The sequence below is a fragment of the Daphnia pulex genome, chromosome 5 (genome assembly GCF_021134715.1).
Source record: "Daphnia pulex isolate KAP4 chromosome 5, ASM2113471v1".
Lineage (NCBI taxonomy): Eukaryota > Metazoa > Arthropoda > Branchiopoda > Diplostraca > Daphniidae > Daphnia > Daphnia pulex.
Genome location: NC_060021.1, coordinates 3,887,532 through 4,024,742, shown reverse-complemented (window position 1 = coordinate 4,024,742; position 137,211 = coordinate 3,887,532). Strand labels below are relative to the sequence as shown.

Genomic DNA, 137,211 nt, shown 5'->3' with positions numbered 1-137,211 from the left:
GCTTTGGCGTGCATTGGCGTGCACTGGCGTACTCTGGCGTGCACTGGCGTGCTCTGGCGTGCACTGGCGTGCTCTGGCGTGCTCTGTCGTGCTCTTGCGTGCTCTGGCGTGCACTGGCGTGCATTTGCCTGCTTTGGCGTGCATTGGCGTGCACTGGCGTACTCTGGCGTGCACTGGCGTGCGCTGGCGTGCACTGGCGTGCAAGGGCGTGCTCTGGCGTAAACTGGCTTGCACTGGCGTGCTCTGGCGTGCTCTGTCTTGCTCTGTCGTGCTCTTGCGTGCTCTTGCGTGCACTGGCGTGCATTTGCCTGCTCTGGAATGCACTGGCGTGCTCTGGCGTGCTCTGGCGTGCTCTGGCGTGCATTGGCGTGCACTGGCATGCACTGGCGTGCTCTCGCCTGCTCTAGCGTGCTCTGGCATGCTCTGGCGTGCTCTGGCGTGCACTGGCGTGCTCTGGCGTGCTCTGTCTTGCTCTGGCGTGAACTGACGTGCACTGGAGTGCTCTGGCGTGCACTGGCTTGCACTGGCGTGCTCTGGCATGCACTGGTGTGCTCTGGCGTGCTCTGGCGTGCACTGGCGTGCTCTGGCGTGCTTTGTCTTGCTCTGTCTTGCTCTGTCGTGCTCTGGCGTGCACTGGCGTGCATTTGCCTGCTTTGGCGTGCATTGGCGTGCACTGGCGTACTCTGGCGTGCACTGGCGTGCTCTGGCGTGCACTGGCGTGCATTGTCGTGCACTGGCGTGCTCTGGCGTGCACTGGCGTGCATTGGCGTGCTCTGGCGTGCACTGGCTTGCACTGGAGTGCTCTGGCATGCACTGGCTTGCACTGGAGTGCTCTGGCATGCACTGGCGTGCTCTGGCGTGCTCTGGCGTGCACTGGCGTGCTCTGGCGTGCTCTGGCGTGCTCTGGCGTGCACTGGCGTGCTCTGGCGTGCTCTGGCGTGCACTGGCGTGCATTGGCGTGCACTGGCGTGCTCTGGCGTGCATTGGCGTGCTCTGGCGTGCTCTGGCGTGCACGGGCGTGCTCTGGCGTGCACGGGCGTGCTCTGGCGTGCTCTGGCGTGCTCTGGCGTGCTTTGGCGTGCTCTGGCGGGAACTGACGTGCACTGGCGTGCTCTGACGTGCACTGGCGTGCTCTGGCGTGAACTGACGTGCTCTGGCGTGCTCTGGCGTGCACTGGCGTGCATTGGCGTGCTTTGGCGTGCATTGGCGTGCACTGGCGTGCTCTGGCATGCAGTGGCGTGCATTGGCGTGCTTTAGCGTTCATTGGCGTGCACTGGCGTGCATTGGCGTGCAATGGCGTGCTCTGGCATGCACTAGCGTGCTTTGGCGTGCTCTGGTGTGCTCTGGCGTGCTCTGGCGTGCTTTGGCGTGCTCTGGCGTGAACTGACGTGCTCTGGCGTGCACTGGCGTGCATTGGCGTGCAATGGCGTGCTCTGGCATGCACTAGCGTGCTTTGGCGTGCTCTGGTGTGCTCTGGCGTGCTCTGGCGTGCTTTGGCGTGCTCTGGCGTGAACTGACGTGCTCTGGCGTGCACTGGCGTGCATTGGCGTGCTTTGGCGTGCATTGGCGTGCACTGGCGTGCTCTGGCATGCAGTGGCGTGCACTGGCGTGCATTGGCGTGCTTTGGCGTGCATTGGCGTGCACTGGCGTGCTCTGGCGTGCACTGGCGTGCTCTGGCGTGCACTGGCGTGCATTGGCGTGCAATGGCGTGCTCTGGCGTGCACTAACGTGCATTGGCGTGCACGGGCGTTCATTGGCGTGCAAGGGCGTGCTCTGGCGTAAACTGGCTTGCACTGGCGTGCTCTGGCGTGCTTTGGCGTGCTTTGGCGTGCTTTGGCGTGCTCTGGCGTGCTCTGGCGTCCTCTGGCGTGCTTTGGCATGCTCTGGCGTGCACTGACGTGCACTGGCGTGCTCTGGCGTGCTATAGCGTGCACTGGCGTGCACTGGCATGCACTGGCGTGCGCTGGCGTGCACTGGCGTGCACTGGCGTGCGCTGGCGTGCACTGGCGTGCACTGGCGTGCACTGGCGTGCACTGGCGTGCACTGGCGTGCAAGGGCGTGCTCTGGCGTAAACTGGCTTGCACTGGCGTGCTCTGGCGTGCTCTGTCTTGCTCTGTCGTGCTCTTGCGTGCTCTGGCGTGCACTGGCGTGCATTTGCCTGCTCTGGAATGCACTGGCGTGCTCTGGCGTGCTCTGGCGTGCTCTGGCGTGCATTGGCGTGCACTGGCATGCACTGGCGTGCTCTCGCCTGCTCTAGCGTGCTCTGGCATGCTCTGGCGTGCTCTGGCGTGCACTGGCGTGCTCTGGCGTGCTCTGTCTTGCTCTGGCGTGAACTGACGTGCACTGGAGTGCTCTGGCGTGCACTGGCTTGCACTGGCGTGCTCTGGCATGCACTGGTGTGCTCTGGCGTGCTCTGGCGTGCACTGGCGTGCTCTGGCGTGCTTTGTCTTGCTCTGTCTTGCTCTGTCGTGCTCTGGCGTGCACTGGCGTGCATTTGCCTGCTTTGGCGTGCATTGGCGTGCACTGGCGTACTCTGGCGTGCACTGGCGTGCTCTGGCGTGCACTGGCGTGCATTGTCGTGCACTGGCGTGCTCTGGCGTGCACTGGCGTGCATTGGCGTGCTCTGGCGTGCACTGGCTTGCACTGGAGTGCTCTGGCATGCACTGGCTTGCACTGGAGTGCTCTGGCATGCACTGGCGTGCTCTGGCGTGCTCTGGCGTGCACTGGCGTGCTCTGGCGTGCTCTGGCGTGCTCTGGCGTGCACTGGCGTGCTCTGGCGTGCTCTGGCGTGCACTGGCGTGCATTGGCGTGCACTGGCGTGCTCTGGCGTGCATTGGCGTGCTCTGGCGTGCTCTGGCGTGCACGGGCGTGCTCTGGCGTGCTCTGGCGTGCTGTGGCGTGCTTTGGCGTGCTCTGGCGGGAACTGACGTGCACTGGCGTGCTCTGACGTGCACTGGCGTGCTCTGGCGTGAACTGACGTGCTCTGGCGTGCTCTGGCGTGCACTGGCGTGCATTGGCGTGCTTTGGCGTGCATTGGCGTGCACTGGCGTGCTCTGGCATGCAGTGGCGTGCATTGGCGTGCTTTAGCGTTTATTGGAGTGCACTGGCGTGCTCTGGCGTGCACTGGCGTGCATTGGCGTGCAATGGCGTGCTCTGGCATGCACTAGCGTGCTTTGGCGTGCTCTGGTGTGCTCTGGCGTGCTCTGGCGTGCTTTGGCGTGCTCTGGCGTGAACTGACGTGCTCTGGCGTGCACTGGCGTGCATTGGCGTGGAATGGCGTGCTCTGGCATGCACTAGCATGCTTTGGCGTGCTCTGGTGTGCTCTGGCGTGCTCTGGCGTGCTTTGGCGTGCTCTGGCGTGAACTGACGTGCTCTGGCGTGCACTGGCGTGCATTGGCGTGGAATGGCGTGCTCTGGCATGCACTAGCATGCTTTGGCGTGCTCTGGTGTGCTCTGGCGTGCTCTGGCGTGCTTTGGCGTGCTCTGGCGTGAACTGACGTGCTCTGGCGTGCACTGGCGTGCATTGGCGTGCTTTGGCGTGCATTGGCGTGCACTGGCGTGCTCTGGCATGCAGTGGCGTGCACTGGCGTGCATTGGCGTGCTTTGGCGTGCATTGGCGTGCACTGGCGTGCTCTGGCGTGCACTGGCGTGCTCTGGCTTGCAATGGCGTGCATTGGCGTGCAATGGCGTTCTCTTGCGTGCACTAACGTGCATTGGCGTGCACGGGCGTTCATTGGCGTGCAAGGGCGTGCTCTGGCGTAAACTGGCTTGCACTGGCGTGCTCTGGCGTGCTTTGGCGTGCTTTGGCGTGCTTTGGCGTGCTCTGGCGTGCTCTGGCGTTCTCTGGCGTGCTTTGGCATGCTCTGGCGTGCACTGACGTGCACTGGCGTGCTCTGGCGTGCTATAGCGTGCACTGGCGTGCACTGGCATGCACTGGCGTGCTCTGGCATGCACTGGCGTGCTCTGGCATGCACTGGCGTGCTCTGGCGTGCTCTGGCGTGTATTGGCGTGCACTGGCATGCTCTGGCGTGCTCTCGCCTGCTCTAGCGTGCTCTGGCATGCTTTGGCTTGCTTTGGCGTGCTTTGGCGTGCTCTGGCGTTCTCTGGTGTTCTCTGGCGTGCTTTGGCGTGCTCTGGCGTGCACTGGCGTGCTCTGGCGTGCTCTAGCGTGCACTGGCGTGCACTGGCATGCACTGGCGTGCTCTGGCATGCACTGGCGTGCTCTGGCATGCACTGGCGTGCTCTGGCGTGCTCTGGCGTGTATTGGCGTGCACTGGCATGCTCTGGCGTGCTCTCGCCTGCTCTAGCGTGCTCTGGCATGCTTTGGCTTGCTTTGGCGTGCTTTGGCGTGCTCTGGCATGCTCTGGCGTGCTCTGGCGTGCTCTTGCGTGCACTGACGTGCACTGGCGTGCTCTGGTGTGCTCTGGTGTGCACTGACGTGCACTGGCGTGCATTGGCGAGCTCTGGCGTGCATTGGCGTGCACTTGCGTGCTCTGACGTGCTCTGGCGTGCTCTGGCGTGCTCTGGCGTGCTCTGGCGTGCTCTGGCGTGCACTTTCGTGCACTGGCGTGCTCTGGCGTGTTCTGGCGTGCACTTACGTGCATTCGCGTGCAAGGGCGTGCTCTGGCGTGCACTGGCGTGCTGTGGCGTGCTGTGGCGTGCTCTGGCGTGCACTGGCGTGCTCTGGCGTGCTCTGTCTTGCTCTGGCGTGAACTGACGTGCACTGGAGTGCTCTGGCGTGCACTGGCTTGCACTGGCGTGCTCTGGCATGCACTGGTGTGCTCTGGCGTGCTCTGGCGTGCACTGGCGTGCTCTGGCGTGCTTTGTCTTGCTCTGTCTTGCTCTGTCGTGCTCTGGCGTGCACTGGCGTGCATTTGCCTGCTTTGGCGTGCATTGGCGTGCACTGGCGTACTCTGGCGTGCACTGGCGTGCTCTGGCGTGCACTGGCGTGCATTGTCGTGCACTGGCGTGCTCTGGCGTGCACTGGCGTGCATTGGCGTGCTCTGGCGTGCACTGGCTTGCACTGGAGTGCTCTGGCATGCACTGGCTTGCACTGGAGTGCTCTGGCATGCACTGGCGTGCTCTGGCGTGCTCTGGCGTGCTCTGGCGTGCACTGGCGTGCTCTGGCGTGCTCTGGCGTGCTCTGGCGTGCACTGGCGTGCTCTGGCGTGCTCTGGCGTGCACTGGCGTGCATTGGCGTGCACTGGCGTGCTCTGGCGTGCATTGGCGTGCTCTGGCGTGCTCTGGCGTGCACGGGCGTGCTCTGGCGTGCACGGGCGTGCTCTGGCGTGCTCTGGCGTGCTGTGGCGTGCTTTGGCGTGCTCTGGCGGGAACTGACGTGCACTGGCGTGCTCTGACGTGCACTGGCGTGCTCTGGCGTGAACTGACGTGCTCTGGCGTGCTCTGGCGTGCACTGGCGTGCATTGGCGTGCTTTGGCGTGCATTGGCGTGCACTGGCGTGCTCTGGCATGCAGTGGCGTGCATTGGCGTGCTTTAGCGTTCATTGGCGTGCACTGGCGTGCTCTGGCGTGCACTGGCGTGCATGGGCGTGCAATGGCGTGCTCTGGCATGCACTAGCGTGCTTTGGCGTGCTCTGGTGTGCTCTGGCGTGCTCTGGCGTGCTTTGGCGTGCTCTGGCGTGAACTGACGTGCTCTGGCGTGCACTGGCGTGCATTGGCGTGCAATGGCGTGCTCTGGCATGCACTAGCGTGCTTTGGCGTGCTCTGGTGTGCTCTGGCGTGCTCTGGCGTGCTTTGGCGTGCTCTGGCGTGAACTGACGTGCTCTGGCGTGCACTGGCGTGCATTGGCGTGCTTTGGCGTGCATTGGCGTGCACTGGCGTGCTCTGGCATGCAGTGGCGTGCACTGGCGTGCATTGGCGTGCTTTGGCGTGCATTGGCGTGCACTGGCGTGCTCTGGCGTGCACTGGCGTGCTCTGGCGTGCACTGGCGTGCATTGGCGTGCAATGGCGTGCTCTGGCGTGCACTAACGTGCATTGGCGTGCACGGGCGTTCATTGGCGTGCAAGGGCGTGCTCTGGCGTAAACTGGCTTGCACTGGCGTGCTCTGGCGTGCTTTGGCGTGCTTTGGCGTGCTTTGGCGTGCTCTGGCGTCCTCTGGCGTCCTCTGGCGTGCTTTGGCATGCTCTGGCGTGCACTGACGTGCACTGGCGTGCTCTGGCGTGCTATAGCGTGCACTGGCGTGCACTGGCATGCACTGGCGTGCGCTGGCGTGCACTGGCGTGCACTGGCGTGCACTGGCGTGCAAGGGCGTGCTCTGGCGTAAACTGGCTTGCACTGGCGTGCTCTGGCGTGCTCTGTCTTGCTCTGTCGTGCTCTTGCGTGCTCTGGCGTGCACTGGCGTGCATTTGCCTGCTCTGGAATGCACTGGCGTGCTCTGGCGTGCTCTGGCGTGCTCTGGCGTGCATTGGCGTGCACTGGCATGCACTGGCGTGCTCTCGCCTGCTCTAGCGTGCTCTGGCATGCTCTGGCGTGCTCTGGCGTGCACTGGCGTGCTCTGGCGTGCTCTGTCTTGCTCTGGCGTGAACTGACGTGCACTGGAGTGCTCTGGCGTGCACTGGCTTGCACTGGCGTGCTCTGGCATGCACTGGTGTGCTCTGGCGTGCTCTGGCGTGCACTGGCGTGCTCTGGCGTGCTTTGTCTTGCTCTGTCTTGCTCTGTCGTGCTCTGGCGTGCACTGGCGTGCATTTGCCTGCTTTGGCGTGCATTGGCGTGCACTGGCGTACTCTGGCGTGCACTGGCGTGCTCTGGCGTGCACTGGCGTGCATTGTCGTGCACTGGCGTGCTCTGGCGTGCACTGGCGTGCATTGGCGTGCTCTGGCGTGCACTGGCTTGCACTGGAGTGCTCTGGCATGCACTGGCTTGCACTGGAGTGCTCTGGCATGCACTGGCGTGCTCTGGCGTGCTCTGGCGTGCACTGGCGTGCTCTGGCGTGCTCTGGCGTGCTCTGGCGTGCACTGGCGTGCTCTGGCGTGCTCTGGCGTGCACTGGCGTGCATTGGCGTGCACTGGCGTGCTCTGGCGTGCATTGGCGTACTCTGGCGTGCACTGGCGTGCTCTGGCGTGCACTGGCGTGCATTGTCGTGCACTGGCGTGCTCTGGCGTGCACTGGCGTGCATTGGCGTGCTCTGGCGTAAACTGGCTTGCACTGGCGTGCTCTGGCGTGCTTTGGCGTGCTTTGGCGTGCTTTGGCGTGCTCTGGCGTGCTCTGGCGTTCTCTGGCGTGCTTTGGCATGCTCTGGCGTGCACTGACGTGCACTGGCGTGCTCTGGCGTGCTATAGCGTGCACTGGCGTGCACTGGCATGCACTGGCGTGCTCTGGCATGCACTGGCGTGCTCTGGCATGCACTGGCGTGCTCTGGCGTGCTCTGGCGTGTATTGGCGTGCACTGGCATGCTCTGGCGTGCTCTCGCCTGCTCTAGCGTGCTCTGGCATGCTTTGGCTTGCTTTGGCGTGCTTTGGCGTGCTCTGGCGTTCTCTGGTGTTCTCTGGCGTGCTTTGGCGTGCTCTGGCGTGCACTGGCGTGCTCTGGCGTGCTCTAGCGTGCACTGGCGTGCACTGGCATGCACTGGCGTGCTCTGGCATGCACTGGCGTGCTCTGGCATGCACTGGCGTGCTCTGGCGTGCTCTGGCGTGTATTGGCGTGCACTGGCATGCTCTGGCGTGCTCTCGCCTGCTCTAGCGTGCTCTGGCATGCTTTGGCTTGCTTTGGCGTGCTTTGGCGTGCTCTGGCATGCTCTGGCGTGCTCTGGCGTGCTCTTGCGTGCACTGACGTGCACTGGCGTGCTCTGGCATGCACTGGCGTGCTCTGGCGTGCTCTGGCGTGTATTGGCGTGCACTGGCATGCTCTGGCGTGCTCTCGCCTGCTCTAGCGTGCTCTGGCATGCTTTGGCTTGCTTTGGCGTGCTTTGGCGTGCTCTGGCATGCTCTGGCGTGCTCTGGCGTGCTCTTGCGTGCACTGACGTGCACTGGCGTGCTCGTGTGTGCTCTGGTGTGCACTGACGTGCTCTGACGTGCTCTGGCGTGCTCTGGCGTGCTCTGGCGTGCTCTGGCGTGCACTTTCGTGCACTGGCGTGCTCTGGCGTGTTCTGGCGTGCACTTACGTGCATTCGCGTGCAAGGGCGTGCTCTGGCGTGCACTGGCGTGCTGTGGCGTGCTGTGGCGTGATCTGGCGTGCATTGGCGTGCACTGGCATGCACTGGCGTGCTCTGGCGTGCTCTGGCGTGCTCTGCCGTGCTCTTGCGTGCATTGGCGTGCACTGGCGTGCTCTGGCGTGCACTGGCGTGCATTGGCGTGCAATGGCGTGCTCTGGCGTGCACTAACGTGCATTGGCGTGCATTGGCGTGCAAGGGCGTGCTCTGGCGTAAACTGGCTTCACTGGCGTGCTCTGGCGTGCTTTGGCGTGCTTTGGCGTGCTCTGGCGTGCTCTGGCGTTCTCTGGCGTGCTTTGGCGTGCTCTGGCGTGCACTGACGTGCACTGGCGTGCTCTGGCGTGCTCTAGCGTGCACTGGCGTACACTGGCATGCACTGGCGTAATCTGGCATACACTGGCGTGCTCTGGAATGCACTGGCGTGCTCTGGCGTGCTCTGGCGTGCATTGGCGTGCACTGGCATGCACTGGCGTGCTCTCGCCTGCTCTAGCGTGCTATGGCATGCTCTGTCGTGCTCTGGCGTGCTCTTGCGTGCACTGACGTGCACTGGCGTGCTCTGGTGTGCACTGGTGTGCACTGGCGTGCTTTGGCGTAATCTGGCGTGCTCTGGCATGCATTGGCGTGCACTGACGTGCACTGGCGTGCTCTGGCGTGCTCTGGCGTGAACTGACGTGCTCTGGCGTGCACTGGCGTGCTCTGGCGTGCACTGGCGTGCATTGGCGTGCACTGGCGTGCTCTGGCGTGCACTGGCGTGCATTGGCGTGCTCTGGCGTGAACTGACGTGCACTGGAGTGCTCTGGCGTGCACTGGCTTGCACTGGCGTGCTCTGGCATGCACTGGCGTGCTCTGGCGTGCTCTGGCGTGCACTGGCGTGCTCTGGCGTGCTCTGGCGTGCTCTGGCGTGCACTGGCGTGCTCTGGCGTGCTCTGGCGTGCACTGGCGTGCTCTGGCGTGCTCTGGCGTGCTCTGGCGTGCACTGGCGTGCATTGGCGTGCACTGGCGTGCTCTGGCGTGCATTGGCGTGCTCTGGCGTGCTCTGGCGTGCACGGGCGTGCTCTGGCGTGCTCTGGCGTGCTCTGGCGTGCTTTGGCGTGCTCTGGCGGGAACTGACGTGCACTGGCGTGCTCTGGCGTGAACTGACGTGCTCTGGCGTGCTCTGGCGTGCTCTGGCGTGCACTGGCGTGCTTTGGCGTGCATTGGCGTGCACTGGCGTGCTCTGGCATGCAGTGGCGTGCTTTGGCGTGCTTTGGTGTGCATTGGCGTGCACTGGCGTGCATTGGCGTGCAATGGCGTGCTCTGGCTTGCACTAGCGTGCTTTGGCGTGCTCTGGTGTGCTCTGCGTGCTCTGGCGTGCTTTGGCGTGCTCTGGCGTGAACTGACGTGCACTGGCGTGCTCTGGCGTGAACTGACGTGCTCTGGCGTGCTCTGGCGTGCACTGGCGTGCATTGGCGTGCTTTGGCGTGCATTGGCGTGCACTGGCGTGCTCTGGCATGCAGTGGCGTGCACTGCGTGCATTGGCGTGCTTTGGCGTGCATTGGCGTGCACTGGCGTGCTCTGGCGTGCACTGGCGTGCTCTGGCGTGCATTGGCGTGCAATGGCGTGCTCTGGCTTGCACTAACGTGCATTGGCGTGCACGGGCGTGCATTGGCGTGCAAGGGCGTGCTCTGGCGTAAACTGGCTTGCACTGGCGTGCTCTGGCGTGCTTTGGCGTGCTTTGGCGTGCTCTGGCGTGCTCTGGCGTTCTCTGGCGTGCTTTGGCGTGCTCTGGCGTGCACTGACGTGCACTGGCGTGCTCTGGCGTGCTCTAGCGTGCACTGGCGTGCACTGGCATGCACTGGCATGCACTGGCGTGCTCTTGCGTGCACTGACGTGCACTGGCGTGCTCTGGTGTGCTCTGGTGTGCACTGACGTGCACTGGCGTGCATTGGCGAGCTCTGGCGTGCATTGGCGTGCACTTGCGTGCTCTGACGTGCTCTGGCGTGCTCTGGCGTGCTCTGGCGTGCTCTGGCGTGCTCTGGCGTGCTCTGGCGTGCTTTGGCGTGCACTTTCGTGCACTGGCGTGCTCCGGCGTGTTCTGGCGTGCACTAACGTGCATTGGCGAGCTCTGGCGTGCTCTGGCGTGCACGGGCGTGCTCTGGCGTGCTCTGGCGTGCTCTGGCGTGCTTTGGCGTGCTCTGGCGGGAACTGACGTGCACTGGCGTGCTCTGGCGTGAACTGACGTGCTCTGGCGTGCTCTGGCGTGCACTGGCGTGCATTGGCGTGCTTTGGCGTGCATTGGCGTGCACTGGCGTGCTCTAGCGTGCTCTAGCGTGCACTGGCGTGCACTGGCATGCACTGGCGTGCTCTGGCGTGCACTTTCGTGCACTGGCGTGCTCTGGCGTGTTCTGGCGTGCACTTACGTGCATTGGCGTGCAAGGGCGTGCTCTGGCGTGCACTGGCGTGCTGTGGCGTGCTGTGGCGTGATCTGGCGTGCATTGGCGTGCACTGGCATGCACTGGCGTGCTCTGGCGTGTTCTGGCGTGCACTAACGTGCATTGGCGTGCTCTGAAATGCATTGGCGTGCACGGAAGTTCTCTGGCGTGCACTGGCGTGCTCTGGCGTGCTTTGGCTTGCTCTGGCGTGCACTGGCGTGCATTGGCGTGTTCTGGCGTGCATTGGCGTGCATTGGCGTAATCTCGCCTGCTCTAGCGTGCTCTGGCATGCTCTGGCGTGCTCTGACGTGCTCTGGATTGCACTGGTGTGCACTGGCGTGCATTGGCGTGCTCTGCTATGCAGAACTCAAGTGCTTGACAATAGAACTCCACTACCCGACAAAAGAACTCAAATAATTGAAAAAATTTTAAAAAATCAAGTGCTGTGATGTGCGTTTTTCTAAAACTTTTTGTTCGTGAATTGCTCTAAAAAATTTATTGATTCAATAGACTTGAAATGGTGTATTGGACATTGATTTACACATCCTGTAAATAAAAAATGGTTTTAACAAGAGAAATAAATATTATAGCAACTTCAAGTGCTGAGCTGTTCTCTGCTGTGCTCTACCGTGCTCTGGCGTGCTCTGGCGTGCTCTGGCATGCACTGGCGTGCACTTGCGTGCTCTGGCGTGCACTGGCGTGCATTGGCGTGCATTAGCGTGCTCTGGCGTGCTCTGGCGTGCACTGGCGTGCATTGGCATGCTCTAGCATGCACTGGCGTGCTCTGGCGTGCTCTGGCGTTCACTGGCGTGCTCTGGTGTGCTCTGCTATGCAGAACGTGCTCTGCTATGCAGAACTCAAGTGCTTGACAATAGAACCCTACTACCCGACAAAAGAACCCAAATAATTGAAAAATGTTAAAAAATTCAAGTGCTGTGATGTGCGTTTTTCTAAAAATATTTGTTCATGAATTGCTCTAAAAAATTTATTGATTCAATAGACTTAAAATGGTGTATTGGACATTGATTTACACATCCTGTAATTTAAAATGGTTTTAACAAGAGAAATAAATATTATAGCAACTTCAAGTGCTGAGCTGTTCTCTGCTGTGCTCTACCGTGCACTGGCGTGCTCTGGCGTGCATTGGCGTGCACTGGCATGCACTGGCGTACACTTGCGTGCTCTGGCGTGCTCTGGCGTGCTCTGGCGTGCACTGGCGTGCACTGGCGTGCTCTGGCGTGCTGTGGCGTGCTCTGGCGTGCTCTGGCGTGCTCTGGGGTGCATTGGCGTGCATTGGCGTGCACTGCCGTGCATTGGCGTGCTTTGGCGGGCAATGGCGTGCACTGGCGTGCTCTGTCGTGAACTTGCGTGCATTGGCGTGCTCTGGCGTGCATTGGCTTGTACTGTCGTGCATTGGCGTGCTCTGGCGTGCATTGGCGTGCACTGGCGTGCTCTGGCGTGCACTGGCGTGCTCTGGCGTGATCTGGCGTGCACTGGCATGCTCTGGCGTGCTCTGGCGTGCACTGGCGTGCTCTGACGTGCACTGGCGGGCTCTGGCGTGCTCTGGCGTGCACTGGCGTGCACTGGCATGCATTGGCGTGCTCTGGCGTGCATTGGCGTGCACTGGCGTGCTCTGGCGTGCTCTGGCGTGCTCTGGCGTGCACTGGCGTGCATTGGCGTGCTTTTGCGTGCATTGGCGTGCACTGGCGTGCTCTGGGGTGCTCTGTCGTGCTCTTCGTGCTCTGGCGTGCTCTGGCGTGCACTGGCATGCATTTGCGTGCTTTTGCGTGCATTTGCGTGCACTGGCGTACTCTGGCGTGCACTGGCGTGCTCTGGCGTGCTCTGGCGTGCACTGGCGTGCATTGGCGTGCTCTGGCGTGCACTGGCGTACACTGGCGTACACTGGCGTGCTCTCGCGTGCACTGGCATGCACTGGCGTGCTCTGGCGTGCTAAGGCATGCACTGGCGTGCTCTGTCGTGCTCTTTCGTGCTCTGTCGTGCTCTGTCGTGCTCTGTCGTGCTCTGTCGTGCTCTGGCGTGCTCTGGCGTGCACTGGCGTGCTCTGGCGTGCATTGGCGTGCACTGGCGTGCATTGGCGTGCACTGGCGTGCATTGGCGTGCACTGGCGTGCATTGGCGTGCTCTGACGTGCACTGCTTTTGCTCTGGCGTGCTCTGGCGTGCACTGGCGTGCTCTGGCGTGCATTGGCGTGCTCTGGCGGGCATTGGCGTGCACTGGCGTGCTCTGGCGTGCTCTGGCGTGTCTTGGCGTCCAATGGTGTGAACTGGCGTGCTCTGGCGTGCACTGGCGTGCACTGGCGTGCTCTGGCGTGCTCTGGCGTGCTCTGGCGTGCTCTGGCGTGAACTGAAGTGCACTGGCGTGCTCTCGCGTGCACTGGCATGCACTGGCGTGCTCTGGCGTGCTCTGTCGTGCTCTGTCGTGCTCTGGCGTGCTCTGGCGTGCTCTGGCGTGCTCTGGCGTGAACTGAAGTGCACTGGCGTGCTCTCGCGTGCACTGGCATGCACTGGCGTGCTCTGGCGTGCTCTGTCGTGCTCTGTCGTGCTCTGTCGTGCTCTGGCGTGCTCTGTCGTGCTCTGTCGTGCTCTGTCGTGCTCTGGCGTGCTCTGGCGTGCTCTGTCGTGCTCTGTCGTGCTCTGTCGTGCTCTGGCGTGCTCTGTCGTGCTCTAGCGTGCTCTGGCATGCTTTGGCGTGCTTTGGCGTGCTTTGGCGTGCTCTGGCGTGCTCTGGCGTTCTCTGGCGTGCTTTGGCGTGCTCTGGCGTGCACTGTCGTGCACTGGCGTGCTCTGGCGTGCTCTAGCGTGCACTGGCGTGCACTGGCATGCACTGGCGTGCTCTGGCATGCACTGGCGTGCTCTGGCATTCACTGGCGTGCTCTGGCGTGCTCTGGCGTGCATTGGCGTGCACTGGCATGCTCTGGCGTGCTCTCGCCTGCTCTAGCGTGCTCTGGCATGCTCTGGCGTGCTCTGGCGTGCTCTTGCGTGCACTGACGTGCACTGGCGTGCTTTGGTGTGCTCTGGTGTGCACTGACGTGCACTGGCGTGCATTGGCGAGCTCTGGCGTGCATTGGCGTGCACTTGCGTGCTCTGACGTGCTCTGGCGTGCTCTGGCGTGCTCTGGCGTGCTCTGGCGTGCACTTTCGTGCACTGGCGTGCTCTGGCGTGTTCTGGCGTGCACTAACGTGCATTCGCGTGCAAGGGCGTGCTCTGGCGTGCACTGGCGTGCTGTGGCGTGCTGTGGCGTGATCTGGCGTGCATTGGCGTGCACTGGCATGCACTGGCGTGCTCTGGCGTGCTCTGGCGTGCTCTGGCGTGCTCTTGCGTGCACTGACGTGCTCTGGCGTGCTCTGGCGTGCACTGGCGTGCTCTGGCGTGCTCTGGCGTGCTCTGGCGTGCACTGGCGTGCTCTGGCGTGCTCTGGCGTGCTCTGGCGTGCACTGGCGTGCTCTGGCGTGCTCTGGCGTGCTCTGGCGTTCACTGGCGTGCATTGGCGTGCTTTGGCGTGCATTGGCGTGCACTGGCGTGCTCTGGCGTGCACTGGCGTGCATTGGCGTGCAATGGCGTGCTCTGGCGTGCACTAACGTGCATTGGCGTGCATTGGCGTGCAAGGGCGTGCTCTGGCGTAAACTGGCTTCACTGGCGTGCTCTGGCGTGCTTTGGCGTGCTTTGGCGTGCTCTGGCGTGCTCTGGCGTTCTCTGGCGTGCTTTGGCGTGCTCTGGCGTGCACTGACGTGCACTGGCGTGCTCTGGCGTGCTCTAGCGTGCACTGGCGTACACTGGCATGCACTGGCGTAATCTGGCATACACTGGCGTGCTCTGGAATGCACTGGCGTGCTCTGGCGTGCTCTGGCGTGCATTGGCGTGCACTGGCATGCACTGGCGTGCTCTCGCCTGCTCTAGCGTGCTCTGGCATGCTCTGGCGTGCTCTGGCGTGCTCTTGCGTGCACTGACGTGCACTGGCGTGCTCTGGTGTGCACTGGCGTGCACTGGCGTGCTTTGGCGTGCTCTGGCGTGCTCTGGCGTGCATTGGCGTGCACTGGCGTGCACTGGCGTGCTCTCGCCTGCTCTAGCGTGCTCTGGCATGCTCTGGCGTGCTCTGGCGTCCTCTTGCGTGCACTGACGTGCACTGGCGTGCTCTGGCGTGCTCTGGTGTGCACTGACGTGCACTGGCATGCATTGGCGAGCTCTGGCGTGCATTGGCGTGCTTTTGCGTGCTCTGACGTGCTCTGGCGTGCTCTGGCGTGCTCTGTCGTGCTCTGTCGTGCTCTGGCGTGCACTGGCGTGCATTTGCGTGCTTTTGTGGCATTGGCGTGCACTGGCGTGCTCTGGCGTGCAGTGGCGTGCACTGGCATGCACTGGCGTGCTCTGGCGTGCTCTGGCGTGCACTGGCGTGCTCTGGCGTGCTCTGTCTTGCTCTGGCGTGAACTGACGTGCACTGGAGTGCTCTGGCGTGCACTGGCTTGCACTGGCGTGCTCTGGCGTGCACTGGTGTGCTCTGGCGTGCTCTGGCGTGCACTGGCGTGCTCTGGCGTGCTCTGTCTTGCTCTGTCGTGCTCTGTCGTGCTCTGGCGTGCACTGGCGTGCATTTGCCTGCTTTGGCGTGCATTGGCGTGCACTGGCGTACTCTGGCGTGCACTGGCGTGCTCTGGCGTGCACTGGCGTGCATTGGCGTGCACTGGCGTGCTCTGGCGTGCACTGGCGTGCATTGGCGTGCTCTGGCGTGAACTGACGTGCACTGGAGTGCTCTGGCGTGCACTGGCTTGCACTGGCGTGCTCTGGCGTGCACTGGTGTGCTCTGGCGTGCTCTGGCGTGCACTGGCGTGCTCTGGCGTGCTCTGTCTTGCTCTGTCGTGCTCTGTCGTGCTCTGGCGTGCACTGGCGTGCATTTGCCTGCTTTGGCGTGCATTGGCGTGCACTGGCGTACTCTGGCGTGCACTGGCGTGCTCTGGCGTGCACTGGCGTGCATTGGCGTGCACTGGCGTGCTCTGGCGTGCACTGGCGTGCATTGGCGTGCTCTGGCGTGAACTGACGTGCACTAAAGTGCTCTGGCGTGCACTGGCTTGCACTGGCGTGCTTTGGCATGCACTGGCGTGCTATGGCGTGCTCTGGCGTGCACTGGCGTGCTCTGGCGTGCTCTGGCGTGCTCTGGCGTGCACTGGCGTGCTCTGGCGTGCTCTGGCGTGCTCTGGCGTGCACTGGCGTGCTCTGTCGTGCTCTGGCGTTCTCTGGCGTGCACTGGCGTGCATTGGCGTGCACTGGCGTGCTCTGGCGTGCATTGGCGTGCTCTGGCGTGCTCTGGCGTGCACGGGCGTGCTCTGGCGTGCTCTGGCGTGCTCTGGCGTGCTTTGGCGTGCTCTGGCGGGAACTGACGTGCACTGGCGTGCTCTGGCGTGAACTGACGTGCTCTGGCGTGCTCTGGCGTGCACTGGCGTGCTCTGGCGTGCTCTGGCGTGCTCTGGCGTGCACTGGCGTGCATTGGCGTGCACTGGCGTGCTTTGGCGTGCATTGGCGTGCTCTGGCGTGCTCTGGCGTGGACGGGCGTGCTCTGACGTGCTCTGGCGTGCTCTGGCGTGCTTTGGCGTGCTCTGGCGGGAACTGACGTGCACTGGCGTGCTCTGGCGTGAACTGACGTGCTCTGGCGTGCTCTGGCGTGCACTGGCGTGCATTGGCGTGCTTTGGCGTGCATTGGCGTGCACTGGCGTGCTCTGGCATGCAGTGGCGTGCATTGGCGTGCTTTGGCGTGCATTGGCGTGCACTGGCGTGCATTGGCGTTCAATGGCGTGCTCTGGCTTACACTAGCGTGCTTTGGCGTGCTCTGGTGTGCTCTGCGTGCTCTGGCGTACTTTGGCGTGCTCTGGCGTGAACTGACGTGCACTGGCGTGCTCTGGCGTGAACTGACGTGCTCTGGCGTGCTCTGGCGTGCACTGGCGTGCTTTGGCGTGCTTTGGCGTGCATTGGCGTGCACTGGCGTGCTCTGGCATGCAGTGGCGTGCACTGCGTGCATTGGCGTGCTTTGGCGTGCATTGGCGTGCACTGGCGTGCTCTGGCGTGCACTGGCGTGCTCTGGCGTGCATTGGCGTGCAATGGCGTGCTCTGGCTTGCACTAACGTGCATTGGCGTGCACGGGCGTGCATTGGCGTGCAAGGGCGTGCTCTGGCGTAAACTGGCTTGCACTGGCGTGCTCTGGCGTGCTTTGGCGTGCTTTGGCGTGCTCTGGCGTGCTCTGGCGTTCTCTGGCGTGCTTTGGCGTGCTCTGGCGTGCACTGACGTGCACTGGCGTGCTCTGGCGTGCTCTAGCGTGCACTGGCGTGCACTGGCATGCACTGGCATGCACTGGCGTGCTCTTGCGTGCACTGACTTGCACTGGCGTGCTCTGGTGTGCTCTGGTGTGCACTGACGTGCACTGGCGTGCATTGGCGAGCTCTGGCGTGCATTGGCGTGCACTTGCGTGCTCTGACGTGCTCTGGCGTGCTCTGGCGTGCTCTGGCGTGCTCTGGCGTGCTCTGGCGTGCTCTGGCGTGCTCTGGCGTGCTCTGGCGTGCACTTTCGTGCACTGGCGTGCTCTGGCGTGTTCTGGCGTGCACTAACGTGCATTGGCGAGCTCTGGCGTGCTCTGGCGTGCACGGGCGTGCTCTAGCGTGCTCTGGCGTGATCTGGCGTGCTTTGGCGTGCTCTGGCGGGAACTGACGTGCACTGGCGTGCTCTGGCGTGAACTGACGTGCTCTGGCGTGCTCTGGCGTGCACTGGCGTGCATTGGCGTGCTTTGGCGTGCATTGGCGTGCACTGGCGTGCTCTAGCGTGCTCTAGCGTGCACTGGCGTGCACTGGCATGCACTGGCGTGCTCTGGCGTGCACTTTCGTGCACTGGCGTGCTCTGGCGTGTTCTGGCGTGCACTTACGTGCATTGGCGTGCAAGGGCGTGCTCTGGCGTGCACTGGCGTGCTGTGGCGTGCTGTGGCGTGATCTGGCGTGCATTGGCGTGCAGTGGCATGCACTGGCGTGCTCTGGCGTGCTCTGGCGTGCTCTTGCGTGCACTGACGTGCACTGGCGTGCTCTGGTGTGCTCTGGTGTGCACTGACGTGCACTGGCGTGCATTGGCGAGCTCTGGCGTGCATTGGCGTGCACTTGCGTGCTCTGACGTGCTCTGGCGTGCTCTGGCGTGCTCTGGCGTGCTCTGGCGTGCTCTGGCGTGCATTAGCGTGCTCTGGCGTGCTCTGGCGTGCTCTGGCGTGCACTGGCGTGCATTGGCATGCTCTAGCATGCACTGGCGTGCTCTGGCGTGCTCTGGCGTTCACTGGCGTGCTCTGGTGTGCTCTGCAATGCAGAACGTGCTCTGCTATGCAGAACTCAAGTGCTTGACAATAGAACCCTACTACCCGACAAAAGAACCCAAATAATTGAAAAATGATAAAAAATTCAAGTGCTGTGATGTGCGTTTTTCTAAAAATATTTGTTCATGAATTGCTCTAAAAAATTTATTGATTCAATAGACTTAAAATGGTGTATTGGACATTGATTTACACATCCTGTAATTTAAAATGGTTTTAACAAGAGAAATAAATATTATAGCAACTTCAAGTGCTGAGCTGTTCTCTGCTGTGCTCTACCGTGCACTGGCGTGCTCTGGCGTGCATTGGCGTGCACTGGCATGCACTGGCGTACACTTGCGTGCTCTGGCGTGCTCTGGCGTGCTCTGGCGTGCACTGGCGTGCTCTGGCGTGCTCTGGCGTGCTCTGGCGTGCTCTGGCGTGCTCTGGCGTGCTCTGGGGTGCATTGGCGTGCATTGGCATGCATTTGCGTGCTTTTGCGTGCATTTGCGTGCACTGGCGTGCTCTGGCGTGCATTGGCTTGTACTGTCGTGCATTGGCGTGCTCTGGCGTGCATTGGCGTGCACTGGCGTGCTCTGGCGTGCACTGGCGTGCTCTGGCGTGCACTGGCGTACACTGGCGTACACTGGCGTGCTCTCGCGTGCACTGGCATGCACTGGCGTGCTCTGGCGTGCTAAGGCATGCACTGGCGTGCTCTGTCGTGCTCTTTCGTGCTCTGTCGTGCTCTGTCGTGCTCTGTCGTGCTCTGGCGTGCTCTGGCGTGCTCTGGCGTGCACTGGCGTGCTCTGGCGTGCATTGGCGTGCACTGGCGTGCATTGGCGTGCACTGGCGTGCATTGGCGTGCACTGGCGTGCTCTGGCGTGCTCTGTCGTGCTCTTCGTGCTCTGGCGTGCTCTGGCGTGCACTGGCATGCATTTGCGTGCTTTTGCGTGCATTTGCGTGCACTGGCGTACTCTGGCGTGCACTGGCGTGCTCTGGCGTGCTCTGGCGTGCACTGGCGTGCACTGGCGTGCATTGGCGTGCACTGGCATGCTCTGGCGTGCACTGGCGTGCACTGGCGTACACTGGCGTGCTCTCGCGTGCACTGGCATGCACTGGCGTGCTCTGGCGTGCTAAGGCATGCACTGGCGTGCTCTGTCGTGCTCTTTCGTGCTCTGTCGTGCTCTGTCGTGCTCTGTCGTGCTCTGGCGTGCTCTGGCGTGCTCTGGCGTGCACTGGCGTGCTCTGGCGTGCATTGGCGTGCACTGGCGTGCTCTGGCGTGCACTGGCGTACTCTGGCGTGCACTGGCGTGCTCTGGCGTGCACTGGCGTGCATTGGCGTGCACTGGCGTGCTCTGGCGTGCACTGGCGTGCATTGGCGTGCTCTGGCGTGAACTGACGTGCACTAAAGTGCTCTGGCGTGCACTGGCTTGCACTGGCGTGCTTTGGCATGCACTGGCGTGCTATGGCGTGCTCTGGCGTGCACTGGCGTGCTCTGGCGTGCTCTGGCGTGCTCTGGCGTGCACTGGCGTGCTCTGGCGTGCTCTGGCGTGCTCTGGCGTGCACTGGCGTGCTCTGTCGTGCTCTGGCGTGCTCTGGCGTGCACTGGCGTGCATTGGCGTGCACTGGCGTGCTCTGGCGTGCATTGGCGTGCTCTGGCGTGCTCTGGCGTGCACGGGCGTGCTCTGGCGTGCTCTGGCGTGCTCTGGCGTGCTTTGGCGTGCTCTGGCGGGAACTGACGTGCACTGGCGTGCTCTGGCGTGAACTGACGTGCTCTGGCGTGCTCTGGCGTGCACTGGCGTGCTCTGGCGTGCTCTGGCGTGCTCTGGCGTGCACTGGCGTGCATTGGCGTGCACTGGCGTGCTTTGGCGTGCATTGGCGTGCTCTGGCGTGCTCTGGCGTGGACGGGCGTGCTCTGACGTGCTCTGGCGTGCTCTGGCGTGCTTTGGCGTGCTCTGGCGGGAACTGACGTGCACTGGCGTGCTCTGGCGTGAACTGACGTGCTCTGGCGTGCTCTGGCGTGCACTGGCGTGCATTGGCGTGCTTTGGCGTGCATTGGCGTGCACTGGCGTGCTCTGGCATGCAGTGGCGTGCATTGGCGTGCTTTGGCGTGCATTGGCGTGCACTGGCGTGCATTGGCGTTCAATGGCGTGCTCTGGCTTACACTAGCGTGCTTTGGCGTGCTCTGGTGTGCTCTGCGTGCTCTGGCGTACTTTGGCGTGCTCTGGCGTGAACTGACGTGCACTGGCGTGCTCTGGCGTGAACTGACGTGCTCTGGCGTGCTCTGGCGTGCACTGGCGTGCTTTGGCGTGCTTTGGCGTGCATTGGCGTGCACTGGCGTGCTCTGGCATGCAGTGGCGTGCACTGCGTGCATTGGCGTGCTTTGGCGTGCATTGGCGTGCACTGGCGTGCTCTGGCGTGCACTGGCGTGCTCTGGCGTGCATTGGCGTGCAATGGCGTGCTCTGGCTTGCACTAACGTGCATTGGCGTGCACGGGCGTGCATTGGCGTGCAAGGGCGTGCTCTGGCGTAAACTGGCTTGCACTGGCGTGCTCTGGCGTGCTTTGGCGTGCTTTGGCGTGCTCTGGCGTGCTCTGGCGTTCTCTGGCGTGCTTTGGCGTGCTCTGGCGTGCACTGACGTGCACTGGCGTGCTCTGGCGTGCTCTAGCGTGCACTGGCGTGCACTGGCATGCACTGGCATGCACTGGCGTGCTCTTGCGTGCACTGACTTGCACTGGCGTGCTCTGGTGTGCTCTGGTGTGCACTGACGTGCACTGGCGTGCATTGGCGAGCTCTGGCGTGCATTGGCGTGCACTTGCGTGCTCTGACGTGCTCTGGCGTGCTCTGGCGTGCTCTGGCGTGCTCTGGCGTGCTCTGGCGTGCTCTGGCGTGCTCTGGCGTGCTCTGGCGTGCACTTTCGTGCACTGGCGTGCTCTGGCGTGTTCTGGCGTGCACTAACGTGCATTGGCGAGCTCTGGCGTGCTCTGGCGTGCACGGGCGTGCTCTAGCGTGCTCTGGCGTGATCTGGCGTGCTTTGGCGTGCTCTGGCGGGAACTGACGTGCACTGGCGTGCTCTGGCGTGAACTGACGTGCTCTGGCGTGCTCTGGCGTGCACTGGCGTGCATTGGCGTGCTTTGGCGTGCATTGGCGTGCACTGGCGTGCTCTAGCGTGCTCTAGCGTGCACTGGCGTGCACTGGCATGCACTGGCGTGCTCTGGCGTGCACTTTCGTGCACTGGCGTGCTCTGGCGTGTTCTGGCGTGCACTTACGTGCATTGGCGTGCAAGGGCGTGCTCTGGCGTGCACTGGCGTGCTGTGGCGTGCTGTGGCGTGATCTGGCGTGCATTGGCGTGCAGTGGCATGCACTGGCGTGCTCTGGCGTGCTCTGGCGTGCTCTTGCGTGCACTGACGTGCACTGGCGTGCTCTGGTGTGCTCTGGTGTGCACTGACGTGCACTGGCGTGCATTGGCGAGCTCTGGCGTGCATTGGCGTGCACTTGCGTGCTCTGACGTGCTCTGGCGTGCTCTGGCGTGCTCTGGCGTGCTCTGGCGTGCTCTGGCGTGCATTAGCGTGCTCTGGCGTGCTCTGGCGTGCTCTGGCGTGCACTGGCGTGCATTGGCATGCTCTAGCATGCACTGGCGTGCTCTGGCGTGCTCTGGCGTTCACTGGCGTGCTCTGGTGTGCTCTGCAATGCAGAACGTGCTCTGCTATGCAGAACTCAAGTGCTTGACAATAGAACCCTACTACCCGACAAAAGAACCCAAATAATTGAAAAATGATAAAAAATTCAAGTGCTGTGATGTGCGTTTTTCTAAAAATATTTGTTCATGAATTGCTCTAAAAAATTTATTGATTCAATAGACTTAAAATGGTGTATTGGACATTGATTTACACATCCTGTAATTTAAAATGGTTTTAACAAGAGAAATAAATATTATAGCAACTTCAAGTGCTGAGCTGTTCTCTGCTGTGCTCTACCGTGCACTGGCGTGCTCTGGCGTGCATTGGCGTGCACTGGCATGCACTGGCGTACACTTGCGTGCTCTGGCGTGCTCTGGCGTGCTCTGGCGTGCACTGGCGTGCTCTGGCGTGCTCTGGCGTGCTCTGGCGTGCTCTGGCGTGCTCTGGCGTGCTCTGGGGTGCATTGGCGTGCATTGGCATGCATTTGCGTGCTTTTGCGTGCATTTGCGTGCACTGGCGTGCTCTGGCGTGCATTGGCTTGTACTGTCGTGCATTGGCGTGCTCTGGCGTGCATTGGCGTGCACTGGCGTGCTCTGGCGTGCACTGGCGTGCTCTGGCGTGCACTGGCGTACACTGGCGTACACTGGCGTGCTCTCGCGTGCACTGGCATGCACTGGCGTGCTCTGGCGTGCTAAGGCATGCACTGGCGTGCTCTGTCGTGCTCTTTCGTGCTCTGTCGTGCTCTGTCGTGCTCTGTCGTGCTCTGGCGTGCTCTGGCGTGCTCTGGCGTGCACTGGCGTGCTCTGGCGTGCATTGGCGTGCACTGGCGTGCATTGGCGTGCACTGGCGTGCATTGGCGTGCACTGGCGTGCTCTGGCGTGCTCTGTCGTGCTCTTCGTGCTCTGGCGTGCTCTGGCGTGCACTGGCATGCATTTGCGTGCTTTTGCGTGCATTTGCGTGCACTGGCGTACTCTGGCGTGCACTGGCGTGCTCTGGCGTGCTCTGGCGTGCACTGGCGTGCATTGGCGTGCACTGGCATGCTCTGGCGTGCACTGGCGTGCACTGGCGTACACTGGCGTGCTCTCGCGTGCACTGGCATGCACTGGCGTGCTCTGGCGTGCTAAGGCATGCACTGGCGTGCTCTGTCGTGCTCTTTCGTGCTCTGTCGTGCTCTGTCGTGCTCTGTCGTGCTCTGGCGTGCTCTGGCGTGCTCTGGCGTGCACTGGCGTGCTCTGGCGTGCATTGGCGTGCACTGGCGTGCTCTGGCGTGCATTGGCGTGCTCTGGCGTGCATTGGCGTGCACTGGCGTGCTCTGGCGTGCTCTGGCGTGTCTTGGCGTCCAATGGTGTGAACTGGCGTGCTCTGGCGTGCACTGGCGTGCACTGGCGTGCTCTGGCGTGCTCTGGCGTGCTCTGGCGTGCTCTGGCGTAAACTGAAGTGCACTGGCGTGCTCTCGCGTGCACTGGCATGCACTGGCGTGCTCTGGCGTTCACTGTCGTGCTCTGTCGTGCTCTGTCGTGCTCTGGCGTGCTCTGTCGTGCTCTGTCGTGCTCTGGCGTGCACTGGCGTGCATTTGCGTGCTTTTGCGTGCAGTGGCGTGCACTGGCATGCATTGGCGTGCACTGGCGTGCATTGGCGTGCACTGGCGTGCTCTGGCATGCACTGGCGTGCTCTGGCGTGCTCTGGCGTGCACTGGCGTGCTCTGGCGTGCTCTGTCTTGCTCTGTCGTGCTCTGTCGTGCTCTGGCGTGCACTGGCGTGCATTTGCCTGCTTTGGCGTGCATTGGCGTGCACTGGCGTACTCTGGCGTGCACTGGCGTGCTCTGGCGTGCACTGGCGTGCATTGGCGTGCTCTGGCGTGAACTGGCATGCACTGGCGTGCTCTCGCCTGCTCTAGCGTGCTCTGGCATGCTCTGGCGTGCTCTGGCGTGCTCTTGCGTGCACTGACGTGCACTGGCGTGCTCTGGTGTGCTCTGGTGTGCACTGACGTGCACTGGCGTGCATTGGCGAGCTCTGGTGTGCATTGGCGTGCACTTGGGTGCACTTGCGTGCTCTGACGTGCTCTGGCGTGCTCTGGCGTGCTCTGGCGTGCTCTGGCGTGCTCTGGCGTGCACTTACGTGCACTGGCGTGCTCTGGCGTGTTCTGGCGTGCACTAACGTGCATTGGCGTGCACGGGCGTGCTCTGGCGTGCGATGGCGTGCTGTGGCTTGCTGTGGCGTGATCTGGCGTGCATTGGCGTGCACTGGCATGCACTGGCGTGCTCTGGCGTGCTCTGGCGTGCTCTGGTGTGCTCTGCTATGCAGAACTCAAGTGCTTGACAATAGAACTCCACTACCCGACAAAAGAACTCAAATAATTGAAAAATTTTAAAAAATTCAAGTGCTGTGATGTGCGTTTTTCTAAAACTATTTGTTCATGAATTGCTCTAAAAAATTTATTGATTCAATAGACTTCAAATGGTGTATTGGACATTGATTTACACATCCTGTAATTAAAAAATGGTTTTAACAAGAGAAATAAATATTATAGCAACTTCAAGTGCTCAGCTGTTCTCTGCTGTGCTCTACCTTGCTCTGGCGTGCTCTGGCGTGCACTGGCATGCACTGGCGTGCACTTGCGTGCTATGGCTTGCACTGGCGTGCACTGGCGTGCACTGGCGTGCTCTGGCGTGCATTGGCGTGCTCTGGCGTGCTCTGGCGTGCACTGGCGTGCTCTGGCGTGCTCTGTCTTGCTCTGTCGTGCTCTGTCGTGCTCTGGCGTGCACTGGCGTGCATTTGCCTGCTTTGGCGTGCATTGGCGTGCACTGGCGTACTCTGGCGTGCACTGGCGTGCTCTGGCGTGCACTGGCGTGCATTGGCGTGCTCTGGCGTGAACTGGCATGCACTGGCGTGCTCTCGCCTGCTCTAGCGTGCTCTGGCATGCTCTGGCGTGCTCTGGCGTGCTCTTGCGTGCACTGACGTGCACTGGCGTGCTCTGGTGTGCTCTGGTGTGCACTGACGTGCACTGGCGTGCATTGGCGAGCTCTGGTGTGCATTGGCGTGCACTTGGGTGCACTTGCGTGCTCTGACGTGCTCTGGCGTGCTCTGGCGTGCTCTGGCGTGCTCTGGCGTGCTCTGGCGTGCACTTACGTGCACTGGCGTGCTCTGGCGTGTTCTGGCGTGCACTAACGTGCATTGGCGTGCACGGGCGTGCTCTGGCGTGCGAGCACGCCAGAGCGTTGGCGTGCACTGGCGTGCTCTGGCATGCTCTGGCGTGCTCTAGCGTGCTCTGTCGTGCACTTGTGTGCATTGGCGTGCACGGGCGTGCTCTGGCGTGCACTGGCGTGCTGTGGCGTGCTGTGGCGTGATCTGGCGTGCATTGGCGTGCACTGGCATGCACTGGCGTGCTCTGGCATGCTCTGGCGTGCTCTGGCGTGCTCTTGCGTGCACTGACGTGCACTGGCGTGCTCTGGTGTGCTCTGGTGTGCACTGACGTGCACTGGCGTGCATTGGCGAGCTCTGGCGTGCATTGGCGTGCACCTGCGTGCTCTGACGTGCTCTGACGTGCTCTGGCGTGCTCTGGCGTGCTCTGGCGTGCTCTGGCGTGCTCTGGCGTTCTGGCGTGCACTAACGTGCATTGGCGTGCTCTGAAGTGCATTGGCGTGCACGGAAGTTCTCTGACGTGCACTGGCGTGCACTTGCGTGCTCTGGCGTGCACTGGCGTGCACTGGCGTGCATTGGCGTGTTCTGGCGTGCTCTGGCGTGCTCTGGCATGCTCTTGCGTGCACTGGCGTGCATTGGCGTGCATTAGCGTGCTCTGGCGTGCATTGGCGTTCACTGGCGTGCATTGGCGTGCTCTGGCGTGCATTGGCGTGCACTGGCGTGCTCTGGCGTGCACTGGCGTGCATTGGCGTGCTCTGGCGTGCATTGGCGTGCACTGGCGTACTCTGGAGTGCACTGGCGTGCATTGGCGTGAACTGACGTGCTCTGGCGTGCACTGGCGTGCTCTGGCGTGCACTGGCGTGCATGGGCGTGCAATGGCGTGCTCTGGCATGCACTAGCGTGCTTTGGCGTGCTCTGGTGTGCTCTGGCGTGCTCTGGCGTGCTTTGGCGTGCTCTGGCGTGAACTGACGTGCTCTGGCGTGCACTGGCGTGCATTGGCGTGCAATGGCGTGCTCTGGAATGCACTAGCGTGCTTTGGCGTGCTCTGGTGTGCTCTGGCGTGCTCTGGCGTGCTTTGGCGTGCTCTGGCGTGAACTGACGTGCTCTGGCGTGCACTGGCGTGCATTGGCGTGCTTTGGCGTGCATTGGCGTGCACTGGCGTGCTCTGGCATGCAGTGGCGTGCACTGGCGTGCATTGGCGTGCTTTGGCGTGCATTGGCGTGCACTGGCGTGCTCTGGCGTGCACTGGCGTGCTCTGGCGTGCACTGGCGTGCATTGGCGTGCAATGGCGTGCTCTGGCGTGCACTAACGTGCATTGGCGTGCACGGGCGTTCATTGGCGTGCAAGGGCGTGCTCTGGCGTAAACTGGCTTGCACTGGCGTGCTCTGGCGTGCTTTGGCGTGCTTTGGCGTGCTCTGGCGTGCTCTGGCGTCCTCTGGCGTGCTTTGGCATGCTCTGGCGTGCACTGACGTGCACTGGCGTGCTCTGGCGTGCTATAGCGTGCACTGGCGTGCACTGGCATGCACTGGCGTGCGCTGGCGTGCACTGGCGTGCACTGGCGTGCACTGGCGTGCAAGGGCGTGCTCTGGCGTAAACTGGCTTGCACTGGCGTGCTCTGGCGTGCTCTGTCTTGCTCTGTCGTGCTCTTGCGTGCTCTGGCGTGCACTGGCGTGCATTTGCCTGCTCTGGAATGCACTGGCGTGCACTGGCGTGCATTTGCGTGCTTTTGCGTGCAGTGGCGTGCACTGGCATGCATTGGCGTGCACTGGCGTGCATTGGCGTGCACTGGCGTGCTCTGGCATGCACTGGCGTGCTCTGGCGTGCTCTGGCGTGCACTGGCGTGCTCTGGCGTGCTCTGTCTTGCTCTGTCGTGCTCTGTCGTGCTCTGGCGTGCACTGGCGTGCATTTGCCTGCTTTGGCGTGCATTGGCGTGCACTGGCGTACTCTGGCGTGCACTGGCGTGCTCTGGCGTGCACTGGCGTGCATTGGCGTGCTCTGGCGTGAACTGGCATGCACTGGCGTGCTCTGACAAAAGAACTCAAATAACTTGAATAATTTTTAAAAATTCAAGTGCTGTGATGTGCGTTTTTCAAAAACTTTTTGTTCATGATTTGCTCTATAAATTTATTGATTCAATAGACTTGAAATGGTGTATTAGACATTGATTTACACATCCTGTAATTAAAAAATGGTTTTAACAAGTGAAATAAATATTATAAGGCATAAAAATTAGGGGAAAAAATCTGAAAAAAATTCAGACAATAGAAAAGATGTAAAATGACATAAATCCCAAGTTTGGTGAATTTATGTCATTTTTTCGATTTTTGCCACCCGAAAAACCCATATGAAAAATACACGCCGCCTTATGGAACGGCGCGGGGTGATCCCATACTTATGGAGGGGACTGTAGGTGTCGGTATTATAACGTTGGAATAGGGAAACGACTGCAGTGGAAAATGAACGGTTCAAAGATATAAACTTAACAAACTTAATTGGTGCGATACATCTACTAGCCACGGCCTCGCAACAGGCTTCGAAGTTCAGCTTTTTGATAAACTGCACAATCTTTACACTGTAGCCTAGCCTACTATTTGATACGTTACGGACTTACAGTGATGAAAAATCGAATAGCCAAAATTTGATCAGAAATTGATCATAGTTCTGTACAGTACTTGACAGATAAGTTAATAGTTAACGGCTGCCTGTTATGCTTAATAAAACTAGACTTCACTATATATCAGGTCAGAGAGCTGAAGTTCCTATGTAACTATACTACGCTACACTACACTACACTATATCAGGGGAAGGACAAATTTGTAGAAAGACCCGTTTTCACTATACTATACTATACTACACTACTCCATACACTACTGTATATCAGAAGTCAGAAAATTTAAAAAAAAACCGGTTTCACTACACTATGCTACACTACACTACGCCATACACTACACTATATGGGAGACCAGGCAAGTGTAATCGGGATTTTACCATACTACACCAAACTACACTACCATCCACTACACTACACCAGCCACCGTGTAGTGTGTAGTAGGAGCATCCCCATACCGGTAGTTACACATACGCTCACTAGGTGGCGCCACGGTATTTCAAAGTCAGCCAGAGGTAGTGAGCCAAACGGCGCGTCATACTATTGCCCTGTCGGACCGGCATGGCAATAGGTCCGACCCCCGTGGGTGACGAGGGCTGAGCGGGTGGGTTCGTCACCAATTAAACGGAAGACAAGACTACCCCTGGTCCAACTACTCAATTGATGACTGATGCAAGAGATAATAATGCGCATGACATGAATAAATTTTTTTTTTCGAAGTGGGTGTGGTTTTTCAGTTTTATTTGTTGTTTCTCGAAAGGATTTTATTTATTTTTATCGGGGAGGGTGTGGATGGAAAAGAAACATCACGATTTTTAGTTATCGATCAAAACAAGGGAAGGATAAAGGTCAAGTAAAAAAATAGTTTAATACTATGATGTTTATTCATGTTAACAAAGGATCAAACAAGGATCAAAATGGATTGAAAGGATCATACAGATTTTTGAGGTAGAGAGAGAGAATCTTGAGTTGCACGTAATCGAGATGACTGAATATGGCGACTAAATTCCATAATTATGCTCGCTGAATAATTCACAATGCCCCGCTTTGGGTTTAACAGCACGACGAGGGAAATTTTTCATTAGACGAAGACGATGAGCAACTCATTTCATGCAGATTGACATAGTCCGCTTTAAACTTGTACTGGAAATTTGAATGCTCTCGTTCGTATTCGATGAGGCTTTTGGCAAGCAGGCCGAATGCCTGCGTCACACCTGTAAATTTCACATTCAACGAAAAATTTGCATTTATCAAGAATAATGTTTCAGGTTTCGGCTGATGTCAATCTTATTTACATGTTACCTTTATCCATGATGGCAGAAGTTTCGCAAAATAACGCACCGACAGTAGACGCGTACTCGTATCCTTGTTCATAAGATATCATTCTCTGGTCACAAAGGTCAGCTTTATTGCCAACTATTAGGAAATCAATAAGTTCTTCATTAAATTTCATAATAAACTCAATGATACAAGCTCTCACCCAACAGTATTAGTACAGGAGTTTCCACATTACGCTTAAGCTCTGCAATATTTTGATGATTATTACAACTCAGTCCCACATTTTGATAAGTCATTTTTTAAAAATGAAGAACTGACCTTTAACCCATAATTGAGCTGCCTTAAAGGAGCATGATGCACTGACATCATAACTGTTTGAAAAATTCCAAACATAATTTTTTATATGCATACTGAACTTAAATTTGCTTAAATAAGACTTACAGGACAACTGCTGCATTCGCTTTCCTGTAGTAGAGTGGAGCCATTGACTTGTATCGCTCTTGACCAGCCGTGTCCCATATCTACAATATTAATCAGAACTTGTACAGAGCACTTTTACTGCTTATTGCTGTAATATACACCCACCTGCATTCTGACTGATTTATCTTTGACTCTCACTCTGCAAGTGACAAAAGATGCACCTATTGTTGAGCTGACACACTTCAATTTTTTTCTATCTTGGTTATTACCATCAGGATTGAATACGACGACAAAACTTGTCTTACCTACGTCTTTTTATGATTCAAGAGCTATATTAAAACAGAAAAACTACGTCAGTTTGAGATAATTAAACTCACTTTGTTCTCCTAGAATAACGATTTTAGCTTCAATATTGTTATTTGTAACCAAACTTTCCTCCATTTCAATGTCTAATAAAACGATAAATATCAAAATAAAATAGTAACTAGAGAAACAAAAACGGTGATCTGTCAAATGAAGAAAGTATTGACAGCCAATACAAAAAAACGTTTAAGCAACTAAATATGGGTTTAAGCAACCAGGAAATTTCCCATGAATATTTTAGTCGTGTATGTAATAATGCCTTTTTGAAGCAGCAACCATCAGGTTATAAAGAATCCAAACACATTAAAGGAGAAGAACACACAACAGTTCAGGTGTCTGCAGAGAATTTTTCGACGCATTTCTTAAGATGGACATAATAACACATCTTTTGACACCAAGGACAAAAATGTTGAATAACTAAAAATTGGTTAAACATATGTTGTTCTTTCCATTGAAAGGGATTGACATGTCCATCTTGAAGTTGCAGAGACGACTTGCTTGATCTTTTATTCTTTTTAAATAACACTTCTGGATTCAAATTCACTCCAGTTGTTCTTGATGAGCACTCATGATCACTCACTTTTTAAGCCACCACAGTGTTCCTTACTGTTTAGTTCTTGATTGTTTACTGTTCGAAGTGTTCACATTTAGATGTGTTGGATTAAGAAGACAAAAAGAAGGTAAACACACACACACCCTCCCAAGTCGAGAAGGTGAACACAAAAAGTTCTTTATCCCCTCCCCACCTTTTTTTTTTATTTACTTTTGTTTGTAAAGATTGTTCTTACACTTGTCCCACAGTCTTTTCCCGGATCACATCTTTAGTGGCGTGGGCGAGAAATATTCTCTCGCATGTTTCCACCTCTACCAGACAATCCTCCACGATCAACTCCACGATCAACTCCACGATCAACTCCACGATCAACTCCACGATCAACTCCACGATCAACTCCACGATCAACTCCACGATCTACTCCACGATCAACTCCACGATCAACTCCGCGATCTCCTCCGCGATCTCCTCCGCGATCTCCTCCGCGATCTCCTCCGCGATCTCCTCCACGATCTCCTCCACGATCTCCTCCACGATCTCCTCCACGATCTCCTCCACGATCTCCTCCACGATCAACTCCACGATCTCCTCCACGATCTCCTCCACGATCAACTCCACGATCAACTCCACGATCTCCTCCACGATCTCCTCCACGATCTCCTCCACGATCTCCTCCACGATCAACTCCACGATCACCACCACGATAAAGTTGGCTATCACGATCACGATCTGATGGACGATATCCTCCCGGTCCGTCTCTCGTGTTACTACCACGATTGTCTCTATCGCGCATATTATATCCATCCCGATCCTAGTTTTGTTGTGTTAATTATAACTAGTTATCAAACAAAAACCAAATTAATGACGTAATGAATATTACCCTGTAATCGTATCCGGAACGATCACTTCTACCACGAAAATCTCTCGGATCCGCAGGTGCACGATCGAATCCTTCGCGATCGCGACGATCAGACTGAGGCCTATTATATGGTTCCCGTTCTCGTTGTGGCGGGGCCCTTTCGTTTTCGTAATCGTTGCCACTGCTGTGACCACCAGATGGGGACACGGGCGCTGTTGTTTTTCGCTGATCTTCCTCTGCTTGACGTTTCTCGTAGTGGCTAAAATCGTCGAAAATGGACGTTGCGTGGCGGTATGAATGGAGGATCTTCAACACCTAGTTGAAAAATAGTAATATTCTTTAGAACTGGAGATTCCAAATGGAGTTTGGTTATTACCTGACGACCCTTTTCAACGGGAACCTCTTGGGTATCGCGTGAATTGGTAACGGGCTTGTTCTCGTTGTTTTCCAACCGAATGTGGCGCAACGCAGCATTAGGCACGTCTTTAACATAAATCCATTTGACGGTGAACTGACCACGCCATTTGTCTTGGGACCACACCGATAAGGTCGACGACATGTCCACTGCCGACGTCTAAGAAACAAAACAAAAGCTACTGGTCATTTCAAATTGTTCTATAAGTTTAGCTGTAGCCAAATTCACCATTTCAGCCATGCCACAGAAATGTCCGGATCCGTTGACGGAAAAGTACAAATACACTGGACCCTTTCCATCTCTGAAAAAATATATATATAATATGAAAATGAATATGAATGGTACTTGAACACCAAAATAAAAACGAAAATTATGAGTATCAAGAAAATGGACAAAACCTTTCACGGAAGGCGGCGTCAAGTCGCTTGTTGCCATGTTCTGTTGAACACCAGATTTCATATTTGATGGATCGATGAATGTCATCTTCTGAATATGATTTGATGACAAAGAAACGTGCATTCTTGGCCGACAAATCAAACTCTTTTGGATTGTAAATGTGTTTTGATTGCAACTCTTCCAACACTGGATTGGCTTGGGTCGGTGGTGCTGGTGGAGCAGCGGTCGGCGCAACAACCAATTGGGCAGCAGCCGTTTTAGGCGGAGTTACCGCAACCGGCTGTTGATGCCCAACGGGTTGGGCTGGAGCAGGAGATGGAGTAGGTCGTGTTGGGCGTGGTTGCGGTTGTATTTGATGATTAACTTGTTGGTGTTGTTGCTGATGTTGGTTGCCCTGCTGCTGTTGCTGTTGTTGTTGTTGTGGCTGTTGCTGCTGTTGATGATGATTATGTTGACTCTGCTGCTGAATTTGCTGCTGATATTGTTGTTGCTGTTGAGCATGATGATGATGATGATGTTGTTGTTGTTGATGTTGTTGTTGTTGATGTTGTTGTTGTTGATGTTGTTGATGTTGTTGTTGTTGATGTTGCTGAGATGGCAGATGTGGTTGTCCTACCGATTTTGACGGAACTGAAACCGGTTGCTGAACAGTCGAGACTGGTGTTGGTTGAACAGTAGAGGGGATGGCAAGGGCCTGATGCTGAAGAGAAGCTGATGATGCTGAACTGGGTGGATTAACTCCACCGCCGTTCTTGTTTTCCCAAGTGCCAATATCCAAACTTGGAGTTCGTGGTGTTACCATAGGCGGCGGAACCATTGACTTTTTCTTGGTTGTCAGTTGTGGCTTGGCTGGCTGGCTGGCGATTGAAGCCCAAGTCAGCTTCTTCGGTTGCTGAGACTGCTGTTGCTGCAGTTCCTGTTGAACAGGTTTAGCTGTCTCAAGCGACAGTCCTTGCATAACTTGTTCTACTTGCTTCACACCCGGAGATGACGAGGATTCCTCCTGTCGGCCAGTCGAAGGGGCCGATGAAGCGTAGGCTGTTTGATGATCGGCAGTTCTTCCTGTTTGATAGTAGTCGTCGTAATGGGCCGCTTTACGATCCCATGTCGAGTATTCTGCACCGACACCATAGCCGCCACCGAAAGCCGGCTGGCCACCAAAATTGCTGAAACTTCCACTAGGGCCAAACATGCCATCAATTCCATATGGGTCTTGCTGGTGAAGGTGCTGAGCCTGATGGGAAGGGGCTCCATATCCACCCAAAAAGGGCATATCACCTGTTCCCGTGGCAGAATTGCTGGACCAAGCTCCATGGTCCAGTTGGTAAGAGAATGAAGGCCCATAGTAGCTCGATAGATAATGATCAGTTGTCGCTACGGTAGGGGAAACGTACGAATTCTATAAAGTTCAAAATGAAAAATGTAAATGTTAAAAGCCAAATAAAACTCACTGACACAAACAAACAACCTGAATTGATTGATTCCTCCAAGATGAAAAGTCTTCATGGTCGTTAAGTTGATCCTTATTGGGACCATTCACTGTTTGACAACAAGAAAATATTAGTTTACTGAACATGAATTTTACATGACAATAAAAGATCCACCTTGTTGTTGACTTCCTTGGCCTCTCATCCGCTGGGTGACAGAAAGAATGAGCTTAATGAACTGCAGTAAAACAAATAGGAAAACTGTTCACTAAATTTACCTGATCTGACACGCCCGTTGACATCACACAACCAAATGGCACAGGGAATTCAATAAAAGGAATTAACCCAAGATTTTTCAGAGAAGAACACAACAAAGTAACACAAAACGTCACAAACACGAGTGTTGGGGGGAATTCACGGTAAGTGGGTATTTCGTGAATACGACGAAACCCTGAATCGGGAGCGTGAATAACGCGGGATTCTCTATAATTTTGGGGAGGGGGCACTCGAGTGTCTCACCAAACAATGTTTTCAGCCGGTTTTTCAACCAGCAAGACTTTGAACGGTCAAAAACGAGAGGAATTAGAGAATTCCGTGGCCAAAAGTTGATAACTGAACAAGAGTACAAGAAAACTATGGCGGCTGTTCTTCTTTTTCTGTCTTTTTTTTAGTAGAGAAAAATCCCGTCTTATACATACAGCGCTTCAAAAGTCAGTTTCAGCAACCGTCCGAAAACGAGAAACTTGTGTCAGTCACAGAAACATTCTTCACTTGCCGGAACCTCAAACAAGCAAGAACTGGATAGCATAGTGCATTGATTCACGATCACACGGTCAAATTTTTTAACATTTTACCAAAAATCTAAATCATTGACTACCTTTCTAAGTAATTTTTTTTTAAATTTGGTATTGAAAAATAAAAGGTAAATGAAAAGATTAAAAGAAATAAAATATAGAAAAATTACTTCTGTCATCCGGAAACTGATTAGTCGCAGCCTTCTTCCTCTATATTAGACTCCTCCTTTTCTGTACTTTCCGTCTCGTCTTTCCATTCGCCTCAGCGGCTCGGTCGTACCATCACGCTACTTTGGGTAAGCTTCTTCTATTTAATGTAATTATTTTTCAACTTTACTAAATGTTGTTTTCATGTAGAATCCATTCATCTAGACCTGAAGAATGTCGGCCGCCCAAAAGAAACAGGTAATAGTCAATTTAGCGTATGCAGAACTTGCTTAAATTTCCGGCTTGGCATTGGAGAAAATGGCGTCAAGTAGCCACGTGTAGAAGTTGAAATGTCGGGATAATTTTTTAAGTTTTTATTAAATTGTAACACCGTTCTTATGTGACTACAGAAAAAAGCTATTGAGAGCATCAACTCTCGCCTTGCTTTGGTGATGAAGTCTGGCAAATTCTGCCTTGGTCTCCGCCAAACCCTGAAGACGCTTCGTCAAGGAAAATCCAAGCTGGTGATAATCGCCAACAACACTCCCCCACTCAGGTGAGACTGTGAAGTAGGCAGTAAAATTGTCTATGGAGTCTAAGAACCATAGGGTGGCTGATCCCTTGAAGTTTTAAACTTGTGCTAATTTTAATATTTTTGTTAACAGGAAATCGGAGATTGAGTACTACGCCATGTTGGCCAAGACTGGTGTTCATCACTACACAGGCAACAACATTGAGCTGGGCACAGCATGCGGAAAGTACTTCCGAGTCTGCACTATGTCGATTACTGATCCTGGAGATTCCGATATCATCAGGTCTATGCCTGCCAGTGAAGGTGGTCAAGGACAGTAACACATGTAAAGTTCTGTCTTGTATGATGTGAAATACACATTTGTACCTAAGTGCACTGTGTGTTCTGTCAGTATGGTGTAGATTTCTTGGTTTAAGTTTTTTTTTAACAAATACTACAGTAAGACATTGTAGAGGAATGGTGAAATGTTGTAATGACAACAATCAAAACTTCTTTCAGGAATGAAATTTAATAAAAGCAAAGTGTTACTATTTAAACTATACAAAAAGGAAGAAAACTAATGGTCTTGATATTTTGGCTCTCTTTTTTCAGCAAAACTTTTTAAGCCCTCTTGAGCATCTTTAAGCTGCAAATTACCCACCATTACATTTTCTCCTTCCCTATTAAAAAAAACATTCTTAGATATAATTTTTAAACATGTACTTCAGTTATATACTTATATGCCTCCATGATATCCATTTTTAATTGCCGGTGAAGAAACTGTTTACCCAAACGCATGACAGGGAGACTTTTCTTGCAGATACTCTCAATAACCTGTTGGGTTTCTAATTCTATAAATATTTCAGAGTATTCTATATTAGTAAAAATAACCTGTAGTAATAAACACTGATTAAGGAAAGGATGTAACATTTAAGTATAATTATAACCTACTGATACTGGTAAAATGAACTTCCTACAAAAAATTATGACAATCAAATAACTAAAAAAAAATAACTAACCTATATTTTCAGCTGGTACAACTCTACTAACCAGGCCAGCCTTTAAAGCTTCTTCAGCTGACAATGGAAGACCAGTAAAGAGCATGTAAGATGCTAATTTCATTGGGATTGCCCTAGCGACAGCCACTCCTGGTGTTGAGCAAAAGAGTCCCAAATTTATCCCTGGAGTGGAGAAGGTTGCATTGGTACTTGCCACAACAATATCACACATGGCTACCAATTGACAACCAGCTGCAGCAGCTATTCCATCAACCTTGCAAGATATTTGTTATTCATAGAAAGCACTGTGAATAAAACCAATTTCTTTTACATTACCTGAGCTACGATAGGAATAGGGCAATCAATTAAGAGTTTCATAAGACTAGTACATGTTGAGAACACTAATTCATGATGAGTTTTAGGAGTTTCATTTGTCTATAATGATCAACAAATGTTACTCTGATGATTAAATATCAGCATAATTGTTTGCAAATACCAATTCCTTTAAGTTATGGCCAGCAGAGAAGACTTTACTCCCTGATGAAGAAAGAAGAACACAACGAGCACCTTTGGCTTCATTAACTGCCTTGAAAATACTTTGAAGTTCATTCAGCATTTCAGTAGACAGTGCATTCCTATTAAACATAAACAATATTATAAAAGCAACTAAAACTATCATATGCAAATCTGAGATATAATAAAAATACCAACCTAGTTCTAGGAGAATTTAGTTGTACTTTATATATTCCATTCTCATTCGAAAAATTTACAAGATTTAAACTTTCCGGCTGCGAAGTGGCCAAAGATGAAAAAAAATATTTATGAACATTTTTGATGGATCCAAGAGCATAAGATAGGCGCGTCGCCATTGTCATCTTGTTTACATTTCGTACGGTACAGCCTACTAGAAATAGGAAGCCGCCGAAAGGGAAAAGCAGAATTGCGTCCTAGAACTTAGCTGGTCTTGTCATCTAGCGTTCAAAAAAGCAACGTATTTGAACTTATTAGGTAACATTCTCTCAGCCATGACTGCGCAGTGCCCCAATTTCTCGTTTTTTTTTCGTAGTAATAGAAAAAGAGAAAATAAATCATCATGCGCATAATTGCTCATAAAAATGAGAGATCGAATCCATTTCTGCTTCTATTTGTATTCAGCACTATTGTGAAGTTATGATCAGACCAGAAATTTTTTTAGTCTTTCTACTATATTGCTTACGTGCACCTGTTCCTATAATAAGGTGGAAATGACTCGTCAGTACTTCAAATTCGCAAAACTGTTTTATATATCGCTACCTGCAGTGTGTTGTCTCTGCTACGAAGACCGCATATCCCTTGCTCAAGAGTCGAATCTGACAGAAATATTAAATAAGGCATTCCTCTAGCGTCGCATTGAGCCGTCGTCCAAGGAGCATTTAATGGCAAGACCGGAATTCTTGACTGTTTGAATTCGAGACTCATTAAGCGGCGAAGATCCTCTAATTCGGCCATTCGTGTAGGGGAGCCTTCAACAACAATGCCCACAGCATACGGAGCTAGAGCCTTATGCAGCGATAACACGGATCTAATAACGGAGGAAAACATTAGTCAGTAATAAACATTTTTAAATTTCCCATAATTGAATAATTACGCCTTATTTCGGGTGAAATAAGCGTCTGTAAGAAAGAAACAAACGGCCAACTCCAATTTCACCTGGGACGTAACCAAACACGGCCAAGAAGATTTCCGCTGAAACTTGACCATCAATGACTTTTTCGTCTCCTCATTCAACTGAAAGAGAAAATCAATCGGTATTAGCACATACACACAATAGTAAGAATAACAAATGAGATTCAAAACCTGCAAATCAGCGAACACAGCGGGATTGTAGAGTTTTAAGACTTCAAAAGGTTCCGATCCCAGAGCTGGGGAGCCGAATTCAATCTTCTGTTCCACGAACGTTTCGTCTAAAGATGCGCTGCCCGTCGTGTTGAGAAGAACGGGCTGTTGAAGATAAGATTTCCACCAGCGAAGCCTCGTTTTCTGGAGGCGGATGAATTCGTCATTTTTCAGAGCAGGCTGCGTTAGAGTGCAAAGATTGAGATGAGTTTGCGGGAGGGCATCAATCAAGTCCGCCATGGCCGTCACGTCTTTAATTGCTTTGGAGGTTTTCTTTACAGAAGTTTTGCTAGCTAGACTAAGGGAACTGTTAGATCCCATGAGAGATTGGGCATCCAAGAACAACTGCACAAGTTCCACATTTATTTGGTTTAAAGAGTCACTATTAATGAGCAAGGCATTTGAATTTTGGGTCACATTGCTTCTGATCCACTCTTGCTCAATCCTATTTTGCAGAGCTTCACCAAGAAATGAAAATTTGTCAAAATTTGGACTAAGGAACTTATGCTTGACACAGTGATCGGCAATTTTTTTAAAGTTCATGGTCTTCAATTTTTGTAGGAACAATCTTTGTCTGGAAGAGGGATGTTGCCTGGTGGGGCATAGAAATACTCTTCTTCTGTCACAGTAGCATTGGAGAGGATTTCTTCTCTGATATTACCCTCAGTCACACAATCTTCTCTCAGTGATTGAATGTACTCTTCGTATAGGACATTTATCAAGGGTTTCACTGCCGATGTATCTACAGAATGTATCTGATTGGCGAACTGAATAGCTTCTTCTAATCGACGAATGCCTTCACGATTGGCGAAATCCACCAATGAGAGCCGCTCCAAGTGCTCGATAGTCTTGGAATCAATTTTGACAGAAGCTATTTCACCTTCCCTTTCAAGAACGATGGGTTTCTCAGGCACTGCTGAACTAAATTTCTTCAAAACAAACGAAAAATATTTGCGATTTAAAAATAACTGACTAGCACGTTGGATGACAGACATTTTTCGACTGCTAGTCACCAACGTTGCCCGATATAATATTTCAATTTGTGTTTTTCATCTTTTTTTTTTTTTTTACTTTTAATTTTCTCTCATTCAAAACCAAGAGTTAAATGAAGAGGAAGCCAGTGAAATATTTCCCACGAAAATGTATTGAATACAATTGAGCTCAAAGATATTTCCTAACGAGTACAGTTATTACAGTATGATTGAATTGAACAGACAACAAAATTCTTTCCTAGTATTTACGAGTTTGAATTTTGATCCAAAATTGGGGAGAAAAATTAACAAGATTTTGATGCCATTTCTAACAAATGTGCCGTTAGACGGCACTTCGTCTAATAAACTATGAGTTAGTGCATTTTTATTTCATAAAATATCAATTGAAAGAAGCAGAGTCGTGACATACCGACCAACTGACATGCAACGCCAAATCGGAAGATTTTTTTTTTTTTGTTCGCTGGGTTAACGAGAACTAATTAAAGCATTTTATCCCTGCTAAAGAGTTTCCCTGGTATCATCAAAGAGTATCCTAATGGGATTTTAAAATGAGTTAAATTTAACCTAGTCGCAAGAGTATTAACTGTTCCTGGAAAGAGAGAATTTCCAGTCGAGAAAATTACGAGAGATTACGAGAGATTCAAATCCAAGTGGACTTTTCTTCGGCCACAATGCCTTCAGCCTTGAGGCGTTTCAGCATTGGCCTGTAAATATCCTGGATGAAGGGCAAGACCATGCCCTTGCGTTGAATTTCACCATCCAGCAACATTTTGGTGGCAATGGCAGCTGGGTAACCGACGGTGCGGGCCATTGCAGAGTAGCCTGCGCTGCTGGATTGGCCGTAACAAACCAAATTAATGCCCCGTAATTCGTGGCGTTGATCCGGCCACAAAATTTCGACTTCGTGCCGTAAAACCACGAGATCGCGATCAGCTGGGCCCAACGCCAATCGCTTTGCCAAATATTGACCTAATCAAAACGAACCAATATTATCTCATTTTTTGGTTTTCTTTTTAATCTGCTGAAATTGTAATTGCATAACAAGCATTCAACTTACTAATGGTATCAATGGGATTGCCGTACTTAACGACCAATTCCTCAGAAAGCAATCCCAAATCTTCAATGGCCTTGATGCGGCTGGCATTGCGACCGGTCCGCTCAAATAATTGGTTCTTCAGGTTGTCGTAAAAGATGTTGTAGTCGGTGATGCCCAACAGGTTGCACATAAACTGCCTCCAAGTGATGTCTGGCCCACCGGAATGCAGACACGGGTGAGGTTCCTGGCTGATGAGGCCAAGCTGGATTAGACCTAGGATGTGGTCCGAGTATCCAGCATAGCGGATCGTGCCTCTAAAGACGGTGCGTGCTTCCGGAATTCCATAATGGTCAACGTAGTCCAGTGAGTCGCGATTGGCGAAACCTTCAAAGGCAAATCCGGGCAAAAAGTCCAACTTTTCAGCCTTTTCAAGTAGTGCACCTCCGGCCGGAATCTCGACAACCTACCGGAGTAATAACAACATCAATAGATAGACACAATGAACAAAAATCAAACCAAAATTTAAAAATTTAATGAATCAGACCTTGCCGTCCTTGAGGAAACGGCCGCTGGACACAGTGTTGAGTAGAGCCCCGCGTGGACTCCAAGAGAACCGATAGCGAAGCGGATTGTCGGAGCATTCTGGAGCCGGGAGTCCGCCGCAATACGAAACGAATGATTTGACTTTGCCTCCGCCCTGGTGAACTTCTTCGAAACACTCCATAGCCAGCAAGTGGTCGATGCCCGGGTCGAGGCCTACTTCGTTGACGATTGACACTCCGGCCTCGACGGCCCGTTGGTGCAACTCCTTCATCGCCGGCGAGAGATAGCTGGCCGTCACCATGTTGGTCTTGGAGGCGATGCACTGCTCGGCCACAAGCGGATGCAGGGCATAGGGCAAAAGCGAGACGACCACGTCGGCTTTGCCGATCAGCTCCTGCAGCAAATCAGGTCGCTCCTGGACGTTCAAAAGGACGGGCTCGGTGCGGGGGAAACGACGAGCCAAAGTGTCTGCTTCGTCTCTCAGTGCGGATGCTGTTTTTTTTTTTTTTTTTTTTTTTTTTTAATTTTAAATAAAGCATCAACGTCGTGCTTGGACTTCAAATGAAATTTAAAACAACTTTCAATTTACCAACATGGACGACAACGTCGTTGGACCTCGTTAAATACTCGACAACAGGAGCCGAGACGTAGCCAGCGCCCAGCAAAAGCACTCGCTTAGTCTGAGCGTCGTAATCCCCGAGAATGCGGTGTTTTGCCAAGCTTGAATTTAAAAAAGAAAATAGTATATATTATTACAATCATCTTGGAAACGAATCGGACTTTCGACGATAAAAACCCACTTTCGCTGGTTCCTCAGGTCCTGGATGTACTCGAAATTTTTGGTGAGTTTGCCGTTGCTGGTGATGACGGCACCTTCAATGACGTTGGTGAATTTGTGCTCCTCGAAGGGTTTCGTGGCGTCCGACTGTAAAACGTCAAACACGTGTGGCAGCAACAAATCGCCGAAAAAGTCGGTGGCTTCACGGGGCAACTGCGTCGGCATGTTGTCGATGGAGCAGACCAAAATTCCAGGGCCTTTGAAACTATGAAACACGGAGGAATGATGTAACAAATATTTCGAAATTGGACTAACGAAACGAGATTTCCCTTTTCTTGTTTTACCTGTTGGTGTCCTTGTGCTGTTCGGCGTCGTAAAGGCAAAACGGATTGTCGATGGTGGTGCATTCGTTCATAAACTCGATCGAACCTCCGGGGTCGGCACCTTGAATTTAAATAACATAATCAGCAACAAATGGAACCAACTCATTATCGTGTGAAATGGCGAATAAATAAATAAATAAATCTGATTTTACTGATGTCGCAAATGGCAAGAAGCCGGTGCGGCAGAGGTGGTGAGCCGAGTGACGTCTGCACCCAAGGAAGGTGACTCTGAGCCGAGCGGATGAGTACTTTGGCATCCGGAATGGTGATGAGCTTTGGCGAGTTGGGCGCCCAATAGATTCCGTTGATTATAACCGAAGCGTAAGGAGCAATCTAGCAAGAAACGCAGGGGGTGCACTTTAGTTGCTGTTGTTGAAAGACTGGGACGGTTGGTGCGGATTTCACCTTTTTGCTGAAGACGGAGATGTAACGGCTGGGATATTCGTCGTACTCTTTGGCGTCAAAAGGCCCGCCTTTGATGCGGATGAGATGATCGCGCCGGCTGACTTCGCAGGCGTAAATTTTGTTCGTGGCTCCGTGATCGGCCACCTTTTGCAACATGTCCGGGGGGACGTACTCGTGCGGCAAATCCTTCAAAAACAAACCGGGTGGTAAAAGGGGGGGATAAAGAAACGTGAGGGCGAGTGAGAATAGTCCTCCCGTTGCAATTAAGACAGACATTATTTACCTGGAAGATTTCTTGAGCGCCTTGCGAGACATTGCCCGATCCAGTGAAACAAAACGTTAAAGGACCGATGGATTTGGGCAACATGCCTATAGCGATCTCAAAACCAGCATCACGAACGGCTTGGCGAGCCATTCCCGAATTGCGATAGTTGTGCGCTGGCCCAATATGCTAATGACGAGTTTGGAGGGAGAGAGAGAGAGAGAAAAGGGAACAAGTTTTGGAACAAGTGTTACAAAAAAGAAACCTGCGAATCTTTTAAATGCTAATCCTCACCATGAACGGGGTGTGGTGTCCGAGGGCCAAGAGTCGTAGACCTAGACCGTGAAGAATATTGATCATGCCGGCCACACCGGCGTACTTGCCAAAAGCCACAACCCGCTGGCCGTTTGCATCCATCATTTTCTCGTAGTCAACCAGTCGGATATTCTACGGAAAACGAAATAATGAAGCGAAGGAAACAATTGCGTGGACATCAATAAGAGGGATACCTTTTCCAACATTGCGTCCAGCAAAGGCATGTTGGCTTCCTGAGCCTTGATTGTGTGGGAAAAGAAACAATAGGTCTTGTTGGGTAGTAAAAAGTCGATGGGGATTTGCTTGACTCCGACGATGACGGGTGCCTCTCCGATGTCTTCCTGGATGATTGCCCCTGCATTTGCATAAGCTTGCATGGGGTAAGCTCTTCTGTTGGAGGGTTGAACAAGAACCTTCACTCCTGCCCTGACTAGCTTGCGAACATTGGTGGGTGAAAGTGGAGCCCTTCGCTCCCACACTGACTGATCCTCTCTCCTGATTGCCAGGATCTGCAAACAGCCAGAAACATGAATCAGAACACTTGAATCAATAACTTGTGTGCTGCAAGACATTATACCTTTCCCCTGACATCAGCGTAAGATCTGGAAGTAATGGCCAATGAGGCCCCATTCCTGAGGAGGTTGTGGAAACGGTGAGAAGCCTCTAGAGCAGGCCTATTAAGGAGCAACAAAAGCATTGCGCTCTTGGTAGAAGTGCTGTGTTATGGACAAGGAATGGTAGCAAAACAGGCAAATTGTCCTTGCTAGGAAAAGAATGGGGTAATGGTCGACCACTTAAGAGAAAAGACCACACATACACTGTGTGTGGCTAACCTGAAACAAACTATGCAGAAGTGAATACCTAGAGATAGAAATGAGGGTGTTGGGTGTTTGGGTGCTGGGGAAAAGTTAATTATAGAAGTCCCTCTTGGCAAGCAGCCTTGTAAACAAAGTAATTAATGTAATGACCTGTAGAGATTTGAAGAGACTATGAAAATCAGGGAAATTCAATTTTTCGGGAGGAAAATGTGTTTAGCCGGTTGTAGGGAGGTGCTCCACACTGAAAGAGAAAGTGGAGGACATTGTATATGTTAAATAAGGTTCGATCAACGTCCTTGAAAAAAGGTGAAAACCTAATTGAAGTGCAAAAGTCTTGACCTCATCGTAAAAATTGATGCTGCCTAAAGGTGACAGCCTCGTAATCAAGAGAAACTATCAGCCTGTTACATTTTGCATAAACAACAAATTAATTGATTTTGGGGGGAAAGTCTAATCAAAAATTGAATTTATTCCCCCGAGTGTTTAAAAAAAAATACAAGTTCGATTGATAGTTGATACAAACGACAGTGACATCTATGTTTCGCATATCCTAACATCGGATAAAATCAGCAACAGATGGCGATAAATCAGCGGTTGTTCAAAAATGACGTTTCATATTTGGCATAATATTTTTTTGGTCCAGATAACTAATAAACATCGCTACTGCTGTTCTCTTATCAGCTGGTCAGCGAAATCTCCGGAGAGAAAAGCAAAATGAAAAGAGGTTCAAGGTGGTCGCAAATCATCCAATTCGCGATGATTGCTTTGTCTTCTCCAAGGTGAACCCGAATAGATTGGGGCTCGATGTTTTCTCGCTCTATTGGGCGTTGCTTTTCGCCACGAGGGAGACCGAGAACAGGTGCCAGCCAAGAGAAACGAGCAAAACTAAGGACACACACATAACAATCGGCGCATCTGAAACTTTTGAAAAAAAAATAAAAAAATTTCAAACTCGTCCCCGTGAGGTATACGTCCCGCCGTAACCCACTTTCGCATATTTTCGCATCGATCCCTTGCAGAGAAGGTCGTCGCTGATCATTTTCAGCCATCGCCACTTTTGCCTTTTTGGATATAGGCGAGATGTCGAGTGACAAAAGCCCTTTTCCAACAACAGCAGCAGCAGCTGGACGCTTGCAATGCAAATATTTTAGCTTGAAAAACTATACTCGCGTCTACTACAACAAGTGAAATAGCAACAACGAAGGACGTCCGTTTTTTTCTTTGGTCTCTTGTTCCGGCCGCTTCTCATGGCCAGCAGCTGTCTTATATGCCCATTTGCAAACATTTATATCCGTTGCATGACAAGTTGTCTTTCTCTCTCTCTCTCTCTCTCTCTCTCTGCAATATGCAAACGACACACAATCTGAGGCCACAGGACGCTGAACTTGATTGTGGAGGCTCCCAGCAGTTCTTAATTCTCAAAGTGGAAATGAGGCCGCAGCCTTGAGGCCGGGTAACAAACACGATGGGTGTGGGTCTTGGTGGGGAGGCCTTTTGTTAAGTTCTCAGCTGGTTATTGTTTTGCGCTTGATTACCGCGTGACGCTCTCGTTGTTATTAAATTAAGTAAATCCGCTGAGGCCGATTGCAAATGTTTGAAACATTTGAATTCCGTTGGGCTTGAGCTCATTAACGGCCCTGGCGAATGGAAAATCATAATTCATTCTGGGTCTGATTATTTCGAATGAAGCGCGTGATGTTTGTCAAAATCGTAGACTCTTATCGGCCGCGTGATTGCCAACGCTCGCCTCCGCATTTGTTGGTATGCGACGGGGAGACGGGCGATCGCCCGGTGGTCTGATATAGAAATTTCTGCCGGCACGCGCTCGGCTTATTTTGATTTGATTTGATTTTATTCGTTTTTCCATTTCCGCGTGTCGACGTTCCAAATGCCAGAGCACACGTCGCTCATTAATAGTTATTGCGTGTCACGGGATATTTATTCTGCCGGCTGCTATTACGTCATGCCAAATCAGCTGATCGAGTGCGAGCTGTGCAAACAAGCGGCCATTATGGGCCACTCCCATTTTGATTTTTTTTTTAAATTAAAACAAATTGAGCAATTCTTTTGGGTCGCTCATCAGGAGCCAGAAGCCATTAGCAACCTTGTCCCGATTGCTCTTTATTCCGAACACACAAGTCGAAATTTGAATTTTCCCACCACAAAATAATTTGAAGGAAAAAAACAAGTTCCCAGTGACGTCACCTGACGTGTCTCCGTCGAATCTTAAAAAATAATGAAAAGGAAAAGTGTACAGAAGCGACAGAGGGAACCTTTTTTTTCCATTACGAATTCGTATTTTTTCCCGAATAGCCGGCGTTTGAAAAATTGAAGAATTCCCTTAAAAAGAAAATAGAAAGGCAAAAAAAAAAAAAAAAGGGAAAAGGTCCCGCGTGTGTAGGGGAGATTTCACGTTGGCCGGGAACTGCATGAAAAAAAGCTTTCACTTTTCTTCTTCTTCTTCTTCTTCTTGTTATAAAACGTCAAACATTCGTCTGACTGTGCACAAGCTGGATCTCTATCCGACTCTCTCTCTCTCTTTTGTCTCTTGGGGGACTGGCTATTTTGCATATCGCGCATCTTCTTTTAACTCGACATTTTCACAAAGATCAAATAAGAATTCTATTCGGGTTGTGTGAAAAAAAACCGCCATAAAATAGCTTTCTCCCATTAAATGTGACTTTTTTTCCCCTCTCCCGATTTAAAACGATAGTAATCAAGAGGAATTATTCTCTCACCTGCCTCAAAATATGTGGCCCCTTTTTCCTTCTCATAAAAACGGAATGAATGCGCAGAAATTTAAACATCCCGCCCGAAAACAAAACAAAAACTAAGAACAATAACGACCTTATTTATACACGGCCAAGTCCAAATCCCCCGCAGATTCTTATCTAAAAAAAAACAACAACAACTAAATAATAATAACTTAAATTCAAAGGGTCGTGAAATAACAAAAAATAGAAAAAAAAAAACAGCAAAAGGAGAGAAAGGTGATTGTCCGACCGGTTGCTGCTTCCAACTTCCTATCCAGCGGCGCATATTATTCGAGACACATCCATGCCATGCTATGAGCTTGCCTCCACGAAATCACACATGTGCCTCCGCACCATGGAAACAACTTTCTCTTCCTCACACAAACACACACACACACACACACACAATGCAAAGCAGCAGCAGACGTCCTCTCTCTCTCTCTTTCTATATAGCTACAGCACACAGAAACCGATTTGGTTAGTTCGCATTAGAAGAGACACTGGTGCGTGTAGTACAATGACTATGCGTGAATGGGTCTCTGCGGTCCTGGGAATCGAGCCCAGGGGCGATACCCCGCAAATAATAGCCAAAAATCGCCTGATTGTATTTTCCCCCTCCAATGTTAGAATTGTTTCTCATTACAAGTCGGCACTGCTGGCCGACCGAATAATATAAGACATGTGTATATGTGTGTAAAGCCAACACAAGTGCGAGTTGAAGGCGTCCAACGCGGTTAGTGGGTCAGCGCCACACGCCGATTGCGTTCGGTTCGATTTATCGTTTCCCTTTTTCTTTTTCTTCGGGGCCGGATTCACGAAAAAAGCTATTATTCTCAATTGTTCCCCAAAGAGACCATTAGATTTGACGTCAAATGAAAGAGGGGAGGACCTTGTCTACCAGGAATGGCTCTGGACACTATTGACCTGGCGGTCCGTGGGTTTATCCCGCTAGTTCTTTGCGTCAACATTTTTCTTTTTCTCTTCTCTTAAGAAAAAAAGCAAATGTTTAACTCCTCGCCGTAGGCAAAATCACGGAGTCTATTGCGAAATTCCATCCTGTTGAGACACTGCAGAAAAAATTAGACACTTTTTTCGCTTGGGGCGGGCAATGTTACGAAAGAGACGGCCGGATATCCACGATCTACTTTGCGTCTGCAGACAATTCCCATCGTTTCCTTTTCGAACGAAAAGGATGTCCCGAATAATCCTGGTGCTGGGGTTCGACACAAGTGGCAACCGTTTCTTTCTAATCGGCCAACGACTCGCTGTCAAATATTGAACCCTATAGTCTCTCTCTCTCTCTTGCATCAGATGACAGATAGTCTGAGACTCCTACAATATGGACAACCAGTTTCATCCGCTTTCCATCGGTCCCGTTGGGGGGGGGGCTTCCTATCCAATGTAACTTTGTTTTAAGGTCGAACACGGCCCATTATTACCTGGCGTGTTTTGGGTTGTTGCTATCAACACTATTCAATGTTGTTTACCGGGTTTATAGTAACTGCGTGGCCATTGGGCTCCACATTGCGTAATGCTCGAAAGAAAAAAAGCCGCGGCTGTGCCCGTCGAGCGCAATTGATTCGTCAAAGGCCGAAAAACAATGACTCACTCCATTTTCCCTTTTCTTGGTTTTTTTTTTAATGGTTAGGGAAAAACACCTGCGCTAATTCGGTCGAAAAAAAATTCAATTTGGATAAATTCAACCGGATGTAGAGACACACACACACGATAGAAACAGTATTGCTTTACCTGTACACAGCGCCCACCTTGTTCTTTTCTTTTTTATTAAATTTAACCCCCTAAAGGTGTGCTACCTTCTTCTTTTTTTTTGAAATCTTTTACCTGCTCTTCTTCTTCTTTTCATTCCAGTCGGACGTGGTTTTTTATTCTTCATGAACTTATCTTATTCTTCTTCTTCTTCTTCAGGGGCCTGGAGGCGTTGCTGGTTCGGGTCAGAATGGGCTGATGCCCTCCTTTGGAGGAGAATATGGGAGGAAAGAAGAAGGTGGCGGCCATCAGGGCTCTGTTTTTGTCTAAATAATCACTAAAAAAAATTTGGGGGAAAGAAGAAGAAAACCTTGACGCCGGTGTCGAATATCGACCTCCAACTTTGGCCAGGATGAGCCTGTCGGTCAGCTGAACTTGAATAACAACTGAAAAATAAAATAAAAACCAGTGTAGTGCGTGAGTAGCGAGTCATGTCGAAACTATGCCGGACGAACCGTACCGTAGTTGAATCAGCTTCCGTTTCATGATTGAAAATCCCACCTTTTTTTGACGGTCGCTATTAGACGTTGCCGTTGGAATGCCAAACTGCCTCGACTGGATCGACAGTTCCCGGGAGAACGGTGGGGGGAGGGTAGTACACTAGCAGTAGCTGCTCTCTCTCTCTCCTGACTGTTCTATTGGAACTTATAGAGAGAGTCGGTGGTGTGACTGTTCAGTTACCGTCCGACTTTGGTCGAAACCAGACCAGCAGTTGATTATTTCTTCTGTGACTTTTGCTTTTTCTTTTGGTTTTGGTTTTGGCCAGCTCCGAATTCAATCCGAATTGTACCATTGCTTTCCTGGTTTCAAGTGCCGACGTTCAATTACCCATTTTTCAAGTGAAGTGGTTCCCTTGTCAAAAGTGTCGTCTCCAATCCGAATTTTCCCTCGTCGAGAGGAGACAGAAATCATCGACAGTGTCAAAGTTCCTCGGTGAATTTGCAGTTTAGTTTTTACAGCCTCGTCTCTCTCTATCCACTAAATTTCATTCTTAAAATCGAAATCATTTCCACGTCATGGAAATAAGTCCGAGAGGCAGCCGGACACGCCGGCGATCCATCTCCAGGTAAATTTTAAATGTATTTTTTAAAAATCATTTCATTTGGGAATTCAAAGAAATTTTAGTTTTTTTGGGGGGAGGGAGGGAGGGAGAGACGCGGAATTTTCTCTTCTCTTTTTTCAAAATTTGTCTTGACAACATTCAAACGTGAATAAAAAAGTCGAGTCACGACACACATCCGCTTTCTCTCGCTGCACCGAGCTGGAAGATTTTTCTTGTTTCAAAGATTCTTCTCTCTCTCTCTTATTTTTCTACTTTGACGCCGGACGACACAGCAAGAAGAAACGCTGTCGTCCAGAAACTGGATGCCTTCACTACTTTGCTCTACAGCCCAGAAAAAATGTTTCAAATTGTCCAGCGTCGGATAATAAAATAAAAAATAAAAAAATAAATTGGTTAGCTTCGAAATCATGTAGGTCGATCCTATTTATTTCAAAATCTTCGTTGGATTATGAAAGAGTAGTCGTTTCGGGAGTGCAATATTTTACATCGTCGAGGTCGAGACGTTGCCTACTTCGGCCAGACATTTCATTCCCCCCCCCCCCCCAGCAGATGAATTTTGTGTAGTGGAAAATGGAAGGATATTTTGAGGACGTTCTAGTTGACCCTGTGTACAACTTCTTCTTCTTCTTCACCCCATGAAATCGGAGAAGGAAAATCAAAGGCAACTGGTTGTTAGTCTGGTAGCGGCCCCGAGGCGGAGATTTTCATACACACACACTCAATGTAAAAAAGGGAACTCACAACAGACTCCAAACTTGTCCGTTTCCTAACCCTCACATCTTACACCTGAGGCTCAGGTCCAAGGTCTCCATACCTGGGCCTCCCATCATCACCCACTGGACGGTCAGCACTGGGAAACTGTAAACATAAGCAATTCCCACCCAAAAAAGAGATTCGCAGTTCGTTCCCGGTTACTCCAATAAATAGCACCCCCGTTGTTAGAGGTTACGCAAGGGAACCCGCTTATCTGTCAAACGAAAAATCTAGTCGAAAGCTGTTTCAATTTATTGAGGGACGGAACGAGGTGAGAAAGAAATAGAAAGATTAGGGAAAATCTGAAATCGAATTTTTTTGTGTTTCCCCCCCACCCCTCGTCTCGGGGGTTTGATAAGAAACTTACACCGTCATGTGATCGAACTCCCTTCATGATTTTGTCTCGAGTCTGTTGTCCGCTCCCGTTACGTGACGAGGCCCAGTGTTCACGAGCGTCTCGAGCCCATCGCCCACGCCCGTCGAGACCCACAAGCGGGAGAGAGATTCAATTTGGAAATTCAAAGGAATCCATCATCATGTGAGTAGAAATTTACGGGAGAAGAAAAAAAAAACAAAAAAACAAAAAAGAAAGTTAATGACGGGGATAGTTTCGGATAGTAACCGATCGGCCTTTTGCTCATCTCTCAGCTTTGTGCTTTATTTGGGAGGGAAATTTAAACAAAACAAAAAGGTTTTTTTTCTTTCTTCTTCTTCTTTTGACTACTACCTGATGTTGTTTTGATCCGGTCTTCTTCCAAGGCTTCACCGGCTGATCTGGGAGTTGGATGTTGTTAATCTCCAGAGAAGAAGACGGGGAAGAAAAGAGAGAGGATTGGGCGGGGGAAGGTTAATTGAGGACAAATTCGTTGAGTGATTCACGAGAAAAAAGAAATATCATAGAAGCGAATGAAAGGGAAAACGGCGAGAGAAGTTTGGAAAAGTCGGAGGGAAATCAGGGTCTTTGACTCGTAGGTTGAATCGATTGGGCATAGACAATGGGTGTACAGGTGAATAGAACAGGCTCTGTGTGTGTGTGTGATAAACGCATGACGATTTCCTTGACGTGCCGCTACATAAACCGTATGAGATGCTTCCTGATAAAGAAGTCGAAAAATAAATCATCGATTGTATGTTTAATGTTTGATTTTTTTCCTATCTGCCTGTCGATTGTTTTTGATGCGCCCAGGGGAGTCGGAGTCATAGCCACGACGATAGCGACATTCCTGAGATCGGTGGATGCCAGCAGCGGAGTGATCGGCGGGCATCATCCCAGCGCTCACGCCCTCAGCTACATCCTGTCACCCCACAGTCTGCACAATGGCACAATCGGGGGGTCTGGAGGACAGTCACTGGAGTATGGGGGGTTCACCGAGGAGAACTTTGAAGGTGAGTCTCAGCTTCTGTCAGTACCAACTGCTCTGACGACTGACTTAATGACTGAACCTTGAAACAATACAAATGTGATTAAAATAACTTGTGTAATGTGACAAGAATGTGTACCGATTAAAAATGATGAGCCAACAACCACTCCAATGACTTAAAAGCTCACAAAAGATTACACCTATTTCGTCATTGGACAGAGGAAGTCTTTTTTATGTTTTTATCTCGAGAGCCGTGAGTGTTAACCGGCCGTTTAACTTGGCGTGATGTCAATCTGACTCAAAACTCACGTGATGCCGTCACCAGAGAGGAAATGCAGACGAGAAACTGCCATCCTGTCGCATTCCATCCCGTTTGCCACGTTCAATTGAATTAATATAATTTCAGTATTGCACAAAGTGACGAGTATTTCCTCTGACAACTGCTTTCTTTTTTGTCATTTTCTTTTTCGAACAATTGTTTGTCGTCTGCCAGTTGTTTACCCAACGACCCCTCCACCTACCGGCAGAAATGTGCCGAAACAATCAATTCGAAATGCTAATTTTTCCCAAAACATATTTCTCCTATTCTATTAAATTCAGAAATCGAAGCGATTGAATCATCCGTTCCACCTGGTCAACCACCTGGTAATCCAGCTCAGACGGTCATCGATATCATAGCCGTTTTTGGCGCCATGTTTGTCGCCGCCGTTGCCATCATCCTCATCACCGTCTACATCAGGTGAGAGTTATGAGCTGCTACTTTGCCTTGACCCTATCCCCGCGCCATCATTACGCAACGCCGGTGGGAACAAACTTTAAGCCACCGCCAGAGTGTAGCCAGCAGTTACGGAGAAAAGCGTCACTCATTACCAGGAATTCTGTGACAGATGAGAATTGAAAAATCTGATATTTAAGGCGACCACAACGCAGTTTCATCCTCGAGTTCAGTTTTAAGTGTCGTCCTGTTCGATTCTCCCCCCGATTATCTTTTCAAATTCGTCAAGACATTTTTGAGTCAAATCGCCATTTTGGCTTGACATTTTCGTTAGTTAACTCACGTAATGAGCGTTGCTCTTGAGCCCCCCACGATCACAGCCGATTGCCCGCCGTTCGATTGGTGGTCGATATCGAAACTTTTCTTATCTGCCTTCATCGGCGATTTCCATAGTTGAGCCTGGGCCATTTCCTTGTTGTGTCTAGCAACGACATGAGTCCGTCCAAGTCCCCCAAGAAAGTGGCCTTCAACTGCAAAGAAGAGGTGGTCATAACGGCCATCGAGGAAGAGCTGACCAACGAGGAAGACGAAATCCCGCCGCCCGTCGAGACTAATAATAACAATAATTCGACTTCCTCGTCGACTGTCGGGTTACGTAAAGAATTCTTGCGGCTAGAGAGCCTCGTTAGGTGTCACGTCCAGCATCAATGGCACCTGTCCATCGAAAATTACAGGTGTCTTATATCATTACTTGTAGAACAAATAAACCTTGGACGGTCTTTTTTCGAACCAAATGATGATGAATTATGTCTTTGAAAAAATGTCTAAAATGGCCTTTATTCTTTATTGTTGATGATTAGCAAATTGCGCAAGAGGCAGTCGAGTGCTTTATCGACACCCGACGCGGAAGCGGCGTCTACCTCGCCATCTTCTGACTGCTCGGCGTGTCCTCACAGTGGCGATCCCGGAAGCCCCGCTTCAATCGCCCAATTCAACAAGGAAGTCCAGGTAAAAATCAAAATTCAAACATTTTCCATTTTAAAAAATACTCGTTAATCCTTTTTACATTTTTGGGATTTAAATTTTCACGTCCTTGTCTGGTCGTTACGTGATGACCAAAAATCGAAAATATTCGATCACATTTTTATTTGCCATCTCTCGCTCTCTAAAAAAAGTCACATGATTTTTATTTTAGATTTTCAGTCAGGTGATTTTTGTAACAGAGCGTGTTTGTCTGTTAGATAAGACTGTCAAAAGATAGTAGACTTTGTTTTTGTGTCAAGGTTTTCCCCTCCTTCGTTATTTATTCTGCTTTTTTGTGTGTGTGTGTTTTATTTATTTTTAAATAATAAAAAAAAAATTAATTTATTTGTCATCTAAAGGACGCTTGGAGCGCTATCGATTTCGGACAGAAGCCCAGCCTGTGGCGCAAGACTATCCGCAGCGTGATTCTTCGGCTACGCGGGCAGGAGCAGCACAAGGTAAAAATTTAACGTTCAATTTCGCCACATTTTAAATGCTAAAATTAGCGCGCCACGTTTCCGCCTTGAGCATTTGCAAATCTCCGAGGTTGTGCACTACGTCCGGGGAATTTTTTTTTAATTCTACGGAATATTTTGTTTGGTCGCTCCTTTGGGGGAATTTTGAAGAAGAAAAAAATCCAATTATTCCAAGAACTTTTTTGTGTCTAATTTTTTTTAATGAAAAAAATATTAAAAGATTCCCGTTATGTATTTATTTTTTGCAGGATGTTTACGTCATGCCGCAGCACCTGAGGGATCAGCTCAAGCAGATGTACGTTTACTGAACTCTCGCGGCCCGGAGCTTTTTTGAATTTTCCTCAGCCCTCCTCTACTTTCAAAAAGTATTTTGGCTACGCGATATACAAATAATCGGGGGCCCGCCAAATTTTCCCCTTTTTTTTTAATCAAACGAACTAAAAAAAAAGGAAAAGATTTAAAAATTTAAAAGAGTATTATAATAACTACGACAAAAGAAATTTTTTTAAAGAGAAAAAACGTTACCTGAATGTATACAACTTTGTACATAATAACGAAAAAAAGAATGCGTGAAAGGAATGTGAGAAAATAATCGTGACAAAATATTTTTTATGCCGATCGACATTTTTAAAAGATTTTTTATTTCAAAAAAGTGAAAAAAATAATTAATAACAACAAAAAAATTCTCTGCGACATCTTTTCCCTATTTGCGTCGAAGAAGGAAATGGCGAGAAAATGAAAACTAATTTACGTATTTTTCCAAATGTATATTCAGTCGTCGTGTACATGTGTCCTCGTGAAATTCTGTACAGTCCCCCTTTTTTATTTTTAAATATGTGCGTGTATGTAAAATGTGGAGACAAACCGCGTTCAAAATATGTTTCAAATCATTTTTTTTGACAGAAATGGATTACAGAAAAATGCGAAAATTTTTTAAAAATGCGCCGAGTCATTTTTTCTATTTTATATTTACAATAGAATGTTTTTTGCAAGAGTCAATAGTGAGGAGGAGAAAATAACGATTTTTGTTTTTATTGTGGTTGGCTCTTTTTGTTGTTGGATATCCGGTTGGCGCCGAATTCAAATGGATACGACGGATGTTTGACATAATGACGAAGGAATTCAAAGCCAAACCTCCTCACTATTGACGACTAGTCAGAGTTTACTGGGGCCGGAATTGGGTAAAAGTTCAGCGGTGGGCGAGTCGTCGAGGACGGCGTCGTCGACCACGACGCCCAGGGAACTAGGCTGCGGTCCGGCGCTCCGCAACGGAGCCGAAGAATTTTTCCGACTGAGCAGAATATCCGACTCGTAGTTGAAGTGGACGACGGCCGGTTCCAGGAGGGCCGAAGCCCCTCGCTTCTGTAAAAGACTCGATCCGCCTCCGCTGCCCGTCGGGCTGGACGGTCCGCCGGCGGCGGGGGCCGTCCCGACCGAAGTCGCCGCTGCCACCGAAACCACAGCGGCGGCGGCGGCCGACGTCGCCACGTTACCGTGACTGAAATATCCGCCCGGCTTGGGTTTGAGGTGCGGATTGTTGACGCCCATGTGGACAATTTTCATGAATTCCATGTGACCGGCCAACTTTTGTAATTGCTCCTAATAGCAAAAAGAAAAAAAAGAAAAAGAAAAGAAAACAAGAACGGCGCGCTTGGCATTAGCATATGCGAAAGAACCGAGAAACTTCTGGGGGAAAAATAAGCGCATGTGTGTCTTGTGTGTGGAGTCACTAAAAGAAAAGAAACAAATGAAGGACGCGGATGGAAAAAAATGGAAAAACCCAGAGTGTGGATTCAGCAATTCACTTTTTGGCTGTTGCGTTCCAATTCAAACTGAAAATAAGAAAGATAGAAGCCACCAGACAAACAAATATGCTACTAGACACACGAAATTAAATTGTCAAATTAAACTGTCAAATAATGAAAACAAAATGACTATTTAGTATGAATACTATATACCGTGTGCGTCTATTTCTCTCTCTTATTATTTCTTAATTTGAGGGCCTTTTTGTGAGTTTTTAGCTACAATTGTGTTAGACAGTCAGCAGTTTGGATATCTCAGCCTGGATATAATAATAATAAATTACAATTGACAAATTACATTTCATATTTTTGGTTTTTGGCGCGAGAAAGTCAACATTTTAAATGAAATCATTTCGGGTCTTTTCGAGGGTCCAAATTTCCTAATGGAACAAAACCTTTGCATGATTTAACACAGTTGAGTTTCAATCATATTGTTCGTTTTTGTCACTCGAATTCTACGTCTATTTCGCCTGATTCTTATGCGCTTCGCCTCGGCCCTTTGCCCAAACCAAATGTGGGAACCGGATCGCCTTGTTCCAGTCCGACCATTTTTGGGAACTTTTTATGTTTTTGTTGTTTTTTTCTTTATTTTAAATTCCCACATATATGGAAAGTAGATTTTATTTTTTTTTTGTTTTACTTTGAGTTCTTCATTCTCGCGGTAGAGGTCGACGGGCTGGTCGTCCGGTTCCGGTGGATTGCCGGAGTTCTCCAAGTTTTCCGTCATCCCTCCGCCGACAAGGACTCCGCCGGGTCCTCCTCCGCTGCAGCTGCCACCCAACCCGCTGGCCAAACTGAGTCCATTCAACGAGAACGAGGCCGTCACACCGCGGGCCTTGGTCCGGGCGTCGTGCTCGTCTCCTCTCCCCATCGCCACCAGATAAAACTGACAAAAAATTTGAAGAAAATTAAATACAACAATTTTACAGTTTGTTAAAAATATTTTTGTTTTACCTTGGGACCAAAGACCAAGGCAATGGTGACCGTGGTGCTCATCTGAGTGCGGATGAAACCCAATAAATATTTCATGTCCGGCCCGACGTTGGGTAGCAACAGCAAACTATGAAAAAATCCGGAAAATAATAAAAATGGGAAAGTGTCTGAACATTTGTTTATTTCGTATGCATACTGGAATGAAGCGAAGATGATGTTGCTAACGGCGATGTTGTAGACGGCCCACGAAATGTGTTTGGTCTCATTGAAATACGTTTCGGCCCGGCGGACAGAGTAGCAGACGTGAATTCCCCACATCAGGAAAAACACCTCGCCTGCTCAATTAAAACATAAAATATTTCGTAAAATGGAAAAAAACAAGTTAAATTGTTGGTCCATTAGCTGGTGGGGTTAAACAAACAATTGTATTTCCAGTCTACTCTCACTCCAACTTAATTAATTACGTGTAATACTGGGATTGATATCAATTGCGCTTCTCTGGCCGTGACATAAATACCCTATCTAATAGACTGTGACGTTGCGAAATGAATCTGCGTCGTTGCAATTAGCTCTCTATCCTATCCTACAACTGATAACAATTATAAGGGTTTGGATTCAACGTAAGAGTTATTAATCGCGAGTTGAATTCAAATCTACCGCCTTAATTAGAAAACCGTAGGAAATTTTTTTCTTTATGGCGCGACAAACTGTAAAAGCGTATCAAGAAAAAAGGAAGAAGTTGTCTCAAATTTAATTTTTACTTTAAAGAGCACCGAAAGTTTATTTTTATCCGTTGTTATTGGTCATTTTGCTGATCTTCACGTTATGTTAATTTGGTGGATATTAGAGCATTTTAAGTTGCTAACTCAAGTTTCTCCATGTAGCTTTGTTCATTATAGTTATAACGTACATTTATTCTACTGAACCTGCCTTGTAAATAAGGCAAGGCCCTAAATATAATGCATGCGAAACATTGTGATATGTTAAAGTTTCATTAAAATTAAAACCCGTTATTCAAGCGAATGACGCACTGTGTGTGCGTCTACAAATACTGATGAACATTATTCGTTAGGAACATCAACTCATTGTGATGAAATCGACCAGCTATTGAGTTGAATTATGCTAGGCAATGTTATCAGCAAAGTTCGTGAATCGACATATGCAAATTTTGAATTGACTGAGTTGCACCATCGCGAACGCTCGTGGCGAACGCTCGGCTATGAACGGACGAGAGAGTTGGAGCAACATTGCCCGCAGTGATCTTTACAATCTTTGCACAATTATTGCAGGAAGTGTTAATGATAAATTTCCGTCATTTCTTTCATTTTCGTTTCCCCCCTTTCGAAATTCAAGGTTTCTCATGTGAGCGTTATTGCTTCAATTAACGATTTAACGCTACGTTTCATCAAATTAGTTTATCCGTTGCCACCACACGAAGCGGATTCACGTACGGCTGCTCAATTTCTCACATCTCTGTCAAAGAAACGATATTGGCTTAGAACAGAATAGTTCCTTATTAATCGCATTATGTGAAGGTTCCCCAACGTCTGCAATACTTGAGATTTACAATTAATTGTGCACCTTATTTTAGTCAAGGTGTAAAGTTGGCATGTAATAAAATTCCCTTGCTGGACACGAAATGACTTTCAGGAAAGTGAAGACCCACGAAAGAAAATATGTCTTTCGATGTCTTTTAATCTGAATGTCAATCACCAGCTCAATTCATAAGATGCTTTGTTTAATGTTGGACCATGTTCGTTAATCGGAATGTTTTGATTTGAATAAACTTCTATTCAAATCGTGGCGCAGGACGGTGCCCGATCAACACGAACCGGAAGAAAGGCGTATTGTTGGATGCCTGTAGGGATCGCCATAAATTCAGCGAGTCGATTATTATTATTTGAATATCGCTGGGTTTTTTTATTCGCTTTTCTTTTCATTAGATTGTTGGTAAGCGTTAGTAAGATTTCTGGTTATCGTGATTAATAATAATAATTTAAAAAATGAATGAACACTGATTGAAATATCAATTTTTATATAGTCAAGTGTAACAATTTGATTTGAATTATTACGAAAAGACACTGAACAAATGTACCGAATGACGTCGCCATCCGATATTTCGGTTAGTCCACCTTCATATTCTCACATTTATCGGCCGAGAATGTTGCAGAAATGCTCGCTCTAATCCATTAATAAAAAGCCTATGCAGCTACCGATTATTCATGGCTCATGGGATGAATTGGGCTTCACTTACATCAACGCCTTTGGGGGGTACGCGAATAAATAATTTCGAAACTTGATGTAAATTAATCCAATCCCTACATGAATATCTATACGAAATATCATCTTGTATGAAATGTGCAAGGTGATCCGCACTGTCGTACAAAAAATATAACGACAGTTAATCATGTCTTCGTTAAAGCTCGCTAATGGAATCACAGAATGTGACCGTTATTCCGAAGTAATAAACAAGGAATCGCTCTCACCATCTCTTCTATCGTTCATTTGTACTTTAAGCGCCCCAGGGATACCGCTAACAATAAATCCGGTTCTTATTATAACTACGTCATAATACTATCCAAATGAGACCGATGTATGAATAATACGAATAATATTCGTAATTCAAATTTAAAAAAAGATTGTGTCATTGTTTCATACCTATGGCCAAGCTGTGATCCCACCAGTTGTAGGTGCATTGCGTGAACTTCATGGTGGGCCCGGTGAGGATGTACTCGCCGGTGGGCGGATCGCTGGCCGTCCAAGCGCCCAGGTAGACGGTGGCCACCAGCATGATGGGCACCATCCACTGCAGCAACTGCTGGTCCGTCAGCTTCAACTTGTGAGCGGATTTGACTCGGTAAGTCAATGAAACCCTGGCCGGGGTTCAACAACAATTTTTGGTGTTATCTTTTTTTGAAAAAATTCTTTCTTTTTCTTTTTCCCGCCTTTCTTTTGAATCGAAAATTCTAATTTCGTTTGTACCTCCAAGTCTTCATTAAGAGTGAACTGAAAGTGATGCAGAATCCCATGTGACGGGTCCACTTGGTGGCCACGCAGGCCGGCGTGTTCAGCTCGGGGAAAATGGCGGCCATCTGTGTGGCGGATATGCCGGCGGTCAAGAAAATCAATTTGCCAGCCAAGTAGGAGAAAACGGCGAAATGCATCAAATGTGAAATTTACCTCGGCGTACATGATGGCGCAACCGAGTAGCGTGACGCAGAGGAAAGTCGGGCTGGCCACTTTGAAGACTTTGAGCCGGCGGTATTTGTAAACGGCGCCCATCAGGGCGATGGACACCATCACCCACGTCATCGAGATGGCCAGCAACACGATCCTGTTTCCGGGTTGATTTTTTTATTATTTCATTTCTATTTTTTCTATTTTATTAGACAGGGAATTTGATGTGCCAATAATAAAAAGACAAATACAAATCAACCAGTTTGCCAGCATCATGCATCCAGTTTCTTAAAAAAAAAAAGTAAATAGAAAATAGAAAACTAGTCCGGCCGCTTTCTTCTTCCTGCTGGTTGGGAGAGCTCTTGCTCTTCTAGACTTGATCTTTTTGACCCCTAAGATGTGACGGACGGGAAAACAACAAGGGCGGGCACCGGCACCCGCAGGACTCACGCACGCCACCAAGAAGCTAAAGGACAGCGCGAGAAAAGAAAAAAAACCGGACGGTGCGTCTCTAAAGAACAAGAGAGGAGAGTTGGAGTGCGTGACTGGACGCACGTACGCGGCCGGCTCCTCCACCTTTTGTCGATTTTCCTTTTTTTTTTTTTTGGTTGAGGTTTCTAACCGGCCAGCTAGTATATACTATATGTATAATTATTATTCGCCATCTAATAGCGGTGGCAACCTCTAACGACTGTGTCAAAGTCATTAGGTAGGAGTTGCTGGGAACTGATGGCCAGCACGTAGACGTCAAGAAATGGTTTACGACCCTACCGTCACGTCGTCCTCATTCCGGACGGGAGGATTTTCTCACAAACGTGGCGGGCAAAAGATCTATTGGACTATTAAAGTGCGCCATATCGGACACGCCCGCCCCACATAAAACGGACATTTTCCTAATAAAATGCTAAGGGGAAAAAAAAATACAAAAAAAAGGAAAATGAAATTGATTGTGAGCCATAAATCACCTGAACGGCCAGTCGTAAGGTGCCAGACAGGGCGAGTCGTCGACGCAGAGGTCGCAGCCGGCCGAGCACGGCAGACAGCGATACAATTGGTCGTAGACTTGGCTGTTGAACGTCAACTTGTTCCGGTACGCCACTGTCCATTTCAATTGAAAAATTTGAAATCAATCGGAAATCAATGAATTAAAAAATTGGAATTGACTGGGAATTTACATTCGACGTGCGATCCGTTAAACGTGGCGTTTTTCAGATAAGGCGAATAATAGCCGGGCAGGCAGGTGCAGGTGTAACCGCCACGAATCCAGCCGTAACCTCGTTCGAACCGGCACTATAATATTTAATGATTCAGCATTCCCAATTCATTTATTCAATAGGTATCATTTGTTGTCTCAATTAAAATTACCGTGCTGGTCTCGTGGCATTTGTGGGACCCGGCGAAATGGGCGACAATTTGCTGCTGGTCAGACGAGTCGGACGGCCCGTCGTCGCATTGATTGATGTCCATCGAAGAGACGGACACGTCGACCGTCAGCAATCCGTCCAGTCTGTACCAAAAACCAAATCATTCAAATATTATTTTAAAATATCCAGCTGGACAAAATCAAGAGAAAATCAAACCGGTCGGCCGAGGAAATGGTGCTGGACGAGGCGCTGGTAACCGGAATGGAGTAGGTGAGTGTCCAGCGGCGGCTGGAACACTGGTAGTAAGGAAAAGTCCACCATCCGAGAAAAGTGACGTTGGACGAGTTGATCATGAACTTGTTCCAGTTGCCGGAAGAGGAAGTCGAGCGGAAGGGATCGTCAAACCAAGGGAGATCGCTCAGCGCCGCGTTGCCTAGCGACGGGACGCCGGAGGGATTGACGGATCCGCCCGCCTTGGGCAACGTCGTCGACTAATATGCCGGACAGTTTTCGAGCAGATTCCAGTTCAGCGGAGCGTCGGAATAAATCGTTTGACATTTAACTTGTTGACTCTACCTGCTGGATGGAAGCGTTGCCGCCGGAGTTGGCCGTGTCGCTGACGGCCGGCTGCTGGACGTAATCGACTTTGAGGGAAGGGTCGGCGTAAGGGGAGGCCGGTCGGCTGGCGTGAGCCATGAAAAGCAAATTGACGGCGTTGCTGTTGCTGTTGGCGGCGCCTGACGAGGACGTGGCCGGCTTCGTGAACGTGACCATCCGTGACGCCTCGATTGTCCGCTCACTGCGCACGGCGCTCCTGATCAGCAGCTTCAACAATTCTGCAAAATAATCAATTATTCAATCAAATGAGATGCAAATTTTCTTTTTTCAAATTATTTCCTCCAAATTTGGTGGAAATAACCAACTCGAACGGGATTTATCACTGACGTAAATCAGCAGCAGCAATGACCCAGATAAAAAAAGGTGGACATACAGGCGGACATGTGGACTCGGATGTCGTCCAGCAGCACATTTTTATATTTAACGACCTTCACCAATATAACAATAATATGGAATTAAGTCGACAACAAACGACACAGCCAAATAGGAACCAACGACGTCATTTTATTACGACAGATTTATTTATTTTTATTGTTATTTTTGCTCCCGGCCGTGGCCCTTGGACTTTTCACCGTAATGAACAAACACAATAAAATGGAGTGGAGAGAGAGGTGTAACGCAATAAACCAGTTATTTGCGTTTCGCTCTTTTGTTTTGTTTTAAATAAACCGCTGGAAATGGTCGACTTGTGTTAGCGGAGGGGGGAGTTAAATCAACGAAATTTCGCCGCGACGTTTAAAAAGAGAAACTAATGATCGAATTTCTTGTTTGGAAAAAGAATTGAAAAAGGATTTGCCGAAACCCGGGATCGAACCAGGGACCTTTAGATCTTCAGTCTAACGCTCTCCCAACTGAGCTATTTCGGCCATATAAATCAGTTACTTTTTTACATAATTAATCCACCTGGAAACTTCTTCATCTTGTTTGACATTCACTCGATCGATGGAGACACATATTCATTCGCTTTTCTGTTTGTTTCTGTTGAATCCCCGCAGCCAGTGATTTATTCATCAATGCGAACCGACGAGTCGTTAAAAATTTGAATGGGAAGAAAGTTGCCGGGTGACGGTCGCCATTGAAATTTCGCCTATTGCAACTTACATAAGCGACGCTGTGTGCAAGTAGATTGGCTTTTTTTTAAATCTATCCTTTCCTTGGAAGCCAAGAGGTTAACTTATTGCTAAGGGGCTGTGCTGTTCTTTCACCTAGGGGATAGTCAAACAAAAACACAAAGAACTTGTAGGGGGACCTCACGGGATCCGCTATCGATCCGCTGGAAAATAAAAAGAAGAAAGAGGAAAAACGGAACTAGAAAAATAGGGACGACGACGATGAAACGAAACAAAATCAATTGCATGTTGCGAGGGAATTCGACCCTGAAAAAAGCTAAATAAAATAAAATAAAATAAAAGCGTAGAGATATCCGAGAGAGAAGCGGTTAGAGCGCCGGAAGGGATAGCTATAAAGGTCTTTGATCTCTCTCTCTCTCTCTCGGTATAAATTACCACGTCACATACAGGAGCAATAAGGGCCGGCTCTGCTGCTACTCTGTAGATATAAGTACAGCAAGAGGGGGCAAAAGCTTTTTGGGCCGTCGTCAAATGGCATCATAAGTCACTGCTTGTGTCTCTCAAGCTCTGGCTTGTGTGTTGTTGTTGCCTTGGTAACGGCTCATTTCATTTCCCAATGATTAAATAACCGGAGAATTAAAAAAAAAAAAAAATCAAATCAAATAGAAAAGTATAGAGAAAAACGAGTCGAACCGGACCCCGACGTTCGTTGTTGCAGGATTTCCATTTACATATCAAAATTCTTATAATAATAAATTTGTAAGGAAGTTCAAGTGAACAGTTCCTGGTAGGAAATGAAATTGGCCAACATTTCTTGTCTGGATAGATTTAGAAAGGGAAGCGGTCCAACAGCTGGATATTTTTATTTTATTTTTATTTTATTAAATTTCAAACTGGACGGGCGGCGAAAGCCAAAAAAGATCAGACTCTGTAAAAAAAGGAGATTGTGTGTTAGAACACAGCAGTGTACCTTGATTGTCGAGTTGTCCGAGATCTTGTAAGAGACGGGCGAGCATGTCGGCCTTCTGGCGGGCCGGCTCGAACCCGTCGACTCTCACCGTGACGGGCACCGATCGGAATTGCTGAGAAATGCAAAGTGAGCCGAGGTTTCCGGCCGTGACGTCACCAATCTCGGCCAGCAGCTCGTCCAGTTTCTCCGTCTTGCTGGTCGGACTCTATGCGTAGACGGACGGGCAAAAAAAAAAGTTTTTTTTCTTTATTACAGACGGATATAACAATAAAAAAAAAAGATTATTTTTATTATTTTGATAGTTTCTTTTTGTAATCGTTTCCCTTTTTCTCTAACGGCTCGAATGGATCTGGCGGGCCAAATGACCCGTCGTTTATTGCTGGCCGGCCGATCGACTGTATAACGACACGTGTGACACTCGCCAATGTCTTTAATTGACATCAAACTCTCTATATATACTGTATAAAACAATTATTTCTTTTAATATATTATCTAGACCTTTTGTTGAGACTGCTGGACGGTTGCTGCTGGACTGTTGAGATCTGCCACCACCAGCAGGAGAGAGGACAAACAGAAGAGGATCGAAGCCAACAAGGACATTTTCGTCGAAATGAATTTCCGCGCCGAGATTTCCAAAGGGCCGGCCCTGCAAATCTAAATACAAAGCAAATGATAGAAATGCGCTCTGGCTTTGATAGAAATAGAAGAGCTTTTAAGATGCTGGGCCCACGATGTCTAGATCACAATGACAGCGCGGAGAGCAAATAATGGACAACTTTTTTTTCCAATTTTTCTACTTTTGCCCGTCTTCTTATTTTTTGATTGTATATTTCGGCCGGGGGGAAAGGAGGGGGAGAGATGGCGGAGTCTAAGAAATGGGAACGACGCCCAGTTTTTCTTTTGTGTGTCCGTCTCTTTTGGTTGTGTGTGCAAAACGCGTCGCCAACAGAAGCAGGGGCACGGAAATATATCTATATATACGGATATACTACGTATACGTATCTATATGGCGGCGGCCACTATAAATATCGATCCGTCATTTTCGCCGTTTAATAAATAAATCCCGGCGCTCTCGGTTTTCATCATATAATAATGATAATACAATTCTTCCCCCCCCCCTTTTTTTTTCTCTCTTATATTATGTGTAGACGGGCTATGTGTGGCTGTGTGCTGGAGATGGTCCGCGAGCTATAAATTGACGATATACTCGCCATAATCCATCAATTCTCCCTTTTTCTTCTTCTTTTTTCTTTTTTTTTTTCTTTTCTCACCCACACACAGACACACACAAATAAGTCACGGATCATCGCAGATACTCGATCCCTATTGGCTGCTGTGGTTCGTCCATATCAATATATATCTCCCACCCCAACCCCGGGGTGGTGATGGTGATGGTGGCTGCTGGTCTAGCATCTAATATTATGAGAAAGAAGACAAAAAAAGAAGGAAATTCGCGTTGAAATCATCATTTTTCCGTCATCAGCCGGCGGTGATGGATTCTGGCGAGCAGGAAGTTGACGATATATGCATTTCCGTTTTGATAGATTTTGATACCCGCCCGCGCAGAGTTATTCGTCGGTGTGGCTCTCTCTCTCTCTCTCTCTCTCTTCCCTCTCTTTCCTCTCATAGTGCGGGAAAAAGAAAAAGGAATCGATTATTGATTACAAGAGGAGGGGGGTTAAGGGTAGAGAGAGAAAGATAGAAGGGGGGCGACTGCTTTCGTGAAAAAAAAACGGACGAACGGGAACGAAGCGGAGAAAGGAGAGTTAGAAAGAGTCAAGTCTCGTCCATTGGGGAGCTTTTTGTGAGAGCTGATGTACGTCTACGAGCTCCGACATATTCCCGCTCTGCGATACAAGTATAAATGATTCAGCGCTAGCTGCTGGATGGATGGAATCTTTTTTTCTTCTTCTTCTTTTTCTTCTTTCTTCCTAATTCCCGCTGTACATACCATTCAATCCTGCGATAACACCCCATCCCATCCCATCGATCCCCAGCACCATGTACACATCCGCCATTCTCCCAAAATGGAGAAAGTAATTATAAATGTCTAAATATATATCTAATAAACGCGGAAATAAATATTGCTCTTTTTTTGGCTTTCCATCTTGACTGTGCTGTGCTGTGCTGTACTGTGCTGTGCTGTTTATATCGTTTATAAAAGGTGCTGGGCATTTCAACCGATGGCCGGCCCGTTTATTGTATACACATCTATAGCTATCTCCCAACTCTGTATGAAAGTTGTAAACAGTTGGTGGGGTGTAAACAGGACAGGGGTACATATATAACAGAAATAGAAACAATATATCAATTCCCAGTATCAAAAGGAGCGTCATAAATGTTTAGAGATTTTTCGATTTTCTTTTTTTACCTTTTTTCTTTCAAGAATTTGTTTTGGGTTCAATGTACAAGTTCCAGTGTGGACTTGCTTCCGTTGATGTCCAAGTCTAAGCTGATGGCGATCACTTTTTGATGTGTGTTGGCTGTCTCTGGGATCTGATTGCAATTGGAAACAAATGGCGCACTGCTGCTGCTGGTGATATAATACTATAGGCCTATGTGCTGAGCTGCTGGATGAATGTCAAGGTGATGGGCAGGGAGAGAATGGAAGGCACTGGTGCTGCCAGACAGACAGACAGACAGACGGACTGCCGTGCACCAACTGGAGGCGGACCAGCCGACGATATCTCTTTTTCCTTCTTGGGCTTCTTCCGCACTCTGACGATGATATCCGCACCTCCTCCCGAGCTCCCGACGTTCTGGCGGAGCTAGGCTCCTCTCCTCTCTCGCCCACCACCGCCACCGCCGCCGCCACCCTCCACGCATCTTCGCACACAGCACAGTATAGCAGCAAGATTCCAGAACGAGCGGGGCATGCGCTCCTTTGCTGTGCCCGTCTATCACACGGAAAAGAGAAACGACGGATCAAAATAAAAAATATATATAGAAAATAATACAATCAAAAGTCAATTTTTATTCTTTCCTTGTATAGGCCTCTGTAATATGTCTACATACAGATGAGCGAAGAAAAGTGATGCCGAATCGACCGATATGTTATGTTGTATACAGTACTATATAGATCGGATACATACACATACGTATATGCGCGCTGCGCTGCTCGTCCAATAATAATATGATTATTATATATTCCCATCGACCAAACATTTTCATTTATTTTGGCTGGCACGTTCACCGTGACCTCTGGGCTCATTTTTGGGCCTGCCTCCCTTTTTGGAATAAATGCTTGAATGTAGCCCTTGTTTTATTCGTAGCTATCGTTAATTATACATGCGCCTATAGACCACCCTAATAGCCAAGGCCCTGCAAATAATCCGGCGCCTATGACATCATTTAGAGCGGATTACCATCAGAATTGATCTACTAATAATATAGGACGAGAGATACTGGGCGACACGAAAACAGATTAACGGTCGCATTAATAACAATCACCGGCCTCAAATGTGCTGTGTGGTGTATAGATCCTTTTGTGCTGGCATGCTGTTGCTGTCCATTAGCTGTGGCCTCCTGTCAAAGGATGGATCGCGCCTGTACACATACAAAAGCAGCCGATGATCCGCCACGTTTACAAGAAGAAAGAGGAGGAGGGCACGATGGATGGATGGATGGATTGCACAGGATTCAGACAGCACAAGAGACTCACACACACGCACATAGGTCGTCCTATCCCATCTCCTTTCGTTTTGATGCGAAATATGGCCGGCCAGCTTAGATAGATAGTCTACGTAGATATAATAAAAACGATGATGGGCGAGGTCGCGCTAATGGCCTATTTACTCGAGATCGGCTCTCTTGTGATCTTTTCGGTCAAGTCGCCAGATCTTTTGTGTGTGTGTGTGTGTGCTGTGTGTGTGTGTCCTTTGCTGGTGCGACGACCTGACCCCCGCCACCGCCCGCCGCCACCGGCTGGACGATCAAAGAGAGAGAGAAAATGACGTCACACATCACCCACTACATAATAACATATAGATAGCAGGGAGAGAGTCTAGAGAGAGGGGACAGAGGACACAGAATGTAATATCACAAATTGTAGCTCCGGATATAGGTAGGTAGAGAGAGAAGGAGAGAGAGAACGACATATACCTAGTTACATAAATGCGTGACATGTATATATACACGGCGGATGTATCGATCACCAGCCGCGGCCAGCCAGCCAGCCAGCTGCACTACATAGTCTATACAGCGCAAGGTATATACGTACCATAGCCCTTAATAAAGACCTATAGAGATTGTTATGTGCATTTATTATTATTAGATAGATAGATAGCCTAGATGGATGGATAGATATATTATTTATACATGGGAAAAATAAATTTCGAGAGCCGCGCACCGCGCTATATAGCTGGACAGCATATATAGCTGTCCAAATAGATCTTACTTACGGGGGTGTGGCTGATTGTCACACACACACATTACACACCCGTATGTATACATATAATATATCTCTCTAAATGTTAACCAAATAGAATCAATGTATATCAATGTGGATAAAAGGAACTTGTGTATAGCGCGTCGCGTCAGACCCAACTTGTCTCTGTATAATCAACTCGTTTACAACATTTTCCCTTTTGAGACTTTTTTCCTTTTTTTCTTCAGAGTTTGGAAGAATTCAAAATATTCGGCGCCAAAAATAGCTAAAAAAATAAAAAGGAAAGAATCTATCTATCTGGTAAAGGCGAGATATTGCGGACAAGGGAGGGGGGAAGCAAACGTGTCAACAACCCGTCGGGCCGGGCCTTCTTCTATATCTTATATAGACTCACTTCTTATTCTTATACTCCTCCACGCATGCAGCGCAGCATGGAGCAGCACACGATATTCTAATGTGAGCGAGCAAGATAGATTTTGCTATGAGGTTGGAAGAATATATTTATTTCCTCCCACTCTTATTTTTGTGATACGCTAGAAGGAGCACGATCCTCTTGAGAAAGAGAAAAGAAACATCGGCACACTGCACGACGAGTGTTGTAGCTGCTGCCATATAGTGCTGCTGCTGGGGTGTGGCTGCGGTGGTTGTCCCGCCGAAAGAGATAAGACTCGTCTCTTCTTCTTCCCCATCAAATCAAATACAAAACATAAAATATAAAAAGAAAGAAAGAAAAAAAAAAAACTTGAAATACAAATATCCATCAAAATACGACAGCTATTATGCATGGATATAGATCCAGTTTGAGCAGCAGCAGCAGCAGCAGTCTATACGGCTTTACATATACGTCATATATTCTTTGATCAAATATGTAAGGCCCGAGGAGTAAAGAGAGAAAAGTGTCCCGCGATTGAATATCATCTCATTTTTGCCTACATCCAATTCTTGTTTTATTCTTGAAAATTTGAATTTATTATTCTACATATGAGAGAAAAGGGAATTTCGCGCGAGTGTGTACGTGTCTACTATATCTTGTAAAAACATATCGAATCCGCCCCGGATGCATATATATAGCTATCTATAACTCCCGCACTCCGGCTGACTGATCAATACTATTACGTACCCCCTTTCCCTCCCATAGTCCCATCCAGCCCAATATATAGGATAGGAGCCGTTAGATATCGTGCTGAATATAATAACGCCATGTTGCTGCTGTATATGCTGTATAGACTCCACACATCAGCAGAGACAAAATCAAAGTTGGGTGGCTGCTGTTGGGATGCTGATGGGATATGCTTCTATTTGATATACCCCCCCCCCACCCCACCCCTTCTACTCCTCCTCCTCTGAGCACCCGATGAAAATCGATTAGAGCACATATGCACGGCGCATATCACAGCAGTGCTGCATTGACATTTGCATATATTCGCCGTCGTTGATGGCGTTTGCATCTGGCAAAGTTGACTTTATATATACATACGTACACACACCCGGCCCAGCCCGTCTTCTTCTTCTTCTCCTTCTTCTTCTTCGTTCTTCTCGTCGTTGTCTGAGCTGATGCTGCTATACTGTATAGCCTGGTAATAGGAGAGAAATGAGATCTCTGCTGATGGGGCCGGGCTGACTATGGGCTGGCTGGCTGGCACTGCTGCTGGCTGGGCCTGACTCTTCATTCTCTGTGTATTATCCGCACAGGGGCTTTGATCATGGGAACAAACAAAAGGAGAAGACAAACTCAAAACTCAAAAGGAGGAGCAACGAAAAAGAGCCGAGCTGGGAATTTATTGATAGAAGCGAACGAATCCAAGGAAGAAAGTCTCAACTCTCTAAAGAAAATAGGAAATTGTTGCTGCTGCTCTGCTCTTCAATTCCGTTTTTTCTCTTTGGCATGGAAAAGATGGAAAAGATGGAAAGGAATAAATCAAGACGGGACGAGACCAGCAGGCCATCAAATCCAATCTATAAATAAATTCGACTTAAACATCAGCAACTCGTACGTTTCTGAGGGGAAAAAGTTCCAAAAGAAAAACAAGAAAAGCAAAAAGTGACGGACAAGTCCGGATAGGAATCGATGGATGTATAATCACAGCCGTCGATCCAGCAGGATCCGGAAGAGAAAAAAAAAGGGAAGGAGGGGTGGGGTGGGGGGGGGGGGGAAACGATCCGTCAGATAGGAGTTTGGAGCGTGAAGATGGCGCCCATCTTTTGGCCGATATCCGTACGTATACGTATAGCTACACATTTCCCAGGAAAAATGCAAAACCCAAAAAACCGGCCCAGCATCTTGTATAAATAAATAAATATATACTACATCAAATCTAATTCCTTCAAAGATAAAACAAAAAAATAGACTTTATCAGCAGCCGGGCCGGTTGGATCATTATATATACGTAATACATTGGAAGAGCCGGAATGCAATGTTCGCTCGGTCGCTTTTTTCCTTGACGCGGAAAATCGACCAGCTCAGCTCTTCTTCCTCTTATAGCTTCTTTTTTGACTTTTTGATTTTTCTTGCTGGAACAGCGAAAAAATTCCCTTTTTAGTTTTTGGGACGGGCGGGGAGAGACTTGAGGGCGTGAAAGATCAATGGAACTGGGCAACTTGTGCGGATGTCTTAAAAGCGCCAATGTTTCATTCATTGGCCGGAATGGAATCGATCCGGGTTTTCTCGGAAATGTTTCATTGCTGTTGAGCTCTCACCGCGACGGGCCCAACAGCCGCACGTAGCATTACCACCAGGCGCGGCTGGCCAGCTCTTGCAACAGCAGCAGCACCGCCGGCCAGCAGAATAAATAGCCACACATGCAGCTAGGACAGGACGGACAATCGAGCGACATTAAAACTTTGATATATATTTTCCTGTCACGGAAGTCGAAGGGAAAAGTTACTCTACTCTCTCGTTCCGCCCTTTCGGTTTTCGGCCAAGTGTCCAGCCGAGTTTGTCTAATATCAAAAGTTTTCCAGCGGCAGCCGCAGCACAACACACGGACGACGACGACACAAAGAAGAAGAAAAGAAGAAAAGAAGAAAATAAAAACTTGTGTGTTCTCTCACACGCAAGGCAACGGCAAAAAGACTTAAAGAGACGGACTAGAATTTCTTTTCTTTTCCAGCTGTTTGTTCTTGTCAATTCTTAATTGCCCGTCTCTGCCAGAGAGTTTCGCTTTTAAGTCTGGCCCTTTTGTCCGCCCGTGCCTCTCTCTGTGTGTGTGTGTGTGTGTGATCCGCTTTTTTATTACAACTTCCAGTCGGATGACGTTCAAAATTTCCCGCCATTTGGGTTGTATTTCAAAAAAAGAAGGAAAGAAGGAAGAAGGAAGAAAAGAAGAAAGAAAGAAAGAAGCTAGACTATCTCAATTACATTAGACTTTTCAATCATCCGTGTGTAAGGGTCTACTCTGGCCGGCACTCGTGGCCGCCAAGTGGAACACAAGGAGGCAGCAGCTCCCCATACATGCACGATGCGGACGGAGCATTTCAACCCTACCAAAAAAGGAGGGAAACAGGGAAATAGGAAAATAGGCAAAAGACGGCAAAAGAAGGAGATTAAATACAAATGTTTTCTAACTCGTTGAGCCGATCTTTTCTACCATGCATGTACATGTCTAGCTGTCCGGCCGCCATTGAATCGGTTGGACCGGCACATCCAGCCCGGAATAGTAATACCCGCTCTCCGCTCGACTCTCTGCAATATGCATGTTGCTGCTCAATGTACTCTATGTGCCGTGTGTAACATGTCTGGGGCCGTTGTGTTGCAAGTCGCAAGACGAGTGCAGTCACTTGAACCGACGGGCCGACTGCACTTGACTGACAAGGGCCTCTGGGCCTGTGGGCAACCCAGCAGCAGGCAGTTGCAACCCCATGGCGACGGCGTCCAATATAATATTAGATGATGTAGACTAAAGACGCGCTGCGAAAAGGGGGCGGGGCCACAACTAACACCTACGCTACACGCCGAGCTCTTCTCTTATTTCTTATATTTTTCTCTTTTTTTTTGCCCGGCGTGTAGACGTCCAAGAAGATTAGAGCCGCCGGCCACTTTTGGCTGGCTAATCATTACCCTTCCACTCCTCAGCATCCCTCAGGGTATAGGAGAATTGACTTGAAATGGCCCATTCATTTTGACATTTTCTTTTGCTTTCGATACGAATTCAACAAATTGCGTTGGAGGAGGCCTTGAGGGCGGGTAAGCGAAATCCCCTTTTTCCCCGGGTGTCGGCATTTGATGCAAATTTCTGCTCCAACATGTTTCATTCTTTTTCATTTGATTTGAGTTGTTTTGTTATAAATCAGCTGGAATTGCTGGTGTACAACTACGGGCAAGGACGTCGAGCGAGGCTTTGTTTGTTCTGTCTGCTGTAGGGGGGTGACTGGGGGGGGGGGGGAAGGGGGAAATCTGCTGGCCCGGGTCGTGATCGTCAGTCGTCACGCAATCAATATGCTAATGAACGACACGTACGTGTAGGATAACCATCTTCCTCTCTTCTTTCTCTCTGTGTGTGTTTGTGTGTGTGTGTCGACTCTTGTTCTCTTCTCTCAACATGCGCGCAGCTTTTATGTGTAGCGCGGGACAAGGAAGAGAAAGAAAGAAAGAAAAAAGGAAAAAAGGATTGGAGAATATCAAATCAGACAAATTTGGGACTTGGGATCGTCTTATTCGTCGGTGTTATTGTGCAGAGAGAGACCAGAGAGCAGCGGCGCTTCTCTCTCTCTTTCTCTCTCGCTCGCTCCCCTTTTAAATCCCGCCCACTTTCCCGCTCATTTCTTCTATCCCCCCTTCTATCCTCCACTTTAGTGACACACGACGGTCGGGAAGGGGGACAGGGGAGGGGGGGGGGGGGGCAGGAATTTCGGCAAGTAACCCGACGCTTTGATATTGGCAAATCGAATGAATCTCGTCGAGTCGAGACAAATCAAAAGAAATCCAATCGACAGTCTTCTCTTCTCTTCTTCTTCTCTCGAATAAAATGTCGAGCTGACGATGGGGGTGTAGACGTGGTGGTGGCGTGGCGGTGGGTGTCTGCTGGATGAGGCGAAAATCAATAGTCGCGGGAGAGAGAAACTGCTCCCGAACTCCGTGACTCCCGCGTGACGCCTTATTCCCAAACAAACCGACCGATCAAAAAAAAAAAAAAAAAGGAAAAAAGAAAAAATCTGCCCCCAACTCTTTTTCTTTCTCTTTTTTTTTTTTTTTTTTTTTTTTTTAAATTTTGATTTTTTGATTTATTCTGTGCTGTTGCTGTGTAGGAATCAATTCCGGGAGATCGGCAATATCTATCTATCTATCTAATCTTCGATAAGTCTAAACACAACAATAGCTGAGATTTGTGCCTCAGGGCGATTCAAATGAATTTCTCCCTCCCTCCCTGCTTGGCATGGATAAATAAAAAGCAATCGGCTTTATTCCACTGCCACATTTGAAGAGAAATCAAATTTTTCGGCGGCGGGGTAGTTCGTAGGCTAGTTGTTTCTTCGTCGTCGCCATGGCGACCCGAGTCGAATGGAAATCGTAGAGCAGCATCTACCCAGCTTTGTAGGAGAAAAAATGACAATCAAAATAGTGACGACCCACTTTGCTCGTCTGCAGTTCAGCGCCTCCAAATAAATAAATCAACAAAGAAAAGAAGCAAAGGAAGAAGAAGCCCAAAGAGATGGTAATAATAAGAGTTCGCCCACTTCCTTCCGGCACCGGGCAAAAGAAAATCCCAAAATCAAAATAAATAAATAAATGATATTTTTCTATTTTTTTTCACGCCCATTTATGTTTTTTTGTTGTGTCGGGAGGTCAATTTACGATTGCGGTCGAGCGGAAGATTTGCGCCGACCCAACAGGAGGAACGCCAGCCAACAACAACAACAATAACAGTAGGCGGGCCGGGATTGTGTGGATACTGGATAGGACGACCCAGCCAGGACGCAGTCGGGATCGATAACAAGCCAAGAAGACGGGCGGACAAAGAAACGGCAATATCCCCAGTCAAAATACTTTTTCTTTCTTATTTTCCCTTTATTTTTATAAAAAAAAAGAGTGAGCTTCTGGAATTCAATCAACTCTCCGATTAACTCGTTTTCTGGTCTTTGATTTCAAAAGAGATGGATATTATATTTTATATTTGCCGTACTTTTTCTTTTATTTCATATTTGTACAGTTGGAAAATTGGAACTTGTTTTTTTCTTTTCTTTTTTCGTTTAGAACATAATCAACCCACCCATTCGTTTAAAGAGAAAAAAAAAGCCTAAAGAAAAAGAAAATGGTAATTTGTTTTCCAAGCAATTATGATTAACTCTTGTACAAGAAAAAAAAAAGGGGAAAATTGGTTCGAATCAATTGGCCGTCGTTTGGATCTCCAAAAGAGTTTACAAAAGAGACTGGGCTAAATATATATATGAAGATAACAACTCTATTATACCGTTTTTTCTTTCTTCCCTTCTTCTTCTCTCTCCCTTCCCTATCCTTCAATTTCCTCCGTCCACTTAGCGTTTGATAATAAGGCAATCTCGGCCCGGCTTGTCTTTTTCTTTCTTCTACCGATGGCGGACGTCGACGACATGAATGGAATTTTGTTATTTTTGTTTTTTTCTCTTTTTCAAACGCTCATTTATTTTTCTCTAAAGTATTTTTTAGAAGATGGGATTATTTCCTCGTTTCCTTTTTTTTTTTTAGCTCTCTCCTCATTTTATGGGGGGGGGATAATAAACAAAATTAAAGAAAAACAACATTAGCAAATTATTCTCTTATTTTCGATGCAGATTTTTGCTCTTCCGTGTTTTTTTTTCTCTTTCCCCCTAAATCGTTCCGCGTCATCCTACTTTTTTTTCCGAAAGAAGAAGAAAAAAAATACGAGAATTGTTGTGGTCGCCTGTCCCGTTACATTTTGGTTGTTGTTGTTGTAGTTTTCATTAGTCTGCGTTTTCAGTTGAGAAGGTTGCGGATTTCCTTGTGCAAGTGGCACAGAAAATCGACATAACTCGAACTGGCGTCGCCGTGCTTGTCCTCCACCAGGAATTTCCTAAAGACAAATTCCAGCTTGTCTCGAGGACGGACCAGAGTCAGGCGCATGTGACGCTGTCGGGTCGAGCGCAGCTGGCCAATCACCGACCTCACCTGAGAAGAGAAACGACCAATCGATTTTTTCATTACACTTTTCCAAGGTTGGGTTTTTTTTGGGGGGGGGGGGGGGTTGGTTACCTCCTGGGAACGGGGGTTGTCCAGCTCGAGCAATTTGGTGCGGTCAATGTCGATCTGGGCCGCCGAATTCGTGTTAAAGACGCCGTGGATCCATTCGGGGCTGACGGACAATCCGATCCAGAGGAACATATGGATTCCGTTGTCCAGGCAATAGACGCCGTCGTCTCTCAGCTTGTCCACCGTGCAGCGGACGGGCGAAGGCAACAGCAGGAGCTGCTGGTCCTCCTGCTCGGGTGCACCGGCCGCCGTGGCAGCGTCCACGATGGGCACCAGTCTCGGGTAGAGGTAGGCCAAACTGGCGCCGACGTGCATCGTCTGGACGGCGAACATGTTGAACGTCCGGTCGTCGATCGACATGTCCGACCCGCCAGACAGAGCGTCGCAGTTTAACAGGCAATTGATGTAGAGCGGCAGGAGCTTCATGCACTCGGGCAGGATCAGCTGGCCGGGCGACGAAGGCGAGGCGCAATTTTTGCGATAGCAAGCCAAAATCTGGGCGCTCCGATTGATCAGTCCGTCCCTGTTTTTAAAAGGGGGGGGGGGTTTCAAATAAATGATTCAATGAAATCAATGGCCGTCTAGAAACGAGTGAATAATTGAGTAGAGTCGCGTTCATCAATACTTGATCTGCTTGGGCGACGATTCCGTCAGTTTGGTGACCGACTGTTTCATGAGCAAATTCATGACCGTGTCCAAGTCGCAGCTGCGGTACAAGTCCGCCATTTGGTTGCAGACGCTCAACGCCAAATTGTGAATCCTCAGCCGACGCTGGCCGCCCGGAGATGTGAACAACACCGCCACCTGACGTCCAAAAAATTCATCAACATTTGTCAAACCAAACAATAAATCAAATTGAATTCTTCCGACCTGGATGTAAACGCCGTCCTCGTCGGTGAGTTTGTCGTCGTGTTTGATTTCAATGGTCATGGCCTGGTCAGAGTCGATGCCGGCCGTCTCAACGTCCGTCGTGTTCGACATGAAAAAGTGGCCGTAAAAGTCGACGGGCCGCACACCCGTCGACGTTCGCACGCGCATGATCGAGTCAAAGGCCACCGTCTGCTCCACGTTGCGGCGCACGTCTTCCACCAGTCGCTCGCCGTCCAGGTCCGCCTGCAATCATATAAATCATTCAGCAAATCAAAACTCCCAAGAAAATGGAATGATTGAAAAGGCTCCTTATTTAACTGGACTGACCTGGAAATACGTGTACTTGTACACTTGGCCGCCAGTGAGCCGGGCCACCTGGCCGATGGTGGCCAGGTCGACGAAGGCGTTGTTGGCTACGAACAAATCGACCCGGCACCCGAATCCGGCGCACTCCTGGCCCAGCTGGTTGTAAAAAGTCGTTTGCGGCGACAGGACCGTCTTCTCCTTCTCCGTGCCCAGCAGTTTACGCTCGTCTCGGCTCTTCAGACGGCCAGGCGCTTCGGCGATGGGCAGAGACGAGTGGAACACCAGCAATTTACCGACGCACTCTGCCGCCTTGAGGGCTTCCAGGCCGGCCTTGATGGCCGGGCCGAGGATCGTCTCAGTTTCTCTGGAATCGGCAAACATGGCCGGAATTTGCACCATCAGCTGGTCGATGATGTTCTCCGACTCGACGGGATCGCAAAGGAATCCGTCCAGCAACGGCATAAACATGTCCTAAATCCCACCAAATTAACAGTTGAATTACAAAATCTTTCAAACACACAAAATACAATTAAATTTACATCGACGTCACCGACGACCATCATCTGCGGCTGGGCCAGCGACGATTTGATGTTGTAGAAATGAACTTCCTTGCTGTAGGTGATAAAACCGACTCGGGCCCCGCCCTTCTGCCCGCCCACCGACTCTCTGGGCAAGTTCTGCAATATACTTTTGATGTTCTGACAGAGGAGGTGGACCAGGCCGGACTTGACGTTGTTGTACGACACGTCCAGGACGAAAATATAGGCCGGCGGTTTTGGGAAGACGTTGTTCCGGCAATAATCTTTGGTCCCGACGAATTCGTACGAGCCGAGGCAGAGCTCCGGCCGCTGGTACTTGTCCATTCTCATTCCGGTGTGGTCCAAATGCTGGAAATATTCAGACGGCACCTCGCTGGTCGCCTTGCAAAACGGACACTGGAATCGGCGGCCGCCGTCGATGAATTGCATAAACGGGCACATGTAGGCCTTGCAGCGGCCGCAGCGGACCGGACCCAGCTCGCCCATGTCCACCACGGGAGGCGGCTGCTCTCCTTCCTCCAGCTGGGCAAACGGGCTGATCACCAGGCCGAAAGGCACAGCCGTTTGCTTCATCATATCGGGTAAAGCGGGGACACTGCAAACAAACAAAAGGAAATTGGATTTACAACAATCGATTCAAACAATTAGTGAAAAAAAACCATTATCCAGTTCATACCTGTACATGGATGAGCGGACAAAGCGGGGACCGGAATTGCCCTGATCCTGAGTTACGAACGGGGTAGTCACCAGAGGCGGGACGAGGCCCTTCTGGCTGGTGGCGAAAGGTCCAGATCTCGACCGTTTGTCGTCCTCCATCACTTGAATGGCGCTGGGCATTTGATCGGGGTCCAGACGTCGGGCCTGTTGTTGCGGTGGCATAGGTTGAGAATTGGGTCCAGGGATTGGGCCAGACATTCCAGGGGGATAACTAGGACTGGAAGGATAGCGGCTGCCCATACTGTCGTATCCGCCTTGCTGCTGTTGTGGTGGTTGCTGCTGCTGCATTGGAGGCTGCTGGAATGGCATCGGCGGATGGCCAGGAAATCCACCTGGTTGCCCGGCCGGGAAACCCCCGCCCATTGGAGGTCTGGGGCTGGTAAACTGCTGACCGTTTACTGCATGTCCCATGTTCTCCATACCTGCAAAACAACAAGTAAACTTTGGTTAACGGGGAAGGAAAACAATTAGGTTGAACCAGCACTGACCAGGTCCATTCTGATACTGTTGCTGTGGGGACGCAAGTCCCATCTGCTGCATAGGAGGCATCAAGCCAGGCCTTGGCGGTGCCATTCCTGGAGTTAGTGGCTGTGGAGGCATCGGGCTGGCCTGAAGGTTGGATGCCATGGGAGGCCTGGGAGGAAAGCTTCCTGGTGCTGGGGAAACATTTCCGTTCATGGGAGGGTACATGGTGGGAATCGGAGATTTCAGGCTGTTGTCTGCCAAACTCATGCCACCCATTTGCTGGGCCAGTTGATGTGGGTTGGCTCCCTGCGGTGGCAGAGGAGAATGACCGTATGACTGGGCCATGGGCGGTCTGGGTGAAGGCTGCCCGTAAGGATTCATGTTGTGTGGTCCATTTGCTGGAGGAAACTGTTGAGGCTGGTTTGGCATCACAGGTGTCCTCGCTGGAGGAGCCATCATGCCTCCATAGTTTTGTCCAAGTGGAGGAGCACCATAGCCAGGCTGTTGCTGTTGGAAGTACTGATCATTGGGATTCATCTTCCCACCTATCAAGCGCAAAAGAGAAAACAAATCAAAGTTACAAATCAAAAGCCTAACAACTAGACGACGACGAACGAACGGACGACGTGTCAAACTCCACCAGTTATGTACACACAGAGATAGTACACACCGAGCCAATCAAAACTGACCCAAATAACAGATCTGCCAAGTACGGAGAATCCGATGGTTTGGCGAATCAAGAGAATTGCAAAGAATGTCGACCGCAGAAAATGTGTGAGATAAGAGACGCAGATAGCAGAGCTGCTCAATACAATTACCTAAATTTTCGTTTAAACTAGAAGCACTTCCACGTCTGCCGGGTTCTTCAGGTCGGCAATTGACAGACTACAAATCCGAATGGCCCAAAGGCACTCTGCCACGTAATCAGTTGTGCGCCTGCGCAAGAACATGGGAACAAACGAAGCCTCTTCTCGGCGAACAAACAACTCTTTCGGAAAAGAATAAAAATACAGTTTTCCTGGTTTTCTACTTTTCTGTATCCGCAGCCAGCTAACCTACAATGGAATCGGTGTCGCTGGAACGATCTGTTCTACATCCAAAACAAGTTGCGAAAACTGGTGAATGCACACGCAACGTGAACGTAATTGATACACTGTCATTTGGTGAATCTCAATCTAACTTGGGAAGATGGTAATTTGATACAGTCCATAATAACCCGACCGTACGACTACGACACATCGACGTCGAGCACTAACTTTGAAAATATCCAACTCATTCCGTAAACCGCGTCGAATAATTGAAATCGCGATCGAGACTCCAAAATTTAAGTGATAATTGCAAGTTTGAGTTAAAAACTACGTCCGGAAACTGAACAATTATATGAGGGAGAAATACTGCCAAATGACAACACAGAGTTCAACAATAAATTATATTGATATTGATAAAATTGAATTAAAAAAAGTGCTTGATGAGCAATGATTGAAAGCAGAATAAAACAATCGTTCATGCAGAAGTCTTAGCAAGATTTATTCTTCCACACATCTTTATATTTTTCTTGTTGAAATATTATACGACTGCGTGGCGCAACGGTAGCGCGTCTGACTCCAGATCAGAAGGTTGCGTGTTCAAATCACGTCGTGGTCAGTTTCTTTTTCGATAATATTTCAGAACTAATCACATTTGTCATGAGTGTTTTTATTTTGTACTGACTACTAACATATCATATTTTGGGTTTCTTATCTCTGATCCATCATTAGACATCTTCTGGAAAGTCATACACCTACAATCCTACATTTCCCATTCTACGATTGGATAAAAAAATAACGACAAGTAAAATAAACAAAACAAAAACAAAACAAACAAAAAAAAAACAATTCGACTACAGATAATTCACGATAAAAGCTATTTCGGAAAGTTAAAAATTCACCAAATTTGTAAGCCCTTCCAGCGTAGTAAATGTCGTTTGCTGAGAAATAAAATATGTGACCACGACGTGATTTGAACACGCAACCTTCTGATCTGGAGTCAGACGCGCTACCGTTGCGCCACGCAGTCTGTTATTTAATAAAATGACATTAATTGATTTTAAAACTTCTTGAATAAATATTTATTTTAAACATAACATAACTTGAATGATTGAATCCTATTTAATACTATTTTTAAGGGATTCTATGTTGTTTCGATGACAGACGACCTACAAAATTTGAAATGCACATTCGATGGCACTGTTTCTTCGGGACACGATGATGGATAGCAACGTCATAGTTTTAGTTTTTTTCTTTTTTGTTGACACCTTCTATTGAAAAATTTACAAAAAATAATACAGGAAAAAAATGTGGTTCAAACGTAAGCTACTCCGGGGACATCCTCGCTATTGTGTTTGGTGATGATGGAAAAAAAAATTGGCGTACGTTTCTGGAACCAGTTGAGCCACATAAAATCTCAACGATCTAAGTTACACGAAGGTGCAAGCGAGACTGCCGTTCCCCAGCCCTGCAGCGACACCGACCACCGAGCGGGGAGAAACGGGGACAGAACACCTCTATTGGACCTAAACATAAAAAAAAAACTAAGGCCTAACCAGTTTTTCACTTCGGATTCGCCTGTTTTTGCAGAGTTTAAATATTGAATGCCATTTGGGATATATTTCACTTTAAAGCAGGGTTAAAGTTGCTTAGTATATTGGTTATAGAGTGGTTCGAGGTTGCCATCTTGGATTCTTATTAGTACCAGGTTGGTGCAACCACAACCCAAAAGCATTGACATTGTTCATAAGAAAAGGGTACGAAAAATCGGATCGTTATCCGGAAAAGGACTTTAAAAATAAGGAATACGTCTGTTCTGTTCAGAATCGCAAAGAGGATTCCAATGGAACAACGTCCGATTTTTAGTTCTTTTATTTCCCGAGATAATCGGAATTGATATTCGCGAAATAACTTTTCATCTCTCTTCCAGAATCCTAAAAAGGATTTTTTAAAAATTCGTTCAGATACCCGAGATATCACGATTTTAGTGATACCCCCATTTCGAACCTTTTTTATGCATTTTAAGCGGCGTTGCCGATTGCTGTATATGTGACTTTCATCCTATTTCCGGTCCAATCCTTCGCTTTTCTCTGTTTCCTATATGTATCGAATCATTTTTGTATCGATATACAATCCCTTGATACATAGGAAAAATAATTCCGGGCAAAGTACGAATATCGTTGCATTTTTAGACGCAAACGCAATAGGCGGGGGTTATCTAACTTCTCGCATAGTTATTCAGAATCAGGATTAACGGTTTGTGGTCTGAGACTAATTCGAAAGAAGGGAGTTCTTCTAAAAAATTGTCGGCACTTTTGTATTGCCAAAGCGGCACTTAAACACGAGTTAGATCATCGGGTAACGTTTTTATGCACTTGAGATGAAACGAGGTCCTGCTTGTACGATGTGCGCCACACATTTGAATCGTTGGGTTGTTTCAGCAAGAAACTCAGTCCGTTTAGCCGTGACGCGTCGAAATGGAGACTAGACAAGCGACCTGCTTCGTAAATCGCAAAGCCTTGGACCATGGACAGGAGCGTCACGACCACCGTAAATGCCTCCTTAAGTCACGTAGACTACTTCCAAGTATATCCTGATTTGAGCTGGCGTTATAAGGGGTCTAAAGCGCCAGCTAACAAATCTGTGCCAAATACAGAGCCAAACTAGCATTCAGTTTTACTGGAGGGAAACAGAACTGTACCTAGGTTTGGAAACAGAGACAAAACAGATAAATTTTTTCAGGGTAAAAATCGACTTGAAAGCCAAGAACAGAAAAAATCCAGGCGAATTTCCCGTGAAACAAAACTGTATCTGAAACAGATCTGTGTGCTACATGGGCAGGGGAACATGGCGTCATCAATTAAGTTTCCCTTCAAACATTCTTCCTTTCATCACGGAATTCATGCATAACATCATTTATTATTTCAGTTCATAGATGATTCCATAATCGACGGTCATCCACCTCATAATCTCCCATGTGACCCACAGACTCAGTTTCATACCTGTTACAGGTTTCAGTTTCCCAGGTGTAGGTGTACCCGTAGAAAATAAACGGCTTAGAGCGAGCTTGCGCTAGACTTGCTCCCAAGCCCAGCACAAGCTCGCGGATTCCAATCTCAAAAACTTTAACTTTTAATAATACTGTTTTTAAGCTTGGACCAAACTTATTTATTCAAGGTTGCCCCAAGCCTTTTATTTTAATGTTGTGATAAGCAAACTTTATGTATGATGTTTCATATTAGATTTTTGAAACCTTGTTTTTACACGTTTAAAAATGTATGAATATATTAATTAATATAAATAAATAATAAGACAATAATTTTCATTCAATCTTTAAATCAACATTATTGTAAAAACACGCAATATTGCAAATATAGATAATTAATTTGCTCAGCAGAACTGCTGATGATTTAAAATGAACATGTAAGAGTTATTTAAATAATTAATTTGCTATTTCGTCATCTTCGTCTTCATCACCGCCAGCAGCACCATTAGGTTGTCCATCATCATCAGCGGTTAAATTATTTCTGGCAGTTTCTGATGCAACAATTTTTGATCTTTTCTTGAACGCCGAGTTTTCGGTCGAGAGTTTGTTACTGATAGCACTCCTAATGTGCTTTGCTTCCAGGGTGAAGGTGTATTGCTTTCTCCAAAATTCGGTGACATAATCTAAAAAAAATGCGAAAGGGTAAATTGTTATGCATTGGTTTTTTTTCTATAAAGTATAAAATGAATACTTATGATTGCCTGAACGGAATCATTGGGTAGGGCAGGCTTCGCTGGTTTGTCAGACTTGTCATTTTTTGCTTCATTTCCACTAAGAGAATGCTCGGACATGAATTTTCTGTCCCAAATGTCCTCCATGATAATATTTATCATCGCATTCATGTCCGTTGTTTTCTTGCCTCCATTCCCGTAACTGACAGCGTTTTTCAGGGCATTCGGATTAATGAGAGTAGCACACGTTCGGCTAAGTTTTACCTAATGTAGTAAAACCAAAACAATGATTATCCCTGAGAGATTTTTAAAATTCTTATTTTAAAAAGCCGAAGGCTTACCGCCTTTTAAGGGTGAGAGATTTGAAGAAACAAAAGTTCCGACAGCGCTCCAAATACCATTAACCCTGAGAGGTCCCTGGGGAATTGGGCGGGGGGCGACGAAAACGGTTTTCGGGACTTTGACGCTCTCGTGATACACCGATCACGACGGGACCTATCGCATTCGACGTAGATTTAGTTTTTACATCTAAGTCACTTAATTTTTACAAGCGTAAACGAAATTAACAGGGTGATAAAGGGGAAAAAACACCCAAAAAAGGGAAAACTTCTAAAACAAATAAAAGATAGCTTGCCAAAAATTTAGAGAATGCGATTGCTTCTAATTGAAAGAAGAACTATCCCTTTAACATTAACACAAATAAAAAAATCGTGTGATTTCTTCGTTCGCGAGATATCTGCAAAAGAAAAAGACACCCAGATTGACTTTTAGTTGGATTCCCCAGCAGACGACATTTTCTATAGCATGTAGAGATAAAATGAACACTAGAGGGCAGGACGAACAGAATCCAGCCAAAGTGCTACGTTTCAAACAGTTTTATTACGGAATCAATCTTTTGGAGTTTAAATTCGATACAAGAGGTGCGACAGCAAGATTAAAACATGACAAACCCAGAGAACACTGCGAAAACTAAATTTTTAAATTTCCTAATCAAGAAAAAAAACGAAAAGAGACTTTTAAAATCTCGAAGGTGCCACAAAGGGGCTTGATTGAAAGACAAGAGAACATTTAAAAATTTTAAATGTACCTTCTGAAAACCACTAGCTGTCAAAGCTGTATTCCTGGTCCTGTCTTGAAGAGGAGATGATGTTCACCAGCCGTAGAAATTATTGATTGCAGCAACTGCAAACCTTCCTTCAAGGCTAAAAAACAGATGAAATAAAAATAAAAAAGGCTTGGAATTTAGTCAATATCAAGCTGCTTCGAGTTTACTTACTATGGGAAAGAACAGATATGGATTATCTAGCATATTAGATTTCGTTGCAGCCAGTTCCTCTTCCATTCTCTGCATTTCTTCTTCCTGCGTTTTAAGTTGATCTTCTTTAGAAGCCATGGTTTCTTTAAGCTTTTCAACTTTAGACCTTAACAGTTCATTTTCCTATTCAAGCCACAACAAATTCCATTTAGTCAAGTTTAAGAAAATAAAGCATAATGAAGAAACATACTTGGCGAATCGTCCGTTTCCCAGTAACTGGAGTTCCATACTGGTGACGTTCATTATTGATTCTTGAATGTAATGGAGTAAACGGTGGCGAGGAAGAAATATTTGATAACTTGGATAAGACGGCGTTGTTTTTAAGTTACACACCGTTACCTCCTGGTGAAGCTTGAATCAAAAAGGCTGGGTGTGACGAACTTGTTATTTGCAGTCGATATGTTTGGTCGCGAACAAGTTGCGAATGACTTAGGTGATGGCAGTGGTGACTCTTTCGGGATTGCATTTCTATTTTCATCTGCACTGCTGTCATCTTCATTATCATCTTCGTTATCACTTTCATCTTCAGACACTGTCATTGCTTCTCGTAACTCTTGAGAATTCAAGATTGTTTTCTGTGCAGCCATATCATTTCTTCTCTGTATGATATCTCGTTTCTTATCTAAAAATATACAAAAGTATTCAATGAAATCTAAGACATTCTTAAATTAACCAAAACAATATACTATTACGTACCAGAACATGCCAGAAGAGTGGCAGCTTTCAAAGGCCACTTTCTGAAACTTGACGTATCTACAACAGGAATCTTGAAAGAAAACTGTTGATCTTTTGGCCACCTTGAAATTGTCAACGCACACCTCTGATTATTAAATTTAACAAGTATTCTAAGAAAATCAAGCTTATACAACAGCAATTTCAGTTTCATCCCGTATAAGATCTTGAACTTGTGCCCCCCTTGAAAACAAACCAACATGTAGAATGGGTTTCTTAATGAAATCTAGAGTTCCCATTCCCAATTCTCCGTTTGCGAATTTGAGAAGGATATAACAGGTTTCTTGCGCCTCATTTGGTGCCATTCTGTCTCTAAAAATATCACTTCATTAAGGTTAAAATAGTTCCTATTATTTATTTTTAGCAGACGTCTCATTGTTACAAACTGTCTAATAAATTAAGAATTAGACATTTTCAGTTTTTCAAAATAAAAAAAAATTGAGTTATAAAAGAAAAGTGTAGGTATTAATCATGGGAAAGAGAAAGACAATTTTTGACGAGGAAAATGGAACTCATCTTAGCAGATATGTTAAAAGGAGATTGGCCAAAAAGAATTCAAAAGTAGACACGGGGGAGATGCAGGATAATGAAGAAATAATGAAGTCTTCGGAACTTACGACAGAATTAGGATTGTACAGTCTAAATGGTGGTCCCTCCAACCTTTTAACAACCATTGATGAAGTAGAAAATATAGACAACAATTTTGAAATAACGTCAACTGATGAGGAAGTTATTTGTGTTAATAGCATTTTCTTTAATCACGTATCAATAAATTTATTTATATATCTTATGTTTGAATAAATAGATAATAGAGATAAATGAATCTACGGAGGATGAAAACTGTAGCTATTATTGTGAATCTACATCATCACAAACTGAAACAGAAACTGAGGTACTTAAGTGTAAATTCTTAAACGGCTGATTTTTATTGACAAACATTTACCTTGATTGTTTAGGATGAACTTTACATCCACCGTGAAAACTTTTGCCAACCATCACAATACTTGCCTCTTTTCAACTTGGGGTTTTATTTCAAGAATAACCTTTCTAAGAAGGCTTTTCATCAAAGTTTGAAATTGACGCAAATTGCTACCCAAGACAGCCAAAAGCAACTACAAAATCCTGAATCGTGTTTAAATGAGTACTCCCACTTGGCAGTCAATATTCAAAAACAATTCATTTGCCTTCAGAAAGAGTGCAATCATATTCTTGTAATTGACTCTAAAGGTATCCCTACAGCTAGACAACCATGTGGCCATAAATTATCTAAAGAAGACAAGACGTGTTTCATGCTGAAACTACCAATCAAACAGCAGTTGCTGCATTATCTACAAGAAGGGGACATGCTAGATAATAAAGATTTTGTGTCGGCAACTATACCAAATGAAGGGATTCGAAAAGACGTCAGTTCTGGTGATTGCTGTCGTGCCCTAGTAAAGAATCGACATATCACCAATAGAACAATGACTGGGATCTTAAATATTGATGGTGCTGACTTCTTTAAGTCCAGTAAATTTGGTTTTTGGCCATGTATGGCAGTTATAAACGAAGTACCGTATAAAAAAAGACGATCGAATATGGTGTTGATGGCATTGTGGTACGGAAACAAGAAACGTCCTCGCGATTCTTTCCTAGAATTTGCACTTCAAGATTTACAATCTCTGGAATCCGATCCGATTGAATTAAATGGAATTAAGTATTTTTTTGGCCATTGATCGTATCAGTTGATGCTATAGCCCGACCGATAGTGCGCAATTCCACACAATTTAATGGAGAGTTTGGCTGTGATTGGTGTTTGCATCCTGGTAAGAACATATTAGCCTTATTGAAACAAAATTGTACTACAATTCCGATATACCACATGTTCACTTGGCGTATTTGAATTTTTCTAGGGCAAACTTTTAAAAAGCTGGGGAAGAAGAGGGGCCATTCTCGTGTTTATCCAGAACCTTTTACGTTTCCTACTTTTCCCAGTTGCTGTATGGATCAACACAATACTGATCTTCAGGTATTTCACTACGAATCGCCCGCTTAGTCGTAATTATACTTACATTTTTTAAATACATTTTAAACTATGTGGTGCTCGCGACTGGAAAGCCTTATCATGGAATTTGCGGTACAAATTTGTTCATGAATTTCAAATACCTCGATCATGTAAAAGCGGAAATTCCCGACTACCTGCATGCTGTTTGCATGGGTATCATAAAGTTCTTTATTGCATTGTGGACTCAAACGAAATACCACAAACAGCCATGGTATCTAAATAAGAATAAGAGGGCTATTTTTGACATGCGAATGAAAAATATTAAGCCTCCCCATGAAATAACCATAACCCCTCCTTCTTTGGCTAGCTTATCAGACTGGAAGACATCTGAATATCTTGCATTTGTATTATATTATTTCTGCGTCTTAGAGGATTTACTTCCCAAAATTTATTTTGACGACTTTTGTATGTTTTTCTATGGGCTTCAGGTTCTGCTTCAAGATGAGGTTTCCAAAAAGTTAGAAAGGTTAGAGAGGTGGAATATTTGTTTTCGAATTTCGTTCGAGAAAGCGAAACCCTCAATGCACTTGAACATATTCGCTTTAACTTGTATCTTTTTGACGCATCTTTCGCAAAGTGTTCTTGATTGGGGTTGCCTTTGGGCCACTTCTACATTCATTCCCGAGTGGTTTAATGGTCAATTAAGATCGTTGGCAAAGGGAACCCAAGGGGTTATAAACCAAATGGCTAGTAAGTTTTTAATACGAAATGTCGTTAGAAAAGATGCGTTGAATTTGATGACAAAGTACATCTTACCGAAAAATGTATCTCTTTTATTAGAAGTGCTTTTCCATATTCCCAATCATCTGGTTAAGAAAAAAAATTGCATTTCTGTGGAGGGGGTTAGTTTTTCATTACTTGGAACACCAAGTAATTGCAAAATTAACATTCACGAGGAAATAGCTTTACGAAATTTGTTTGAAGAATCAGGAGATCCATTATTGTCATCAGAACATTTTCCAATTGATGAAACAGCTTTAGGTTCCTATTTATCGTTTCCACGCATTCGGAATGCGAGTAAATCATCGATATTTACTACTTAAAACTATATTCGCGCAAAAAAAGCAAAAATAACTACGCTTACATGTCAGATGGTTCTTTTTTCCGAATTGATAAAATCATGTTTTTTGAATCGATGTATATGACTAGATACTCTGTGGTTGTCATGGGCCGATCTTTAGGGTCACTTTCAAAGGTAGCACTCGCTCCCCAGGGTTATTCTCAACTTGATGGCCAAACGACAAAGCTTAAAGGACTGTCGGATGATGTAGTGGCGCATTTCGTTGATGATATCATTAAAAAATGCGTAGTTGGATTTCATAATGATATAATAGATTTCCCTCAGTGGAATCCGCCTCGATTTTGTCTTCTTCTAAATTACCTTTCTTTCTCTGCAGCTTTCTCTCGGGCCACTGTGGTCTAAACAATTTTCTTTTTAAAATCAAAAGGTCCCCGTCACCGCTCTGCCCCTGCCTGTCAGGGGAAGTGGAAGACGCAGCGCACATTTTATTTGTCTGTGTAAGTCACGTCGAACACCGTGTACGCCTTATTGATTCTGCGGCTGAGCTAAAGCTTTCTTGGCCAGTCCCACTAGACGCCTTCTCCCAATCGAAAACTCTATGGTCTGCGTTTGTCAAATTCCAATGTTCCATCAAAAGACTATAACCGCCATTACCTTTCCCATCTTTTATATTTTACTCTGTTCTCTTAGTAGCGTTTTTGGCCGCTCCTCTTGTTTCTAATCTCTGGCGTATTCGACCCTGATGTCACCCTCTGGCTCTAGCGGGCGCCTTAACAGGACCGTGGCCGTAAGAGTCGTCCGTTGCTTCGCGGTGCTGGTCCAAATCTGCATCTCGTCGCTCCGGACCATCTGGGGGGTCAACAGCGGCAGTCTTTTACTCAGTCCTTCACATAAATTTTTATTTTATTCTGTTCTCTTAGTTGCATTTTGGCCGCTCTTTTTGCTTCGCATGAGTCCCTCGTGCCCTAATTTCTGGCGTCTTTAACCCTGCTATCATCCTCAGGCTCTAGCGGGCGCCTTAACCGGACCGTGGCCGTAAGAGTCGTCCGTTGCTTCGCGGTGCTGGTGACATCCAAATCAGCATCTCGTTGCTCCGGACCATCTGGGGGGTCGGCAGCGGCGTCTTTTAAATCTTTTTAGTCTTTTTTACTCAGTTTCAGCCGGAATGCTCTCCTTTGCCTAATAATATCGCGTGCAGCTCCGTTCCACTCTTTCCAGAATTCCAGTTCTACTTTCGATCTTCTACCTAATTTCTGCCAAATTTTTCTTCTCTGTTCCCTCTCTCTTCTCCCATCCTCCACTCTTATCTTATTTTATCTCTACTTCATAATAATTTGACTCTTGTATTTTACCATGCCTATGACAATAAATTGGTAACATTCGCCTTCGGCGAATACACACCTCATTTAAAAAAAATATATAATAGATACATATGTTGTAACTGCGATGCCAAACACAGTAGAAACTGATTAGATGAAAAAAGCCTGTATTCGCACGACGTGTTTATTATAAAAATACATAAATATGATAAACTGCAGCACTGAACATAATTGTACTAGTATATTTATTTCCAAACAGCATACATATAAATATTTTCAAGAGACGGCGGCAAGTGTTGATCTTGAAAAAAAAATTCAATATTAAAGTATAAATATATTTTTATTCATATAAGGAATTCAAATGAAACATATATACAGTACCCACCAAACTATTAGGTACACCCCCCTATTTTCAGTGCATTCTTATGGCACTACGTGTCCTAGAAAAAATGCAATAGTTTGGTGGGTACTGTAGCCTAAATGCAACATTTATTTCATAATTATATGTTTGTTAATATTTATGCTTGCGCCAAGGTTATTCTAAGCACAGCAAACATTTCATGTTTGTTGTGCTTGGAATAGCCTCATTCTGAGCAATCAATTCGAAAAGTTAAAAAATGTTGCCTTGAAATAGCCTTGCGCAAGTATAAATAAAAAGGGGAAATATTATACAGAAAATAACATGCTTTGAGCGGCTTTAGTTTAAGCATTAAAAAAAGTCTAACAAATACTTCATTGGGGTATACTTGGTGCAAGCTGTTTGCACCAGGCAGTCGCAGTATCGGCTAAGCTAAACTTTTTCTACGGGATAGCAGCCATGTAATACATAATATATTAAACATGTCGGTAACATACATACAAAACATTGTGTGAATAAATTCTGATACGACCTAGTTTTACATACTTGGGAACTAAGAATAAGTGTGCTTAGATAGCATTGATTGTCAATATTCCTTATTTCTCGTGTTTAAACCCTAGATTCGCTGATATACTCATTTTCAAAGAAAATATAAAGTTTGGTTTTAAAAATAGATTTGGAAGAGCAGAAAATCCTATTTACTTGCAAGCTACTTCACTCGCTATTCGCTGGATAGAAACGAGCAGTTTTATAACAAATCAAGATGAATTTAAGACGGCCATCGACAACTTTGAGTGAGCTTTGAAACAGATAATGACTACAATCTTACAATGAGACCTACTTAAAATAAACGACCTTAGTACCTTTGGAGCAGCCAGAACCCCCAAGTATTGGCATGTTTTTTCCGTAAGCAAGGAGAAGAAAGGGGTACGAATAGAAAGACAAAGGAGAGTGAAAAAAAGAGGGGCCGACCTCTTTCTTCGCCACTCTATTCTTCCCTTCCTTGACTGCTGAACGAAAAAAAAAATCAAAATTGACAATGTAATGGGCGTTTGGCTGCACCAAAGGTGGAAAATTGACTAGGCCAAGATGACAACCTCGAACCACTCTATAAGCCACTGGTTAAGGCACCATCGGTAGCCAGTGAAAAAGGTAACCAGTGTCCAATTCTCACTAAATCACCACTTCAGAAGAAAGACGAGAGACTAAATTTTTTCGAATTTTTTACGGTCTAAACGTTGGCAATACGTTAAAAATTTGCAAATTTTCATGACGTTGACAGATTTCGCAATGGGCAAAAGATGAGACGATATAACATAAGAAATACACATAAACAGAAATTATGAAACATAAATTACTCACCATAGGGTTTCAATTACAAGATCCCATTCCATGCAGTATCGTCCAAAAAAATCCGAACACCATGGTCTCTTTCTTTATTTAAAAAAAATATTTCTGCATTTTTTTCTTAATTCTAATAAATGAACTTTGTAAAACAATTAATTCTACACATAATATGAAGTCTTGAAAGTTAAAAACGAAGAATTTACATTAAACTGGGCTTTTGAAAAAGGGGTGCGTTCGGATTTTTTTGGACGATACTGTATAACTTGAAACAATGGACAACGGCTCACAATCCAGGATATCTTTTAATTGACACAAAGCATTAATAGGTGATTCCTCACTATTTAGTTCAAAAGCATGAAAATGTTTGTCAAATAATGAATGGAATTGTGACAGAATGAAAGCGATGATCTTTATTTTTCCAAACTCTGGGTTACCAGAAGTGGTTTTGTAGCTTTTTTTTAACACTATGACTGACCTTATCTGATACATCCTAATATTCACTGATACCCACGGAGGATGAAAAATGAACAACACTGCTGGACTTAATTACAGAATTATACCTCTCTACACGTTTGTGATATTCACAATGAGGCAACTGAATCCATGCTTTTCGAGAAGTGTTCACTGCTTGGGCTGTGATTTTCATTAGAGTTTGCAGAGACATGATGATTAGTAACTGAAAAGGATATGGGTTTGTACACCAGTCTGCCGTGAATGCCATTACTATGGTAAATGTCATGTTGATCAATGGAAAGAAAGTCTTTATTGACCGGTTCATTCCACAAATTCCTGAATAGCTACGATTAGTATTTTCTCCTTTGAGAAATTCATGTTATGCTATTTCATTGAATCTTTTTTCAGTTCAGTTAGGCAGTTCAACAAGATCAATAGTGGTGTTTACATGTGTGTGTGTTGCTTATGTGCTTATATCTCGACAAGAAAAATAAAAAAACGTAACGTAGTAAAGCACTCCAATGCGTATGTTTAATAAAAAACATCAAAACGTTTTTTATCATGTCTCTTATCGCCACAATAACCTCTTACACACGGGTATAAAGATGGATTGTGTTAGAAGTACGATTCTAAAAAGCAAACTTAAATTAGCTTCTACAATAGTTATTAAACATACGGAGTTGTGTGCGGCGATTAGCGTGGAAGGTTGCTGTTATCATACCGAAAGGATTAATACGTTCCTTCAACATTCACCGTTCATGCAGGAATGCAATCTTCATCGCGAAATACTGCCTAAAAAATACCGTAAGCCATAATTTTAACCACTTTTTCATGGTAAAGTAACTTGACAGCTTGATTCTTACTGCTTAATACAGAAAATACTAACCTTGATTTAGGAACGGGCAACCCATGGCCCTGGTTGGGACGGTCGGCAAGCCAGACTTACGAGACAAACTTATTATCGATATGTTGCCGAGAGCACCAAGAAGACGCGTGGAACATCAACGAGTTCAAAACCTAGAGGCGACCCTCAGACGACAACGCAACGGAAGATGTCATCGTCTTAGGACCAAACATATGCGAAAAAATTGAATGAAAGTTGATAAGAATGTCAAAACACAACAAATTAAAAAATTCAGTAACCATTAAAATTGTTTGTGACGTGCAGTTTAATGTTAAATTTCAGACTGTAATCTATATTTTCATACACTGCTGCTAATGTATACGAATTTTCTTTAGAAAACTCGCATGAATTGCATATTTACCAACAACAAATTTAAGTTTGTTCAAAGGCAGATTTTTTAAATTAAAATGAGCCTTATTGTCCAAACCGAATGATGGAATATCTAGTGGGATGCATTGAGCTAAGTTTGTTTTTGAATTAATAATTTGATCCAAAATTTCACTTAACCTTGCAGCCGCATTTTGAACTCACTGCAATTTATCGAGGTGATTAGAAGGAAGACCAACAAGAAGGGAATTTCCATAATCGTGCGTAGAAGTCACGAAAGCATGAAAAGGCTGAGCTAGGGCAGAGACAGAGATAAACTTCTTAATCCGGGAATACGGTGCAGATGGAAATAATAGGATTTCTTACAAATCGATCGAATTTGATCATTCATAGTCAGTTGGGAATCAAGAATTACACCGAGATTACGGACACACTCTGAAGGAACAATTTGTACATCTCCAGCAATAATAAGAAACTCGTGTGGCCTATTTTTGCCGTGGACAAGGAGCGCATCAGTCTTACTGTCATTCAATTTCATCCTGTTAGCCGTCATCCACCCTTTCATGTCCCTTATGCAGCAAGAGAGAGAACCATATGCCTTCTGCTGACTCACTCCATGACACGTCGGTTGTCATAGTAAATAGACTGATATAACTGATATTACTAATAGACTTACATAAATAAATGGCCAAAAATTTTGTACAACAAAGGAAAAGTTATAATTAAGTTACATTCACAGTCCTTGTCTGTTGATTCGCAAATATCGATTATTCTGGTATGTCGATGACCAGGTCAAATAGGGACGCCTTCACATCGGGGAAATTAAGCGGAATGCTGATGAAATTCAGTATCTTACTGGAAAGAAGTGTATAAAAGTCTATATTTTAAAACTTTGCTAGAGTAATTTCCATTAATGAAGGTACTTTTGTTTATACCTGATCTCGACTTGAATCACAATTACTGTCTAACAATTAATTTTTGTTCCAAGAGGGACGATTTAAGCTCTTGAGCCATAATTGGAAGTTTGTTCTACGAACGTCCACTATTAAGATATTACAATCAATTACTTTTACTTCAGTAACATATGTAAAATATTACAAGTACAGTTTTGAATGGATTGAATGCCAAGAAGTAATAAATATAATTTAATTACAGAAAAACACTGATTCGATTTTCTATGCTATACGCCACTAAAAAAAAAGTAAAAAAGAAGGAGGTTAAGTTCCACCTCATCAAGGCCCTCAAGGGAATTTTTTGGGGTCGCCATCGTGGTACCTTTGTTGGTGATCGAATCCATTGCGATCTAGTCGGCGAGCTTCAAATCTCCACGCCCAAAGGAGCACATTAATATCTCATACTCGAAGACGACTTCTCTACGTTCGAGGAGGTTTTTTTCTCAAAACCAAGGACGAAGCACCAAACTTAATCAAAGGGTTCATTGCAAGAATCGAATGGGAAACTGGATACAAAGTAGTCACTTTCCGCGGTGACAACGACGGTGTATTCGTTAACAATGATCTCCGCCAGTGGTTTTTCGTACGCGGAATCCACGAACAGGAATGCACTGTACCAAATATCCCACAACTCAATGGCGTGTCCGAAAGAGACAACAGGTCTACTGATGAAGCTATGCGTTTTGCATTGCATGCCAAAGAACTACCAGTAAATTAGTGGGCGGAAGCGAGTTAACTACTTTGGCTACATCAGTAATCGTTTACTGTCCAGCACCATCGACAAGACGACGTTTGAATGAAGAATCCCGATATCTCTTACATGCGCGAATTTAGAATAAAAGGCCGCGTCTAAATTCCAGAGATCGAACCACGAAAGTTGGACGCTAAATGTCGGCTACTGCGACAAGCAGGATGGTTATCGCATCTTGGACTCTCATGACAACAAAATCAGAATCTCTCGCGATGTCGAATTTCTTGTACATTGAACATTGAACATTGTACGACTACACCTCCGATCACTGACAACAGTACCACTCCACCTCTACTCTGTACCCTTACAGGATACGACCCTGGAGAATCTCCACCTTGACCAGGAATTTTGACCAGGAACCTTGACCACATTGACCAGGAAGTTACTCCACTTCCTACATTGGGTCATCGTAATGCTATGTCCAACGCTACTGTTGTCCCTATTTGAAGATCTCTAAGATAAAGAATAATACAAAAGACATGGCCACGAGATTAAGGCACCTGTTTCAGCTCGCCTGAGGAAGAAGAAGAACATCATTTCCGCCAAACGTTCATGGCCCAATCACAAATCGAGGAGACTCTCGGACTGTTGAACTAGGAACCTCAAACTTTTAAGGAGGCCATGTCATCGACACAAGCTTCGCAATTGATGTACTCAATGGTCAAACAAATGAGGTTCATCTGAGAAAAAAACACATGGACCCTAGTCAAACTGAAAACAGGACGGTAAGCAGGTGGCACGTTTCAAAATACCTCAAAGGCACCCGCAATCACGGCCTCTGTTATTTTGGATCCACCGACCGGTTCCCGTAAACCGCCTGCAATGCTACACCGACGCCGATTATGCCGACACAGGGATAACCAGCGCTCCCGATCCGGCTATGTCTTTCTCCTCAACGGAGCAGCAACATCCTAGCGCAGTAAACTATAGACCTGTTTTTTCCGGTCAACTACTGCATCCGAGTACGTAGTAGAAAGTGAGTCGACGAAGGAGGCTGTATGGACTCGTTGACTCCTTGAAAACAACAGTACAACTTGTACAAAGCAAGTCGGACTGACCCTCCTTCACTGTGACAACCTAAGCGATATAAAAATCGCCAAGAATCTTGAACTCCACGAAAGAACAAAATATGTTGATGTCAAATACCACTTCATTCTCTCCCAACAAAAGAAAAAGAAAATTGCTGTCACATATGTCGGTGTGGAAGATCAAACTGCCATCAAAATTTAAAGAATCATTCAGGAATTAAACTCATGTATTCGTGCCATGTTCAACAATCCTGTGGCCTCCTAGTCTCATTGGCCCCCTTATTTCTACTCATAACCTGGAATTATTCTTTAATTCTTTCTCTCTTTTTTATTTGCTGTCCTAGCAATGGTATTTGGTTTGAACGAGGGTGCTGGAAACTAAACCTTAACTTCATGTTGCTATACCCAATTCACGGGTAACGCGTGTCATTTTTTTATTGGATCTCGCCCCCCCCCCCTCAGTGTGTGTTATGACGATGCTCAACAAAATTTACTCGTCTTAATTGAAGTGATGTAAGTAAATACTTTTTTCTATAATACTGAGGTCAACCAATATCCATATGTGATTTCAAGAACACCGCACCCCTCCCCCCCCCCCCCCCAATAAATAAAGAATGAAAGGCAATGGAGTCGGGTAATTTGACCGTTTTACACATCATATCGCTTATATCTCATGCTTTGTAAGTCGGACAGAGTTGATACTTTAAATTCATCAATGTCAGAAGAAGGCACTGTATATTCAAAGCAATTTTCCGCTACCAAACATTTTTTACCAATAATCAAAGTCTTATTTCTACGTGTTTTAACAACATTTATTACTATTACGACCGAAAAATCCCAAAGGAAAATATATTTATCCAGCTTCTCACCCGAAATTTCCACATACCAACTTTCTTCACTCTCTTAAAATGATTCTCAAATCTGTAATCACTAATATAAGAATAAAGGGGTCCAAATCTTATCACATCATTAGCAGCTACACGAAGCAGAGCATGAGTATTATAACATAACATAATAAAGTCTTTCCGATTGACATACAAAACTATCGAGAAAACGTTTGGTCTCTTCGTTATAAGTTCTACACCACTCTCTATAAAAATTTCAAGGAAAAAGCTTATAATATTGCATGAATTTATCTTGATTCTTCATTTTTACTTCCCGGAGTCATGTGTTTTGTTCGGTTTCTATGTAGGTTTGACATGAAATGACATGAAGAATTCAAAATAACGAATTCGCCTCATCTTGTTCTTCCCCAACCGTAGCTCCAACATCCCTTTATGTAATTACCAACCCATAGAATCTACGTCAAGTGAACCGCAAACCGCTGCCTGCCACCCACAGGGTTGACGGGACTGTAATTTTTGTTTGTCCGAGCTCGATTTAAAAAACCTCACCACCTAACTATACCCGCCGTTTAAAGATGTATGTTTAAATGCCTGGTTTGATAAGGTTTCTATTTTAAAATGTTTTAAGTGAGTTTAGTGAGTTGCTTGTATGCAATAGGCTATATAAAATCCAGATCCATCGAATACAAAGATACAAAACAGAAAGAACAGCGTTACTTCGTCAATTCCAACAAGTTATGGACACAGGAACAAAGGTATTAAATATTTAACTGACGCTGCCAAAACCCTGTATATTCTTTCTTGACTATTTTCTCCCCCCACCCCAATTTTAAAACACAAAGAATACCAAAAAAAGAATTTTGGCATGCCGCTGCAATGATATTCAGTGTCAAGAATAATTGCAGCAGGGTATCTGCTTCAACTGCTCTGCCGACAACATCCCGGCAAAACCCAGGCTGAAGTTCTGGTCCATCTCTTGGTAGATAATTCTGGCCAACTCTTCATTGCTTGACAACCTATTCATGGTTCGCCTGACTCGCATGAGGGCGCCTTGATGATTATCCGAAAGGTTGATGTTATCCTTCACTCACAAAACATGGCTCATCATGGCTGGACCGATATCTCCTTGTACTGGATGGCCCAACCAAACGCCGTAAGGATTTACTTCGGAGCATTCTGCAAAAGCGGATCATTGCGATATTTAAACACGTCGTGAGGGTTGGTATGGTTCATTCCAATCATCAACTTTACTTCCTCCGCACCGACGCACGAAAGCGGATTTTCCGCCAGGTGATGCCACTTTCTCACAACCTTTTCATGGGAAATGGGTTTCTTGCTTAAGTTGAGAATTGGAATCAGTATAAGTGTCTTGAATTTTGAACTCGCTGAGGCCGTCTAGGGATTTAACACTGAACAACACACAACGCAGTGATTTAAATTTTGGGTCTTGTGCATGCTAAGATCCGTTTTCAACCATTTTGACCGACCCGATCTGAGGAACTGCCGGACTTCTTCACATAGCAACGTTACTTCGCTGGCGCAATCCAACAGGGCAAATGTTTTATGAATTTCTCCGTTTGGAGGCCGGATGACCACCACAGATAGGTATCAACGTCACTTTTATTCTCGGTGGGGCGACGTGCATTCCTGTGAAGGGCGGTTTCAACGAGTCAGGCTATTTAACTTCCTTTTTTTCGTCATCGTGATTGTTCTTCTTTTCCTTGGATGAAAAATATGAAAGGAGCCGTGCATGAGTTTGTGGTGGCCACTTTTGCAGCCTTCAATTCCGCACTTTTTTCACTGCCGACGTGGTGATGACGTGTCTAGGCTCCAAAAATTTGAAGCACAGTCCCTTTTCTTTCACGAGTCTTTTGTCGCAGTGGGCAAATTTCTTGTCGGCAGACGCTTTTTCGGGTGCCGTGTTCATGAAGACCTTTGGCTTAAGCACCCCTCCCCCTCTCTGCTCCTGGTGGTCCTTGGAATGAGCGTTGGGAGAAGAAGCACAATCACTGCCCACTCAAACACAGTATTCTACCATGGCACAGTTGTCGAGCCAGTTGTCTAAGTCAGTGAGGTCAGGAAGACGATCCATGATGGTCTAGCTGAATTTAGCCCAACGGCTACGGAGCAAATGCGAAAGTTTGTTCTCGACGTGTGCGAGATTCGCATGGGTCTGCAGTTCAATACCATAACCTCCGAAACGGAGAGACGCGACCCACGAACGCGAAGCCGCCGAGAATTTTTGTAGGGACTTGAAATCGACGTCGTGGAAAGAGGGAAGCTCCATAAGCGCTGTTGAACAGGCACTAGCGATCACTCTAGGATTACCAAATTTTTGTGCAGCTCCTGCGGGCACCGTTGGTAAAGACAGTGATGTAAAAAACACTCTCTCAGCTGCAAATGGATGTCTGTAGAAAGGCAGCTCCACAAAAAGCTTGCCTCTCCGAATCGTCACGGCAACACTGATAAACCTGTGCGCCGAACGTTTAAATGAACATTGACCTTTTTTAACGGAACTCCTGCAAATTTCGGTTACTCAATTTTTGGTAGGCGCGACAGGGACCGGGAACCAGGCATGGCCGTTCTTCCGTGACGCTCAATTTCGTAGATCCATCCGTCTGGTCTGGACACTTCTTCTCGTGGCCCATCGCTAAATTCAACTGCGATTGACGTTGGCGGCTCCGTTGGCTCTTTCTTGGCTACTAGCGACGTAGGTGGCACCGACGGGTCTAGATAAAAAATGCAGCTTTGCTTTAAGAGGATTGCCGGCTTTCGCCATTGTCGTCTTTCCAAACGGCGTCGCATACGTCGTGGTAGGGGCTGCTGTTGAGTTGCAACTGTTGAGCCATCCGGTTAGCTTCCTGATCTATTTCCCTCGCCCAGCAATTACTTGTCGCAATGAACGGCACTTCTATTTTCTTTGGACGGAAGAACTGGTTGACTGGGATGCTTGCTTCACATCTTGTCGTCGGTGGTGCAGGCAACACTTGGACTGGGTGGCACCGTGATAATTTCAGGAGTAGAACCTTGCGGCCACGACGTTCTCTTCGTTTTAGACGATGCTATCGAGACTGCCGACGAACCGACGCCGACGTGGTTGAACCATTCCATGTGGCGTCAAGGCTCCTTCTCGGCTTTCTTTTCAGACGGTCTTCTTCCGACGGCCCGTGTGAAGACGGCGTCTGGGCAGGTGTGAGTGCCGAAACCAAATGGTTTTGGCCAGCGTACCCTTGATGGGCACTGCACTACTCTCGGGCCGCTGTTGAGTAGAGAAAACCGGAGTGGCAACCGTTGCTGATCTGGAGGACAAATTTCAGTGCGCATCGACAGGTGTCACTGGTCTCGCGCCGTCAACCTCAACCTTTAGCTTTCCTTTCGCTTATCTTCTTCTAAGCGCCGGATTCTTTCCTCTTCAATTTCTCTCAGCCGTGCTTCTTCCTGGGCCTGCTTCATCATCAACTCTGTCTCAGCAAATTTCTGTGCCTTCTCTTGAATTTTGTCTTCCTTCGACCGTGCTGAACTTCTTGATCCCGACGCTCTTGACGAACGCGACGACCGAATTGATGACGCTGGCTTAAGATTTTCGATTGAACCTTCTCCAAAGTAAGTGTTTATATCGGCGAGCATCTTACGGCGAGCTTCCGTGAATAACTCAAACCAGAAAAAACTCCTTGTTGAATTCCTATTCCGTCACACACGCTGTCAGAACTTCATTGTGGCTCAGCTCCACGTTCTAATATTCCCTCCACCAAAGATGGCCGGGAGTTCCGCGCCTTGGTTTTAAATGGCCTCTCTCGATTAAAAACCATGCAATTGTTGAGAATAGTCAGCAGGCGGGTGTGGCGAGCCTTCCTCTTTGTCGAACGAGCTGGCTTTTGTCCAAATTCTTTGGTTCCGCGACTGTCGACTGCTAAGTAATGGCTACGTTAACCGATTCTTTTGTAATGACTGGAGGCTGGGCAGTAGCCATGTTGTCGCAGGTGGCCATGCTGCACTTACTGCTGAGACGCTGTAAAACAATCTGCAGACTACAAGACTCGATGACGGGCTACTTTATAAAAAGCGGAGAGAAACATGAAAACAAACAAACACGGAACAACAGGAACGCGGAACAACTTGAAAACTTAGACGGAGCGAAGCTAGCGGCTTTCCCCCTGATTTTGATAGAAGGGCGACTCCGACAAATCCAAAGTGGTAGCACTCTCTGTGGCTAAAATTTTAACCACCCTCTCTACTTGGACGATCTTTTTTGGAAATTTTCTTCCTTCTGGTTTCCAAGAAAAAAGACTGCTGATGGCTGAAATTCTTTGCAGCAACCAGGGATGGCAAATGGCACAGCTGCTGACGGATAAAAGCTCCAAAAACCACGTGACGAAAGTTTGGCCGCTACGCGAAATGTCGGAAAAGGGTGGGTGTCTCGCTCAAACAACCCCGGTCGATGCACGAAATGTTCAAAACGCGTGGGTGGGAAATTAAACCAATTGTATTCTAACAGACGAAAAATATTCAGCGATAAAAAAGAGGAAAACTAGTTTAGCTGTCACGGCTAGCTGCTGGTAGGCGTGACCTAGTTTGCCCTTACTCTCAACGAAAACGTGACGTGACTCTTATCTTGACTGACACCAGGCTGCCCCGCTCTCCGACTCTGCAACTACGGGCCAGGTGGGAACAGCCACTGCGACTTGGGAAGCCCCATCTCGCTTGTTTGGAACAATTTGTTAGTTTTCTTATAGCGTTTCCTTCATTGATACCTTTCATGGATTGATTGATGGGCGTGGATACAGATCAGATTTATCTAAGTTGCAGCCATTGATTTATTGATGCATAGGTGCAGTTCTTGTTGTGGAGTGCGTTAGATGATAGCGTATGATGATCAATATATAGAGAACATATGATTCTTACGTACTCATTTTAAGTTCTGTTCGTGTAAAGTCTAGCGCGCGACTCATAGTGAGTTTAATTCATACTAGATCTTTAAAAGAAGTAGGATACCTCCGCCACAACGAGCAACATACTATTAATCGAGAATAAAAGAAGCTTACAAGAGCTGATGAAATAGTCTCGCACTGGACACTAGAGACTACAACATGGTGTCAAAAGTGTAATGAGCTTATAATTCTTTAGAATGGGTTATGATGTGCTCGGACTTAAAGTTTTGTTATTTCCTCGTTGAAGGCAGTGAAAATTACTCACTGTAAGTGGTGTTATTAGTTCCACGGGACGTTGATTAGCAACTTGTTTAAACGTGGTAACTTTAGTGAACAGTGTGGTGGCACACGTGATAGGTCCTTGCCTGTATCCGTGTATATCTCCAACGTCGTTGTTCCCACGTGAATAGTCTAGCGAAAGTACAGTGTATGTTCTCATTGTTAGGACAATTCAGCTTAATATTTCATCTTGGCTTTATCGATGAGGGTGGCTTTGCCGTTTTCGTTCACAACTTGTTGACTTAGCCTCGGAATGACGCATTTGACGCCGTCAATTTGAGCACTTCATCCTGGCTACTCGCGAAGATGAAACCTACCAAGAAGTAATTGTCGGTGTGCTGATCACCCTACTCGGTTCGGAGGGCCTCAAGATTTTCGACACGTTTGTGTTCGCCACTGCAGGCGATGAAAAGAAAATTTTACCGGTGCTGGACAAATTCGGTAATCATTTTGAGCCAATAAAAATCGAGGTTTTTGAGAGTTTCATGTTTTTACGCTGCCATCAGTTACCAGGGGAATCTTTCGACTCTTTGGTTATGTGCCTCCGAAGTATGGTCAAGGGTTGTTGTTATGGCGCGACAGTGGACTCGGTCCTTCGGACCAGATTGTCTTGTAGGAGTGTTGGACTGACAAACGAGAGAGAAAAATCTTTTTAGAAAAAACTTTTGACTTAACCAAGGTGTGCTACATAGTCCGTTCTTGCGAAGCGTCACGACCACAACTCTTGCAAATTTTTATCGACTTGACAATTCGTCGGCCGGATGAGTCGGGTTATCAGCCGAGTGAGAAACATGCCCGAAAAGGAGCGGCTGGCGGTGGTACCCAACAAATAAGCTCTGGAAACATTGGTAGTTCGGGACAGTAATTTGTTGATTGTACTTGGTGGGGACGTGACATGTAGCGGGCCGTTGCTCGGCTGCAAACATCATGTGCTACGCGTGTGGAAAACTGTCATTACGCCAGGAGGTTTCCTAACCCTACACAACGACAGCAGGCGTCCGACGCGTGCCACCGACTATTCCAGCTCCTAGCCATCATGGAAGGCCAGCTCAAAGGGGTACCGCCATGGAGCTCCATCTTATGGAAGAGGAAGCTGAGGATGGGGTAACCGGTTGGTCATTGGAAGAATACGAGACACATAAAATACGACATGGCCGTTGTTTAGTGTCTGAAGACAAGGAGTGAACTGAAAAATCACGGTAGATGACGTGAAAATAAAAGTGAAAATTGGACTCCGGAGCGTCGTGCATCGTACTACCGAAGGAAGAGTCTATTCGTATACCTGCCAGTCGTCAGCGTCTTCGTGCAGGGACACGCGTGCGATGTTACGGTGCTAAGAACGGGTATTTGACAGTTCTTGGCATTCACACGGCATTCACACGGCCAAAGTAGTGGCTAGTGGTGTCGTTCACTTAAAAGATTTTGTCGTGGTCGATGAGCCCGGAAAGCTGTCCATACTGGGTCTACTGTCTAGCCAACGCCTAAATCTCATTCGGAGAGCTCATTCCATGAAAGTGGAAAGTCCTTCACCGTCGGTTGCCTGCAGTCTTCAAGGAATACATGGATTTATTTACTGGACTCGGAAAGTTGCCAGTGGAACACAACATCAAGTTGGGAACGGGCCGTAATTCGGTTGATCCAGTGGTGTCGGCAGCCGGGCGAATCCCGTTCTCATAGGAAGATGCAAGCTAGACTAGATGGTGGAAGATTGTTGGTTGACCGAGCCCACTTATTGTGTTAGCCGTATGGTTTTATTACATTTATTTTATCAATGAAGAATTCTCAAAGAAAACGTTAACCTAATTAACACTGGCTGAAATGAAGGTGGTCATATTATATGTTTTTTTTTGTAATGAAATTGTATTGAGATAAATCAGAATCGCTGTCGTTTCGTTAACGATTCAACAGACACGTTACTACTCTCAAAAGAAACTAAAAGATTTTGATCGGTACTTGGTTCTGCAAAGACTATTTTCTTCACCATATTGTTCACTTTTTCATCATTCTTCCATTGGTCTTTTAAAATGTTCTCTACTGTGGCATTCTGCTATTTTCTTTCTATTATATTGTTATTCTCTTCCACCGTATGGGTAGTGGCCAGCAAGCCTGATGGTGATGTTCAGATGAGTCTCGACTGAACAAGAGAGTCCATATGAGAAGTTCAACGAGAGGACATGGACGGAGTTCACTACGGTCATTTCGAGGAAGTTAAATGCGTAAGACGGGCAAAGTCGTCGGTGTATTGGCCGGGTTGCGACGACCAGATTAGAAACATATTGGCCAGCTGTGCAAATTTTCAAGAGAACCGACATGAAAAAACTCTGCGTCACCATTATATCCGGCTCGAATTCCAGATCATCCGTTTCAGTTAGTGTCGACGGACATATTTCAGTTCGCTGGAATTCATTATTTGTTGCTAGTAGACGACTATAGCAAGTGACCATGCGTTGAAACCCTGGGCTTCTTGTCGTCGAGGGTTACGATCGAAGCTTTGGATGGATTTTTTTCTGATTCTGGTGCCCCAGAGAAGTTGATGTCAGATAATGGGACAAAGTTTGCCAGTGTCGAGTTAAACCGTTTTTGTGGCAAACGTGGAGTCCGTCATGTCACGTCCAAACCAGAATTTTCGAAATCGAATGGGCTCGCGGCACGACATATTTAAATTGTGAATGCACTTTGTTGAAGATGTTTCAAGATGGTTGTACCCTCTGGGAGGTGTTAGCAGTACGATCAACGTGTCGAATCAACTTCCTTCGCCGTCCGTCGTCTTACAGGGTCGAAATCTGCGTGTGTCGTTACCATTTTTACCAAGAAAATTGGGACCGCGGATTTTTCCTGCCTCTTTTGTTCAACTTCACTGGCCTGCACGCCAGGGCGAAGGTGCTTTTCACGCCACGTGCCGCCATGATTTACGCACATCTGTTCGTTTCTTCGGACAGGCTGTGCGTGCCCGCATTGGGTCTCGATGGCTGCCCGGGTTGGTGGAAGCAGTCTGTAAGGAGCCCAACTCGTATTCCATCAGACTGGTGGATGGACGTGTTTTTCGTAGTACACGGTGGGCCATCAATGCAGTGCAGGGGCCAACACATCAGCTGCAACGTCAACGCGCATGCGGGCCCTTTCGATTTCCGGCGCGAACAAGAGCATGCCGGAGTCGAAATCATGACACTGGCTCCACCGTCGACACCACGGTCGAGGAGTAGCCTGACGATTAGGGCTCCTGCCGGGAGCACTGGAGTGGAAGAGGCGTATGGTCTGTTGACTCAACAGTTTGAGATTCCGAATACTATTGGCGGTCCAGTTAGCAGTTTAGTGATCCGTTGCAGGTTGGAACCGATGCGTACTCGTTCTGGACGCCAGTACTCCCGCCCAGCAGCCGAATAGTCTGTTATAAAGATAAGTGTGTGTCTAAGACTGCTGTATTGGGGCTCTGCATAGCGGGGATATGCCACTCCAGGTGGCGCGAAATCCAGCGGCCAACGCTAGATGCTACAACATCTCCCCCTCGCGCACTGATTACACAAATGAATGAATGACTAGAACTTTTGCTGAACAAGAGAATAAACACAATGAGAGAAGAACACTCTATGACATGAACAATGTGACGAGAACAAGCTATAAGATATACTTGCTAACGAATGAGAAACAGACGACGAATTGAGAAAAAAAAAGAACCCACAAATGAGAGAAAGTAGCGCAAACGGCCACAAGTGTCCCTAATCAAAGTAGCTAGGACAACCGAAACGGAACCACAGACCGACAGTTAACATGGCTTGAGGTAAGGGCAACCAGAGAGAGTCAAGCCAGGACGATGAGGCGCTACGGCCAGCGGAATTGACGCAGTCAGGGGCGACTGGGCAGGGGACAGCTGGACGGCAGCACGCTGGCCGGCTGAGACGGGCGCCGCACGTGGCCTCGCTGGAGCTGCCGGGCCGGACGAAGGGTTAACAACTACTGGTGAAAGTTGCATCATCATTGATGGACGACCTAGTGCTACCGGAAACGACTGGACAACTTGACCGTTCACAGCGCGGGCCGGCGGACCAGGCGGAGACCAAGACAGGGCAGGAAGCAGATGATTAGTAGAGGCGGGGCGATAACCGGGAACAGCAGACGAGATTTCAGCAGCGCCACCACTCTGTTGACCAATGGCCAACCCTGTTGAAGGCAAGTTGTCAAGATTAATGTCACGGCGCGTCCGACGAAAAGCTCGCCAATCTGCCAACTTAACGACATAGGAGTCCGGATCGCTGCGAACAGCTTCGACGGCATCTGGAAACCACGAGTCAGAGATGAAGGAGCCGTTGTCAGACATTATTACTTCTGGAACGCCGAAGTCACTAAAATTCTCAACATCTCGGCGATGACGGATGAAGACGACAAAGTGCAAAACGGAACGCGAGCTGGCCACTTACTATAGGCGTCGACCACCAGAATGTAGGCCAAGTTGACTTCATCATGAAGAGAAATTTCAGCTGTACCCACTGAAACGCATGAGCCGGCAGAGGCACTTGACGAAGGGGCGTGGCTGGATTGCGATGACGATGAGCCTGGCAGGTTGAACAGCTGGCCAACATATTACGAATTTGATCGTCACATCCGGGCCAATAAACGGCTGCTTTGGTTCTAAAAACGCACTTTACTTCTCCAAAAGGGCCGTCATGGATTCCGGCCAACTCCTCCTGACGCAGAGAGACTGGGACAACCAAACAGCTGCCATTGAATAGTAGATTATCAATTTCAGATAAGTGGTGGCGTACTGGCCAGAACGGTTTTACGGCCACCGGACACCGGCCTTATGATAAGGCCATCCACGAAAAAGGACCCAAAAAGTGATACCAAAGACCCACCAGATTGTCAAAATTAAAAAAACCCAAACTTTAACATTAATATTAAATACCTCCCGAACGGCTGGGAATATTTGAATTCTGCAAAAATAGGTGAATCCGGAGTAGAAAACTGGATATACCTGAATTATTACAGACTTTTAGGTCCCAAAGCGGAATGGGAAAAAAGGAGGTCCATGGATTTGGTGCGCTTGAGTGGTGGATTGCTTGTTAATAAGACTAACGGTTAGGGAATAAAATGAAAAAGAACGGGGAAAAAATTTACGAATTTTGTGGGCTTATTTTAATTTAAAAAATCTATGAAAAATCATTTTTAATTTTTCTAATAGACGTAAAATCAAATTCTACACAAGATGTATGTGTTTAAATATATTTAAATACATCTAATAGGGTATTTTTTTGCTGTCTAACTTAGTACGGCGTCCAAGGTGGGTCTGCTCTCCCCTATGAACAGTATATTCCACTTTTAGTTTGTTACCAAATCCAAATTACCAGTTTCAGTTGAGTGTTGATTCAAACCCGTTTCTTACTACCAGTTCCTAAGGTGATGTCTAATGAGATGCTCAACCGAATGAGATGTCAATCTTGCCAAACCGTTCAGTCGAAAGTGACATCGCCGTTGAATCGCCGTGAATCAGTCCATAGTCAAGAAGCCACTTTCATATGAAGCTAGACCCATAGGAAGCCACTCTGGATTCAGGATAGATTACCGAGATAAAATAGGGAGCCATTATTTTCTTTTAATTGTGAAAAAGGGAAATAATAGCACCATTACCTTGAAACCTTGACTAAATAGCTAAAATTTTGTTCTACAGCGATCCAAAGAACATTCTTCTAAATTTTCAATGCATTTTAACTGCTTTCTTACATGATAGGATTCTTCCGTTTAAAATGATGAAGAACCCAACCCTCAGAACGGATTAAAAACTTGCCTTATAAAATAAAATTCAGATTGCCGCCGCCCGAGAAGAATTTTAGCGTCTGGGGACTATTCCGTTTCAGCCCACTCAAAGTAAACGCATAAAAATAGAGTTTTATTAGAGTTTTTCTGAATTTTATGTTTTCCAGCCGAAGTTTGGGAATTTGAGTTTGTTATTTTCAAAATAAATGCAAAATATATGGAAATGATAAATGCAGTCAAGAATCGTTAGCTTTCTTTATTATAAATTGATTTTTTTAAAGTCAATTCTCCGATTTAAAATTTCCATCAGAAATATTTTCATAAATTTTATATCACATATATTTGAATATACGAACAATAAAGATTTGTCTTATCCGGGACTTGATCCTTTGACCTTTTAATTCATGATCCAGCTCTTTAACCAATAGACCTTCAGGTGACAAAAGACCTGGCTGATTACAGAATAAAAGTACCGCTGACATTTACATGGCAATTTACAAAGTTGTATTTAGTTGACATTATCAGATGTATGCAACAGAGGAACTAAATACCAACGTAATTCCTCATTTTCAAAAGATATTGGTGGAGTTGGATTAAGAGGAAGAGCCATCATTTTACAAAATACTTGTGAAGGATAGCGGAAAAATGTAGGCGCACTGAGGGTATGAGCAGAAAATGTGTTGTGATCTGACGATCGATATGGCTGAACATGGGCATTTTCAAGAGATACAAATTTACGTGCAACAATTTCAACTAACTCCATACCACTACACGCAAGAATGTCAACACAAACGAAGGCAGATTTTTGGTTATCGAGGAAAATATTATTGGGGAATAAATTAGTCAAGACAAAGTTATTGAAAAAAATTTTTTTAGGCCATCGACCTCCCTTATTACAATATTTAAGTACCCTGCTGTTATTTTTTATTCCTTCCAGCATTAATTGTACTTTAGTCTCAATAATAGTTCCACATGAAGTTGTCGGGAGTTGGTACTTAGACTTTTCACCACATCTGTTACGTATCTGTTCAGCTTGGAGAGTTTCCACTTCTTATACATCTTCGAAAGAAAACTTGGAAACTCTCGAAAGGAAATGCACTCAGAGTTTCAATCCCGCATTGAAAGTTTTCTGAATCCTGCCACACATGAGAAACTTGATGGCTGACAAATCGACAAGGTATTTCTCTCTCAGTCAGCTCCACAGAATATCTATCTAAGATGTTTTTGGCCTTTAAAATTCTTTCTTTTGTAACGGGTTCTTCATTGAAATGTAACATGAACCAATAACATCATGCCATATTGTAACAACATAATATGTTCGAGGTCATTTTCACTGAGAATTCCCTTGAAGAGAGGAAATAATAGATAATAAAGAATGTTACGTTTCACATGAATCTTATAGTTCTTGCATTTTTCCAGCTTGCCAACAAAACGGTCAAATCCGTATGGTTGGCACAAGTGAAAGAACTTGATTCGTTTGTTGGCTTCAGCTATCTGTGTGCTTGTAAGTTTGCCCTCGGCTGGCACGAATACAAATCCCTCTAAACGTCGGCAAAAGGCACCCTCGATAACAGTATGCATAGGATCAATGACAAAGCCTGATACCATTGGCAAATTTACATTGAGGAAAGGACTAACATCGTTTGGGTCTTTCAAGTGTTCATCAATAGAATAATCGTTGACATGATAAGTCAAGAAATCTGCATCGGTTCTAGCAGGGGCATTGACATTTCGTAGTAAGATAGTTCGATTAACCATTTCACCTTTCTGAATACAACGGTCACAACACCAATAACCGGAATGGCCTTTAGTTCTTTTAAGAAAAGATCTCATTGGACCATCAGCAATGACACAACGAAGTGAAGCTGTGCAGCAACGCTCATTTATGTCGGCAATGTTTTCATTTGAAGGGGAAAGGTGAGAAAGTTCACGAATAAGGTCTTGAAGAAATCTGTGAATATCGGTAGGCTTACCCTTTCCAACATAAAAACCGATGATGAAAACTGAAGTCTCCAAAAGAGTGATGTTGTCAAGACTTTTTGCATCTGACTGAATTGAGTGAATTCTTCCAAGAATAGGTGTTATCGTAGGAGCATTTTCGTCTTCGTTTAGCTTGGCTTCGTCGATGTTGATATCTATGTTGAAATGAGGGGTTTTCTCCAAACACAATTCAGGAACTACAATTTTTTCTCCTCGTAGAATGGCTTTAGCTTTCTCCGTAATTGAGTAAACGTCAAATGCTTCAATCTATGTAAAGATTGAGGAAATTATATGCACTGTAAGGTAAAGGATATAAATATAATATTTACTCTTTTCCGCAAATTTTTTGGAAGAATACTTGCATTTTTATAGTACAAATCAACAAATTGCATCAAATCTGCGTCGCGATTGATTAGTCCAGCAGAATTTCCACTTAAGGCATTTTCTAAGCCGAAATGTACATATTTTCCATCATTAATTGATACAGCAGATGGCAACTGTCTTGATTTTTGTGCATTATTTGTTGAAGTGGGCCAATCGCTTCCATCCACATGCATAAGTTCTTGTCCAGTGCTTGGTAACAAAGAATAATATGGAATAGGCTCATACAGCTTCAGTAATTTGAGTAGATACGTTAGGTGTATTTGTTTTTGATTTGTGTAAGCTGCAAAATGCCGTAAAATCTTTATTAAAGTCATTTGCTCATTTCCAGGCTGTTCATTCTGTTCCAGTAATTGGGCTTCGTTCTCATATAGGACAGTTTCCATATCCTCAAACTCATTTATTGTTGTATCCTTCGACTGATGATCAACTGAGTCATCATTTTCCTCTACAAGTGAGTTTTCATCAATAATCGATGCGTTTTCTTGATTATCATTTGAAGCATTCTGATTAATAAAAACAAATTTTATACAATTATATTTATCGAACTGTTATTATGATTCATATGATTTGTTACCACATCACGCTGAAATTGGGATTGCATTTCTTCCATTGGTTTCAAATTAAACCTCAGTACAAGATTCGGATCGCTTTTAACATTGTTCCATATTCTTGTTGGAACGCCTTGTGTACACCAATCTTCAATAACTCGCAAAGCTTTTCTTCGCAAAACTGATGCGTATGTTGGTTGCAACTCTTCCAACGTACGTTTTCTCTTTCGTACCGAAAATTCACTATATAAAAGAACTTTTTTAATTTCTTCGTCGGTCAACATTGTAGCTAATATATGTTTAGGCCAGTGTGTATTACAGATTACGTTTGAGCAAGGCCTACTGAATGTTTACGGCCTGTAAACTTGTAAATCCTTGTAACTTATAATCCTTTCTGATCACGGTTGATCAGAGCAATTATAAGAAGAGGGAGGATACAACGACACCATCTGGCGCTCGATTGTGCCCGCATGCAAAAAAATACCTATAAATCTACAATTAATGAATGAAGGCCTACCGTTACAGGATTAGTTTATTACACACCCGCATGCATAATAGTCCTGCTCATTACCTAACTTCACTACTTCGTTCATTTCGTGCATTCAACCTAAGGGATCACACATCAACTTTAAAGTAAGTTCTTGAAATTTCTCTAGTTTTTGAGTTTTTATTATAGGAATAAATTGGATTGATGTTTTAATTGTTGATCTGTTAGTTATTTATATTTCATTTCGTAAAAGGTTAAGGAACGGACGAAAATGGCATATCAAACAACAAAGAGTGGAACGTGTTATCCCTCAGAAGAACAAGTAATATCATTTTAATTTGAGCTGGTAGTTAATTGTTTTTAACATGTTGGACTGTTTTGGTTTTTTCTCAGGAAAGCCAGAATTTTGTTTGCTATCCGAACTGGAAGGGGATATATAGTGATTTGGTATTGGTATTATTAGTATTGGTATTGATTGGTGATTGGTACTCCTGCCAGTGCTCTTCAAGCGCCATTAAATTATCACGTTGTTCTTACAACAGAACCTGATGCAGATGGAGGCGTGCAGACGTTTGTTTACAAAGTTCCAGAAACCTGGATGGACGTCAACCTTGCATACTTTTTATATCCCTCGCCTGGATTTAATGTAAACGGTGTAAAACCATGGAATTGGGGAGACATAAGTTTAAAAAAAAGGCGTTTTCCTGAAACTTCCTATGTGGAATACGACGTTGTCGATTTGTTAACGGAAACCGGCCCAGGTAATTCATTTTTCAAAATTTTTTTCGTGCTTTTTTTTAGTTTTTTTCTTTCATCAGTGCCAAATTTCGACGCCATAAGACAGATGGAAGGCGCTCAAGTCCAAGTAGAACAAGACGAGATATCTAATACGAGACGACGGATATCGACGAGACAAGAAGACGAGATATCTAACTCAAGACGGTTATCAAATAAACGCACATCTTCCGAAGAAAAAAATTATGAAAACCATCCTGGCATATCACAGCTAGTAAATTTGTCAGGTGACGAAGAATCGGAATGGGAAGGTCAAGCTGAATCGCATCCAAAGGCAGGATCATCGAAGGTAGCGAAGCGAATTTGTGGCACTGCTGAATTAGGTAACAAAAGTGTTCCAGATTCTCCTAATTCTACCCCCGAGGAGGATTATGATCATCAATTGTCACCTATTAAGTTATCAATGAAGGAAGCCTCTGCAACAGGTACTTCCAATATTTCAACGTTATATTTTTAATTTATTTAATTTTCTAATATTTTCTATTTTGTTTAATAGAGGAAAATGGAGAAGCAGAATCTCGTTATCAACAAAAAGTCCTACAGGCTTTACGTTCAATTTTGGATGTACTGAAATCAATGCGAAATGAAAAGGCATCGTGCGAAACTGTGATGAAGGATAACATGGAACACTTCAAAAAAGTAGTAAAGTCACAGCTTTCCTTGCCAATCCTACTTCCAGAGTAAGTAGCTGTTCTCAACGCTGCTCTATGTGACATGGAGCTTTCCATCTCTCTGGTATGTACTATTAGTAAAATGTAAAACTTATATTTGTGTCAAACATCACTTTCTTGTAGTGTGCTGTTCAGATTCATAATCTGAGAACATTGGGGTCGAAAAACCAAATCGCCAAAGCAGTCTTACTAGCGATTTTCAGCAGATCTCTTTGCTCTAAGATCCAATGGAAGAAACGAGGCAAAGATTTAAGATTTGCATTTGGCCACTTGATAAATTTGAATGCAGTTTTTGGAGGTTATCGTATAATAAAGATTAAGTGAAAAATAGTTATTAATCTCTTAACTTTATCCTACCTCTAGTTGTCATTAATAGCGTACTGGCAATTCACAAGGGACCCTCCCTGCCTATGTCAACGATGACCGAAGTTATTCAAAAAGCTCGGAGATTTATTGGGTACGAATACAGCCAGTCCATAACTAAGTCCGCGTGTGCAGCGGCAACTGAAAACCAAGTTGATGACGATGATGCAGCAATAACTAAAGCTGACAAGGAAACGATCATGGCTATCGACCAACGGATGGTGCAGTTGAATAAAGCTCTTATTGAGTACGATGCGAAACACGAGCAGCCCCCCAAAAAACGTAACTCTGTGTAATTTCTTTTCTGTAAAATTCCACATTATCATGCGATTCTTTCGTAAGAGAAGAAAATTTTGTAAGAAATAAATAAAAGAGATCAATTGTTCAATTTCATCCCTAACACACATTTAATAACTGAAAAGAAATTACCAATTTTTTATTTTTACCTGGTTATTTCTCATTATTTGGAAGCATACATGAAACATGAGTTTGATTCATGTAAAAATCTAAAACATGGGATAAACTCGTTCTTTGACTTACTACGATTTAATTGAAAATGAAGCTACATAAGAGGCCTGTGCTAATTTCAGGCAAGTTTACCACAAATGAGATTTTCGACCTTTTCCAGACCTGGCAACTCAGCATCCTTTCGTGGTCTATTACATTAATCATTATTTATAGCAGACGACAAGACAAAGTAAACAACTAAACATTACGTCTTCCGTGTAAGTGACACCTGAAGTTTTAAAAAAGATTCTAATGCCATAGTGAAGGATTTTAAATAATAGTAAGTCACTGGAATCATTAGAATTATTAAAACAACGAAATTTCAGATTTCAGTGGTAATTGAATAAATTATTATTTGTATTTTGGGTTATGACTTTTATCACCTTTTAATAATAGCAAAAATTGACCACATTTTCCAGAAAAAAACAGGTGAAACTATAAACATTGATCTACTGCCAGACAGGTATGTTTATTTATGATTAAAAGTTGTTATTAAGTGGATTACAAACTAAAACAATTTTGTTGAATCGTAGGTTGCTGTTATTGTCAATAATGACGAGGATTCAATAGATAAACTGATGCCAATTAACATGGGAACCCAACATGGGAACGATCAAACAGCACATTTTGCCTCACTTGACAGGAAATAGTCAAACTTAAATGCAGAATTTGCGTTCGGCCAGGTTGTCTTTCCCAGCCATTTCAATGGCACTTTTGCAAAAGAGTTTGGCTTCTCTAGATTTTGATGACGCTATTCGCGTCAATTCAACTTTCTAGTAAGTGTTAAGTGACAAAGTGATGCAGGAAAGTAAACTGATAGCCTTTTTATTCTTTTGTATAGCATCAAAATGAACTGGAGTTTGTACGAAGACATCACCACCGCCGATATCAAATCTGGAAATGCTTCAGGCCTTGCCAAACTGGTAAATTCTATACTGCCAGATGGGGAAGAAGATGAAATGAAAAGCGAAGTGATTGAATTATCCGGTCAAATAATTGGGTCAATTTTAAAAAGATTTGCGAACAAACACCGTAAGATACTACGTCATCAATGTACATTTCTACTTTTCCAAAAATTCTTCTTTTTATTTTCCAGTTCCCGACAGCTGGAAGTAGTTGAGCCTCTTTTAGAAGCTTTTCGTGATCAGGGATTGACCCTTTCTTTGAGCGTGACCCAATTTGTGCGTGACAAAGTATCAGAAGGCCAGTTGACTCCTGCTGCCGTTGATCCCTTGGCTGAAATAACCTCGGGACAACTAATTCCTGTACCGTTGAATCCCTTGCCTAAGCGCCTTCAGTTGGGAACGAATAGTCAGTCAAATAAGAAAAACATCAACAAATTCTGTGCATTCGCACGAGAGCGTAAATTACACGAAGCATTGGCATCGAAAAAGGTTTGTTTTATGTTTCGTATCTTCTTCTTCAACCAAATTACAAATGAGTAATGTACATATTTGACCAGGAGCTGGAGGCCCGCAGTGTTTTTTTCAAGATCGGATCAAATCTCTTGTTAATGGACCTGTACGGCCATCACGGACGTTTGGACGAGGCTCTCGATTTATTCTCCCGACTGCACAAGGACCCCGACCTTATCATCCTGCCTTCTAAAATCATGAATCTCTCTGCTCATCTGTTGGAAGGAGGTCGGCCAGTTGATGCGATTTGCGTTCTAGAAAAATTGAAAGCTGATCCGCAAGTGGCTGAAAAAATCGAGTTGACGAGATCCGTCAACGCAAGTGCTGTTCGACTGATGGACGCCGCTGCCGAAAATGGCAATGTCAAAGTGATTCAGAAAATATTCGACTGTCTGGAACAATCGAAAGCCTTGAAAATGAGTAGAGCCCTGTTAGGTTCACTAGTCAAAGTCCATGCTGTTCGGTACGTTAAGTTTCAGTTTCATTTTCATTTGTGTAACGTGAGTCATCATTTTGTTTTTAAAATTAGAGATGATTGGGACAGTGCCCTAGCCGAGTTTGATCGTTTGACAAAAGAGCAACGCTCGACACCTTGGAGCACCGAATTAGCCGCCAGTTTGATAGAAAAAGATGACACGAGAAGACTTGACCGACTTATGAAAATGAACAGTCAAGTCCACGGGGAGAGGAACAGTATCTTTGATCTATCGCTGGCTTTTCTTAGCTGTCAGCGAGTCAAAGATGCAAAAAAACTCCTCGAGGTATGTAAATAAATGTGTGTGTGTGTGTGTGCAATGCATATATATTTAGATAGTCTATAAATAAGTTCCCGAAATAGTTCCTCGAGTATATACAGCGAGAGAATCTTAAATTTCTAATTTCATCTTTGAATTTTTGGGGACAACATTTTTGTGTTTAGACTACTGGACTGCGTATCGTCAACAGTCGACTGGACAACGTCTGCTCCTTGCTCCGTGCGTAAGAAAAAACTCGACGAACTGGAGAATTTGGTGAAGTTTAGCCGGAACGTTTTCAACGTGGACCGCCACATGTTGTACGATCATTTATTGGCGGCTTGTATCATAATTATAATTTTCTTTTAATGTATTTAACTATTTCACTGATGTTTATATGTGTTAACATAAATATGAACCTAAATAAACTTGTAAATATGTGTTTTGTCACTTCAAATAAAAGTATATTTCGATTTAATTATATTATACTTATTTCAGAAGCAATTGTCAAATTAATGTAAAACATAACAAATCGGTACATTTAATTAATTTCTGATCCGCTTTACAGATGAATTGTAAACGCAGTCGATTTACTGTTTTAATACCGTCTAAAAACCGAAACAACAGCGTTAAATCTCGGTTAATAATCAAAATTGTCGTATGCATTTTAGACGCTTTTTGCATCGATTTGATGGATTTAAAACGAAAATTCGAACGAAAAACTTTTACTCGGGCCCCGAGTAGAATTTTTCCTGTGAAAATTACGACCAAAATGCATTTTTGAAATGAATTTAGTGTTGGAAACGAATTTTTAAAACTTGGGAAAAGTTCATCCTTTCTGCACTTGTTTGTACCTTTTTATAGTTTAAAGATTGTTAGATGTTTCATTTATAATCCGTTTTCAGAACCGGTCATTTACAAAGAATTTATGAAGTTTCCCATAACAAAATCCTTATTTCGATCCGTTTATCGAAGACTTATTCCGTCTATAACTGATGCTTCACTCACGGCTACACGTAGAGAAATTGCTGAATATATACATATACGTATAACATCACATCAAATAGACAAATAAAATTGTTAAGAAATCATATTGGAATTTTATTTCTTTTCACCTACACAGTAGCCTATTAAAACGTCAAAAAAATAAATAATATAACGCTAAACATAAAACACTGCATCCTCTTCTCTGGTTACATAAGACGAATAGGTAGGTGTAGGTTTATCAACAAATATTAGCACATCGAAAACCTATAAATAAAAATCTTATTTAAGTTCAGCAAAAAAACAATAACATTGTGATATAAAAGCTTTACCATATGCATATTGTTTCATCGCAACCATCAGTTGAGTTCAAAATGCAGGATTGCATTGTACAACTCCGCCATTCTGCTGTCTACAGCGAGTTGAGTTTGCCGATCGGTTTTGCTATTACAAACTACATCATCTTCTAGGAGTTCCAGTTGACTTGTAGTCTTGTTCTTCAATTCGAACGACAACATTCGACGAGCGGTTTGAATAGTAACTATTAAATCCTTAAAATCCACTTTAGGGACTTTATTGATATCTCGGACAATGTTGATGATAACTGTAAAAAAAAGGTATTCCGATGTCAGATGATTTAATGTGTTCTTAAGTCAATCACTTACCACCCACAACTGCAACGAGATTCCTAAGATTACCAAATCCCGGACGCTTGTCGTTCCCCCTTCTTTTCCATTGAATTTTTGTGCAAAGAGTGTTGGTAAACAGTTTGCTCACCAACATTTTGGAAATTTGGTTTCAGCTTACCGGACAAATCAGCTGATTCACTTGTTTTTCTACTAGGTTTCTTTTGGAGCCAGGAGCCTGTATACTTTTATTGCCGTTAGTTGGCCCTATAGAACAAGCTATATATTTATTTAAAAATAGTAAAGACAAAAAAATAATAATTTTACCAGACTGGGCACTTGGTAACACTCGAGATAAAGATGATGATGGCTGCTGAGTTGGAACTTCACACACTGTGTTGGCTAAGGTATTAGAAACTGGTAGACAACGACTCAGAGATCCTGTAACCGAGACACTTGCAATAGACGAAGCACGCAATGAATCTCTTGATGGGGGCGCAGTATTTTGTAGTTGTCGTACACCTGCCGGCATCAAATATGAAGTAGAAGACTGCGGATTTTCTGCCCACCTGCCTGTACTTTGTCGGGAAGATCCCGACGCAATCGATGGCTGAAAACCTTTAAAAGGGGACCATTAAGTGTGAGATTAAATGCAAAAACAAAACATTGAACACCAAACACTAATTAACTTGACGACCCCTGCTGATTTCCATAGTGACGTTGCCAATTCGGGTGGTTTTCTGGTGTATTGCAATTAAAAATTTGTTTCTTCGATGTCTTGTCCCGTTCTTTCAAGATAAGTGCTTTTTCGAACCTCGGGACTTGCAGCAACACTGGGTTGATAGTATGCTAATGGAATTAAAAATTAGCATTGACATAAAAAATATTGTTCTAGGTTCCACAGTACCTTGCCTGGAGTGTTGTTCATTAATATCGTATTGATTTGAATCTTGAAAACTTTCTGGCTGCTCTGCTTGCTGTGTAATCTTTTCAAGTTCAATCTTCGCTTCTCTTTTAGCTTCTTCAAACGTCACTAAAAACCAAGCCATGAGTAGTTGTTAACTTTAAGTCTTCAGTAAATTATATTATTTACTACTCACCAGCGGTTTCCGTCACGAAATCAGCAATCATGTATTCAAAGAATTTTATTGTGGGAAAGCGTCTCCTACAAAAAGAGTCTTTTTGTCGGAGCGGAAAACGAGCGCGCTCTGTCCAACCCTGAAAAAGACATTTCACTCCATTCCTGGGGGAAGGTACCATGGAGATGAAAAGTTGGATGAGAATAAAGAACATGTTTAGACGTTAAATCAATCCAATCAATTGGAACAATCAGCACCCAAGGTCCCAATGAGCCATGACGATCCGGTTGATCACAAACAATTATAACATGATACGTAAGATTGGTATCTAACGTTGATTCTTGTTGGCCAATTAATGCGCCATCGTATAATCCTTGCCATTCAGGATGTTCACGAAAATTAACATCTAATCCATACTACAAGAATAAAATATACGGCAAAATTAAAAGCATAGCAAAAAAAATTAAATTGAAAGTACTTGGGACTGAGAATAATTTGATGCCATTTTCCATGCACGAGGTGTTACAATATTTTTGAAAGACAGGCAGATGTGACTTGTGATGATGAAGAGAATCAGCGTGTGCTGGTGTGAATATGCAATATAGGCAATAGCTATCAGCAATGCGTGCACATTTTTGTCGTTCATCCCTAAATATCTTCCAAGAGCAAACAAGATTCCTTCGGTAATGTCCTTCGGGAATTTTTTTAAACGTTAAAGAGACAGAAAATCAAGGTTAAATAATAGAAAGTAAATAGTATACATACTATTATGTTTGGAAAATTCTGTTTCCCTTTATTCTCTTAAATGATTTGATTCTTATTAACTAATTGACTAATAATCTGTCAATATTATGAGTGGTGGACTTAGGTGTGGCGGAGGCTTCGCCCCGCCACCCCACGTTGCAATTCATTTTTAGATTAAGTTAAAGAAACACTTATTACTATAGTAACAATACAATTATATCGTGCGGTCACATGTTGCATTACATGAGTCTTGGCTTATAGATAGCGAGCTACCATCATACCCATTTTTTCCCTTCCAATAATATAACAATGATGGTCGAATCGTCATCAATCCAGGCTGCCATTCGCATGGTTCGCGGTTCGAATCTCTATCAAGTCGGAAAGGAAAACAAAGTTTGTAATCTTTGAAAAATTCCTCTTAATAAGCTTTCGGAGGTAAATGGAAGTGGAAGATCGGTGGTAACTCTTCACGACCGCAAGAAGATCTTGATGACCGAGGAGAGGACAGAGGAAGAAGGGAGAGATGACCCAGAGCTTCAAAATGAATATAATCTAACATTTTTAAAATTTTCCTCAACTTCTTGGTTGATGACTAACTGTTAAAACACTACTAGCTACTACTACCCTACCCCCTATACCCCACACCCTATATTGTTAAGGACCTTCGTATATAAATATACCTCAGGGATAATGTAATAATCAAATTGTTTTTTTACAAGTAATCGATACGGAATCGATTGGTAAAGTATTTTTCGTAAACAAAACAACTTTTTTTTTCTTTTTCAATTGCATAAATTTAGGTAAAAGACTCAAGCAATAAATTATATCTGAAATACCTTTAATACTCCAAAATAATGTTATTTATTAATTAGTCAGGATGTATACTGATTCGGAAATTGAAAATATCTTAATTGCTGGTGGATATTCATGCCGACACAGAAAACGGCCTTTAAAAGATTTAGGGCCAAGTTACCAATCTAAACTCAAACAGAAGGCCAATGAATTCATGGCTCCCTGGCTATCAAAAGGAGTTTCTACAAAAAATTGGAATATTATTAAAAATTGCAAGGATTTAGTGAAAAATTATGGTCTCTATAAAGCAATTTCCGACAGGAATGTCACCCAGAGTGCTGCAGAATTGGTGAGTCAATCAGTACAAGTTATCTAGTCACTTATTTAGCATCTCACCATCGATCTCTTGCAGTTGACTCTTCCCGAAGATGAGAATGAAGTAGAATTCCACCCACCAATACTAGATTGGACAGACTCAGTAAGATGCAACTTGCATATTGTTTTGAACCCGTATTAAATTCTCACATTCAATTATATTCAAAAGGTTCGCAAGCCAACCATTGAAGACGATGTACAAGACTCTGAAACTGACTCTGAAACTGAGGAAAACGATTTAAGTCCAATTAATGGTACTCAGTCGTATCAAAAATGAAATCTGCCTCTGCTTGCCTTATTGCAACATTTTGCAGTTTATACAAATCAAAATCATAGCGACATGACATATCTCTTGATGCTATTGAAACTATATGAACCAGAAGAAAACTATTCTACATTACCAAATACAGCCAAAGAATTAATAAAAATTGATAGATTTGATTGGCCATCAAATGACCAACAACAATCATCCCCAAAACTGCCTCCAGCAAGTCCGGTCGGCGATGACAAATATTAACATTTCGGTTTAGAAAGCGCTCTTAGCGGAACATCTCCTGGCATCGTATACCGCGACGCTGATTTGTTTCAATTTGTCAACGTATATGTTGATGAACCAGCATCTGCTGATCATGAAAAGAGTACGTTTTATTGTATTGCCTAAAATATTCTTGCTCCTAATAATACAATTAATTTTTTATTATTGCCAGATTGAAGCATTTGACCCACTTTTTACAGCAAACTTAGCCCAAAAACCATTATTAACTAAAAATCGTAGCCCAGTTCTGGAACATGATTTGCCTCACTATGCAGTAGATGTCTTTATTGATGAATAAAAACCATTTCGGGCCAAAGATGCTGCTTTCGTCACTCCTATACTTGGGAGAATTCATTTCATTCGACCGAACTCGGAATCTAATGAAGGTACAAGAGAACTTGAAGAGACATCTCCCTTTATTATTGGATTTTATTGTGGCAAGGGCAAGCCCAATGATATTGATAGTTTTCTAAACCCAACAATTCGTCTTTCTCCTGAAACTGAAGAATCTAGTTTGCAAAGCAAACGATTCTTCACTGCCTCCCTTCGTTGCGTTATTTCCGAAACCCCAATGCACTCTTATCTGAAGCAGTCTAAAGGGCACTCGGGATACTGGGCTTGCGATCGTTGTATTCAAAAGGGTGAAAAATTCGGCGATAGTAAAGTAATCGTAATGCGGAATGTTAATGCTCCCCTGCGAAATGACGTTGATTTCCTAAGCTATCACGTGAATGATTTTTCTGATGATGACCATCTTGATCCCAATCTTATTAGTCCTTTCGTTCGCCTTAATTTCCCCATGGTAACAGGATTTGTCATAGACCCCATGCATACAATGATAGAAGGAGCCTTTGGTCGTAGATTAGTTGGGTTTGCTTCCGTGCCAAGTGAAGGAGAATTAAACAAGACGGAATTAGCTGAGGTTAATTCTCGAATCACTGTTTACAAATCTTGGAAGGTAAATGATTTTGACAGGCACGTGGAGAACTTGAGTGGTTGTGGCAACTATAAAATGCATGTTAAGAGGCAATTTCTGTTCTACTACCTTTACCCGGTATTTGAAGGGATCCTACCTGGTTTTGACCTTGACCACATCATGATGCTTCAATTTTCAATGTTACTCTTGGGATCTTTTGAGTCTCAACCAGTTCCTCAATCGAATACTATTAAGGCTCAACAGATTTTAAATATGTATGCCGTAGGAGGTAGGACTATCAGAAAGGGATATCCCTTGTCGCTTTGTGAGCCACCAAATTAATCACATAACCCAGGATGTCGCCAAGTACAAATGCGGCGTGGAGAAAATAAGCGCATTTCAATACGAAAGTTTTCTATTTTTTTTTCGTAGGGCGTTAAGAAGCGGAAATTTGGCAATAGAACAGATTCACAACAGGCTAGTAGAAAATCTGAAATATCAGCTTCCAACAACTGCTTCGGACGTAATAATTGACAAAAAAGTTCGGCTTCTGTTGGAAGCTAAAAGAGGTGAAATGCATGTACCCCCATTCAGTATCTTCACAAAGGTGGAAAATGTCCCAAAAAGTTAGTTTTTTTTTAATTTTAACCGAATAAATTAATTAACCGAAAACCAGACAATGTGTGTGCAATGTCTAATGGTGAAATTATAGTATGTACAGATTTCTTGCATGATGATATCAATTATTCACGCTCAGTAATCTTTGGTCGAAAATTTCTTTGTTTATAACCTGCATTGTGAAACCCTACCTCTCCTCTGACAATGGTATTTATCTTGGTTCAAATCTGTCCGAATTTATTGAAAAGTTGCAAATAACCAGTGTTACTGCTAAAATCCAAGTGTTCATGCGAAGACCTCAGGGTAAACCAAATCTTGGAGATGAAAATCAAGAGTGGCATTAAGGCATACAATAAAAAAACATAATTTACTTTACCCGAGAGGGCTAAGGTGCATCTGCATTTCTGTAGTTAATGGAAAAACCAAAGTAGAGTTAGTAAAATTAGTCATATGTATCGGTGTAGTGGTTAGTGCACAGCGTTTCTGCTTCCCAAACAAAATTTTTTTTTGTCAAAAACCGTTGAACAAGCTGCCCATCGAACAATAATCGGCGGTTGCGAAGGTTACTATCAGTTACTTCGTAAGAAGCGTACCTCAACTTATAAGTTGCGCTTTCCGTTACGTATGGTATAAGTAGCGCTAAGTAGCCCTCTTTTGAACGAGTGTATGTTAATATCTTAAAGTATTTATTACCACATTTGCCATTAAACTTTCAAAATTTTATTCGTCTTTTTCACATCAATAAAAACGCAAAAGTGAACGGTTTCCCAACAGTTAAAATATTCATTTTTTTTCCTATTTTTTTCCAAACTAAATGGTTCTTGGACAGAAAGATTCTGCTCGGGCGCGTGGTGTTAACCAACAGCTAACTAAAACGGAGCTAATATGGATGTTAACCCACCGCTTACTTTGAACCTATTTCTATGAAATAAAATATTTCCTTGATTACAAAGTAATTGGAATTACGTGCATTAGTGAATGAAATAGAAAAATGTAGTGAAGTGAGTTTCAAAAGCTATGTTTTTGAAAAGGGTACATTTTGCTTTACATATCATTGCATTCGTGCGAGCCTGATAGAACAATTATGTTTAAATAGACAAAATTGGATGGGCAAGTATAAGACAAGCATTAACTCTTTAGTTCCCGGTAGGGTTCTCTAACCGCTATTCAATTACCGCCTACAAAATCTTGCACAAGATGCTCTTGAGTCTCATTTAGCTGGCTTTTAAAAACTCCGGAAGAATATAGAATTAAAGAAATTATTTGAAAAGGAGGTGCTACTAATGTTCATGATGCATTCACGTGATCAACAAAATCTATAATCGATACTTTTTAACAACATATAAGATAAACTTGTTTTCACTTACGTAGATCGTTACAGCATACGTTTTGATTTCCGGCTGTGACTTCCAAGGGCCAACCAATATGTAATAGACAGGTAGATCAACAAAAATGGGAAGATAAGGCTTTAAAAACTCCCCAAAAAAGCTTCCCGGTTTAGGGAGTTGACGAATCGAGCAAATCAGAATTTTCCTCTTTCAAGAGATCCTTTTGCTGGGCATTGTGGTGCAAAAACGGTTTTTATTGGATATAAATTAAACAAAAGGCGTGATAACTTGTAGCTTCTCCACCGAAAACTATTCATAGGGAAATTAAGAATATTTTTAGAAGAATAGCCCTTTTGAATTTTTACAACATTTTAGCTGCCAGTCTCTGCATTTGCATGAAAAGTATAACCTGTTTTTATGTGTATTGGCGTTTAGGATATAGCATTGCTTATCCAATTTCTGGTATCTGATATTTTCGAATATTTCCGTGAAATGAACGGAGAAAAGAAGAGAAAGAAAGAGGGACAGGGAAAACCAGCCTGTATATACTTCCATGACAGCTTTAATTATGGAATCGTGTTCTAGAAAATTATAACTGTATTTTTACATTATTATTTTGTCATTTTATTGTTGCATATAATATATTATCAATAATAAGGAATGCTTTCACTATTGTATTTCGTGGGGAAAAGAAATCTAGTGTACATGAAAATTAATATCAAATTAAAAAACACAACAAGTTCCTCTAAAACTAATTCGCATTCCTTATGTTTAATTATACTTTTAACGAGTCCCCAGTCAAATCCGGGGAACTTTTGTCCTGCGTAAAGTCGGACTGTTTTGCTATTCGCTTTTCTGTAGCTTAATCATCTGTCCGTAATAGATTTTATCGTGGGAATCTGCCCAGTGACTACCTTATTGAAGATTTCGTCATCACTGCGATGCTATAGACATCTGGTTGTGATGCTGGTTGTTGCGTCATCAAAGATTGCGTCATCACGGCGACGACATCTGATGGTGATTTGTTTTGGCATGTTTGGGCAAGTTCCATATATAATAAAAGCTTTTGGGGGAGGAGCCTGTGTTGACACATTATCCGTGACAGACACAGGCTCCTCCCCCAAAAGCTTGTTCTTTTATTATATTTGGATAAACGTTCCCATGTTTAAAATCTGAACCGTTAAAATAATTTTTTATTAATTTTTTAAAACTAATGACCACGACGTGATTTGAACACGCAACCTTCTGATCTGGAGTCAGACGCGCTACCGTTGCGCCACGCAGTCATACACATATGATAGCAGATCAAATGGATAAAACAAATTTTAGGGGTGGGAAATGTCAAATCGTATTTTTAAAAAACATTTTTCTTTTATTTCCAGTGAACTCGTACTAATCCTCAACTCATCGCTAAAAAACAGAGAATATAACCAAGAGCTTGTATCACATTTTCCATGTGAATTTTTCTCAAAACTGTTGATCAAAAGCGGTAAATACCATCGTAAATTGGGTAGGGGAGAGTGGGACGATCTGGCGTTCGGGTCGGTAGGCTCAATTGATTTCTTGATGCGTTAGAATTGCAATAAAATATTTAAAAAATTAGGAGATGTAGATGTTAGTAATGCGCATCTTAAAACCAAATTTCATGGTAGTACGACGAATGGTTAAGGAATGAAAAGTAAAATCAATTTTTCATCTTAAAATTGGGTCGTCCTACTTTGACTTTCGAATCAAGTATCGGCTTTCCCGATTACTTTAAAATTATAAAATAATATGGAAAATACTCTTCGTTATCTCTTCTTTAAGCCTGTTTAGTTTGTTTAATATTCACAATAGTTTAAATAAGAGATATTCAATAATATACTAAGACCCCTTTGTTGGGAGCGCATCGGCCACACAGTGTCGGGGCTTTTTGCTCACATAAAATTGCATATGATAGCAGTAAAATTATTTGTGTTCGACTTTTTTCGTGTTTTTAGTCAACTAACATACTTATTTTTTAATTGATATTCCGTTGGGGAGTTGCATTATTGTTTTTTTTTTTTTTAATTTTAAGTTTCTACTGTCAGTCAACGGTTTTTCCGTAAGAAATACAGGGGCCGAGACACCCTGGTGGTGTGAGCAAGTGAGCAAGTATCTGGGGCGGGTTTGCTCTCTTTTTTTTTTTTTAAATCGGCAATAACCTAGTCTTAATTTATTTAGATCGGATTGAAAAAATCACCATTTAGACAGGAAGGATTCTCTTTGGATCTAAATCCGTTAGAAAATAATGGAATGGAAGCTAAGAGAAAAAAGAGTGAGCCAGTCGCCCCACTCTCCCCTATACGAGCCTAAACAGATGAGTTTTGAGTTTGACTCGAAAGATTTAACGAAGGGTTTTCCATGGATGAAATTTTTTGATGAGGGAGATACGACCCATATGTTGCAAGTATAGGGAGCAGGGAGCTGCGTGTGGAACCCCCGATTCCATAAATGTCTTGTTTTGTTTGATCCCTTTTTGCTGATCGTGAACGAGTGATGATCTGCGATCAAGATCAAGAACCAGATAGAAATTCTGTGGTCCATTTTGATCAACGTTGGTGAAGATATGCAGTAGTATTAGTAGTAAAGTAGTAAGTAGTAATTAAATCTATTTTGAGTTAAGAAATTATTGCAGAATTTAAGGATTAATTCCTTCTCACAGTGTAACTGAAGGCACGTCCATCAGGAATTTTTCATTTTTTTAAAAGAAAATTGAACAATAAACGAAAAAAGAAAATGCATTTGTGAAGTTTTTTATTTTCTTAATAATGTAATTTCAGACAGTGATAAGTCAGAAATCTCATAGGGAGATTACGACATTTTGGAAGATCTTAATGACGAAGTTTGTGTTTACATTTAAATTGGTGATCTAATTGAAAAAAAAAATCAAAAGAGCAAGAAACATGACGTTGGATTCTTTCGAGGAATAGAACATTGCACTCACTAATAAAATGTATTGTGATGTACGATTGGAGAATCTTTTGAAAATTCACCAATTTCTCTTTCGAAAATGTTAAGGTCAAGAGAATGCTAAAGACAATTTTTCTTCATTTTTAAGAATGTCTATGGCCTTAGTGAAGCTCCCATGATTCTAAAATATATATTACAACATAAAACCTTCTTTTGCTTTGTTTAATTTTCCAATGTTTTAATGAAGAAAGTTTGTTGTTAACTTTTCGTTTTTATATTCAATATAGCGTCGTAGAATGAGTTCTAGAGAGTAGCATATTGTACTGTAAGGCGTTTTCGATGAGCACAAAGTCGCGCTAACTTTGAAGAACGATTCAAGATATTTGGGCCGGTCAAGTTTATTGACTACAAAAGTCAAAAGAATATATGTAATTTTCATTTACGACTCAGTGAAACTATACTGTGGAAAAAATAGGCTAAATGAAAGAAATAATATTTGTCTAGACTGTCTTTTACTTGTATATACTTGTTTCTGTCTCATAGTACGCGTCATCAGGAATTAATATATTCTCGCCTGACCAATGCTTCAGTTGAGTTTCAAAAGCAAGGGATGGTAATAAAACGGGTCGAGAAAACAGTGAAATTATTAGATCGGTCGAAGTCAGACACAGTTATAAAAACTAGAATTTTATTGCAAGGGTATCGCAGTACAACACGAAATAGATTCTCAGCATGTCCTTAATAAAGCCCCTTGGGCACCTTCGTCATTTAAAGTTAGCTTAAGTTTAGTTGAATACAGTGTTAAGAACTTTAGGAAATGTTTCATTTTCAGAAAGTCCTGTAATGAAAGAATGGCCTATTACCATCACGGCCTACATACTGGCTATATATCCCTCTGTAGCCGAATGGATCCAGCCTTTCCAATCCCCTTTCTCTGACTCATCATAGCCAGGACCGAAAGTAGTAAAATGTTCCACTTTACAAAGCTTGTTTCCACCGTTTAAAACTTACAATTCAGTCTAGTTACTATTGTTTACTTAGAAAATGGTGCCATCTATGTTTGAAATGTTGAAATGCTGAAAATTTTTTCAAACCGACGTTTACTTTTTAAAAAGCAAATAAAAGATAAGAATGTCACATTGGTTCACGTTTAAAGCATAAAAACGATGCAAACCATCGTTCGTTACATTTGCCATAATGTAAATCTACCAGTTTTAGCTTGGATAATGATTAATTCATCATTACTGACCATTTTCATTTTCCACGATTCCTATTGGTTGAAAAAAAAATCCCATCGTCAATAAAACTAGGTAGATGACATTGGAATAGAACATAAATGTAAGCCTGGCTAGCTCAGTCGGAAGAACATGGGACTCTTAATCTTAGAGTCGAGGGTTCGAGCCCCCCGATGGGCGTTACATATTTGCAAATATTGTAGATTTAATTTAGATGTTGGGAGACCATCGTTATTATTTTGTAGCTATTTCAGAAAAATTGTTTATTGGCATGAAGTTTCCATAGTGTAGTGGTTATCACGTCGGCTTAACACGCTGAAGGACCTCAGTTTGATCCTTGGTGGAAACGGGTAAGTATTTTTTTAGAAAGACTATCAATCAGATGCATATTTTGCAATTTTGCAAAGGCCATATTCCTTGTGAATCAAATCTACAATCTGACAATCTGAAAATATTCGCAATGCTGTATCCGGAAGAATTCAACAGACAAGGGGGATCAATGGCGACTGCGGTTGTTGTGCAGGTGATATAGCCCTTAAGAGACTTTCTTCTTTAGCCAATCGACAATGCCCTTTGGTTTTAGGAATGTGGGAAATGACTTGCGCTGGATGGGGAAGAATTCCATAAACATCAGCAGAGGGGAATCTATGATAGATTACACCTGAACCTGGAACAGTAGCTCCACAAGAAAATTAACATGATGCGTGTGCACCCTACGCTGCAAATGTTCAGTAGATTCAACAATCATCAGCTAAAGAAGCCATATCGTGAGTGTGCACTCTACAATGCAAGCTTTAGTCGGGTATAAAGTCATGAGAATAAGAGTTTAAAATAGAGCAATAGATTTCAATCACCATGAGCCCCTGGGTGGGATCGAACAACCAGCCTTCCGGTTGACAGCCGAACGCGCTAGTCGATTGCGCTACAGAGGCATGCTAATTGGCTAACGACACCCATTAGGAAAGCAAAAAATACATTTTTGTGCAGCTGCTGTGCTGTGCTGTGCTGTTCTTCTTGTTTCTATTTCATAAACATCACGGATGTTTTTATGAATTCATTGATTCAATTAACTTTTAATGGTGTATTGGACATTGATTCACATATCCTGTAAGAATAAATCGCTTTGAATAAGCGAAACAGTAAAGATATCAAATTCAAATTCATTGAAGTGGTGTTTCCCAGCTCATCAAAGCAGTATTTTTGATTTTTCTTCAACGCCAATGCAAGATATGACTTATAAGGAGTTATCTTGTCAATTATTCATGTGTGAGCGAAAAAGAAATGAACAACTATATTTTTACCTAAAAAGTATCATTTTTGAAAATTGACTTCAACTCCGTAGGTTGACTAGTCTGCTAAGAACTATCAATAATAGCTAAATAACGATAGCCGAGAATCGAACTCGGGTCAATTGCTTGGAAGGCAACTATGCTTACCACTATACCACCATCACTTGATATAAGTGAGCGTCATCACTTTCGTATTGTCACATCTTTTTAAATTACAAAAAATCGACCAGTATTACCACTTAGTGACCTTGTATAGTGGTACATTAAGCATTCTCTATCACTATATCAAAGCAACCTCTCTAATTATGTTGCAAAGCGAGCACATCATATGTACCTAAATTCCTTTTCCCTACTGATGTGGCATATATTAAAACTCTTTTCTCCACTGGCTCGCGTCACTGGCTCATTGCACTGGAAGAAGGAAGAAATCCATAAACACCATAGGGGAATCTATGATAGCAGCCGAACGCGCAAGCCAATTGCGACACAGATGCATGCTGATTGACTAACGACACCCATTAGGAAAGCAAACATTACGTTTTTACTAAGGCCAACACTAATAAAATCTTGCAGTCGACTTCCGGTATGCCATAGTGAAGAGGCTATCACGTCGTCTTCACAAGCTGAAAATCCTCAGTTCGTTCCTAGGTTGAAGCATCAGAAAAGCTATGGGAATAAATAATATCCGAGGAAAAGTAAAAAAAAGAATATTAATAGTAGTGTATCTCATCTAGTCGATTAGAAGTATAAGGCAACTGTGAACTCGCCACAAAGAACCAAACAATCATCATAAAACTTCGTTCACTGCTAGTGGACAGTACAAAATATGGTCAATTAAAACTTGATTGATAACATTGGAATAAAGCCTAAATTCAGGCATGGCTAGCTCAGTCGGTAGAGCATAAGACTCTTGATCTCAGGGTCGGGTGTTCGAGCCCCCCGTTGAGCGTTACAGATTTGCAAATATTGTAGATTTAATTTAGATGTTGGGAGACCATCGTTAGTATTTTGTAGTCATTTCAGAAAAATTCAGTGTTGACAGAAAGTTTTCATAGTTTAGTGGTTATCACGTCGGTCTATCTCACTGAAGGACCTCAGTTCGACCCTAGGTGGAAACAGATAAGTATTTTTTAGAAAGACTGTCAATCAGATGCATATTCTGCATTTTTGCAAAGGCCATATTCCTTCCCGTACGAAAATGCTCGCTGCCCAAAATAGCTACCAGCTATCTACTAGCTAGTCCTAGACAGGGGAGTTTTTAGTTAGATAAGTTTAGCTTTCCCTATCTAGAATTAAGTTAACATATGTAAGCTAGAGCTATTTTAAGTATGAAATTGGATAGCTTATAGTTGTTTAGCCGCTTCATTACTTCGTTTAGCTTAGATATGTGAGTTGTGCAAACACAGTTATGTTATAGCAGAGAAAAAGCTAATAATATTTCGATTTTCCATGTACGAAAATTTTAGCCGATTGGCAACTGACCGTTAGCTATCGTGATGTATCTATATATTTTTATTTGGTTGAGTGAATAATATATACACATACATAGTTGATAATAGAAACTTATGTCTTTATAATCATCGTAGACGGATATTTTTATATAAAATTTAAAAAAAAGAAAGAAAGAAAGAATTTTAAATATTTGAAGGGACTTACTAACAACCTTTTTACATATATACGCCCTTATAACCTGGCACCATTGTTTGAAATGTGAAACAGCACATAAATCTCGTCTGCAAATTTTTTCACTTTCATATGTCATCATCTAATATTTGAGTTTTTTAAAGCGTGAATACGTCTAAAAGAAATGCCTGTGACACCGGTCTTTTACATAAGAAAACCGTTAAAAGACGAATAAAAAATGAATTGTTAATGGAGGAAAAAGTAAAAGAGTTAAGAGTGATTGCAGCAAATGAGTTGTTGCAGTCAAATTGTGACGCCCTTGCCAGCCCACCAACACATTTGCTAGCGTCATCGTCGGTGATTCGGTCTCCACAACCTTCAACAAGTTCAAACTCTGAGGTAATTATCATTAAATGAGAAAACGGATTTCCAATAATAATCACTGATAATCATATGCTGCAGTCCTTCAAAAACCTATTTTACCAAAATAGAGATGGTAATCCAGTGTCTCAAGTGGTTCAATTAAACCATGGGGAGGTTTTCAGTGAAGACACAAGTGAGGTATTATACATTTTGCACAAAGTTTATTTTAAAGTATAATAAATATGGTTTTTACTTTTCGAAATAGATTGAAAATTATTATTCGGCAGTCAATGCCAGCAACATCGAACCTCAGCAACATCAAGCATACTCAGCATACTTCAAGATCAATATGACAGTTATTCTGACGATTCTGCTATTTCTGATACTCAAGATGATGAGGTTTTTACTTGCAAATCACTCACTCATCATCAGTCTGTGTACTGTGTGTTTGTTTCAAATATGTGGTCAATTAAAATGTTTCGAGGACTACAGAAATACATGTATCGAAGATTTTTTCCATGAAATATATCTTTCTTCCATATTTTTTCTACTTGACTTGACTTATTATGAATTGACAGATGATTTTAAATACTGAAAAAAACACACATTTTCACCACAGTTTTACATGTTGATTTATTAGTTTACACTTGGCAACATCTATGATGGTGTGATCTTTTTCCCGCCCAAGTCTTACAGCATTCGTAAGTCAAGCACGACGAATCCTGTCCAAGACCTTATGTGCTTTTTTAGTCATATTAAGCAATTTGTTTCAAAGATGACCAACAATATAGTTCAAAACAACCCTTCTGGACTTTATATTCTGGTCACTGCTTCTGATGGAGTTTTTATAACATCTCCTAGTTCGTTTTTCAGACCGAAACTTCCTTTACCAATAAGTGAAACTAAAGAAGACTGTGAAACTCTGCTTAATTCCTGGATAGCAAGTAAAAAGGCGGTTGCCTTTAGGTAAATGTTAGAAGTATTGTTACAGTAACTGATTCTTTAAAACATCAACCCCTTTCTTCAAACATAGATGGAATTCTACCTCCAAGACGGAGTGGAACCTTTTTAGTTATTCGAAGGATTTCACTGATGGTGATAGAAGCACATTTTTAAGTCTGGTGTTGTAAACTGCTTTTCTGGTATGACATTTACATCAACAATTTCCTACTCTTTACTATTGTTTGGTTTTTGTCACAATTTACAGAGAGTTCGAAAGAAATTTCAGCTGAAAGGAACAAGCTTCTACTAGAACTTCATGGCAAAGAGTTGTTGAAGACAACTGTAGGAAAAAGAACAAACAGTTATCCAACATCAAAGTGTCCCACACCAGGAATAATGAAAAGTCCAAGACAGTCTGTTAACGTTCCTTCTGTTCAACAATCAAAAGAGGTTTCTGCAGTCAAACAGAAAACAGTGCCTGTCAAGTCAAAATCAACTTCTCTGGCTAAACCAAAGGCAGCAGTTCCCTCGGCAGTTCCATTCCAACAAAAGGCTATTGAATCACTGGTGCCAGAAAAACAGGGTAAAAAAAGAAAATCAGAATACCCTGAAAGTTCTGGTAAATTTGATCCACTTTAATTATCTGCCAAAATAATTTTACATTCTCACTTGATTGTTTAATAGACTCAAACTTCTGAAGAAGAAAAGGAAAAGGATGATGACTTTTTTGGAAGTATACACTCAACTTCATCACAATCAAGGCAGGTAGCAGATGTGTCTCCTAGTAATGAACATCAAAAAGAAACAAAGGTTCATAAGGATCAAGTTCAAGATCAAGATCAAGATTTTCATCATAAGTGAGAAAGAAAACTCGAGTGCTCTGCCTTCTGGTAGTGACAATGTTCCAAATCTTGATTGCAAAGATATTATTATTGAAGAACTAAAAAAAGTAAGTGCGTTATTATATTTATTTTTGTCATGACAATTCCTTTCTATTCACTTAACAATTTCCTTCCTTGTGATTTATTCAGGAAAATGAATCATTGAGGGAAAAAAATCGGGTTTTAGAAGAAAAGGTTACTGACTTCAATACCATTGCATCTAAAGAATTTGAAAATATCGAGCTAAGAGAAAAAATTGAAGGTTTGGAGAAAGAAGAGCCGATAGTTCTTGTCCGAGGTATAATTTATATATTTTCAAATTTAGCGTGTGAATAAATGACCTGATATATTTATAGAGATGAAGGAAACACTTGAGGGAATGAAAATTCTCGTTGAGATCATATCATCACCAGCAGTGCACAGTCAACTAAATGTACAACCTCCAGGTTTTGGTGTTCCATCGCAATATTTAAGTAGTCCATCGTCAAGTTCTTGCCACATCGGTGCAAAATTGGTAATAGATTTAAAAAAAATAGTAAAAGGGCTTTATTTCTTAAATGCTTATTGTTAGTGTAGGTAAAACTATGGGGAGAAGTTTTCATCTGCGAATCTGTGCCTAAAAAAGTGAAAACAATCTTGAAGTCTAGTGGTCAGACAGAGTTTTCTCGGAATCGCGCAGTTACTGTCATCTTGGAAAATTTATTTTCACCTGAGCAACTGGCAAATATGTCACTGTCAGGCAGAAAAAGTCCAGGAATTCCTGACGCTATTCCAAAACCGAAAATTCCGGACAAAATCCAAGAGGCTATTCACAGTAAGAAACCAAACAAGTTTATAGAGATTTACGATGTATTATAAATAACAATTTTATTTATTAGATTTCATGCAAGCAGCATGGGGCGAGGCATTTTCAATCGAGGATGAAAAAGGGAGCGTTACGACTATGGCTGTTCTATCAACCACCCAAATCGATAAGGCAATTGGAGCAAGGTTATTGGCCTGTCACACCCACCTAAAAAAGAAGAAAAATCCACAATCTCAGGAAGACCATGAATAGAAGATATCGCCTCTCACCAGTCTCGAAATCTTCTTTACTATTTTGTTTTTTATTTTTCACGATTTGTTTTTGTGTTACTCTGTTAAAATGTTATCTATTACATTTTAAGAGAGTATGTGCTGCTGTGTTTTTAAACATGCCTTGTTAAACATCAAACATCTGTTCATATGTTTGATGAAAATACAAAGACTGCGCCGTCGTATAATCCTTGCCATTCAGGATGTTCACGAAAATTAACATCTAATCCATACTACAAGAATAAAATATACGGCAAAATTAAAAGCTTAGCAAAAAAAATTAAATTGAAAGTACTTGGGACTGAGAATAATTTGATGCCATTTTCCATGCACGAGGTGTTACAATATTTTTGAAAGACAGGCAGATGTGACTTGTGATGATGAAGAAAATCAGAGTGTGCTGGTGTGAATATGCAATATGGGCAATAGCTATCAGCAATGCGTGCACATTTTTGTCGTTCATTCCTAAATATCTTCCAAGAGCAAATAATGTAATTATCAAATTGTTTTGTTACAAGTAATCGATACGTAATCGATTGGTAAAGTATTTTTCGTAAACAAAACAACTTGTTTTTCTTTTTCAATTGCATAAATTTAGGTAATAGACTCAAGCAATAAATTATATCTGAAATACCTAATACTCCAAAATAATGTTATTTATTAATTAGTCAGGATGTATACTGATTCGGAAATTGAAAATATCTTAATTGCTGGTGGATATTCATGCCGACACAGAAAACGGCCTTTAAAAGATTTAGGGCCAAGTTACTAATCTAAACTCAAACGGAAGGCCAATGAATTCATGGCTCTCTGGGTATCAAAAGGAGTTCCTACAAAAAATTGGAATATTATTAAAAATTGCAAGGATTTAGTGAAAAAATATGGTCTCTATAAAGCAATTTCCGACAGGAATGTCACCCAGAGTGCTGCAGAATTAGTGAGTCAATCAGTACAAGTTATCTAGTCACTTATTTAGCATCTCACCATCGATCTCTTGCAGTTGACTCTTCCCGAAGATGAGAATGAAGTAGAATCCCACCAGAACACACCAATACTAGATTGGACAGACTCAGTAAGATGCAACTTGCATATTGTTTTGAACCCGTATTAAATTCTCACATTCAATTATATTCAAAAGGTTCGCGAGCCAACCATTGAAAACGATGTACAAGACTCTGAAACTGACTCTGAAACTGGGGAAAACGATTTAAGTCCAATTAATGGTACTCAGTCGTATCAAAAACGAAATCTGCCTCTGCTTGCCTTATTGCAACATTTTGCAGTTTATACAAATCAAAATCATAGCGACATGACATATCTCTTGATGCTATTGAAACTATATGAACCAGAAGAAAACTATTCTACATTACCAAATACAGCTAAAGAATTAATAAAAATTGATGGATTTGATTGGCCATCAAATGACCAACAACAATCATCCCCAAAACTGCCTCCAGCAAGTCCGGTCGGCGATGACAAATATTTACATTTCGGTTTAGAAAGCGCTCTTAGCGGAACATCTCCTGGCATCGTATACCGCGATGCTGATTTGTTTCAATTTGTCAACGTATATGTTGATGAACCAGCATCTGCTGATCATGAAAAGAGTACGTTTTATTGTATTGCCTAAAATATTCTTGCTCCTAATAATACAATTAATTTTTTATTATTGCCAGATTGAAGCATTTGACCCACTTTTTACAGCAAACTTAGCCCAAAAACCATTATTAACTAAAAATCGTAGCCCAGTTCTGGAACATGATTTGCCTCACTATGAAGTAGATGTCTTTATTGATGAATAAAAACCATTTCGGGCCAAAGATGCTGCTTTCGTCACTCCTATACTTGGGAGAATTCATTCCATTCGACCGAACTCGGAATCTAATGAAGGTACAAGAGAACTTGAAGAGACATCTCCCTTTATTATTGGATTTTATTGTGGCGAAGGCAAGCCCAATGATATTGATAGTTTTCTAAACCCAACAATCGACGAATTTATTCGTCTTTCTCCTGAAACTGAAGAATCTAGTTTGCAAAGCAAACGATTCTTCACTGCCTCCCTTCGTTGCGTTATTTCCGACACCCCAATGCACTCTTATCTGAAGCAGTCTAAAGGGCACTCGGGATACTGGGCTTGCGATCGTTGTATTCAAAAGGGTGAAAAATTCGGCGATAGTAAAGTAATCGTAATGCGGAATGTTAATGCTCCCCTGCGAAATGACGTTGATTTCCTAAGCTATCACGTGAATGATTTTTCTGATGATGACCATCTTGATCCCAATCTTATTAGTCGTTTCGTTCGCCTTAATTTCCCCATGGTAACAGGATTTGTCATAGACCCCATGCATACAATGATTGAAGGAGCCTTTGGTCGTAGATTAGTTGGGTTTGCTTCCGTGCCAAGTGAAGGGAAATTAAACAAGACGGAACTAGCTGAGGTTAATACTCGAATCGCTGTTTACAAATCTTGGAAGGTAAATGATTTTGACAGGCACGTGGAGAACTTGAGTGGTTGTGGCAACTATAAAATGCATGTTAAGAGGCAATTTCTGTTCTACCACCTTTACCCGGTATTTGAAGGGATTCTACCTGGTTTTGACCTTGACCACATCGTGATGCTTCAATTTTCAATGTTACTCTTGGGATCTTTTGAGTCTCAACCAGTTCCTCAATCGAATACTATTAAGGCTCAACAGATTTTAAATATGTATGCCGTAGGAGGTAGGACTATCAGAAAGGGATATCCCTTGTCGCTTTGTGAGCCCCCAAATTAATCACATAACCCAGGATGTCGCCAAGTACAAATGCGGCGTGGAGAAAATAAGCGCATTTCAATACGAAAGTTTTCTATTTTTTTTTTCGTAGGGCGTTAAGAAGCGGAAATTTGCCAATAGAACAGATTCGTAACAGGCTAGTAGAAAAAATGAAATATCAGCTTCCAACAACTGCTTCGGGCGTAATAATTGACAAAAAAGTTCGGCTTCTGTTGGAAGCTAAAAGAAGGTGAAATGCATGTACCCCCATTCAATATCTTCACAAAGGTGGAAAATGTCCCAAAAAGTTAGTTTTTTTTTAATTTTAACCGAATAAATTAATTAACCGAAAACCAGACAATGTGTGTGCAATGTCTAATGGTGAAATTATAGTATGTACAGATTTCTTGCATGATGATATCAATTATTCACGCTCAGTAATCTTTGGTCGAAAATTTCTTTGTTTATAACCTGTATTGTGAAACCCTACCTCTCCTCTGACAACGGTATTTATCTTGTTTCAAATCTGTCCGAATTTATTGAAAAGTGGCAAATAACCAGTGTTACTGCTAAAATCCAAGTGTTCCCGCGAAGACCTCAGGGTAAACCAAATCTTGGAGATGAAAATCAAGAGTGGCATTAAGGCATACAATAAAAAAACATAATTTACTTTTTATGTGTTTTTAAACATGTTTAAATGTACACATGAATAAGTAATAAAATTTGTTTGAATTGATTTGTTTTCTGTTTGGATAGTATAGTGCATAACTACTATCTTTTTCATACATGAAACGAGTGTGTGCGCTGAGAAACGGTCGAAGAAAAACAGTAAAGTAGTTTTGTCTTGGAAAATACGCGGGAAAGCATTCTAAGTTGGCATTTTTGAAATCTATATAATGTACATGTTTTACAAAGACGAGAGGGCTAAGGTGCATCTGCATTTCTGTAGTTAATGGAAAAACCAAAGTAGAGTTAGTAAAATTAGTCATATGTATCGGTGTAGTGGTTAGTGCACAGCGTTTCTGCTTCCCAAACAAAATTTTTTTTTGTCAAAAACCGTTGAACAAGCTGCCCATCTAACAATAATCGGCGGTTGCGAAGGTTACTATCAGTTACTTCGTAAGAAGCGTACCTCAACTTATAAGTTGCGCTTTCCGTTACGCATGGTATAAGTAGCGCTAAGTAGCCCTCTTTTGAACGAGTGTATGTTAATATCTTAAAGTATTTATTACCACATTTGCCATTAAACTTTCAAAATTTTATTCGTCTTTTTCACATCAATAAAAACGCAAAAGTGAACGGTTTCCCAACAGTTAAAATATTCATTTTTTTCCTATTTTTTTCCAAACTAAATGGTTCTTGGACAGAAAGATTCTGCTCGGGCGCGTGGTGTTAACCAACAGCTAACTAAAACGGAGCTTATATGGATGTTAACCCACCGCTTACTTTGAACCTATTTCTATGAAATAAAATATTTCCTTGATTACAAAGTAATTGGAATTACGTGCATTAGTGAATGAAATAGAAAAATGTAGTGAAGTGAGTTTCAAAAGCTATGTTTTTGAAAAGGGTACATTTTGCTTTACATATCATTGCATTCGTGCGAGCCTGATAGAACAATTATGTTTAAATAGACAAAATTGGATGGGCAAGTATAAGACAAGCATTAACTCTTTAGTTCCCGGTAGGGTTCTCTAACCGCTATTCAATTACCGCCTACAAAATCTTGCACAAGATGCTCTTGAGTCTCATTTAGCTGGCTTTTAAAAACTCCGGAAGAATATAGAATTAAAGAAATTATTTGAAAAGGAGGTGCTACTAATGTTCATGATGCATTCACGTGATCAACAAAATCTATAATCGATACTTTTTAACAACATATAAGATAAACTTGTTTTCACTTACGTAGATCGTTACAGCATACGTTTTGATTTCCGGC

At 45.1% G+C, this 137,211-nt stretch overlaps 12 protein-coding genes, 3 long non-coding RNA genes and 5 other non-coding genes across 27 annotated transcripts; 9 read left to right on the top strand and 11 right to left on the bottom strand.

Annotated features, from left to right (window-relative positions):
- Window positions 1-28,191: 28,191 nt before the first annotated feature.
- Window positions 28,192-29,530, bottom strand: LOC124194002 (ras-related protein Rab-5B-like). Of its 4 annotated transcripts, none has more exons than XM_046588011.1 (8): window positions 29,402-29,529; window positions 29,334-29,335; window positions 29,190-29,264; window positions 29,046-29,125; window positions 28,923-28,975; window positions 28,807-28,848; window positions 28,629-28,742; window positions 28,192-28,540 (listed from the first exon to the last, which is right to left on the bottom strand). In XM_046588011.1, exons 1-8 carry the CDS (start codon window positions 29,463-29,465, stop codon window positions 28,380-28,382), a joined length of 591 nt encoding a protein of 196 aa, XP_046443967.1. In that variant the 5' UTR covers window positions 29,466-29,529; the 3' UTR covers window positions 28,192-28,379. The 4 variants fall into 4 exon arrangements, with proteins under 4 accessions (XP_046443967.1, XP_046443968.1, XP_046443966.1 ...); XM_046588012.1 differs by having other exon boundaries at window positions 29,330-29,335; window positions 29,402-29,517; XM_046588010.1 differs by having other exon boundaries at window positions 29,190-29,335; window positions 29,402-29,530.
- An 88-nt stretch (window positions 29,531-29,618) lies between these two features.
- Window positions 29,619-33,831, bottom strand: LOC124193999 (YTH domain-containing family protein 3-like). Of its 3 annotated transcripts, none has more exons than XM_046588005.1 (9): window positions 33,316-33,801; window positions 33,215-33,245; window positions 33,079-33,149; window positions 31,613-33,009; window positions 31,443-31,515; window positions 31,176-31,373; window positions 30,821-31,114; window positions 30,637-30,751; window positions 29,619-30,576 (listed from the first exon to the last, which is right to left on the bottom strand). In XM_046588005.1, the coding sequence occupies exons 1-9, from the start codon at window positions 33,337-33,339 to the stop codon at window positions 30,209-30,211; spliced, it is 2,571 nt and encodes an 856-aa protein (XP_046443961.1). In that variant the 5' UTR covers window positions 33,340-33,801; the 3' UTR covers window positions 29,619-30,208. The 3 variants fall into 3 exon arrangements, with proteins under 3 accessions (XP_046443961.1, XP_046443962.1, XP_046443960.1); XM_046588006.1 differs by having other exon boundaries at window positions 29,619-30,751; window positions 31,613-32,135; window positions 32,196-33,009; XM_046588004.1 differs by having other exon boundaries at window positions 29,619-30,751; window positions 33,316-33,831.
- A 201-nt stretch (window positions 33,832-34,032) lies between these two features.
- Window positions 34,033-34,880, top strand: LOC124194003 (60S ribosomal protein L30-like). The gene is made up of 4 exons (XM_046588014.1): window positions 34,033-34,127; window positions 34,189-34,236; window positions 34,389-34,534; window positions 34,644-34,880. The coding sequence occupies exons 2-4, from the start codon at window positions 34,213-34,215 to the stop codon at window positions 34,828-34,830; spliced, it is 357 nt and encodes a 118-aa protein (XP_046443970.1). The 5' UTR covers window positions 34,033-34,127; window positions 34,189-34,212; the 3' UTR covers window positions 34,831-34,880.
- Window positions 34,881-34,999: 119 nt separating this feature from the next.
- LOC124194000 (enoyl-CoA hydratase domain-containing protein 3, mitochondrial-like) lies at window positions 35,000-36,420 on the bottom strand. The gene is made up of 6 exons (XM_046588007.1): window positions 36,199-36,420; window positions 35,984-36,122; window positions 35,824-35,922; window positions 35,509-35,761; window positions 35,226-35,340; window positions 35,000-35,169 (listed from the first exon to the last, which is right to left on the bottom strand). Exons 1-6 carry the CDS (start codon window positions 36,360-36,362, stop codon window positions 35,067-35,069), a joined length of 873 nt encoding a protein of 290 aa, XP_046443963.1. The 5' UTR covers window positions 36,363-36,420; the 3' UTR covers window positions 35,000-35,066.
- Window positions 36,421-36,615: 195 nt separating this feature from the next.
- Window positions 36,616-43,397, bottom strand: LOC124194004 (alpha-aminoadipic semialdehyde synthase, mitochondrial-like). Its single transcript, XM_046588015.1, has 17 exons — window positions 42,654-43,397; window positions 42,271-42,585; window positions 42,056-42,208; window positions 41,783-41,950; window positions 41,500-41,685; window positions 41,247-41,427; window positions 41,056-41,155; window positions 40,734-40,976; window positions 40,523-40,653; window positions 39,935-40,425; window positions 39,412-39,853; window positions 39,005-39,323; window positions 37,975-38,289; window positions 37,324-37,855; window positions 37,115-37,254; window positions 36,781-37,048; window positions 36,616-36,715 (listed from the first exon to the last, which is right to left on the bottom strand). Exons 1-17 carry the CDS (start codon window positions 42,771-42,773, stop codon window positions 36,662-36,664), a joined length of 4,158 nt encoding a protein of 1,385 aa, XP_046443971.1. The 5' UTR covers window positions 42,774-43,397; the 3' UTR covers window positions 36,616-36,661.
- Window positions 43,398-47,796: 4,399 nt separating this feature from the next.
- LOC124194001 lies at window positions 47,797-53,738 on the top strand. Of its 2 annotated transcripts, none has more exons than XM_046588008.1 (6): window positions 47,797-49,768; window positions 50,417-50,616; window positions 51,192-51,330; window positions 52,167-52,314; window positions 52,689-52,787; window positions 53,054-53,738. In XM_046588008.1, the coding sequence occupies exons 1-6, from the start codon at window positions 49,623-49,625 to the stop codon at window positions 53,111-53,113; spliced, it is 792 nt and encodes a 263-aa protein (XP_046443964.1). In that variant the 5' UTR covers window positions 47,797-49,622; the 3' UTR covers window positions 53,114-53,738. The 2 variants fall into 2 exon arrangements, with proteins under 2 accessions (XP_046443964.1, XP_046443965.1); XM_046588009.1 differs by having other exon boundaries at window positions 47,832-48,480.
- On the bottom strand, window positions 49,706-51,143 carry LOC124194005. The gene is made up of 2 exons (XR_006874557.1): window positions 50,731-51,143; window positions 49,706-50,673 (listed from the first exon to the last, which is right to left on the bottom strand). It is a non-coding gene; the product is annotated as an uncharacterized LOC124194005 (long non-coding RNA).
- On the bottom strand, window positions 53,320-65,495 carry LOC124193998 (probable G-protein coupled receptor CG31760). 2 transcript variants are annotated; one of them, XR_006874553.1, is made up of 16 exons: window positions 65,111-65,495; window positions 63,238-63,393; window positions 62,740-62,944; window positions 60,658-60,917; window positions 60,298-60,572; window positions 60,083-60,224; window positions 59,893-60,007; window positions 59,683-59,815; window positions 58,721-58,874; window positions 58,523-58,632; window positions 58,199-58,413; window positions 55,737-55,875; window positions 55,562-55,667; window positions 55,248-55,493; window positions 54,764-54,867; window positions 54,291-54,404 (listed from the first exon to the last, which is right to left on the bottom strand). XR_006874553.1 is itself a non-coding variant. In XM_046588003.1 (15 exons), exons 2-15 carry the CDS (start codon window positions 63,337-63,339, stop codon window positions 53,961-53,963), a joined length of 2,646 nt encoding a protein of 881 aa, XP_046443959.1. In that variant the 5' UTR covers window positions 63,340-63,393; window positions 65,111-65,495; the 3' UTR covers window positions 53,320-53,960. The 2 variants fall into 2 exon arrangements, 1 of the variants encoding a protein (XP_046443959.1); XM_046588003.1 differs by lacking the exon at window positions 54,764-54,867 and having other exon boundaries at window positions 53,320-54,404.
- On the bottom strand, window positions 61,493-61,565 carry Trnaf-gaa. The gene has a single exon. It is a non-coding gene; the product is annotated as a tRNA-Phe (tRNA).
- Window positions 65,496-73,696: 8,201 nt separating the features above from the next.
- On the bottom strand, window positions 73,697-78,088 carry LOC124194971 (protein transport protein Sec24C-like). Its single transcript, XM_046589385.1, has 9 exons — window positions 77,896-78,088; window positions 77,230-77,751; window positions 76,701-77,163; window positions 76,025-76,619; window positions 75,507-75,956; window positions 75,180-75,422; window positions 74,935-75,113; window positions 74,313-74,832; window positions 73,697-74,228 (listed from the first exon to the last, which is right to left on the bottom strand). Exons 2-9 carry the CDS (start codon window positions 77,741-77,743, stop codon window positions 74,037-74,039), a joined length of 3,156 nt encoding a protein of 1,051 aa, XP_046445341.1. The 5' UTR covers window positions 77,744-77,751; window positions 77,896-78,088; the 3' UTR covers window positions 73,697-74,036.
- Window positions 78,089-78,778: 690 nt separating this feature from the next.
- On the top strand, window positions 78,779-78,850 carry Trnaw-cca. The gene has a single exon. It is a non-coding gene; the product is annotated as a tRNA-Trp (tRNA).
- A 339-nt stretch (window positions 78,851-79,189) lies between these two features.
- Window positions 79,190-79,261, bottom strand: Trnaw-cca. The gene has a single exon. It is a non-coding gene; the product is annotated as a tRNA-Trp (tRNA).
- A 2,347-nt stretch (window positions 79,262-81,608) lies between these two features.
- Window positions 81,609-84,355, bottom strand: LOC124193891. The gene is made up of 5 exons (XR_006874516.1): window positions 83,960-84,355; window positions 83,454-83,885; window positions 83,225-83,386; window positions 83,036-83,150; window positions 81,609-82,212 (listed from the first exon to the last, which is right to left on the bottom strand). It is a non-coding gene; the product is annotated as an uncharacterized LOC124193891 (long non-coding RNA).
- Window positions 84,356-84,481: 126 nt separating this feature from the next.
- On the top strand, window positions 84,482-85,969 carry LOC124193892. The gene is made up of 3 exons (XR_006874517.1): window positions 84,482-84,887; window positions 84,952-85,800; window positions 85,888-85,969. It is a non-coding gene; the product is annotated as an uncharacterized LOC124193892 (long non-coding RNA).
- Window positions 85,970-109,949: 23,980 nt separating this feature from the next.
- Window positions 109,950-111,866, top strand: LOC124193738. The gene is made up of 6 exons (XM_046587706.1): window positions 109,950-110,021; window positions 110,093-110,146; window positions 110,242-110,460; window positions 110,518-110,919; window positions 110,991-111,229; window positions 111,289-111,866. Exons 3-5 carry the CDS (start codon window positions 110,298-110,300, stop codon window positions 111,176-111,178), a joined length of 753 nt encoding a protein of 250 aa, XP_046443662.1. The 5' UTR covers window positions 109,950-110,021; window positions 110,093-110,146; window positions 110,242-110,297; the 3' UTR covers window positions 111,179-111,229; window positions 111,289-111,866.
- An 829-nt stretch (window positions 111,867-112,695) lies between these two features.
- LOC124193997 lies at window positions 112,696-114,662 on the top strand. Its single transcript, XM_046588002.1, has 6 exons — window positions 112,696-112,811; window positions 112,877-113,035; window positions 113,132-113,429; window positions 113,498-113,913; window positions 113,980-114,211; window positions 114,370-114,662. The coding sequence occupies exons 1-6, from the start codon at window positions 112,696-112,698 to the stop codon at window positions 114,430-114,432; spliced, it is 1,284 nt and encodes a 427-aa protein (XP_046443958.1). The 3' UTR covers window positions 114,433-114,662.
- Window positions 114,663-123,395: 8,733 nt separating this feature from the next.
- On the bottom strand, window positions 123,396-123,467 carry Trnaw-cca. Its single transcript has one exon. It is a non-coding gene; the product is annotated as a tRNA-Trp (tRNA).
- Window positions 123,468-128,512: 5,045 nt separating this feature from the next.
- Window positions 128,513-128,585, top strand: Trnak-cuu. The gene has a single exon. It is a non-coding gene; the product is annotated as a tRNA-Lys (tRNA).
- A 780-nt stretch (window positions 128,586-129,365) lies between these two features.
- On the top strand, window positions 129,366-130,217 carry LOC124193996. Its single transcript, XM_046588001.1, has 4 exons — window positions 129,366-129,658; window positions 129,722-129,820; window positions 129,888-130,122; window positions 130,201-130,217. Exons 1-4 carry the CDS (start codon window positions 129,509-129,511, stop codon window positions 130,215-130,217), a joined length of 501 nt encoding a protein of 166 aa, XP_046443957.1. The 5' UTR covers window positions 129,366-129,508.
- A 1,134-nt stretch (window positions 130,218-131,351) lies between these two features.
- LOC124193995 lies at window positions 131,352-132,518 on the top strand. Its single transcript, XM_046588000.1, has 5 exons — window positions 131,352-131,465; window positions 131,596-131,743; window positions 131,802-131,959; window positions 132,022-132,259; window positions 132,324-132,518. Exons 1-5 carry the CDS (start codon window positions 131,352-131,354, stop codon window positions 132,500-132,502), a joined length of 837 nt encoding a protein of 278 aa, XP_046443956.1. The 3' UTR covers window positions 132,503-132,518.
- Window positions 132,519-137,211: the final 4,693 nt, after the last annotated feature.

Bases quoted from the DNA above. Each gene is read 5' to 3' on its own strand.
- LOC124194002 (XM_046588010.1), bottom strand. From the start codon at position 29,465: ATGGAGGAAAGTTTGGTTACAAATAACAATATTGAAGCTAAAATCGTT. The intron at 28,976-29,045 runs GTAAGTCTTATT...TTTTTCAAACAG, and splicing joins GCGAATGCAGCAGTTGTCCT to TTATGATGTCAGTGCATCAT. The intron at 28,743-28,806 runs GTGAGAGCTTGT...ATTTCCTAATAG, and splicing joins TCCTGTACTAATACTGTTGG to TTGGCAATAAAGCTGACCTT.
- LOC124193999 (XM_046588004.1), bottom strand. From the start codon at position 33,339: ATGTCAACGGGCGTGTCAGATCAG. The intron at 31,115-31,175 runs GTAATAACCAAA...TTTTTCAACTAG, and splicing joins CCGTTGAAAAGGGTCGTCAG to GTGTTGAAGATCCTCCATTC. The intron at 30,752-30,820 runs GTAATATTCATT...CAACAAAACTAG, and splicing joins GTTCCGGATACGATTACAGG to GATCGGGATGGATATAATAT.
- LOC124194003 (XM_046588014.1), top strand. From the start codon at position 34,213: ATGTCGGCCGCCCAAAAGAAACAG. The intron at 34,237-34,388 runs GTAATAGTCAAT...ATGTGACTACAG, and splicing joins CGGCCGCCCAAAAGAAACAG to AAAAAAGCTATTGAGAGCAT. The intron at 34,535-34,643 runs GTGAGACTGTGA...TTTTGTTAACAG, and splicing joins AACAACACTCCCCCACTCAG to GAAATCGGAGATTGAGTACT.
- LOC124194000 (XM_046588007.1), bottom strand. From the start codon at position 36,362: ATGACAATGGCGACGCGCCTATCTTATGCTCTTGGATCCATCAAAAAT. The intron at 35,762-35,823 runs GTAATGTAAAAG...ATATCTTGCAAG, and splicing joins CTATTCCTATCGTAGCTCAG to GTTGATGGAATAGCTGCTGC. The intron at 35,170-35,225 runs GTATATAACTGA...TTTTTTTAATAG, and splicing joins GATATCATGGAGGCATATAA to GGAAGGAGAAAATGTAATGG.
- LOC124194004 (XM_046588015.1), bottom strand. From the start codon at position 42,773: ATGCTTTTGTTGCTCCTTAATAGGCCTGCTCTAGAGGCTTCTCACCGT. The intron at 40,977-41,055 runs GTAAAACAAGAA...CGTGTTTCATAG, and splicing joins CAGCACAAGGACACCAACAG to TTTCAAAGGCCCTGGAATTT. The intron at 39,324-39,411 runs GTAAGTTGAATG...CGTTTTGATTAG, and splicing joins CAATCCCATTGATACCATTA to GTCAATATTTGGCAAAGCGA.
- LOC124194001 (XM_046588008.1), top strand. From the start codon at position 49,623: ATGATTTTGTCTCGAGTCTGTTGTCCGCTCCCGTTACGTGACGAGGCC. The intron at 49,769-50,416 runs GTGAGTAGAAAT...TGATGCGCCCAG, and splicing joins TCAAAGGAATCCATCATCAT to GGGAGTCGGAGTCATAGCCA. The intron at 51,331-52,166 runs GTGAGAGTTATG...GTTGATGATTAG, and splicing joins CTCATCACCGTCTACATCAG to CAAATTGCGCAAGAGGCAGT.
- LOC124193998 (XM_046588003.1), bottom strand. From the start codon at position 63,339: ATGTCCTTGTTGGCTTCGATCCTCTTCTGTTTGTCCTCTCTCCTGCTG. The intron at 60,008-60,082 runs GTAATTTTAATT...TAAATATTATAG, and splicing joins AATGCCACGAGACCAGCACG to TGCCGGTTCGAACGAGGTTA. The intron at 55,494-55,561 runs GTAAAACAAAAA...ATTTTTTGTCAG, and splicing joins CCTTGGTCTTTGGTCCCAAG to TTTTATCTGGTGGCGATGGG.
- LOC124194971 (XM_046589385.1), bottom strand. From the start codon at position 77,743: ATGAATCCCAATGATCAGTACTTCCAACAGCAACAGCCTGGCTATGGT. The intron at 75,957-76,024 runs GTAAATTTAATT...GGTGGGATTTAG, and splicing joins TGGTCGTCGGTGACGTCGAT to GACATGTTTATGCCGTTGCT. The intron at 75,114-75,179 runs GTCGGAAGAATT...TTTGGACGTCAG, and splicing joins AGGACGGCGTTTACATCCAG to GTGGCGGTGTTGTTCACATC.
- LOC124193738 (XM_046587706.1), top strand. From the start codon at position 110,298: ATGGACGTCAACCTTGCATACTTTTTATATCCCTCGCCTGGATTTAAT. The intron at 110,461-110,517 runs GTAATTCATTTT...TTCTTTCATCAG, and splicing joins GTTAACGGAAACCGGCCCAG to TGCCAAATTTCGACGCCATA. The intron at 110,920-110,990 runs GTACTTCCAATA...TTTGTTTAATAG, and splicing joins GAAGGAAGCCTCTGCAACAG to AGGAAAATGGAGAAGCAGAA.
- LOC124193997 (XM_046588002.1), top strand. From the start codon at position 112,696: ATGCAGAATTTGCGTTCGGCCAGGTTGTCTTTCCCAGCCATTTCAATG. The intron at 113,036-113,131 runs GTCAATTTTAAA...TTTATTTTCCAG, and splicing joins TTATCCGGTCAAATAATTGG to TTCCCGACAGCTGGAAGTAG. The intron at 114,212-114,369 runs GTATGTAAATAA...TTTTGTGTTTAG, and splicing joins ATGCAAAAAAACTCCTCGAG to ACTACTGGACTGCGTATCGT.
- LOC124193996 (XM_046588001.1), top strand. From the start codon at position 129,509: ATGGAGGAAAAAGTAAAAGAGTTAAGAGTGATTGCAGCAAATGAGTTG. The intron at 129,659-129,721 runs GTAATTATCATT...CATATGCTGCAG, and splicing joins CAACAAGTTCAAACTCTGAG to TCCTTCAAAAACCTATTTTA. The intron at 129,821-129,887 runs GTATTATACATT...TTTTCGAAATAG, and splicing joins TCAGTGAAGACACAAGTGAG to ATTGAAAATTATTATTCGGC.
- LOC124193995 (XM_046588000.1), top strand. From the start codon at position 131,352: ATGAACATCAAAAAGAAACAAAGGTTCATAAGGATCAAGTTCAAGATC. The intron at 131,960-132,021 runs GTAATAGATTTA...TTGTTAGTGTAG, and splicing joins GCCACATCGGTGCAAAATTG to GTAAAACTATGGGGAGAAGT. The intron at 132,260-132,323 runs GTAAGAAACCAA...TTTATTTATTAG, and splicing joins AATCCAAGAGGCTATTCACA to ATTTCATGCAAGCAGCATGG.